At 46.2% G+C, this 143,691-nt stretch overlaps 1 protein-coding gene and 1 long non-coding RNA gene across 9 annotated transcripts; one reads left to right on the top strand and one right to left on the bottom strand.

The window, feature by feature from the left end:
- Positions 1-1,356: 1,356 nt before the first annotated feature.
- LOC131380957 (uncharacterized) lies at positions 1,357-5,180 on the bottom strand. Its single transcript, XR_009209283.1, has 3 exons — positions 5,075-5,180; positions 3,133-3,441; positions 1,357-1,774 (listed from the first exon to the last, which is right to left on the bottom strand). It is a non-coding gene; the product is annotated as an uncharacterized LOC131380957 (long non-coding RNA).
- A 139-nt stretch (positions 5,181-5,319) lies between these two features.
- On the top strand, positions 5,320-106,706 carry LPIN1 (lipin 1). 8 transcript variants are annotated; one of them, XM_058426302.1, is made up of 22 exons: positions 5,320-5,609; positions 22,781-22,854; positions 46,514-46,714; positions 48,697-48,792; positions 52,288-52,595; positions 54,626-54,751; positions 57,006-57,113; positions 60,442-60,568; positions 62,845-63,151; positions 64,458-64,551; positions 65,528-65,718; positions 67,743-67,836; positions 69,038-69,107; positions 72,507-72,599; positions 76,003-76,082; positions 83,861-83,987; positions 85,380-85,528; positions 86,020-86,106; positions 96,305-96,457; positions 100,159-100,273; positions 101,088-101,191; positions 105,260-106,706. In XM_058426302.1, the coding sequence occupies exons 2-22, from the start codon at positions 22,846-22,848 to the stop codon at positions 105,417-105,419; spliced, it is 2,799 nt and encodes a 932-aa protein (XP_058282285.1). In that variant the 5' UTR covers positions 5,320-5,609; positions 22,781-22,845; the 3' UTR covers positions 105,420-106,706. The 8 variants fall into 8 exon arrangements, with proteins under 8 accessions (XP_058282285.1, XP_058282286.1, XP_032028125.1 ...); XM_058426303.1 differs by having other exon boundaries at positions 57,009-57,113; XM_032172234.2 differs by lacking the exon at positions 57,006-57,113.
- Positions 106,707-143,691: the final 36,985 nt, after the last annotated feature.

Consider the following 143,691-nt stretch of genomic DNA (forward strand, 5'->3'; position numbering starts at 1 on the left):
CTTTTTTTGTTCTCTAATTATTTCTTCTTTACAGCATTATTCTGTTTTTGTTTTATGAATGAAATAGCACCCCAAATCTGAGCTTCTGATCTGGGGATTTTTTTCTCCTAGTAATTTCTCTTCTGTTCCCTTCTTTATTTTTATTTATTCTGGAATTGTTTCCCATGTTTGTTATTTTTCCTCTTTCACATTGCAGGGTTTCCTCAAATGCCTGGCACTTTGTGGTTGTTTTTATTTAGCATGGACGGGATAAAAAGCTTGCCTGGAAGCTCCAACTGGTAGAGTTCATTCTGGAATAAAAAGTCCAGGAGCTGGCTCTTATCTGAGGCTCCTGAGGCCAGTGCCTGCTTGAGTTCTGTGGGCAGATGGGCCCCTCCCTCACTGCAGCCCCCTTTGCAGGAAGTCCAGGGTATAGCTTGCTCTATGTTATTTTAGTCAGACTTTCCCTTTGCTTTCACTTTCCAAATTTGATGACGTATCTTCTCCATTGAAGATGCCTCTCCTGTTCTCTACATTTCTGTGAGTTTTAAATTCCGAAGTTTCCTTGAAATTTAATGGGCTATCTGGAGTAAACGGAAAATAAATGCATGTTTGTCTCTTGCTCCGTCTGGCATCTGCCCTGGGGTTTTCTTCCTTGCCTAGCATTGTTAATGGAGCTCTTATGCAGGTGCCCCTTAACGGTCACTGAGCTCTTATCTAGAAATGCACTGTGGTGGCCCTTATAGCCAATTGCTTTTTTTTTTTTTTAAGCGTGAATCATTGTGGCATGGATTAGTGACAGGCACTTGCACAATCAGATACAACAATAATGCATTTAATTGGAATCGTATACAGAATGGTCATTTTTTGTTCGGTGAATTCTGAGTTGTGAATAGAAACGTTGTATTAGTGGTTCATTTTAGTGTATATTTCCAATCCTCCCTTTTATCATTCCCTTCTCCCACCCCAGTGGGCAGCTTGCTCTGACTTGCTTGCCCTCCTTTCTCTTGCTGGAGACATTATATATTTACTAGATCTTGTATTCCTAGACCACAGAAATCTCTCTTAATTGTTTACCCCTATTGTGCCTTGCATCCTAAAATGGCCCGCAATAAAGGCAATGATACCTTTAACACCAGTATATGCCTAGTTCATTTATTTTTATGATGATGAGTATATTTTAATTATAGTTTATTATTTTTATTATGATGAATATCTTTTTGCAACCAGACATGACCCATGATATGGTATTTAAGCATTCATTTAAAAATTTTTGTTGAGCACCTGTTAAGGGCCAGGCACTGCACTAGATACTTAAGCAGAAAAGGTCTCTTCCTTCCTATAGCACTTGTCTGTTGGGAAGTAATTCTACAATAATTGTATGCACAAATGGAATGTTTTAATATGTAACTACTTTGAATAAAAGATATGTGGAAAACCCAGGGTGTCTAACAGGGAGAACTGACATAGCCTGGGAGGTTGGTGATGCTTGAACTAAGGTTGAAGAATGAGTGGCTGTTGACCAGGTGAAGAAGGGGGAAGATCCATGTTGAGGCTGAGCTTGCACAAAGCCCCTGTGGTAGAAGGGAACAGAGCAAGCACGAAGAAATGGAAGCAATGCAGTGCAGCTTAAGCTTAGACCTGGGGAGAAATGGTGGAGCCAGGGCAGCGGTGGCTGCCGACACGTGGTCAGATGTCGGATGCTGGAGCTGGAGCAATGTGGGTGTCTGGCAGAGTGATGTGTGTCGTTCTGAAGCTCTCTAGCTGATCCAGCTGTCTCCTGAGGATGCTGCAGCTGAGTTGAGCAAAGACCAAGCAGATGTACGGTGTCAGGTTAGGCATATGAAGCAAGGTGTGAGGGAAGAGAATTCAGACTGAGTAATGTTAGGACAGAGCGAGTCCTTGTCTGCCCACGCCCTGCTCTCTGACTGCCTCCCTCTCTTCCATTTGAGATTCCAGAAACTCCCAACTGATTCCTTATCTAGACTGTGCTGTACTCTGCTTAGAACTTCCTCCAATTAGGTTAGCTGTGCCTGAATCTTCACTTACACGTCCCCAGGGGAGGGAGAGGAGAAAGTATTGGGTGGGATGTTACCTATTTTAAAATCAGGTGAACTCACATTAATTCCTTCTTCGGAAATGATATCAATATCCCTTGAGATGAATAGAGATGCTCTGGGGTATCTCGGACCTGAGATCGACAGTTACTGTACTGCATGCGTGTGTGTGTGTGTGTGTGTGTGTGTGTGTGTGTGTGTCAGGGGTGAGGATGCAAGATGATCTGTGCCTGTGAAGTCACATCATAGAGATGTTAATTATAGGTCATGGCTAAAAGCTGTCCTGGTGGTCCTCTGTTTCCCATTGTGTCACTTTCCAGTGTGAGGACTGAGGTCCCCAGATGACTTGTGCAGGGTCTCATAGTAAGGGACAGAGAACTAACCAGAACCCAGGTCCCCAGTTCCCCACACCCTGTCCAGCACACCCCAGACTCCAGAAAGACCTGTGGGATATTTTTTTTAACTGGGCCTATATCCTCACTGTTCTAGGAAGAAAAAGTGTAGAGTTTGGTTGAGGCCCAGGGCAAATTTAATGTGGAGATTGGGGACAGACACTTTTCCTCTGGCAACTTGGGTCACCTCATGGATAGAGCCTGATGTCTGGCCCATGGGCAAATCTGAAACTCAGAACCTTCAGACAGAGTCCTCCTGTCCCTTCTCTTCTCATGGGACAGAAGCCCTGGTCACCTAGAAGAGTGACACAAACCTCCAAATGTGGAGAGCATCCTCTAAGCAGGGTGGGGAGGGGAGAGGAGAGGAGCTAATGCCAGCTCAGCACAGAGAAGTTCCATGGCAGCTCTCAGAAGCCAGACTTGCCCATCTCTGCAACAACCATCATTCATCTGTGGTTGCTCAGGGTGGGAGACAGGAAGCTTAGCACAGAATTATCCAATTGGTTTTGCAAGAGATACAGTAGTTCAGTTTGGAAGACAGAGAAAAAGAAGGAGGGAGCTATTTCATTGACTTAGGGCTGGATGGAGCATTGAAGGAATCTAGCTCCATTTGCTAAGTCATATTCAAGACCCCTCCACAGCCCCTTTCCAACTGAGGGTGCAGCTGGGGGCTTCCAGATCACCTCGACGCCAGCCTGACTTACTCATAGGTCCTTTTCATGGTGATCCCAAATCCATCCAGCTCCATCCTTCCTAGCCTTTGAGATTACAGACAAATGTAATTCTTCTCCTGAATGCCAGCCCTTAGACACTAGGCCTCCACATTTCCATCTCCTATTCCTCACACTGGATTTTCTTTTGTAGATTAAGCATCTTCAGATATCATATTTAGACCATGGTTTGGCCACCCCTGTCGTCCTGGGTCGTTCTCTTCCAAACAGGAGATCCATCATCCTCACGGCTCTGCGGTGTAATGGCCAGTAGGGACTGCAGTTTGTTAAGGGTGGTATGACCTGCAGAGAAGCCCAGGGGAAATGAATTCCTTTGTTTCAGGCTAATAGGTATGTATTTGTGCAGCCCAAGATCACAGGGTTGGGAAAATGCAAAGCTACGTGATCTTACTCTACTAAGGCTGGCGGGAGTGTTCCATAAGCCGGAATCTTGTAGCCCATTGAACATGCAGGCTTCAGTAACACCCCTTGCAGTCTCAGTAGAATACTGTACACTTCTGAGGATGAGAATCATGATTTCAGAAGCAAGTGAATGTTTTTTAGCTCCCAAATTTTAATAAGGAAGGTCTGGAAATACTACAGAAGAGCCTAGCACTTAGAACAAATGATTGGTGAATATTTTAGGAACAATCACATTCTCTTATATAGGACAATTGAATGTGCTAGATTAGCACATGACTTAAAAGGTGCTGTTGCATAATAAAAAGTCAACAAAGCAACGTACAAATCCCACGCTGTTACTAGAACCTACTGCCCTGCCTTTGAACATTACAGCACGCTTTGTAGGACTCTGCGGTGAACACGCATCTATCCAAGGTACCATGAACTAGAGACAAAAGAAAAAAAAATCTCTTCCCTGTAAGAATTTACCTTCCAAATGTGGCTTTTCCATCAAAGTTCAAAAGCACTGTTCAAAGTGGGGAGAGACAAGGCAGGTTTTGTATGCCTGGAAGATCAAGAGAGTTGGCTTGACTCTGCATTTTCCCAAAGAGTGAGATGACCCATGGTTCATGAACTGATATTTCTAAGTTGCACCTTCTATCCTGAATGTAGAGATTTGGTACTAGGCATAGTGGTTGTGCCTAAGTCTTGCTAATGAGAAGAAAACCCCCTCGAATCCTAAGCATCTATGTAATGACTGGGAAGGAGGGCCGGGCATGGTGGCTCACACCTGTAATCCCAGCACTTTGGGAGGCCGAGGTGGGCAGATCACGAGGTCAGGAGATGGAGATCATCCTGGCTAACACGGTGAAAACCCGTCTCTACTAAAAATACAAAAAATTAGCTGGGCGTGGTGGCGGGCACCTGTTGTCCCAGCTACTCGGCAGGCCGAGGCAGGAGAATGGCGAGAACCCGGGAGGCAGAACTTGCAGTGAGCCGAGATCACGCCACTGCACTCCAGCCTGGGCGACAGAGCGAGACTCCCTCTAAAAAAAAAAAAAAAAAAAGACTAAGAAGGAGGAGCACAGGGATGTTCCTTGCTGTTCTGTGAAAAGTTTGGGCTCCCAGGGTCACACCTGAGCAGACTTCTGATGCTTAAGTGGCAGTTCCGTCATATTTTAAAGGATTCCATTCTGTTGAATAACTTTCCATTTTAGCATGTTAAAAACTTCTAATTTTAGTTGACTGGACAATAATTCAAAAATTGTATACTGTAATTATTCATCATTTTATCTCTCTGATTTAGGCATTTCAAAGAGCTCATATATAGGAGCTTGATGCCTTTTTTATTCAACAACATTTATTACAAAAATCTCAATATCAAACTTAGTAGATACATCAAATTTCCGTAATTCCCTCCCTCAATGTTTTTCTCAGTTTGTTGGAGTGCAGCATTCTGAATTAAAAATCTCTTCTAGTTAGCTTGCTGTGAATTCAGAAATCAGTGAAGAGAAATTTGATTTCGTGAACGAACCTGACCCTTCTGTAATCCAAGCCTTCTATCGGCCTCTGGTGTGGACCAGGCTCAAATCTGAATCCAGGGCTGGTCTCCTGCGCGCCCCCTCCTGAAGCCTTGCTCACTCCTCTTCATCTCTTTCTCTCCTCCTCTGAGCACCACCAAATGCTGATGTCATAGTCCCCGTGGGGGGCATCAGAATCCTGCCACCCAACAATGGCCTTTCCCAGGAGAGCCCATGCACAGGGCACAGATGAGAGCAAGCTGGAGAGGGAGAGAGGATGGGAGGCGAGGAGGCGGCCTGAGGGAAGGAACAGGAGGGAAGAGAGATGAAGGGCAAGACCGGGGCCAGCCACGCCTGTCCTAACAGCAGCCACCCAGTGGTGGCCCAGCCTGCTGAGAACTAGAAAATCAGAAGAAAAAGGAGAATCCACCAGGAGACCCAGGTTCCCATGAGCAGGGGCCTTTATCTGAAGTTAATGGAAGCTGAGCCGGGTCCTGACAATGTACCTTCTGATGGGGAGATGAGACTTTCCTCTGAAAGCTAAGGTAAAGGGCAGGCAGGGAGGGTGGGGAATCACGATGCTTCCAGAGCTTCCCGGTGACGCAGGTCAACATGTCCCCCATCGGGCTTCTCAGGCCCTGGCTTGCTGAAGGGGGCAGTGACTGGAATTAGGGGAGACTGGAGCCGTGCAACAAGATGGGGAGTTTTGATTCTGTTCTCCATTTGCTGGTTCGCTCTGGGCTTTTAGACAGGTCTCGCCAGCTTTTCATTGTAACTGGATGCTTTCTCAAGGAATTCTTGTAAGAATGATAAACTATGATCCACATTTGTAAAATTCTAATGTAGACAATAATTTTTTTCCCCAGTATTTTATTAACATGGGGAATGCGTGGCTGGGTGCGGTGGCTCACACCTGTAATCCCAGCACTTAGGGAGGCAGAGACGGGCGGATCACGAGGTCAGGAGATCGAGACCATCTTGGCTAACACGGTGAAATCCCGCCTCTACTAAAAATACAAAAAATTAGCCGGGCGTGTTGGTGGGTGCCTGTAGTCCCAGCTACTCGGGAGGCTGAGGAAGGAGAATGGCGTGAACCCAGGAGGCAGAGCCTGCAGTGAGCTGAGATCATGCCACTGCACTCCAGCCTGGGGGACAGAGCGAGACTCCGTCTCAAAAACAAAACAAAAACAAACAAACATGGGGAATGCTAAGGAACTGCCATTAGATGCATGGGCCAGCCTGTGATGTTGAGAGTATTTTCAGGGACAGGGAACTCTCCAAGTTGGATGCTGACAGGAATCCTCAGAGCCTAATTCCTTTTAGAGGGATGAGAACAATAGGTATAGAAACTTCAATTCCCAAACCAGGACCCAGAGAGAGCCCACAGCACGGTTGGAAGTAGGTGACGTCTGTCTCTGGGCCCCCTCACCCTTTCCTGACTTGATCCTCTTTCCCTCTCCATGGGAAAGAGGGGTCCCTAGAATTTTATGTAACCCTGGGAACCATTAATCATGCAAAAACAATCAGCAAAAACACATTTATAGGAAGCGCAATTCCACTGGGATTTTAAAGTGATAGATTTTTTTGTTTGTTCTGTTTTGTTTCTGAGTTGGGAAAAGGTGGCTGTCAGAGACTTTTCAAAATAGCCAGCCAGCGTGGTCTGACACTCCAGGGCTCCTGGCAGGGAAACACATGGGCACAATCCCGGAATCACTTTTTTCTCCCTGGATTTCTTGCCCTTCTTTTATGGATGAATGTGGAAACAAATGAAGATTCAGCTTTCCTAAATCCAAGAAGGACATTTAAGAGATAAAGCTACAAGGACTCTCATCTCACAGGGCGGGATCAGGACTTAACACACTGCAGAGAGGCTGCTGTGGCCCCACCTTGAGCCTGTGTGGTGATTGGCGGCATTATTGCTGGAGTGATCCATTCTCATAGACTCAAGATGATGGAAATGCACTGTCCCTTCATCAGTTCTCCATGGCAATCAATTCATGATGATGGCTTGACCTGATCACCAACCATCTGGACCATCAGAAGCCCTTTCTACCTCAGCTGCTGCCCGGCATATGAAATGTCCGCCAGAGCCAGATTCATTTAATAAAACAGAGGTTTCATAATGTTTTACTTTCTGCTTAGAAGCTTTTAATGGCTTTCCCGGACCTTCAGGACAAAATGCTAACTCCTTAGGCTGCCATCTGAGGCCATGACGAATCGGTCTCCGTCTGTCTTCCCATATTAACAGCTCAACAAACCCATAGGGCTGTTTGATAACCTGCAAGTGAATCCTAAATACATTTTGAAATTTCCCATTACCTAAGATTTGCTAAACATGTTGCTCCACTGTTACTCCCAGCCACGCTCTCCCCTGCCCCCCATCTCTTCTCTGCTCATCTATCCTAGTTGTCATCCAAAGCTCCTCCAGGTCTGGATCAGATCCCATCTGTTTAAGAGCAGCCTCAGCCTCTCTTCCCACCCCAGCACCCTGTCAGCCCTCCTCCCCCTCCCAAACTCCTCGAGCCTCTGGGACTTTAGCAATCATGTGATAGTAAGCTATGTGGCAATGTTGAGCCAGTTATTATTTTTTTTAAAATAAGCCATAGAATTGATTCAAATGTTGCCAGTTTTTCTACTAGTGTAGGTTTTCTGGTCCAAGGTCTGATCCACGATCCTTAATGTAGTGAATTGTCATGCCTCTGCAGTCTCCTCCAAGCTGTGACAGTTCCCTCTTCTCTCCTAGTCTTTCATGATCTTGACACTTTTGAAGCACGCTCGTCGGTTACCTTGTTAGAGGGTCCCTCAATTCAGGTTTGTATAATGTTTTTCACGATTATGTATTATTGGGATGAAAGCCACAAAGGCACGTGCCCTTTTCAGTGCCTGTTGGGCACGTGGTGCGGACATGCCGTGCTGGAGGTGTCAACCCTGAACACTTGATTAAAGGGATGTCTCCACTGTAATTTCCCTTTTAATCACTAGAAATATTTGAGACTATGTTAATATCCCCTCTTTTCTTTACCTTCATCCATTTGCCTTAGTTTCCCTTAGTGGATCCTGCTGCAGTAGTGATTAATGGGGCATTCTAGTGATTTTGTTTCCCTCTTTCTTTCTACATGTACTAACGGGAATTCTTTAAGGAAAAGTAGCATCTTCACCATTCATTGTTTTATTCAGTTATTATTTATATCAGTATGGATTTTTCTATCTTAGAACTTATTTTGGTTCTAATGTAATCTCCTGTGTTCTTTCAACATCTTTGCTCGCTTGTTTCTTTTCTTTTCTTTTTGGCACCTCCTTACCACAAGAGCCTCCAGGCTCATGTGGCGTTTTGTCTGCTCTGGCCCTGGAATCAGTCAGTTCTCCAGTGATCCTTTTTATTGGAAAACCAAGATGTGAGGTGCTTGTGTGCTCACTGCTAGTAGGGTGTCACTGCTTCTAGTCCCTCTCAGTGGAAAAGAGAAAATATATTTATTATAGGAACCATGAATACACACATGCACCTCTGCTTTATCCATCCATCCATCTAATCTATCATCTTGCTATATTTTAAAATCCACGAGTTTATATCTGACTCCAATTCAGACCACAAGGTACATTTACCTTCCCACTTTCCTTATTTGCAACTTCTTTCTCCAACAATGAGAAACTCTGCTCCTATTATCTGAAATTGATTTACTTATTTTTTCAATCCTAGTACCCAAATAAAGTACAGTTAGCCCTCCGTATCCACCAGTTCCACATCCATGGATCCAACCAACTGCAGGTCGACAAATAACAGCATTCGTGAGATGTGGAACCTGCAGATACGGAGGGCCGACTTTTTGTACCCAGGGATTTTGTGGGTTTGCTGTACAGTTTTTTTGTCTTCTGCCTTATGGCACCCAGTTGAAACACTTTTTGCCAGAGTCACTTAGGCCAGCTCCTTTCTACTCTGCTCTCCTTGGTGTAGTTATGAGATTCATGTGTGATACCGAGAGATTCACTTGTCAGTCTGCATGCCATCTTTACTACCACATCCCATTTGGTTTTTAACATTTTTATAACAGTAATATTCTTTGTAGTGTAGAGTTCTGTGAGTTTGGACCAATGCATAGAGTCATGTATCCACATCACAGTTCCGTGCTAATATTTAAGGCAGGTTTCCCGTAGACATTATACAGCTGGGTCTTGCTTTTTTATCCAATCTGACAATCTCTGTCTTTTAACTGGTATATTCATTGTGATTTTTGACATAGCTGGATTTAAATCCTCTATCTTACTACTTGTTTTATTAAAAAAAATTTTTTAGACAGTTTCATTCTGTCACCCAGGCTAGAGTGCACTGGTATGATCTTGACCCACTGCAACCTCCCCCTCCGCAGGTTCAAACAAGCCTCCCACCTCAGCCTCCCAAGTAGCTGGGACCACAGATGCGTGCCACCCCACCCGGCTAAGTTTTTGTATTTTTGGTAGAGATGGGGTTTCGCCATGTTGCCCAGGCTGGTCTCAAACTCCTGAGCTCAAGCCATCTGCCTCCCAAAGTGCCGGGATCACAGGTATGAGCCATTGTGCCTGGCCTAGCTGTTTTATATTTGTGCTATCTGTTCTTTGTTTTTTTTCTCTTTTTTTCCCTTCACTTGGGTTAACTACTTTGATTCTATCTCCCTATTGATTTATTCTATATATCTCTTAAATACTTTTTAGTGATTGCTCAAAATACCTCTAATTCATATCTTTAATTATAATTTATCTTAAAATATGTGTAAGTTCCTTGTAGATTCTGGATGTTAGACCTTTGTGAGATGGGTAGCTTGCAAAAATTTTCTCCCATTCTGTAGGCTGCCTGTTCACTCTGAGGGTAGTTTCTTTTGCTGTGCAGAAGCTCTTTAGTTTGATTAGATCCCATTTGTCAATATTGGCTTTTGTTGCAATTGCTTTTGGTGTTTTAGTCATGAAGTCTTTGCCTATGCCTATGTCCAGATTGAACAATGAGAACACATGGACACAGGGAGGGGAACATCACACACCAGGGCCTGTCGGGGATGGGGGGCAAGAGGAGGGAGAGCATTAGGACAAATACTTAATGCATGTGGGGCCTAAAACCTAGCTAATGGGTTGATGGGTGCAGCAAACCACCATGGCACATGTATACCTATGTAACAAACCTGCATGTTCTGCACATGTATCCCAGAACTTAAAGTAAAATTTTTAAAAAGTGGAAAAAATTATAATTTACCTTAAAATAATAATTATAGCACTTTACGTAAAGGAGGAAGATCTTACAATCATATATTCCCAAGTCTTTCCTCCAATCCTGTCTGCTTTTACTTCCACGTACGCAATTAACATACAGAGCATTGCTACTGTTTTTGCGTTAGACCTGGGATTGGTAAACAATGACACATGGGCCATATCTGGTCTGCCGTTTGTGTTGTAAATCAAGTTTTACTGGAGCAAATTGCCCATTTGGTTATATCTTTTTGCCCATTTGGTTATATCTATACCATTTGGTTATAACCAAAATGCCCATTTGGTTATATCTTGTCCATGGCTGCTTTTGCACTATAATTAATGGCAGAGTAGAGCAGGTGCAACAGAGACCATGTGACCCGCAAAGTCTACAATATTTGCTCTCTGGCTGTCTTATGTGGTTTCTGATGAGAAGTCTGTTGTAATTCTTACCCTGTTGCTCTATATGATTTGCCTTTTCTCTGGCTGCCTTCAAGATGTTCTCTTTGCCTTTATTATTTTAATTTCAAATATAAAATTTTGTTTTCATTTAAATTCATTTTAATTTCAAATAGCAAATGCCTCTGTGTGTGTGCATGTGTGAGTGTGTGCTGATATTTAACCTACTTGATTGTTTGGTATTCTCTGGGCTTCTTGGACCTATAGTTTGGTGTCTGTAATTAATTTTAGAAAATTCTAGTCTATTATTTATTTTTAATTTATTCAGGCTATTATTTTAGGCTATTTAATTAGGCTATTATTTATTGTTTATTCCACCCTACTCTTTCTCTCTTTCTCTTCGCCTCCTTAGATTCCATTTCACGTATGTTGATATCAACCCACAGCTCTTCGATGCCCCATTCCTGTTTGGTTTCTTTTTTTGTTCTCACTCCGTTTTCCTCTGTGTTTCAGTTTGGGCAATTTCTGTTACCTACCTCCAGCTTCAGTGATTCTTTCATCCCTGCATTGAGTTTCCTGAGGAGCCCGCTGAGGCCGTTGCTCACCTTTGTTAGGACAGTTTCGTTTCTGACATTTTGACTTGGTGCTTCCAGTTCTTCTGTCTCCTGTGAAGGTTTTCATCTGACCCCATCTACTGCACACCTCATCTCATCTGTTACATTGTATACCTTATGCAATTAGAGATATCAACGTATTAAGCATAACTTTTATTTAAAAAGTCCATGTCTGATAGTTCCAGCATCTGTGTCATAGCTGAGACTAGTTAGTATTGCTGTCTCCTGGAAGTGTGTTCTTCTTGCCTTTTTCTTTGCTTTATAATTTTCTCTTGAAAGCTGGACATCTTGTGTAGAACTGTGGAAATGAACACCATTTTTTCTTCCCTCTGGAAATGGTGCTGTTTCTGCTTTTTCTAATGGTAGGCTTTTGCTGTTGGGGGCTTAAGTTACTCTAGGTAGAAGCTGGGCTAGGCTTGAAGTTCATTGTTGCTATTGCTGCCCTCCGTGCAGCACAGCCGTCACTTCCTGCGGAAGTACCTCATATTTTAGGGTGCAGTTTGGTTTGTCAGAGGAGTACCTGCTTGACATCAGCTTTGGACCTACCCTCTGCACTACACCTTGGAGAGTGTCTTTCTGCGTGTCACTCTCCTGTTCTGCTGCTCTTGTTCTAGTCAGCTTGATGATGTGGGACGGGGAGGGGAAGAAATTCTCTGCTGTGCTAAGACTCAGTGGTAGGCAGGCACCCTGCCCTTGGTTTTCAGAGGGCTGACCTCTTCAGTGTTTTTGCTCCTGCAGTAGGTTTAATAACAAACACAATTAAAAAAAATTATTTTACTTTAAGTTCTGGGATACATGTGCAGAACGTGCAGGTTTTTTACATAGGTATACATGTGCCCTGGTGGTTTGCTGCACCCATCAACCCGTTATCTAGGTTTTAAGCCCCGCATGCGTTAAGTAGTTGTCCTAGTGCTCTCCCTCCCCTTGCCCCCCACCCCCTGACTGGCCCTGGTGTGTGTTGTTCCCCTCCCTGTGTCCATGTGTTCTCATTGTTCAACTCCCACTTATGAGTGAGAACATGCAGTGTTTTGTTTTCTGTTCCTGTGTTAGTTTGCTGAGAATGATGGCTTCCAGCTTCATCCATGTCCCTGCAAAGGACATGAGCTCATTCTTTTTTATGGCTGCATAGTATTCCATCGTGTATATGTGCCACTTTTTCTTTATCCAGTCTATCATTGATGGGCATTTGGGTTGGTTCCAAGTTTTTGCTATTGTAAACAGTGCTGCAATAAACATACGTGTGCATGTGTCTTTATAGTAGAATGATTTATAATCCTTTGGGTATATACCCAGTAATGAGATTGCTGGGTCAAATGGCGTTTCTGGTTGTAGATCCTTGAGGAATCGCTACATTGTCTTCCACAATGGTTGAACTAGTTTACACTCCCACCAGCAGTGTAAAAGCATTCCTATTTCTCCACAGCCTCGCCAGCATCTATTGTTTCCTGACTTTTTAATCATCGCCTTTCCAAGTGGCCTGAGATGGTATCTCATTGTGGTTTTGATTTGCATTTCTCTAGTGACCAGTGATGATGAGTTTTTTTTTTTCCATATGTTTGTTGGCTGCATACATGTCTTTTGAGAAGTGTCTGTTCATATCCTTTGCCCACTTTTTGATGGGGTTGTTTGGTTTTTTTCTTGCTTGTAAATTTGTTTAAGTTCCTTGTAGATTCTGGATATTAGACCTTTGTCAGATGGGTAGATTGCAAAAATTTTCTCCCATTCTGTAGGTTGCCTGTTCACTCTGATGTTGGTTTCTTTTGCTGTGCAGAAGTTCTTTAATTAGATTCCATTTGTCAATTCTGGCTTTTGTTGCAATTGACAAGCACAATTTTTAAGTAATGATGAGTGTATGTAATATCTTGCAATATCTGCAACAACTTTGATGTGGTGTGAACATATCTGTTATTTTGTTGTTGTTGGAGGTGGTGGTCGTGTGTATCATTAATACTATTGCCATTTGTTACCTATATTTATAATGGAAAGAAATACTACATTTCAGTTAGAAGTTAGTGAAATTAAGATGTAATTTTCCCACATCCAAGTTCTGGCTTCTGCCTTGTATCTGTGGACCCTTTGGACTTCTGGTTCAGAGCTACCTAGTCTAGATTATAACATCCTTGAAGTCAGGGACTGACAGACAGACCTAGACTTTATTCCCAGCTGTCTTTGTTTTCTGTGTGACATGTGTTTCCTTATCAGGTTGTAGAAATAATAATAGCACTTACCTAGAAGTTGCTGTAGGATCAAATGGTTAGATAATGTCTGCAACGGGTTTGGAAATACCTATTCCAAAGCAGTATTCAATTATTGCGGCACCATTCACAATAGCAAAGACTTGGAACCAACCCAAATGTCCAACAATTATAGACTGGATTAAGAAAATATGGCACATATACACCATGGAATACTATGCAGCCATAAAAAATGATGAGTTCGTGTCCTTTGTAGGGACATGGATGAAACTGGAAACCATCATTCTCAGCAAACTATTGCAAGGACAAAAAACCAAACACCGCATGTTCTCACTCATAGGTGGGAATTGAACAATGAGAACACATGGACACAGGAAGGGGAACATCACACTCCGGGGACTGTTTTGGGGTGGGGGGAGGGGGGAGGGATAGCATTAGGAGATATACCTAATGCTAAATGAAGAGTTAATGGGTGCAGCACAGCAACATGGCACATGTATACATATGTAACAAACCTGCACATTGTGCACATGTACCCTAAAACTTAAAGTATAATAATAATAAAATTAAAAAAAAATAAATGTAAGCTCCTTTTGTAAATTGCTGTCAGGCCAGAGGACCACCTGATAAATGGCAATGTCATAATAAAATCCTGCTGGTTGGTGTCCAAGATGCATGCGTCTTGTGCCACATTGCACTGTGGTGAAATATGCCTTATTACCGATACCTAAATAGAGACTCCCTATTTTAAAAAGAACAAAAGAGCTGGTCATTGTTCTTGTGTAGAACTTGAATTTCCTGATGGACTGTTCCAAAGACAATAACCAGAATTACAAGTGTCCATTTCTGTCTCTCTCTCTCTGTGTGTGTGTGTGTGTGTGTGTTTGTATGAGGGCCAAACTAAAACTTGTGAGTCCCCTTGGACCAATATTTCCACATATATTTGGAAGGAAAGTCATGGGGGAAAAGACCGGATGGGGGGAATTGCTGGGGTCAATCCCTGGCTCTTCCACCTTAACAATTCCATTCCCACTCCCCAGAAATGTTTATTCTCCACTCAGAAAAATGCACCCATGACCTGTCGGTTTAGCAACCACTTGATCTAATTTGAATATGTGTCCTATGGTTTATACTCCCTTCCCCCTATAGCTGATCCAAGTATTCCTTCTGAAACTAGATAGGGTGTTATTTCCAAGCAGGATTATGTGAAATCGATTTTCTATCTTGCTATGTTCCCAGGAATGTTTTAACACCTCATATACACTGGAGCCTGGGCAGGTGAATCTGGTTTTAGTGTGGCAATGTGAAAGTGTATGGACACAAAGACACACACACCCCTAACACTAGTTGGCCTACACAATCATGCATTAGTATTGTCCTATACACACATAATAATTGTCCAGTTGCATGACTCTATACTGTTTTCCTTCTTTTCTTTCTTTCTTTCTTCCTTTCTTTCTTTCTTTCTTTCTTTCTTCTTTCTTTCTCTTTCTTTCTTTTCTTTCTTTCTCTTTCTTTTTTCTTTCTTTCTCTCTCTTTCTTTCTCTCTCTCTCTCTCTTTCTTTCTTTTTCTTTTCTTTCTTTTTTTATTCTTTTTGACAAGGTCTTGGTTTTGCCCAGGCTGGAGTGCAGTGGCGCGATCTCAGCTCACTGCAACCTCCACCTCCTGGGTTCAAGCAATTCTCCTGCCTTAACCTCTCAAGTAGCTGAGATTACAGGTGTGCACAACCACGCCTGGATAATTTTTGTATTTTTAGTAGAGACAGGGTTTTGCCACGTTGCCCAGGCTGGTCTTGAACTCCTGGCCTCAGGCAATCTTCCCACCTCGGCCTCCCAAAGTGCTGGGATTACAGGCGTGAGCCACCGCACCCAGCTACTGTGCTTTCTTTCCAAGGACTGGAGGCCCACAGCCTTTTGGCACTCCCCACAGAGCAGCACATTGTGAGCACCCAAGTTCCATTGTGTGAAAAGCAACAATGAAAGGAATCCAAGAGATCTCCTTGACACAATCAAACTGAAATTCAGTATGATTAAATGTCTTGACAAAGTCACGCAGCTAGTAAGGGTCAGGGCTGAGACACAAAGCCAACCTTTCTGATGTCAAATCCTATGTTCTTTCTCCTGTACCACACTTGATGATTCTACACAGGAAAGAGTATTGTGCCTTTGGCCATGAATCAAAAGAGACCAGTTTGTATTAAATTAGAGACCTTCATTCACATTGCAATGTGACATTTCGAAGCTACTGTTAGAGCATGAGGAACTCTAACCAATGACCAACTTTTCTTCTGTCCTCACTCACACCCTTTAGAACACATAGGATGAGGGATGGATGATAGTAATAATAACGTGACAGAGAGAATCTCACCCTTTTTTATAGCCAAGCAAATACAACCCATTGCTTACATGTTCTGAAGATGAACCATAACTAGTCCTCAAGTAAGAGCACTTGATGGCACCCTTTATCCTTCTCAGTTCATCTCGAATTCACCTGGTAATCTGCATTCGCTAATTGCTTTTACCCAAGACTCAAGAGGGAAAAAAAATCCATCTAGACAGGAGATAGTTTTGCATCTTGGAGCAAGTCTCCTGCCAGATAGGCTCTCTTTTACCTTCTCCTGGAAGTTAGGAGATGGGGTGCTGTCTTCCCTGATGTTTACATTTCAAAGAGGCGGCCTCCAGGTCTCTTAGGAAACACTCCTGAGTTTTACAGGTGGCCACAGGCTTATTTAGCTTTTCAAAAGATTTACAACATCTCAAAGGGACAGAGAAAGAATTTACAGTGACACATATACTACAGTACATGCTCTTAGAGAAGGGGGAGGAAGGCAGTCTCTTTCCCTTATTGCATGAGAGAGAATGCGAAACAATTTTTTGATTTGTATTTACCCTTGCATTAGAAAGGAACAGTTGAGCTACAGTTGCACAGCTCCTTTGATGAGACAGAAGGAACAAGGGATGCAGAGACCAGAAGGTTATTCAGAAAGTGTTCCTGGCTGGGCGTGGTAGCTCATGCCTGTAATCCCAGTACTTTGGGAGGCCGAGGCAGGCAGATTACCTGAGGTCAGGAGTTCGAGACCAGCCTAGCCAATATGGTGAAACCCCATCTCTACTAAAAATACAAAAATTAGCCAGGCATAGTGGCACACGCCTGTAATCCCAGCTACTTGGGAGGCTGAGGCAGGAGAATTGCTTGAGCCTGGGAGGCAGAGGTTGCAGTGATCCGAGATTGTGCCACTGCACTCCAGCCCGACAGAGTAAGACTCTGTCTCAAAAAAAAAAAAGAAAGTGTTTCCATGGTACCCTCGGAGGGGGATAATGTTCCTCTTACATCTTTGATGCTCCTTTTAGGTGTATGTGGTTTTGTTATGTATTATATTAATGTTATGCTTTAGATTAAAGGAAAATTCAATTTCGCTTTCCTAAGTACACAGGAACATGTATTTGAATCTAGAAGATCAACAATAACCCTCCCAAGTGTCTTGTCCCTTTCCTTTGATAGCTTGACTTAGCCAATCAACCCATTAGTCCTTCAACAAGTCTTCTGAGACCTTTCTGTGGGTCTGGCATACACTGGACACTGTGAAATAGGGGAAATGTGAGACGAATGAAGTCCTCAGAGTATAGTTACTCTCCTCACCAACCCTAGGTTCTAGGTCAGCGATGAAAGGGGTTGTGTTACGCTCCAGGCAACAGGCACGTGCCAAAGTGTATGGCTATAGGCAAACAGCATTTACATTCTTCCCATGAAATGATGATTTGTTAGCAAATTCAGTCTCTTTCTGCTTTCTTAATTCATTCCTTAGAGCTGAGAAATGGTTATATCACTTAGCACTGTAGATTTTATCTTAACTGGGTTCAGAGGTCTATCTGCTGAGGCATTTAGTGGCTGAGCTATGACTCCGGGGGGCTGGCTCAGGTGTCCTAGTACTGTCACAGGTTGCACAGTGTCTTCTTTGCAGAAACCTGATTTTATGTGGAAGTCAGCTTCCCTCACTGAGGCCAGACACTGATCACTCAGCTGACTGACACCTTAGCTTTGGGGTTCCAGTTTCTATGGCTGGTTGGTGAGCTCTGTGTTGGGCCAGCCTGGGGAAGAATTGAGCATTGGAGTGCCTTCAGTCCAGGTTGATTTTGTGGATTTGAAACCACTTTGATGCCCTTTAGGATATGAGCATCTTTCAGGTCTCTTTAGAATGCTGTCTTAGGTCAGGCTGCTAGAACACATATCATAGGCTGGGTGGCTTAAAACACAGAAATTTCTATCTCATGGTTCTGGAGGCTGGACCTCTGCCACCGGGATGCCAGCAGGGTTGGGTTCTGGTGATGCCCACTTTCCTTGGCTTGCAGACAGCTGCCTTCTCTCACTGTCCTCACATGACACAGAGTGACATCTGGTCTCCTCCTCTTCTTATAAGGGCACAAATCCCATCATGGAGGTCTTGCCCTCATGAGCTCATCTAAACTTAATCACCTCCTGAAGGCTCCACCCCATCATACCATCACACTGGGGACTAGGGCTTCAACAGATGAATTCTGGGGGGCACAAAATTCAGTCCATAGCAGAAGCCTTTCTCAGTTGAAGCTAAAAAGCAATTCCAAAAATGTTTTCTTCTTTGGTAGATTCACCCAGTATACACTTCTATGACCTTGGCAATGATTGAAATATTAGAAATTTAGAAATGCCCATTGCAGTCACTGTCCCCAGTCACCTAAGTGGCCTCATTCCTGCCATCTCATCTCTTTTCTTAGATTTGCCCCCTTCCCTTTGCAGCCCTCTCCATAAGCCAGCAGGTCCCTGCTCTGCTGTGACTGGTGTCTACTCTGATTGGCTCATGTTCATGGCATGCCTAATAGTTTGAGTATCATCCCTGGGACTGGCAAAGGAGGCACTGTGGAGTACAAGGCTGGGGAAAGCTGGGAAGAAGGATGAAGCCTGGAGTGCTAACCGCAGATGTGCTGATCTGAAGTGTGTGCCAAAGGACCTCATCTGTATAGAGAAGTGGACCAGGAGGAGGGAGCGAGGTAATGTCAGGTTAGAAGTGAGGGTGTGACATCTACAACCATCTGCTCTTTGACAAACCTGACAAAAACAAGCAATGGGGAAAGGATTCCCTATTTAATAAATGGTGTTGGGAAAACTGGCTAGCCATATGCAGAAAACTGAAACTGGACCTCTTCCTTACACTTTATACAAAAATTAACTCAAGATGGAATAAAGACTTAAACCTAAGATGCAAAACCATAAAAATCCAAGAAGAAAACCTGGGCAATACCATTCAGGACATAGGCATGGGCAAAGACTTCATGACTAAAACACCAAAAGCAATGGCAACAAAAGCCAACATTGACAAATGGGATCTAATTAAACTAAAGAGCTTTTGCACAGCAAAAGAAACTATCATCAGAGTGAACAGGCAACCTACAGAATGGGAGAAAATTTTTGCAATCTACCCATCTGACAAAGGGCTAACATCCAGAATCTACAAGGAACTTAACAAATTTACAAGAAAAAAACCAAACAACCCCATCAAAAAGTGGGCAAAGGATATGAACAGACACTTCTCAAAAGACATTTATGCAGCCAACAAACCTATGAAAAAAAGCTCTTCATCACTGATCATTAGAGAAATGAAAATCAAAACCACCATGAGATACCATCTCACACCAGTTAGAATGGCAATCATTAAAAAGTCAGGAAACAACAGATGCTGGATAGGATGTGGAGAAATAGGAACACTTTTACACTGTTAGTGGGAGTGTAAATTAGTTCAACAATTATGGAAGACAGCGTAGCGATTCCTAAAGGATCTAGAACCAGAAATACCATTTGACCCAGCAATCCCATTACTGGGTATATACCTAAAGGATTATAAATCATTCTACTATAAAGACACATGCACACGTATGTTTACTGCAGCACTTTTTACAATAGCAAAGACTTGGAACCAACCCAAATGCCCATCAATGATAGACTGGATAAAGAAAAAGTGGCACATATACACCATGGAATACTATGCAGCCATAAAAAAAGATGAGTTCATGTCCTTTGTAGGGGCATGGATGAAGCTGAAGCCATCATTCTCAGCCAATTAACACAGGAACAGAAAACCAAACACTGCATGTTCTCACTCATAAGTGGGAGTTGAACAGTGAGAACACATGGACACAGGGAGGGGAACATCACACACTGGGGACTGTTGGGGAGTGGGGGGCTAGGGGAGGGATAGCATTAGGAGAAACACCTAATGTAGATGACGGGTTGATGGGTGCAGCAAATCACCGTGGCATGTGTATACCTATGTAACAAACCCGCACGTTCTGCACATGCATCCCAGAACTTAAGGTATAATTAAAAAAAAAAAAAAAAAAAAGAACAAGAGGGGAGGGTGTGAGTCTCCCCTCTGCTGCATGGCTGCTGACTCATTTTCAGGAGCCAGCACCGCTGCTGGGGAGTCCCACTTCTGGTCCTGATGGAATAACAGGGAGCAGGTTTACCCTCCTGTCTTAAAAACAGCCAGAAAGCTGGACAAGTATCTGAAATAACAGTTAGTGGACACTGGACAATAGTCAGAACAGGACAGCGATTCCTGGGAGAGGGGAAGCAATAAGAGCAGCCTCACAAGTGTCCAGCTCAGCAGTGCCGAAGAGGGAGCCCAAACAGAGCCTGAGGGCCTGCCCAGCTCAGGAGATGGAGTGTGGGCTTCCGGGAGGCCAAGGGAGCTAGAATTTGCAGGGCAGAGATCTGCAGAAGAAGGAGCCACAGAGAATGGTTCAGTGATCTGCAAGGAGTGCCTTCGAGTCTTCAGCTGAGTACTGGTCTGCACATGAATGTGCGGAAACCACCAAGGAAGGAGCTTGCAGGCAGAACGATCTCCAGAAATCGTTCTGGATATTGTGTGTCTGTGAGAGCAGCATAGAAATAGATCCCTAAGTTATCTAATAGTCTTCCTTTCAAAAAGAGGCGCCTACTCCTATCTCCCTTGAATGTGGGCTGGGCTTACTAATATGCTTCTAAAGGAGAGAATGTGGTGAAAGTGACAGTGATGGTTTGTGACTTTAGAGACTAGGGTGTAGAAAGCCTTGTGGCTCCTGCTTGCCCTCTCTTGGGTCAGCCCCTCTAGGGAAGCCAGAAGCTGTATTGCTCCATCAGCCTGGTCAGGTCCATGAGGCAAGAAATGGAACCCCTGGCTATAGCCATGTGAGTCACCGTCCTGGAGGCAGATCCTTTGGCCCCAGTCAGAGGGCTCCACTCCAGCCATCACCTTGACTGCGACCTCACGAGAGAGCTTGAGTTAGAGCCACCAGCTGGGCCACTCCTGGATTCCTGACACAAGAAACTGCAGGGAATAAATACTTGTTGTTTCAAGCTGCTAAGTTTTGAGGTAAGTTTTATGCAACAAAAACTACATTTCCATCAGCCAGGCTGGGAAGACCCCCTAAAATTCAGGACATTGAGGAGAAAAGTAGAAGAGAACTGCCTCAAAGAGGTGACAAATTAGTCCTAGAACAAAGGCTCTTCTGGATCTGCCGTAACAATGTTGAACATCAAGCCTCAAAAAGATCAAACTAATCGTAAGTAATTTTACTGCATCTCAGAACAAAGCACAACACTGTTTAAAGGAATATAATAAAATCTAGCCACCAACAGTACAAAACCGACAATGTCCCGTGTCCAAACAAAAATACTGGGCTTGCAAAGAAGCAGGATAATATGACCTAGGATCTGGAGAAAAATCAATCAATATAAACAGATCCAGAAATGACATTCATGATAGAATTAGAGGAGGGTGTTAAAACAGCTACTATTTATATAACCATATGCGAATGACATTCAATGTAAACCCTTTGTATCAGGATTCTCCAGAGAAACAACCAAATAAGATAGATACAGATATAGATAAATGAGAGGGGATTTAATTTGGAAATTGGCTCACATGATTATGGAGGCTGAGAAGTCCTCTGATTTGCCGTCTGCAAGCTAGAAAACCAGGGAAGCTGGTGACATAGCTCAGTCTGAGTGCAAAGGCCTGAGAACCTGAGGAGCCACCGGTGCAGGTGCTAGAGTCCAACGGCTGGAGAGCCTGGAGTGCTGATGTCCAAGTGCAGGAGAAGGAGGGTGTCCCAGCGAATTTGCCTTTCCTGGGCCCTTTTGTTCTATCGAGGAATTCAACTGATTGGATGGAGGCCAGCCCACATGGGTGAGGATGAATCTTCCTTCCTCACTCAGTTCACTGATCCAAATGCCAACCGCTACCAGAAACACACTCAAAGACATCCCCAGAGATCATGCTGTATCAGCTATCTGGGTATCCCTTAACCCAGTCAAGTTGACACCAAAAATTAACCATCACACCCTTCAATTATAACTTCCCAGCACTTTGGGAGGTCGAAGCAGGCAGATCACTTGAGCTCAGGAGTTCCAGACAAGCCTGGGCAACATGGCTAAACCCTGTCTCTATAAAAAAAAAATACAAAAATTAGCTGGGTGTGGTGGGACTCATCTGTAATCCCAGCTACTTGGGAGGCTGTGGCGGGAGGATCACTTGAAACTGGTAGGTGGAGGTTGCAGTGAGCCAAGATCGCCCCACTGCACTCCAGCCTGGGTGACAGAGTGAGGCCCTATCTCCAAAAAAAATAGAAAAAAAATGGAAGAAAGAAAGGAAAGAAAAGAAAAAGAAAGAAAAGAAAGAAAGAAAAAGATCTTCTTTTCAATTGATATGGGGTTAAATTGGGGGATAAAAAATTTGAAGCCATCTTCCCAGAGATGACAATAAACAGAAATAAACAAGTGCAAACCCAGAAGATCTGTGGCTGCTAATCAGAGGAAGCAGGTCTGAACAAGGAACCACTTAGCCGTATATACCAAGCAGTGTCCAACAGGTTGCTTAGCAGAGGCATAAAGTCATGACTTTTCTCAGGCACTTCTCATAAATTTCTTCCCAGAGCAATCAGAGATGCTGCATCCAGTTTACTTATTCACAATTTGGGCACGAAAGAGATCTTCCTCAAGCCAGGGAAAAGACAGGCTTGACAAGGAGCAGGATGGCCTTCACAGCAGCGCAAATGGGAGCCCCTGTGAAATTCTCCTGGAAGGCAGAGCTAAGAGATGTCAGCCCTGAGGCTTAGCATCCCCATAGAGGGACTGACCAGGAGCCCGGGAGTCCTGCCCCAGCTGTGTCCCTAAGTTGCTGGGTTAACCTCTGTAGAACGTGAGGATGGCCTGGTCATTTTCATTCTCGAGAGACATTGGGGAGAAAAATAACATTTTGTGAACGATGTCGTGTGTCCACAGGTAACTCTGAAGCGTGAGCTGCCAGAATTCAAGGCCACCTGCTTAATAGAAGACAACTAGAAACCTCATCCATGAGCATAGTAAGCACTGCTGTTCAGTAGTTCTATTACTGTTAAGGTGTTATGACCATTAGATAAATAATATTGTTTGGCAACTGCAAGGAAAAGAACTGTGTAAATTGGTTCCAAACATTGCCACTCGAGCTTAGGAGTTCGAGACCAGCCTGGGCAACATGGCGAAACCCTGTCTGTATAAAAAAAATACACATCCTGGCTAACACGGTGAAACCCTATCTCTACTAAAAATACAAAAAATGAGCCGGGTGTGGTGGCGGGTGCCTGTAGTCCCAGCTACTCGGGAGGCTGAGGCAAGAGAATGGTGTGAACCTGGGATGCGGAGCTTGCAGTGAGCCAAGATTGCGCCACTGCACTCCAGCCTGGGCAACAGAGCGAGACTCCATCTCAAAAACAAAACAAAACAAAAATTAGCTGGGTGAGGACGTTGCCCAGGCTGGTCTCGAACTCCTGAACTCCTGAGTTCATTTGTCAGTGATAAGTCTATGCAAACACTGAGTGGTAAGAGCTTGAACTGGTAAAGTAATTTGATATTTTATTGGTTATCTGGATCCCAATATATGTCATTTAATTTCCACCCAAAGTTGCTGAGATGGGGTTGGTTATCTCTTTTTAACAGCTGAGGATGCTGAGGTTCAGACGGCACTCAGCCACGTGGCTGAGCTGGACTTGAATTTGAGCCTGTTGGATTCTGAACCCTAGACTTCGTGCACCTGACCAGGTTGCCTATTATTAATGAGAAGATCTACAGTCATGCACCGCGTAACAATGTTCTGGTCAACTACAGACTGTGTATACGATGGTGCTCCCATCAGATTCTAATACCGTATTTTTACTATACCTTTTCTATGTTTAGATAAGTTAGACACATACTGGCCCATTGTTTGCCTCTCTGGGCTTCAGTTTTCCTATCTAAGGAAAGGGGGACTCTTAATGGTTTTCTACTTCTGAGCTCTCCTTAGCATTCTGTGTAGCTGGTTTCTTAGCACTGGGGAATGTGAGACTTGAGATGTGCTGCTTAAGGCTGTGACAGCCCCACACTTGTTTAGCAAGGTCATGGCGACTCAGAGGACTGACTAACAGTGATATGTGGGATCTTTTTGTTCCTCCTGGAATCAGAGCCCACTGTAACAGTCCACACTTCCCAGCATAGCAGCCACTGTTTCTAAGTAATGGAGTTCTCTCCTCCCGTCCCTGGTCATGTTGAGGTCTCTTTCCCTGCCCTCTCCTCGCACCTTGGTCTCTTTCTTCTTTCCTGCCTCTCTGCTGTTCTGTGTCCTAGCCCCGCTCATTATGAATTGTTCCCAATCTGACCAGAGGAGAAAGGGTGTTCCAGACCCCCTCTGGCTTCATCCAGTGGGAGACAGGCATGGGGCTTGCTGTGAGCTCCCGAGCTCCCCCGCCCACCAGCGGCCAGCCACGGGCCTTCTTTGAAGCACCTGTGCGTGCCTGACTGCTGTGCGCGTGCTGCTGGCTGGCGCCGTGGTTCATTCTGCCCCTCGGCACCTGGCCTAGATTTGCCTAGGTTGGTGCCTGCTCAGGCCACCAAGGTCAGGTGAATCCTCTTGCGTGGGGACAGGGCAGGTCAAATCCTGCATCAGTGCACGGCCCTTCAGTTCACAGCGGCCTGGAGCACTGTGACAGCTTTTACGCGATCACAACCCAGACTGTGCACTCCCTGAGGACAGACACTGTGTCTGGTCTGCTCACCTTTGGAGCCCCCAGTGCTCGGCCTAGGGCCTCCAAGATGCTCCTGTGTGGCCAGCTGCCAGCCTTTATCACTCTGCCACTTCCTATTGCCTCAACTCTAATCTGTGAGCCCCGCCCTAACTGTGGAGTGGGCCTCTGGATAGCCTGGGTGACCGTCAAAACCTTCTGTGCTTTGGTTCCAGCTGTTCGCTCTCCGAGGATCACTGTCCTCTCCCTGCGGAACCCAGGGCCTTTTACACCTGCCTCTTCCCCATGAAACTGCCCTGCTCAGCCAGCCACAGCACCCAGGGGCCCCATTCCACCTTGGGTGGATTCCCAGGCTGCTCTGTTCCCTGCCACCAAGGTAGTGAAGTGGCACCAGGTGGCCCCTGGTTTCCACCTGGTTCTTAAAAGAGTGCCCAAGACAAAGTCACCTCGTGAGGGGCCCCCAACCAAGGAGTGGCCTTAGACCCCGAGGAGATGCCCTCCCTTCCCTGGAGCCCCAGGCACTGGTGCCAGGGATAAAAGTCTGCGCCCCTGGAGGAAGAATTCATTGTCTTCTCTTTGGCATCCTTTCTGCCAGGGCAGTTACAGAGCTAACCATGCTCAGAGTACTGGGGGATCAGTCAGCGTTTCTCCTTCCTACAGTAGCTCGCAGGGCACCCGTGAAGAGGGATGTTCATTCTTCCCACCTACCTTGCCCCACGTATTCTGGGCTGGTGCAGGTGGTTGATCTGGACAACTTCAGAGTTCTTGGGATACAACAGCTACTGTCACCAGCTGGGCTCAGCAGTGAACAGATCCTTCTGGGATGGCCACTCCTCAACTTACGGGGTTTTAGAATTGAAAAATCTTCCAACCCCGCAACTGTGACAGCAGCTTCCCATGATGCCTTTTTCATCCTCAAAGCAGATCTGTGTCATGTGCACCTGCAGCCCATTTCCCGGATTGTGAGACTGAGCCTCTAGAATCAGGATGCTTGTGCTGGCTTTGCTAAGGCATTACTCAGCCCCTCCTTCCTCCTCCAGTCAGCTAGAGCAAGATTACTCATCCCTGGAGTTCTTTCTCCTCTTCCGAGTGTGGCTAGGTCCTGGGATTGGCCAGGGGGATCGCCTCAGCTCTCCTGGCTGAGTCACTGCTCAGTCAGGCCTGGTTGCCCATAGCACAGCCAAGGGCCCTCCCAGGGGGACTCCAGCCAGTGCCGGATCAAAAGTGCCAGGGCTTTGGAAAGTCCAGTTTGGTTTATCGCCTGGGAGTGCAGTGTGATCTAGTGAGTGTTTTCTTCTCATTGCTTGTTTGTACAAAAGGCTCCCCCCAACCCTTGGCCTTCCCCAAGGTGGTAGGCTGGGCAGCAGTGGGACCTAATTTGCTCTGAATCCAGCCAGATCCTGCTCATCAGAGCTGACTCTAGCCCTGCTGGGTCCCCAGGCTCATCATTTTCAGAATGAGGGCTTTGAGTTGAATTGTCCTATATTTTCAGACCTCCCATCTCCACATTTGAATAATGAACTTATTTTACACAAAAAGTAAACTTAAGTGGCCTGAAGTTGGACTGGCTTCCTGGAAAGCCTTTCCACATAGGGTAGACTTCTTCCCAGGCTAGCTCCTCCCTGGAGGTGGGAGGGGAGGGTGCAGGAGGGCTTCCTTCTGGGGCCTTGCAACCTTAGCAGTTTTGGGCAGCTGTGATGCACTTGAAACTCTAGTCTCTGAGAAAACCCCTGTGGAGGTAGTTTACCTACAAACTGCAAGATTCTGTTTGTGTAGCTCCCACTTCTGCAATGTCAGCATGGGACAGGCCACCTAGATAGGAGCTGCCCCAAGTCCAGCTGGAGCATGTCCACACTTGACCAGATGGACGGGAGCCGCGTCCCTGGACAAAGCTCTCCAAGCAGCTGCCCCCAAATGTCTATCTCAAGCTGGCTGGCTTATCCAATTCACTAAGCTGCCGCATTCGATGCTGTTTCCAAGCTGGCCTCCTCCCTGGCCCTCTGCATCTCAGCAGAGCAGTGGTTCAATCTCTACATGGAGACTTGCCTTTGAGTATTGCATCACACACCTCCACCCGTTCCACTCATCAGCAAGCCTGTGGGTTTTGCCTCCAAATCTCTCTGAAGTCCTTCCACTTCTCGCTGAGCAGCCCCTGCAATCTGAGCCACCATCATGTTTCCTGGTTCCCTGCAGTGCCACCTGTCTGCTGGCTTCTACTCCTGCAGTCCATTTTCTATGGAGTGGAGGGGTGACTTTTTAAAGAAGTAAATTAGATCATATAATTCCCAGGTTTAAAATTCTTTTTGGACCAGGCGTGGTGGTTCACACCTGTAATCTCAGCACTTTGGGAAGCCAAGGTGGGAAGACTGCTTGAGCCCAGCAGTTTGAGACCAGCCTGGGCAACATAGGGAGACCTGGTCTCTACAAATAATTTAAAAAATTAGCCGGGCGTGGTGGCATGCACCTGTGGTCCCAGCTACTTGAGAGGCTGAGGCAGGAGGATTGCCTGAGGCCAGAAGGTGAAGGCTGCAGTGAACTGAGATTGTGCCACTGCACTGTAGCCTGGGTGACAGAGTGGGACCCTGTCTCAAAAAGAATTGTTTTGGAATAACATTTAAATAATACCTAAACTCCTTGCCTTGGCCTACAAGACCTGAATATTTGGCCCCTGCCTTCCCTCCAGCCCACAGCGCCAGCCCCAGGACCTTTGCACCTGCCATTTCTGCTCTCCAGAAAGCCCTGCCTCCTCCCCCATCTTTGGAGACATAGGTGTTTCTTGTCATTTAGAGTTTCAGTTCAAATGTGACACCCTCCCATTGGTGGAAATCATTTCATCATCAGATGTTATGTGGCTCATTGTTTATCTGCCGCCTGCCTCCCGGCTGGAGAGGCGCAGGGAGCTGCCTGTCCCTCCTGTTCAGAGCCACTGTTCCGCACCTGGACCACCGCTTGGCAGAGGCAGGAGTGGACGCTGTCACCATCAGGATGAAGGACAGGGGTGGCCCGGCGTGGAGAAGCTAGGAAGAGATGGCGATAGGTCAACGTGATTGCGCCTTTATGGTGGAAGAAACGAAGGGCGAGGGTCAGTGAAGTCAAGGACCGGCTCAGATCCCGCCACTGATGATGAGCGGGACCCAAAGGACCGACGTGATCGCGGCCAGGCCCTGGGAGGTTTACCTGGACATTTACCTGGCTGCCTTTTCTCTGTACCCCTCCGTCCTCACTCCCCCAGTCATCGGCATAGGTCAAGTCGGAGTGTTGAAGAAATACACGAGTTTGGCTCTGGAAAGGAAAATCAGAAAGGCGGCCTAAGGGGCCCCATCCCCAGGAACGCTAAGGTAGGCGGCCAGGGGTGAGCCGGCAGAGCCGGCCAATGGGCCCTGAAAGCAGCCGGGCCACCAGGGCCTCCCGAGTCCCCCTCGCACCGCCCCGCTTGCCCCGCCCCTGCCCCGCCCCCACCCTCTGCCCCCGCCCCTGCCCCGCCCCCGAAGGCAAGCTGCACTGACAGCGGGCGGCTGGCTGGGTGTTTGCATACAAAGGCGGCCACGCGCGGCGCCGCTCGGTGAGTAGCCGCCGCCTCCGGCCTCCCACTGTGGAGCAGGGGCCGCGGCCTCGGGTTAGGCGGGGCGGGGTGCGGCGCAGGGGCGCTGAGGGCGCGTGGCGAGGCGGGGGCTCGGCCCCGGGGGCCCGAGGACCGACGGCCGGGCTACGTCCCCGCGGCCCTCTACGGGAAGTGGTTCGGGGGAGGGAGGCGGGGAAACAGGCCCCGGAGGCCGAGAGGGCCTCGCGAGCATCCCTCGGGCCTGGCTTTCCTTGCGCGCCGCGAGGCCGGGCGTGGGCCCGGCTTGGCTGATCTCGAGCGGCGTAGGGGCCACGGGGGGCTGCCGCGCAGTCCCAGAACCGCGGGAACCAGCTCTAGCCGGCCGGCGCGGGTGCGTCCTGACTCTGCGCGATCATCCGCAGCTTTGCGCTGGGGACTGGGATGAGAGCCTTTCTTTCCCTCGGAGTTAGGATTCCAGCGCTGCAGTTGAGGAAACTGAGGCTCAGGGAGGTTGACCTCTGTGCCCAAGGTCACACAGTTGCCGGGCGGCAGGGCAGGCTGAGCGCAGGTTGGAATCCCGGTTCTCATATTACAGCTCTCCCCTGCGAGGCCTCTGCACCTTTCTTGCAGCCTAGGAGGTGCTAGGCCTAGTGAGCTCCATCAGCTGCTCCTGCACATAATTTTATTACGGGGAAGGCCAGGAAAATGCAGGATGAGAAGTAACGTTTTGGGAGTAACTTAAGTGCTGTGGAGCTAGAGTAGGTAATTTGTGTGGTCAGTAGTTGCTGGAGAAAGCAGATGTCAACCCTGTTTTTGATCAGCAAGCAGGAAACCAGTTAAGACAACTGGGAGTATTAATTTGGAGAGGTTTTAGAACCCAGTAGTTTCCCACAGGATAGAAGTGTTTTGGGAAATCAAAGCTTGTAACCGTTTTTTTAACTGGGGGTGTTGTGGTATGGTGGTCTAGGGGTAGTGATTGTGAGATTGACTGTTTATCCTTTGTTCTGTAATTTGGGTCTTATGAATGAAAGTAAGCAATTGAGGAATGTATAGTATTTGAGAAATAAGTACATCCACACATGAACACTTTTCTTGCTCCCAGATTCTTGTTGAAAGGTGTAACAGTTGGATTTATGTTTCTATACTTTGATAGCGCTTCACGTTTGCCAGCATTTGTTATTGAGTGTTTTTGTGCATGGATTGTGTGTTTTGGCGTTTATTATTCCTGTTTGCATGTGGGGCCCTGTGGTCCTGTGGAGCTAGGCCTGGATAGAGCCCTGGCACTCAGGTCGGGAGGTCTACGCTCGGATCTGGGCTCTGCCTAAGCTCTGTGGGACCCTGAGCGAGTACTTTCATCCACCCAGGTCTTGGTTATCAGCTGTTCCTTTCCTTTAGAAAAGCACAGGGGGACAAGGGGCGGACCTGCTGAGTCTTCTGGTGTGGGAGAGAACCCGAGGGTTCAGGTGAGAGACCACAGGGATTCCTGGTTGTGGGGGGGACCTTGGAAGTGAGTGAGGAGGAGCCTGCCCTGGATTAGGTGGGGATGATTGGCCTGGCCCGGCCAGAAGGAAGTCTGTGGGCCCTGCTCTCCTGCTCTTTGCCTGGTCAGCTGCACGAAGGGCCCAGAACAGAGGGCAGGGGAGGGTCAGGAGATGAAAAGATATTTTAGAAGAAGGTCCTGAGGCCACCGTGGTCTGAGAGGCACCGAGGCCGGCACAGAGCACTGGGCTTTGCAGTTGTTGTTCTGACCACTCACAGATGTAGAACTTGGGCAGAAGACTTAAATCCTCTGAGCCTCAGTTTTCTCATCTGTAAAATGAAGGGATAATCATACCCACTCACAGGATTGTAGTAAAAATTAACTGAGATAAAAAAGAGCCCCTGGGACATAATATGGGGTCCATGAATCATTGTGGTGGTTATGATTTTAAGGTGCCACAGGGTGCCAGCGAGGAGGGGCTCTTTGTGGGGTTGGGACAGTCCTGGCTGACGCCGGCCTCTGCACTGTAAATCATCCCTGTGGGACCTCCCTCCCCCTGCCTGCCACCTCTCTTCCGGTTGGCTTTTCCGGACCTCTGTGTACTGGGTTCAAGGCCTAAAAGGTACCTAAATGAGATTAATTGATTTGGGCAAGCCTGCCAATGGGGGTGGTCGAGGAGTACAGGCAGCTTATTCCTTAGGGTGGGAGGGGGCTGTTGGATGCATGGCAGCAGCTTTTGGAGCATTCTGAGAGACATCCATGTGTCAGGTCCTGCCAGGACACCGAGGCTGGTGGTTCGACCTGTTTGCACTTGCGCTTCCTCACTGGTAACCCGGGCGTGGGGGCTCGGAGCTTTTGAGGGGTCCTGAGGAGGAAGTCCCTGGAATCACCCACTAGCAGCTTTGGGGCTTGTTCCTTGAGCAGGGCAAAGTCACAATTTTGACACTTTATTGAACCCTGGTCCAATGTATTGTATAATAAGCCCATTCATTTAAAACTGGAATGGGGTGTGTGGGGAAAAAAGAGTTGGGATGAACCCAAGCAAAGCCGTTCAGTGACATCACAGGTCCTTCATTCAGAAGAGGCCCAGGTGCCTATCGGATGGCTGTTTCTGAAATGTCTGCTTTCTGAGCTGTGAGTGAGGGTCTGGAGAGAGAGGGGCTCATGCCTGTGTGTCGAGGGGACACACCCTGCTCCTTGATCAGAGGATGCACCAGCGCCTGAAGGGAATCTGTGCCCCCCAGGAGGCCACCCTGGGCCCTGGGGCTGCTGGGGTCCGAAGCAAGTGCCCTGACCTCCCTTCCTCTTCGTCTTTACACTGCTTTCCCCTCTCCATCTCCCCACCTGTAATTCACCCCAACAAGCCCTTAGCAGCTGGGGTTGGGGTGGGGTCTGTGCAGCCAGGGATATGTTGACTAGTGAAAGCTCTGGGTCTGGGGCCAGGCTGACACTTTTCACAATGAGATATGTGGCCCAGGAGTCTTAAAACCTCAGCACAGTGTCTGGCCCACAGGCTGTTCTGCACACTGAGGGATGCAGGGCGCGTTGTGCCGCTCCCACTCCCAGCTGAGAGGTCGGGAGGAACCAGAAGGACTGGGCTCCATCGGGAGAGAAGCCGGAAGCATTTTCACACCGGTGGTCATGGCTACAGGGTCATGGCTACAGTGGATTTTTCAACCCACTGACCAAATGTTGTGATTCTTGCAACAACTTAGAATTTTCGGCTCATGCTGAATGCTGGGGCTTTCCAGAAAAAGCTGTAGGCTGTTAGAACAGGCACTTTGCTCTGTAAGGAGGCCTGTTTGTTCCTGAGTGTGAGCTGATTTGCATTGGCTCACAAAGCTGAGCACAGACCCTGCATGGGAGACACAACCAACACCCCCATTTGCCTGCTGGCACGCACTTGTGCCCCCGCTCCCCTCCCCAGCCTTGCTCCCTAGAAGCCCTTGCTCCTCTCCCCTTGCCCTCTGTCCCCTTAGCCACACACACTCTTTGATGAAGTCGTCCTCTGCGTTCATGGATCTCACTAGGCCGTAGGTCTTCAGTTTACAAGACAGGAAACAAGCAAGAAGGGTTTTAGGATAACGGGCACCAGACAAGGCACCCGCCCAGACAACTGTTCTGGCAAAAGAACGTCCTGCCATTGGACTCTGTGCAATGCCAGAATGCCACCACTCTCGGGGTGGCCTCCTCGGGCTCAGATTTTGGGCAAATGAGAATGTGAAACGTAGGCAAAGCCTTCAGATAGTTCTGTATTCATTTTAACCAGTAATATTCTTTGCCTCTGTCTTTTTGGGAAGGTACCATTTAAATAGGTGATATATACAAAGTCCCCTCCGGCAAGAGACGTTATTCAAAGACTGAGTTTTGTCTGGAACCAGTTTGTGGTCACAGAATTAGCATCTGGTTTTTATTTGGTGCATGTGCTTTGAAAAGTACTTTACATTTACTGCCTCACAACAGTCCTATGAGGTGGCTGTGCTGATATCATCCCTTTTTATAAAATAGATGCGAAACCGCAGTGCAGAGAGCTTAGTAACCTGTCCATGATCACAGTTAGTGGAAGCTGGAGGCAGGATTTGAATACCTCCAGAGCCTGTGCTCTTACCTGCTGAGGTATATTGTCTCCTAATGGACGGTGCCCTGGAACATCCAGGTGATATTTGCCCACCTCCCAATTGCTGGGGTGTGGTAGGGGTGGGGGGGTGATACAGAAATAAAGTTATAAGGGCAAAGCATTCTTTTTGACCAAGACACGAATTTGGACAGAGGGCTCTTGAAAATGTGTAGAGAGAGTGTGCTGAAGGAAAAGAACGTCCTGTTCTTAATCAGTGAGCTAAATAATTAAGAGCCAAAGGATGGGAATCAAAGCCTTGGGCTGTTTTGCTCAGCGTAGTTGTCACACCATATTTAGATGTCTGCACCCACCTTTATCCAGGCCATTTGCATTTTTTGGCAGGAACGTGAGAACAAGCGTCACCTGGGGTTGTATCTGAGGGTTGCAAAGTGTCAGCGCTGGAGGAGCTGAGTGATCACTCATCTGACCTTCCCTCCAAAGCAGGAGTACCCGTGTCCAGCACCCTCTTCTGTCTCAGTGGTTTCAATGATGGGGAGACCCTGAGACTGAGTGGATCAGAGTTTTCCATCCTTCACTCCCAGTTCTCTGAGGTTACTAATAATTGACGTGAAATACATGCAGACATAAAAAACAAAAGCTAGAAAGCAACACTATGGGAAGTATTTATGATAAAAAGTGAAGATCTCTTCCTCCTTTTCCCAGGCTGGTCCCCAGGGGTGAATCTTGTGAATCTTGCTTTGTATGTAGCTCATTCCAGAATTTTTTTTATGCATACCAAAATATATACAAATGTAATTTTTAAAAAATGGGTCCAGCCGGGCGTGGTGGCTCACGCCTGTAATCCCAGCACTTTGGGAGGCCGACATGGGCAGATTACAAAGTCAGGAGATCGAGACCATCCTGGCTAACATGGTGAAACCCCGTCTTTACTAAAAATACAAAAAATTAGCCGGGCTGGTGGCAGGCGCTAGTCCCAGCTGCTCAGGAGGCTGAGGCAGGAGAATGGTGTGAACCCGGGAGGCGGAGCTTGCAGTGAGCCGAGATCACGCCACTGCACTCCAGCCTGGGTGACAGATCGAGACTCTGTCTCAAAACAAAACAAACAAACAAAAAACCACAATGGGTCCATATTATGAGTATTTTTGTACCTGTTTTCATTCTATATATACATTTTCACGTTAATATTTATGGAGCTACCTCTCTCCTATTTTATTATCAGCCTCATAATATTCCATTTTACAATGTGGATGGCCCATAATTTATTAAGCCAGAGTCATACACATATTAAGTTATTTCTAATTTTCCCTATTACAATTAATGCTACAGTTACTGTTTTTGTACATAGATCTTACTGTATTTGTACGATCAGTTCCCAGCGGTATAGTTGCTGGGGTTTGCCAACATGTGCCCCAAAAGATAGGCATTGCCACATTGCTTACCCCATTTATGACCCTATTAGTAGTGAGTGACGATGTCTGATTCTCCTACTTTTCACGGGCCCTGGGGTTTTAATGAAATGCTTTGATTTTGGGCCATCTGAAAGGCCTCTTTGGATTTCGGTATCTTTAATTATGAATGGGGTTGAATATCTCTCTCATATATTATTGGCCAAATGTGAACTCTCTAAGATACGTTTTGTCCATTTTTTTCTTTTGAGCTAGTCTGAGGCCATTTTAAACTGACCTTAATCTTCTAGAGGTGGCTGGTGTTGGCAAAAATTGTGGGGTTAGGAAAGCTGTGGCAGGGGTTTTGAATTTTGGCAGTTCCAAGAAAGCAGGGTTTCTTGGCAATTTGTGAAGCCCAGAGATGGATTCTGCCAATTTTGGAGTAAATGTGGAATTTTCTAATGTAATCGTGAGGCAAGAAACCATGTGACCTCTGTCACCTCATCCTGACAGTGTCGGCAGTGCTGTCCTTTCTGGAACTGTATGAAATTGTGGTCATGAATGCTTTGGAGCGTCTGCTGTGTGCTGGAGTTCTATAGATGAGCTTAATTATGGGAACGCCCTCCTGTCCTGGGGCGGGGAGGGGGATGAGCAGGGTGGGGGTGGGCTGGAAGAGGAGATGCCTGCTGCTTTGCCACCCTGGAAGCTCGCTGCAGGAGCTGCACATTTTTCTCAACTGCCTAACACAGGCAGGGCTTTGGTGGCTTTGGTGGCGGGACCCCAGGGCTGGCTGTTTTTGCTCTTTCATCACTTTTGTCAGGTCGTATTGAAAGGCCTTTAAAAGGCCTCTGACTTGCGGGGCCTCTGACCTGCAGGCCTTTTAAAGCACCTCCAGCTTTTCTAGTGAGTTTTTGTGTTTTGGGTGGGAATGTCTCACGAACTCTGGCATGCCAAGAAAGTCCCCAATTTCCCGGTAGGTAGTGATGGATGCAGAGCTGTGCTCTTCTGTTTAAGAAGCTCCTCAAGGCACTCTGGCCAGGACAGTTTAACCACAGGGACGCTAGTGGACTCAGTCAGTCCAGACTTGGCAGAGGGCAGCGGATGCCTATGAGTGTGTGCCAGTTACAGCAGGGCGTGGGCTGCTGCCCAGGTGGCCTGACTTTCTGTCTGTGTTCCTTTCCTTGTATCACCCTGAGTCTGAGCCAGACTTCCTCTTTTGTCACAGGTAATTCATCACCCTTATCAACTGCCATAAGTATCAGTCCACAATGCTCTGAAAAGACTTCCTCTTTGCTGTTAGTGTAAAGTACAAGAGGAAGCTAACACTAAATCAATTTCATTTTCATGCAAGTCTTATTAGTCATAATACCATTTTGGTCACTTCTGAGAAGCTTTTTGTGTTTTTAAATGCTTTGGATGAAAAATCCTCATTTGTCTCATAAACCTCCAAGGTGGATGTGATCTCGGCGAACACCAGTAACCGCGTGATGTTTGTGACTTTATCCGGTGCTGGGCGGACCACAGATAGAGTCCCCAGATGCTGAGACACTGACTGCAGTGTGCTCAGAGGAGGGCGGCTAGGGCAGTGAGCAGGAAGCCCCAAAATCGTCCCTGTCAAGCCCAGCTGGGGAGCCGACAGTACCTTCCCTAGAGGAAGGGTGCCAGGGGTGGTCATTTAGCTGTCCTGACATGATCTGTTGGCCCCACGAGCAGCAGCCAGGTCTGTATCTGAGAGCTGTAATTTCCTGCTGATAACAGGAACACAGATAAGGGAGGCCCCATCCCAGACTGATATTAGGTTGGCTTTTGAATCACTAGGCTTCTTGGATGTGCCTGAAGCCCACAGGTGCCCTTTAAGCACCTGTCGTGAGGGCAGATGTGACAGATACGTGTTTGCGCTCTGGGCAGTGAGTGGGTTTTGGGTAGCTTCTCTCCAGGAAATGAAGAATCACTTGGAGCTGAGCAAGTGCTAGAGAAGTCTTCAATCACAGACTGAACCCAGGAGGGCGTTTCGGCCTTTCTAAGTCCTTAAGGGTTGTAGGGAAGGTTTTGAACAACGGCTTTTGACTTTACCTTCTGAGAGGCCCTGTCAGGGAGTGGTGATGCTGTGGGTGAGAGCAGTTTGGAAGGTGTCACATCAGGGCCAACCCTGAGCCTTGCTTCTGTAGCCACCTCCTACGGGAGGTCATGACAATAATAAGATTTTGCATGTGTTTTCCAGGAGCAAAGACGCTTCCAAACTAGTCGTTGCGTTGACCACTGAGGATGACAGCCTGGTGGGCTCGGTCAGAGCCATTGTGTTAATACCCTGCTCCCACACACATAGCTGGTAAATGCCAGAAGATAACACTCACAGCCAGGCCTTCTGACCCCCAATTTTGTGTCATTTCTGCTTTTCAGTCTTACCCTTAGGTGTCACGGCTGTTTATTTAAACTGTTTACAGTGAATTTTGTTTGGGAGCATTGTTTTGTGAAATTTATGCTCTGGCAGAGAACAATTCCTGCTGTCTTCTTCATTTCTTCTAATTTTTTTTTTTTTTTTTTTTTTGAGGTGGAGTCGCCCAGGCTGCAGTGCAGTGGCGCAGTCTCGGCTCACTGCAAGCTCCGCCTCCCGAGTTCACGCCATTCTCCTGCCTCAGCCTCCCGACTAGCTGGGACTACAGGCACCCGCCACCACGCCCGGCTAATTTTTTTTTGTATTTTTAGTAGAGATGGGGTTTCACCGTGTTAGCCAGGATGGTCTCGATCTCCTGACCTCGTGATCCGCCCGCCTCGGCCTCCCAAAGTGCTGGGATTATAGGCGTGAGCCACCGTGCCCGGCCATTTCTTCTCATTTTTAAATTTTAGTGCTTTTCCCCCTCATGCCCCGACTTGCCAAGCTACTTTGAGGGTGGTGGGTGCATCTTGCTGTTTTACACTCTGGAATGTCTTGATGGGACCAAAAATAAAAGTTTCTTGCTTGAGATGAAGACTTGATTTCATGAGGTTGCCATCATCAGGTCACAGAATCTCAGCATCAAAGTTAGAGCCCATCAGATTCTTGAATTACTTCTGTAAACTCTTTGCCAAGTGGTGGTTTAGACTTTTTGAATGCACCTTTTGAGGGTGAGCTCACTCCCTCTAGTAAGCCAGCTTTTGGAAGCTTAGATTGTGCCTTCTGCCCTGGATTTGAAACTGCCTCTCTGTAATTCAGACTTCAGTTATAATCTATGATGATCTCTCCAGCACTGGATGCCCTGTAAACACGTGCTAAATATTAATTGACGTTTAGAATTAGATGGTTGCCATCTGCTTTGCTAAAGCCACATGACTGGTTTGTCTTTACTTGGGCCTCACCCATTGATGCTGGATTTATCCACCTCAGATGAGGAGGTAGTGCTATGCAGAGAAGAGCGGCGGAGACTAGGAGTCCAACCTGGGCTCCCCATTCTTCTCTGTTCACTTTCCAGTCATGTTGGAATAAACCTGGTGCCCCTGGCTCCTCATCAGAAATGGGGTGATGATGCTCGCCCTGGAGCGCTTCCCGGGTTTGTTTAGAATCGATCAGATGTGCTTACAACATGTGAAGGAGTTTCATACATTTTATGGAAAGTGGAGGTTCCCGTGGCCTTTCCCCTGGGGCTTAGCAGTAATGTGCTAAGTGTTCTGAGCACAAACAAATAAGGGGCATTGGGAAAGGTCTGTGGGCTTTGGAGGATTCCTACCTCCCGAGTCCGACTCCTCTAGGCTGGACCTGTGGCTCCCCTGAGAGCCCCAGGAAAACAAGGATCAGTCTCAGGGTCTGTATCGACAGGACAGACAACACTTTAACTTCAGACAGGCAATAGGATTCGTTTTCTCAGAGAGCCCCAAGTTCTGTTTCGTTCTGAGGGTCCTTTCAAAGGTAAGTCAAAGGTTAGCCTGTGCTGAAACCCGAGTTTGTTTTCAGCAGTTCTCTTTCATTTGCTTCTGGCACAGTTCCTCATTGCTGTTTATGCGACGACCTGCCAGCTCCTTCCTCATTAAAACACCAGGGGCTTGCACATACGCTGCGTGGCCCCTGACAGCCCTAGGTCATCTGTGTCTCCTGGGTAAGTGGAGACCCCAGTCACAAAACACATCCACATCCTCCTGCCTGCCACTGCTTCCATCCTGGTTTTGGCAAAATGGTCACCAGAGGTCAACGAACTTCGCTTGAGCCCTGGTCCTTTGCTCTGGGACACCCACTGGTTTTCAATATTACAAGAGTGGGACTGAGGGAGCTTGGATCCTCTATTTCCATAATACAGGAGGAAAAGTGTTCTGAACCAAGAAAATACTTTCGCTTTTGGAAATCAATCACCATATAGATTTAATGCAGTTACATCATTCCAGAAATACCTAGCTTGGTACTCAAATACATGGGATTAGACTCCTGGCAAGTGTTGCAGAATGTCATCAAAGAAGACGTGGGAAGTTGTTAAAGAAAACATGGCCACGTAGCACTGCAGACATCTCCTGGGCACTGCGATGGGGCAGGTACTGCGTCAGAAATGAGCAAGCCTCGTCCCTCTCCTCAAGGAGAGAAGACTCACTTGGTAGACAGATGTCTGTTCAGCCACTTGACAAATGGCAGTAATATTTATCAAGCTACTGCCCTGGATGGCTGGGCTGGAGGGCTGAGGGGAAGGTTGAGGCTGAAAGATAGAGTTGTGTGGGTGTGTTTATGAAGGGGTCATATACCTGGACAGCTGGGGGAGGAAACGGAGGAGGCAGGTGGAAATCCAGATTTGAGGGGTAATTATTGTTCAGCTCCTGCAAGACACTTAGTTTTTTTTTGTTTTTGTTTTTTTTTTTGAGACAGAATCTCTCTCTGTCGCCCAGGCTGGAGTGCAGTGGCGCCATCTCGGCTCACTGCAAGCTCCGCCTCCTGGGTTCAAGCGACTCTCCTGCCTCAGCCTCCTGAGTAGCTGGGACTACAGGTGCGTGCCACCGTGCCTGGCTTATTTTTTGTATTTTTAGTAGAGACATGGTTTCACCGTGTTAGCCAGGATGGTCTCGATCTCCTGACCTCACGATCTGCCTGCCTTGGCCTCCCAAAGTGCTGGGACCACAGGCATGAGCCACCACGCCTGGCCACTTAGTTCTTAAAGAAGGGAGAGTAGGAAGAAAAGTACCAGTGAGAAAGATTGAACAAAAACGGGGATTGTAAGAGTGCATTTATTGAGACAGTTTTGCATTTGCATTTGCTCGGCCAGTCTTGTATATAATTAGATGTTGCTTACCATAACATCATTTCATTTCCAAGGAGCAAACCCACAATTTGAAAATGGACCCACTGTTATGTCCCAGATAACGTGCCTTAGGTAATGTTCTAGTTGAAGGAAATAGAAAGGGAATTAAAATCACTTTTATTTACTTGCATAATAAATGAGTGGAACAGCAGATTCCTGAATTGTCCATTAAGGGGCATGGCCTAAAATAATTCAGATCTATTTATTTATTTATTTATTTATTTATTTATTTATTTATTTATTTATAAATTTATTTATTTATTGAGATGGAGGCTCTGTTGCCCAGGCTGGAGTGCAATGACATGATCTTAGCCCACTGCAACCTCTGCCTCCTGGGTTCAAGCAATTCTCCTGCCTCAGCCTCTCGAGTAGCTGGGATTACAGGCACTTGCCATCATGCTAATTTTTGTAGAAATGGGGTTTCACCATGTTGGCCAGGCTGGTCTCGAATTCCTGACTTCAGGTGATCTGCCCACCTTGGCCTCCCAAAGTGCTGAGATTATAGGCGTGAGTGCCTGGCCCCCATATTTATTTTTAATAATCGATGCTATATGAGTTAAGCATGCTATTTATTATTAATGTCATAAGTAGAATTCTAAGTGGAATGTGCTTGTAGATTTTTATGTTCTTTGATGTATTATCTGTTTGGTTCTAACATAAAACAGTTTCTAACCCAGAGATACCTGGAAAGATGATATTCCAATGCGATGTAATAACCTCAGAAAATTTGCATTATTTCAGAAGGTCAAGCTAGAAGATGTCACATTGAAAAAACTTACATGTTTCTTAACCTTAGAACTTTTCTGAGTTCCACAGTTAGAGAAACCCAGTCTTGCCAAAGGATATTTGTAAGATTTGGCTTGAGTTTTCCGTCAAAAACATTTGAACTAGGGGTTGTAGAATCCTGTTTCAAGTGGTAAATAAAATCCTGTCAGGTGAAGCTGATATTTCTTGCCAAATTTTGAGATTAAAGTCAGTAGGTTTAAAAGGAATTTGGTATGGGGTGAGTGAATAGCAGGCATCTGAAAGCTGTTCCACTGGAAATTGAAGCCTTCCGTTTGGTCTTCTGCAGGTTTTGTTTATCGTTTGTCACCCTTGAGGTAATTAAGATACTTTCTTCTTTAAAGCAGATATTCCCCTCAGTGCTTGATCACGTGTTTTAGCAGACAGCAGGAAACTGACACCAAAGACAGTCATGAGATTAACGGGCAGGTATGGGGAGGTGGATTGATTGGCTGGTTTTGTCTGACTTCTTCAGGTAAATTAGCTTCTTCCTTGAGCCTTTTACTCGAAACATAACTGAGAGTAAAATTTGGGAATTTATGCCCAGCTGGTTCATTCTTGTATTCTTTAAATATTTGTCCAAGATGTATTTTGAAGAGAGCTTGGAGGAAGGGCAGAGAAAGAAGAGCCTGGCTGCCTCTAACCTGCCTGCACCCCTCCAGGCAACAGGTGCCTGGGGTGACCGGGCCCACCCTGATGTCTTAAAGGGCATGGTCCCTCCCGTGCCTCCTGGGGGAGGGATTGCCCCCTCCACCCCAAGCTCTCTTTCAAAGAAATTGTTCAACCAAATAATATCCTGGCTTCCTGAAATGAGTTCTGGTTAATACAATTTTCTCTCTCCCCAATTCTTAAAAAAAATGTTAATTGTGATAAAATACATATAATATAAAATTTGCCATTTTAACCGTATTTAAGTGTATAGTTCAGTGGCAAAATGGAAACTCTGTACCCATTAAACACACACTGACTCCCTGTTTTCCACTTCTCCCTAGCCCCTGGTAATCAGTCTTTCTGTTTCTATGAGTTTGTCTACCTAAGGTAGCTCATGTAAGTAGAATCATACAGCATTTGTCCTTTTGTGACTGGCCTATTTCATTTAGCCTACTGTCCTCAAGGTTCATCCACACAGTAGCATGTATCAGAATTTCCTTTCTTTTTAAGGCTCAGTAATAGTCCATGATATGGATAGACCACATTTTGCTTTTCCATTCATCTGTCACACTGGATTTGCTGCCTCCTTTTGGCTGTTATGAATAATGCTGCCATGAACATGGGTGTGCCAATATCTTTTCGAGACCTGCTTTCAGTTTTTTTTGATATATACCCAGGACTGGAATGGCTGGATCATAAGCTAATTTTATTTTTATTTTTTTGAGGAATTCAGACTATTTTCTGAAGTGGCTCCACATTTTACATTCCCGCCAGCAGTGGACAAGAGTTCCAGTTTCTCCATATCCTTGCCAACACTTGTTATATTCTGTATTTTTTTTTTTTTTAACAGTCGCCATCTTAATAGATGTGAGGTGGTGGTATTCACCCTTTTAAAAACTTTCAGTGCTTAGTTGTTAAGGCAGGCCCAGGGTATAGATGTTGAGTTCCTAGGAACAGACAAAAGACTGCCAGGTGGAGCCCATGACCCTGTCACTTGTTGAGAATTATTGAGAAGATTTCCTGCTTTCAAATCGAGGTATTTTCAGATTTGCAAAGAAGTTATTCAATAGAGTGGACAGCTAAAGATATCAAAGCACGACTAATCTAAGCTAAAGCCACAGCTGAGGATATCAAAGCACTTTCTGATTCTTTGCAGTAGGAAAATACTCCAGACCAATCCAGTGGGAAGGTCACAGAAGAAATTGTAGTCTTGGCTCTGTCTTTGCCATGGGGGGAGCTTTGCTAAGTCACTTCCTGTTTCTGGGCTTACTTTTAAAAAATGAGGTCGTTGGAACAACAACTAAGGATCCCTTCTGGCTTCCAAATTCTTGGATTCTGAGCAGTAACCTTGAGTTTGCTCACTGAAGAGGGGCAAGGATGCTTGTTCTTGAGAACGAGAGAGCAGAGCAACAATTCAATTATTAAAGATGCCTCTTCAGTTGCTGAGAACTAAGGAGTGGAGCCTTTGTCTTGGAACGGATAGAGCTGGAATTAGACCTTGCAGGTCACCCAGGCCAATGTGCCCCCTTTACAGAGGAGAGGCTAGGATGCAGAGATGTGGTAATGCTATCCAGTTACGAGCTTTCTTTTTCTTATGAGTAAAAAACTATCAACAGTAGTTCGTAGATGTGCTGGCCTGGGGTTGGGGCCTCACTGCTGGGGAGGTGGTCTCATCATTCGGTGACAAACATAGCTCACCCACAAGGGTGATGAAGGCAGAGAGATGGGGGACATAAGGGGCTTCACAGAACCGAAAGAGAGGTCACTTCAAAATCCAAAGACCTGGGTTCTAGTCTGGTGAAACTGGGCGTGTCAATCCAGAGAGCCCCTCTTCACCAGCCCTGCGATCTTCGTTGCACTTTGGCTGCCTTCTGGTTTTACCATCTGAAAGGCTGCATTCCTACAGGGTATTGTGAGAGTCAGCATGAGATAATGTATATGAAAGAAATTGTACAAAGATGTTATTAATACTGCTTGCACATAGTTTTAGAGTTAGAGGGTTGCCTCTCTTACCAAACACACGTTAAAATCTAAGTTCAACATGGAAGGAATAAGAAGTATCAGGGTTACAAAGAATCATTTCTTATATTGTACATCTTTTCAGGAACCATTGCACCACACCTTTTTTGCATGAAGTTAAACCTGTACCACTCGTAAACTTAGAAAAATGTGTGTTTTGATGTTTATGTGACTTATTAGCAGGACAGATCAAGGGGGAGCTGGGCTCTAGTGTTTACCCCCAGGTGAACAGGAAGGCAGATGTGTGTTCCTCCGTGAGTGTTTACTAAGGGCTGGACTTGTTTCCTCGGTTGAGAGAGGAGGTGTATCAGTACAGACAGCTTCATTTAAAATTGTAAAATGAACCTGGGAGGGCTTCTTGCATTCTTTGTAGGCATCATTCATGACTTTTGGTTCTCTGGCCTGTTCTAAATTAGAATTAAATCCTCAGTTCTTACTAGCCCCTGCATGCAGGGGATTTGACCACTTTTGCGCCTCATTTGCAAATGGGTGTGCTGATCTCACTTTTGTGTATTTCACAGGGGTTGAGGTAAGATTTACAAAAGGTATATTTTGTTTTTTTAACTTGAAAGGCCAAGGTTTTATCCTTGGCCTTAAGAATGTAGCTCATAAAAGAACAAACAAACCATACAATTTCCTCTACTCTCATACACACTTCTGACACCAGACGTGTGTGTGTCTCTTCCATACCAAGCAGTTCTCCAGCTCTCGGAGCACACCAACTGGGTGCCTGTAATTCAATTCAATTCTGACACCATCTACCTGGAGTTAGCATCAGATTCCACAGGTTAAGGGCTCATTCCCACAAGCTGTCCCTCACTTCAGATGCCAGTCACCGTCTGGGCCTCCCGTGCTTCTGCTTGACTGGCTATAAATCGGGGGTTCCCATGACCCCCTCCTTGGGTTCATTCCTTTGTGGATCGGCTCACGGTACTCAGGGAAGCAGTTTACTGATTGTCACTGGTTTATTATAAAGGATGCAACTCCGGAGTAGCCAGAGGGAAGGGTACACAGGGCAAGGCGGTGGGGGCAGTGGTGGTGCTTCCATATCCTCTCCAGCACCCCAGCCTCCCAGCACTGCCACGCGTTCACCAACCTGGAAGCTCTCTGAGCCCCTTTCTTTCAGGTTCTATGGAGGCTTTATTACACAGACAAGATTGATTAACTCATTGGCCATTGATTACACTTAATCTCTCTCCCCTCTCCCTCTCCCTGGAGGTTGGGGGTGGGGTGGGGGGTGGGTAGGGAGTGGCTGAAGGCACCAACTCTCATCACGGATTTGTTCCTCTGGCAGCTGTGGTCCAGCCCCCATCCTCCAAGAGTCCTCTGATTAAACTTTGGTGTGGTTGAAGAGGGCTTATCATGAATGACAGAAGACACTCCTTTCACCTTAATTGCTCTGGAGCTAAGGAGCTATTTCAGGAGCAGGGGAGGAAAACGAAATATCATAACAAAAGACATTCCTATCACTCTGATCACTTAGAAATTTTAAGGGGTTTAGGAGTTCTGGCTTAGATCTGGGGATGAAGACAAAAATATATATTTCATATTACATCATAATATCACAGCGCCACTGAATGATAGGAAAAGCTCCCAGAACCAACCTGTCTACACAGCAGGTTTGTGAGCCACAGGTTCACACACGTGGTGTCTCCTGGAGTCTGTAGGTGACCTGAGGTGGGCTTGTTGTCAGTGTGGTCACATGTGTCCTGGGATAGTTGCCTTGAAGAGTGGGAGCAGTATGGACTAGGAGGAGGGGTGAGGTCTCGGGGTGGACTGGAAGGTATGTCGTGCAAATCCTTCCTGTTTGGGCGGTATTTGGAACCACGTGGCTTCACGAGTCTGCCAAAGCATCAGGTGAATAAACGGGAGAGGAGAAGAGAGTCTAGGACTCAGCCCTAGAGTATAAGTCAGAGCTGGAAAAGAAGAGGCTCCAGAGATTGGATGGCCACCGAGAGGTGCCACGTCCCTGAAGGGCCAGAGGAGGGTTGATGATGTGACCCCATGAAGCTGAGCAAGGAGTGGAGAGAGGAGGGCTGGAGGACTTCCGCCTGCCATGACCCAGTCCAGGGATAAGATGTGAGTGCTGTGGGCCAGTCGAGACCGCCAGTTAGCACAGCAGGGCACAGTGACAGCAGAAGGATGGGAGCAGAGAGCCGGGCAGAGTGGACAGTGATGTGGGCAGGCATGGACTGCACCAGGTGGGCAGGGATCCAGAGCTACCAAAAGAAGGCCAGAGCACAGCGGCGGCTTGCAGTCCAGCTGCCTTGAACCCAGAATATCTCTTGGCCTGTCCCTTTCCCTCTTTTTCTTTTGTCTCTACCTCCTTTACAGGTGGGGAATCGTTTCTCTCCTAGTCTTCCTGCCATCAGGTTTTCTTCTTGCCAGGCTTCACATTGTTATGGTGATGCTTTTTCTAAATCTTGGATCAAAGTGTCATTTTGTTCCAGAATCTGATGGCTTCACACAGCAGAGCCCGCATCTCCTGGCACGGTTTCCCACTCTCCATCCTTCCCTTCTGCACATTCTGTGTTCTGGGCACAGCTCCCTCTTCCAGTCTGGTGGTTTTAAGCTTCCATGCTTCTGCATGAACCTCTTGCTGTCCCACAGTACCCTGTCCACCTTCTCGTCTGACATCTGAGGGTGTCCCTGTCCTCCTCCAAGCCTGCCTCCAGCGCCAGCTCCCTCTGATGCACCTTCTTTCCTTGATCATAACTCCCTTAGTGTTTACTTAAATTCAGTGACACTGACATATATTTTAGTTTGTGTGTGTGTGTATGTGTATATATATATGTATACACACATACATATATGTATACATATATGTATATATACACATATATTACAGGACTTAATATACTAATTACAGCCCTGTATTCACTGGAGCAAGATCCTATCTTCAAATACACACACACACACACACACACACACACACACACACACACACACCCCGACTAAAATATATGTAAGTGTTGCTGACATGCATTTATATATGTCATATATATGGTCTTGCACTCCGTGGCTGGAGTGCAGTGGCACAATCTCAGCTCACTGCAGCCTCCACCTCCCGGGTTCAAGTGATCCTCCCACCTCAGCCTCCCAAGTAGCTGGGACTACAAGTACGCACCACCACACACAGCTAATTTTTGTGTTTTTAGTAGAGATGGGATTTTGCCATGTTGTTCAGGCTGATCTGGAACTCCTGGGCTCAAGCCATGCGCCTGTCTCATTCTCCCAGGTGCTGGGATTATAGGCATGAGCTACTATGCCCCGCTAGTTCCTTGTGTATTACCTCTGTTTCCTTCATGAGACTGTGAGTCCCTCCAGGGGACAGGACTTTCTTCTTTATCTCTGCGTTGTGGCCCCAGGCCGTGTAGAGGAGATGGCCTGAACGTTTGCTGAGTGGATTGCAGTTGACAGCCGGCCAGCAGCCCAGAGCACTGGTGTTCCCTGGAGCAGTGGAGAGAAGTCAGACAGGCAGGCAAAGGCCACATGGAAATTGTCACAAACAAAAATCATTCATTTCCCTTCTCCAGTAAAAATAGTCATTTGTTTTTCAACTAGTATCATTAAGTAGCTATTGTGATTGGCATGGTGGGGGATCCTATGCTGTATGAAATAGTCTCTTTACAGTCTTGAGATTTAGTGTGCAAAACCTGTCCATCATGACAGAAGAAGGGGCAGGTGGCAGTGGTGCTAAGGACAATATAAACAAGCTTCATGGGACTGCAGAGAAGATAGGGCCTGGGGACAACTGAGATTAGACATCATGGGGTCAAGGCTCTCTGTGCTGGACTCTGGGAGAGTGGAGACTGGTGGGCTTGCTGTGGGAGTTGGGGTGATAGGCCATGATGGGCCCTGATGGGCTGTGATGGGCCGTGATGGGCCCTGATGGGCCGTGATGGGCCGTGATGGGCTGTGATGGACCCTGGTGGGCTCTGAAGGGCCATGATGGGCTATGGTGGACCCTGATGGGCCGTGATGGGCTCTGATGGGCCGTGATGGACCCTGATGGGCCGTGATGGACCCTGATGGGCCGTGATGGGCCATGATGGGCCGTGATGGACCCTGATGGGCTGTGATGGGCCATGATGGACACTGATGGGCCGTGATGGACCCTGATGGACCCTGATGGACCCTGATGGGCCATGGGGGTGGATAGAGCACATTCCAGAAATGAGATGAGCTGAAAGTTGAGTGTGTAATCCACATTTTTGAAATGGTGAGGAGTTCATTTTGATTGGCTCTTCCTCTGATTAATTGTGTGTCTGTTGTGTTTTTTTTTTGTCTGTTTTCTAGGCGCAGACCATGAATTATGTGGGGCAGTTAGCCGGCCAGGTGTTTGTCACCGTGAAGGAGCTCTACAAGGGGCTGAACCCCGCCACACTCTCAGGGTGCATTGACATCATTGTCATCCGCCAGCCCAATGGAAACCTCCAATGCTCCCCTTTCCACGTCCGCTTTGGGAAGATGGGGGTCCTGCGCTCCCGAGAGAAAGTGGTAAGCTCTCAGGGCATGGGGACCTGGCACCAGCTTTCCTTAGAGAATGCCCTTGCACTCTGCTGATACCACCTGTCTTGAACTCTCAGACCCAGAGTTTTAGGTCTCCGTTGGAAATGGCCAGTCACGGAACTGACAGTGACTAACTGAAATTATTCTAGTTAGTATGGCTGTGTAAATTAAAGTGCCATGGCACACACCACTGTTTATTAAGCTCCTGTATCTGTGGGTCAGGAATTCAGGCAGAGCACAGCGGGGTGGTTTGTCTCTGCTCTCTGGGGCCTCAGCTGGAAAGCGCAAAGGCTGAGGGCTGGAATCATCTGAACACTCACATTCTTTGTGACTGGTGGTTGATTCTGGCTCTTGGCTGGGCTCTTCGCTGAGGCTGTTGGTCATACCAACTATCCATGGCTTCTCCATGTGGCCAGGGCACCCCATAACACAGTGGCAATGGTGAGGTGAGCATCTTGAAAGGGAGGAAACCAGGCAGATGCTGGATCTTATGGCCTAGCCTTGCAAGCCACATGGCGTCTCCTCTGCTGTGCTCTACTGGTTGGGGCCATCACAAGCCTGCCTGGGCTCAAGGGGAGGAGAAATAGGCCTGTCTTGGTGGTGTCAATGGAAGAATGATAAAGCTCATACATTTGGAGAGGAGAACTAGGTTGCTGCCTGCAGGGTGGCCAATTCTGACAGGCTAGGAAGTGTAGCCTCTGGCCAGAAGCAGAAAACAGACACTTTGAGGAAGGGGCAAAGAGACGAGGGATTTGTGCTGTCTAGGGTCACAGAATCTACGTATTTAATAAGCCACAGGAGGGGTCATGAGTATTCAGGAGAGGAAAACATGCCTCTCCATGGGACCCATGTTCAAAACGTGATGGCACTAGCACCAGCCAAGGGTGGAGTTTTCTGGTGTCTAACATCAAAGGGTGGAGCAGAGGAAGGGAAAACCCTCAGGGCACATTCTCCCTAGGCGGGCCAGGACCGGTTCCTGAGTTCTTATCAGGCAAAAAAAAAAAAAAGGCAGAGCAGCTTCTTTTGTTGATACCAGTGCAGAGTCTTTTGGAAGGGCTGGTTTCTGTTTGGCCCTTAGGGAAGAAAGCATCATGGCGGTTAGTGAGGTGGGGTATGAGGAAGCCTGTCCTATCTCCCATTGCATCATGGCCTGGAACTCAGTTCTCAAGGTTTCGCTGGCATCTCCTTGTCCAACAGGGGGTCTGTTCAGTCAGTTGCAAGCTTAGAATTTTATTTCTAGTTTATTTTCAGGAGTGGCGAAGGTTCTGGAAGAGCAGGTAGGACCGGGATATTGATGTGGCCAGTTTTAGAAGACAATCTGCCACACAAATGGAAAGAAACAAATCCTTACAAATAGACATTTCATGCCCCAATCTAATGTGGATTTTGGGATGATGTCTCATGATTGGTCCTTTGAATTAAGTTCAAGAGGAAGCTCTTCCTTGAGTATGTGTGAAGGATCCCAGCCAATAGTTGATGAGTTTTCCAGGGTGTAATTTCTAATGTCTGGGGCTGGGGAAGCTTTGCTTGCAGCTTGAACTCTCACCAGCCATGTGACCCTGGGCTGGTCGCTCCTTTTGTCTGGCCTCAGCTCCTCAGCCAAAAAAGGAGGAGCTGGACCAGGTGGTTTCAGAGGAATCTTTCTATTAGCTTGCTGCAAAAGTAACTGCAGTTTTTGCCATTATTTTTAATAATTATAATAATGGCCAAAATCTCAATTATTTTTGCACCGACCTACTGTTTTGGGTTCCATCTTTCCTGGTCAGGGGCCTGCCCTCCCAAACCCAGAACTCCTCCAGTGCTCAAGTGACAGTTCCCTTGGATGGGACTGCCTGACTGAGACTGGGAGTTGTGTGGCACTTCAGGGTGTATGTGACGACAGCGTATCCGCGGAGACTTGGCCGTCCCCATGAGGTCTCCTGTTCTGGTGAAGGCAGCTCATTCTTTTGTTAACCATGTTTTCCCTTCAGGTTGACATAGAAATCAATGGGGAATCTGTGGATTTGCACATGAAATTGGGAGATAATGGAGAAGCATTTTTTGTTCAAGAAACAGATAATGATCAGGTAAGGAAGCCTGGGTGGTCAGGGTTACCCCCTAGTTTTGAGCTTTGAGCATTTGTTATCTGGAAACACGGCAGAAGTTTGTGCAAAGTAATACCGGACCTGGCTGTGTGGATGATGGGGCAGAGAAAAGTGGGCGTTGATCTGTGTGGGGGATTTGAGCCAGATGGCCTAGGGGTGTGCTGAGTGCACACAGACTCAGCTCTCCTGGCTGGCTTCAGTTTGCTGACTGCTTCCCAGGAGACAGAGGGATGGGCTTCACACATGCGCCTGGACCACTGTCAGAGGTGTACAGATTACACTGGTGTGTCAAATCTCAAATGCCCAGTGTTCTTTTATTTAGTGAGTGGCTGAATTACTTTAAAAAAAATTTTAAAAATTTTAATAGCTTTATTGCGATATACGTCACATATACACAATTTACGCATTTCAAGTGTACACGTAGTGGTTTTAGTATATTTACAGACAGGTGCAACTATCACCACAGTCATATTTAGAACATTTACATCACCCCCAAAAGAAACACCATACCCTTTAGATATCGCTTCCCCTACACTCTACCCCCCAACCCCTGAGCCCTACGTTACCGCTGATCTTTCTATCTCTATAGATTTCCTTATTCTGAACTTTTGAATGGAATTATAGTATCCAGTCTTTTATGCCTGTTTTTTTTTGACTAATATTTCAAGGTTCATCCAGGTTTTAGTATATATCAATGTTTTATTACTTTTTATGGCTGAATAGTATTCAATTGTATCCATAGACCATGTCCATTCATCTGTTCCATTCATCATTACAAACAACTTGGGGCCGGGCACGGTGGCTCACGCCTGTAATCCCAGCACTTTGGGAGGCTGAGGCAGGTGGCTCACGAGGTCAGGAGATGGAGACCATCCTGGCTAACACGGTGAAACCCCGTCTCTACTAAAAATACAAAAAATTAGCTGGGCGTGGTGGTGGGCGCCTGTAGTCCCAGCTACTCGGGAGACTGAGGCAGGAGAATGATGTGAACCTGGGAGGCGGAGCTTGCAGTGAGCCAAGATCGCGCCACTGCACTCCAGCCTGGATGACAGAGTGAGACTCTGAAAACAAACAAAAAAAACCCCAAAAAAACAACTTGGGTTGTTTCTACCTTTTAGCCATTGTAAACAACCCGGCTGTGAACATTTGTATATAAGTTTTTGTGTGGACATGTCTGTTTGATTTTTCTTGGTTATATACCTAGGAATGGCATTGCTGGGCCATGTGGTAACTTTACATTTGACATTTGAGCAACTGCCAGACTGTGTTACAAAGCAGCTGTTCCATTTTTTATTCCCACCAGCAGCACACAAAGAGTTCTGATTTGTCTACATCTTTGCCAATACTTCTCTGATTTTGTGATTCTAGTCATTCTAGTGGGTGTGAAGTGGTAGCTCTTTATGGTTATGATTTGCATTTTCCTAATAACCAGTGGTGTCTGACATCTTTTTATGTGTTTATTGGCCATTTCTGAATCTTTGGAGAAATGTCTATTCAGATCCTTTGCTAGTTTGTGTGTGTGTGTGTGTGTGTGTGTGTGTGTTGTTTTTCTTTCTTACTACTGCCTTGTATGCCTTCATTATATATTCTAGGTACAAGTCCCTTATCGGGTATATGATTTGTAACTATTTTCTCCCATTGGGTGGGTTCTCTTTTCACTTTCTTGACGGTGTTCTTTGTAGCACAAAAGTTTTTAGTTTTACTGAAGTCTAATTTTTTTTTAAAGTTTCTGTTTACCTTTTAATATGTTCTGTTTTTTCTTTTGTTGTGCGTGCTTTTGGTGTCATATGCGTAAAGAGTCCTTTGCCAAATCCAAGGTCGTGATTTCTGGTTACTAAGACAAACCACTTCTTTAACTCTTTTGTTCACAGATGAAGCACCTTAAAGGAGTCTGATGTAGGGATTCCTGAATGAAATCGACTTGAACTAGTTCCTTTCCAGGAAGACAGCTATGATTAAAAAGGAACGGCTCTTTATAGCTCCAGGTTTTAAAGCAGGTGTCCATAATTGCAGCTTCGCGACAGAATAGTCCCAGGCACTGCCTCCATCCTGCCCGCCCAGAAGGGTGGTGCCTGGGGAGGACCCGGCATCTCTCCTTCCATGCTCTAGAGCAACCCTGTTGATACTGGGGATCCCTGCTCACCTGCTCTTCAACTCTCTTAGATGAGAAGACTCCAAAAATACTAATTGGTTCCTAATGGCCTTTGACAGAAACTCTTTGTGCTGCATGTGGACACCTGCATTTTTAATTTCTAGTTGTACCTGGCTTTAGATAGATATTTGGCCATTGGAGCTGAGGAAGCATTTTGGGCCAGCGTGCAGCGGGACCTGTATGGGGGCTGCTTGCTGGTCTTGCTGGCCTGACAGGGTGCCTGTGGGTGGGGTGGGGCCTTGGAGGCCAGAATATGTTCAGCTCCATACAGATGCCTCTTAGGACCCCTGGGATGCTGCTGGAAGCTGGGGAGCCCGTGTCCTTCAGCACTGCTTGGTACTGCATGTGCCTGCGGGGGTCTGCCTGGCTGCCCATTCCCTTCCAGCCCATGGACAGCAAAGGGCCTTTCTCTGCTCCTGATCTGAGAATCTGTGCTGCTTCTCTAGTTGGTCCAGTCCAGCAGCCGGATGAGATGACCTCTCACTCCCTTCCAGCCTCAGCTGTGTGTCTCAGGTGTAGACGTTCTATTTCAATGTGTCTGATGCTCTCCAACCCTACTTGAATGATCAGCAGTACACTTTTCTTTATCCCCTCTGTTTTATATATATTCTTATTGTCAACAAGTTTCTCATACAAAATGAGGCATTCATTAATAAAATGATTACTAGCGTTTTATAGAAACTGCTGAATCATTACAAACAACTACTAAATGGACAGGTTGTGTTTTTTCCTTTTGTCTTTAAGGGGAGGATCAGTATCTACTTCCTCGATGTTCAGGGCCCTCCTTGGGCCCTGGTGCAGACAGGTTCTTGGGCGGGGCTGTTGGTTGTTTTATATGTTTTTGGTTTTTAGATCATTACTATCTTAATTCAGTGCATATAAAAAATACACAATACACGTTCTCTTTCTCTCACACCCACCCATGCACACCTACATCTACACAGAAGTGCAAGAGTGCATCCAATTCCCAGCATAATATGGTGAGTCAAAGCCCATTTTTTTCCTCTGTGCTCTGGATATTTCAGCCAAGGTTGAATTTTGGGGGCTTGAGATCACTGAGAATTACCTCCCATTGTTAACATTACATAAATGCAGGATTGAGTACAAAGTGGCATTCAATACATTGTTGGCTTTCTGATCTTCTACCACATTGGGCAGCCACATCTCCAGGTCACTGTGGCTGTGGCCTCTAGCTGGGCCATCTGCTGTGGCCCTCCCCAGGAGGTGCTTGGCCTCTGAAGTGAATCCCGGAGGCCTCTGGCAAAGCCCTGCTTCTTACACCCGAGGTAATGAGGCTCTTTTCAGAAAATGTGTTCTTTTCTTAGGAAGTCATCCCCATGCACCTGGCCACCTCCCCCATCCTGTCAGAAGGAGCTTCGAGAATGGAATGCCAGCTGAAAAGGGGCTCTGTGGACAGGATGAGAGGCCTGGACCCCGGCACACCAGCCCAAGTGATCGCTCCCAGCGAGACACCGTCAAGCAGCTCTGTAGTGAAGAAGAGAAGAAAAAGGAGGAGAAAGTCACAGCTGGACAGCCTGAAGAGAGATGACAACATGAACACATCTGAGGATGAGGACATGTTCCCCATCGAGATGAGCTCGGACGAGGCCACGGAGCTGCAGGAGAGCAGCAGGTAAGGACTGAGCTCGGACGAGGCCACGGAGCTGCTGGAGAGCAGCAGGTAAGGACTGAGCTCGGATGAGGCCACGGAGCTGCTGGAGAGCAGCAGGTAAGGACTGTCCAGGGTGGAGGGGCTGCGCCAGAATCAGACAGTTAACTGTTCAAGATTATTTTTATAAACTTTTTCCCCATAATTCCTTATTCTTTTATGTGTTTTAGACCAGTGGTCCCCAACCTTTTTGGCACTAGGGACCAGTTTTGGGGAAGACAATGTTTCCATGGACCCGGGGTGGATGGTTTTAGGATGACTCAAGCGTGTTACATTTATACTGCTCTTTATTTCCATTACTATTACATTGTAATATATAATGAAATACTTATACAACTCACCATCATGTAGAATCAGTGGGAGCCCTGAGCTTGTTTTCCTGCAACTAGACGGTCCCATCTGGGGGTGATGGGTGAGAGATCATCAGGCATTAGATTTTCATAAGGAGTGCGCAGCCCAGATCCCTCACATGTACAGTTCACAACAGGGTTCGCGCTTCTGTGAGAATCTAATGCTGCCACTCATCTGGCAGGAGGAGGAGCTTAGGTGGTAATGTGAGGGATGGGGAGTGACTGTAAACACAGATGAAGCTTTGCTAGCTTGGCCACCACTCACCTCCTGCTGTGTGGCCTAGTTTCTAACAGGGGCATGGGCCCCAGGGGTTGGGGACCCCTATTTTAGGCTGAATTTTGGAATCATGTGGACCCAATCCTAGAGTGGTATAAAGATTTGCTGTGCTGTAGCCAAGAGACAGTTGGTGATGCCAAACCTCCTTGGCTGATCACTTTAGCAGCCTGAGATGGAGTCAAGAAACAGGAACTGAGCAAATTAATAGTTCATGACCAAACCCATTTTCTTGGAACCTATTTATTCTTATTTGAGCACCAACTATGCACAATTGGGCTGATTTATAGGCAAGGGCTGATTTCAGGCTTAAAAGTGAATGAAGAAAATGCTGTTTTCTCTATAAGCCAACTTTTTCCTTTTTAATTTTGACTTAGGTCCAAAGTTTAATGGAAATTTTGTTTCCTTTTTCTTTGCTTTTAACAGTGTGGTGAAATTCTGTTTGTATGTATTACTATTTTGGTGAAAAATGCCAGTTTTAAAAGATAAAATTCATTTTGAAAGGACATTTGATGTTTCAGATTTTTACATAATTCAGTATAATTTTTGATAATTTTGTTGACATAAAGGAGGGATAAGGAGAATCAGGAGTATCTTCCTGTGTCATTATTTGGAATAAAATATATCTTTTTTCTTGGTGAAAAATAAATGTCAACTGGCAACGAATATTGCTTTTCCCAACTACAGCCTCTAACCTGTGACAGGCTTAGAACCAGGGTCATTGGGCTTCTTAAAATTGCCTTCTCTGCATGGCTGTTAAGTACAAAATTTAGAGGTAGGTGTTCCAGGTAACATCAACATATAGAGAGATGGCCTTTGCATGATTCAAATTGTGAATTGTATTTAGTAGTGAGTGTGCTTATACCTGAAACGAGGTCGTTTGCAATTATTCTGTAATCATAAGGCATGTTTGGTTGATGTCATTTATCTCTTCTGCTAGACAAAACGTGATCAGCATATGGTCATTGAGTTATTCAGCAGCTCTGCCTGTATCTGGCAGGGGTTTTATACCACCTTGGGGCTGGTTTGGGGCTGCTCTACCTCCCAGGCTTTTGGAACGTGACCGTGTAGGGTAGCAGGAGGTGGCATGATGGGAGGAGCCAGCAGTGTGATCGCCGCATGCATGTCTGAGTACAAATGCTGAAACAAAATCATTTTACATTTAGAATTCAGCCAAAACATTAGCACATAGACACGTTCATAGATGCCGGTATCTCACTTTTTCCCCCTCCACTGCCTGGAACAGATCTGGGTGTTTAAAGAGATCATGTTAATTACAAAGCACTTAGAGCTAATCAAGAAAAAACTGGAACTTGATTATGAATCTATCATTAAGAATTCTTTGACTTTAATCTTTTTTTTTCCTCCAGAACTCTTCCTAATGATATACCTCCATTCCAAGATGATATTCCTAAGGAAGACCTCTCCCCGGCTGTGATTTACCCTCAGTCAGCCTCATACCCTAATTCAGATAGAGAGTGGTCGCCCACTCCCAGGTAAGCTGTTCCCTGTTCCCCTGGCCCAGTGCAGAGGCTTAGAAGTCAGTGATAGGAAGCAATTCTAAGAAAAGAATGAAATAGAAATGAAAAGTGAAAATAATTAGGACCAGGAAAAGCACAGTGTAGAGTCGGAGGTACAGATTAGGATTAAACACAGAACATGTTCAGATCATACACTTATATCTGGTGTCAGGATCCATCTGCAGATATGGCTGTTAGCTCCCTGGAGGTGAACTTGAAAGGAAAAACATGTAAATTGCATCATGCTAATTGTTAATAGGAGAAAACACAGTGGCAGAGCCCTTCTTGATGCTTAGCCCTAAGTAAAATTCAAAAACAGACATTGCTTCGGGAGCCGCTGAGGTCGTTCAGGGCTGTTAGAAGGATGCCTCCGCCACACTTAATCCATTCTGCTGAATTCAAGAATATTTATTTCCCTGAAATGAACTCACAAATTGCCCTAGAGGAGAACCTGGAGAACTGGAGCCGCTCACTGTGCAGATGCCATCCTGATGACCCCAGAGATGTTTACCTCAATGAAACCTCTGGGAATAGTGAGCCCCCTGGCTAGTTTTCAAAGGACTTGGGGAAGAGGGTAGATCTAAATCCTGTGTTCTCAACACAGGAAATAATGTAACCCCCATTGGGATGAAAATTCCTTCTTGGGTGGCCACAGAATCTTAGACATTATAATGGTTTGTGGTCTCTAAGGGGCCACAGCAGTAAAGTCTCACGGTGGGTGGAGTTGGGCTATTAATTTCTCAGAATGCTCGGGAGCGCATTGATCACGAAAAAGAGACTGAGAAGCGCTGATCTAAATGCCAGTGACATCCTTGGATTATTCGTACGCCTCATGCTTTAGATTCGCTTCTGGTTCACAGTGGAAGTGTGCCAGCCCTTAGAAACTATGGGTTCCTACCTGAAGCCAGTCTTATCAGAACGCCACCCCTGGTTCCAGTTTGATCAGGGTAACCTTGTGAATTAGCAAGCAGCAGTCCCCAGTGTGTGCTGACATGGAGGTTGGAGAGGAAATAGATATGTCCCATGCCTGGTTTCCAGCCAATACTGATGTCGCAGGTTAGTCCAGCAGGTTGAGGCTGAGGCCTGTGACAAAGTCCCTGCATGGAGGTCGGCCTGCGTCAGAGCCTAGCCCTGTTCAATAGAAATGTAATAACCAGCTCCATATGTAATTTTAAGATGGCCAGCAGCCCTATTTTTAAAAAGTAAAAAAAAAAATAATAAAGATGAAATTAATTTTAAAGCTATATTTCATTTGACCACAGTATTTCCAAAATATCATTTCAACAAGCAATCAATTTTAAAGAATTATTAATGAGATACATGACATTTCTGTTTTCATACCAAGTCTTTATAAACTCCATTATGTAGTTCACATGTGCAGAACATCCCAGTTTGGACCAGCCACATTTCAAGTGCTCAGGAGCCACCTGTAGCTGGTGGTTTATTATATTGGACAGTGCAGATATAAGATGTTTCTGGATTCTCATTCTTTCTCTAGGTCTGTGGAGATAAAATAGTGGAGGGAAAAATAGTGGTTTAGGAGGAAAATAATGTAGAATTTAGAACCCAATAATAGATGAAAAAATCTGTTCAAGCACTGTATGTTAATTTTAAGGATTTAAAAGAAACACTTTAAACACCACTCTGAGCATGTTTAATGCTGAAAACATCTGTAATGTTTTGCCTCATGAATGCAGCATAATGACTGAGTCAGGTTATGTAGATCTGACCATCACCAAATGGAATGACAAATTAGGATAAATAGCTACATTTCCACATTTGGAATTATTTTCCGTGAAGAGGCAATTGACAACACACACGAGCAAATTTTTGGATTATGTAGTTTGATTAAGCATGAAAGTCTGAGCAGAGATGATCAGTCCTTTACATGGGTGGAACAGAAAGTGAAATAGGTCATTTGGCAGTTTCCTGTTTTTGTGTCTCAGAAAATTCACGCTGATTTCTTAGAAATTTCAGTATTCATTGCTCTGCCATATCTGATGTCTGAGTTTCTTTATTTTCTTAAAAATGTCGTTGTTGAGAGTAGTCAAATACTTTATGTAATCTTATATATAATCTTTATATAAAGTATATATACTTTATAATTATATATAATCTTATATATAATCTTTATATGAAGTATATTACATATACTTTATATAATCTCACTTGATGTAATTGACTTCTGATTTTGTCTTTCTTTTAATGTGTATCACGTGGTGGTATCCAGTAGCCTGGTAGATTGCAAAAGGACTGCCCCTCATCTTGCAGTTGCAGCCGAGGGAGGTCTGTCTAGTTCTTGCCCTCCACAGTCTTCCCTGTTCCATCCTTCGGAAAGGTAGAGGAGTTATTTTCCCCATTGGGATGTATTCAATAATGAAAAATTTGATATAACTCTTGTTATAAGTCTATTTTACCATTAACCAAATTACTTATGAAGAAAATACCTGTAGATTATATGGAGTGAAAATTTTGATCTAACTCTTACAAATCGATTTCACTAACCAAATTACTTACGAAAAATATGTATATAGATTACTCTTTTCCTTTCATTATAAGCATTTGTAGATGATCAGCTTTTTTTTTTTTTAATTCCTAACTTTGACTCTCTGGAAATTATGGTTAAGCATATAATTTTACCTAATTCTGTGGAGTGCTTTGAAAATGAGAATAATGATATACAGCTTGGGAATATGATCTTCTGTTTTCTGTCTAGGGTTGTTTGGCAAATAAGTTTACAAGATATTTTTGGAATACCACTTTAATTTATTATAAACATTCAAGTAGTTTATTGGGCTGTCTGAATAATGGAGTCAGACGCTTTCCACAGCATTTCTGGAACAGAATCTTGGAGAATGGCCTGGGCTGGGTCTCAGGCTGAGGATCAAAGGTTGGTGTGTTCACTTGATGTAGTTCATCTCAGATTTCTGCCTTCATTCCCTCAGTTTTGACCTACCTACTTTGTGGACTTACATGGTTTACTTTATAAGCCTTAGCAAATGAAGCTACGATTAATTTGTACATGGAAAACATTTTTTCTTTTTGATTAAAGAACCAGACCTCAGGATGTACTTCATTCAGAGGCTACATTTGCAGAAGAAAAGTCCATTTAAAATGAGGAAAACAAAGTCGTAAACAGTTATAACTAATTAGCCTTATTGGGACTGGCAAAAATACTGAAAACTTTGATAAGGCTAATAACATCAGTCATCGACCTTGTAAGCTTACTTTTTTGAACAACCCTTGATCTTAAAATAATAATATTCGATGACAGAGCACTTTGGAGTCATCTTTCTGATAAATCCCACTTGGCAGTGGGCCCCGTTCCTGGGTCCTCTTTGGTCCATCTGAATTCCCTCAGTGACGGTCGGTAGAAAGCGCATCTGTATTTGTGCACGGGACCTTTGGAGAAGGGTTGCTGTGGCCTGAATGGGCAGCATTTATGGGGGTGGCCTGTTTGCTGTCAGGGAGGGACTTGGCGGCAGACTTTCGCGTAGGGCTGGTCTCCTTATGCATGAGTTACACACTTGAGTGCCTCTATGGGTTTTGTGGCTTGTGGCTTTTATGAAGGGACCAGAATGTTAGGAACTCTGGAGTTGGGAATTGCTGCAGGAGAACCATGTTCCACATTTTTCTTCTTCTAGAGCAGAGGTTGGTAAACCACGGCCTATGGGTCAAATCTGGTCCACCATCTGCCTCCGTCAAGCTTTCCCGGGCATAGGCAGTTGGTTTACATACTGGCCGTGGCTGCTTTCACACCACCACAGCAGCGAGTAGTTGCGACAGACGTCGTAAAACCCATAAAGCCCGAGATATCTGCCATTGGGCTCTTTACAGAAAACGTTTGCTGACCCCTGCTCAGAGCAAGCTTTGTTTAAAGGACTTTATTTCATTTAGTGGCAGCGAGATAATTTATTGCTGCAAAGAACTTATAGCCAAATATGTTCTATTTTGTCTGGTAAAACAGAATGCAAGAGCTTTTTAGACAAATATTTTCAGGTTTGGGCACAGCACCGTTGAGGGTGAGAAGCCGGTTTCGATGGACTTATTCCATGATGACGCTGGAGAAGGAGTGGCTTGAGGTCACACTTGTAGGTACCGAGGCCCCTCGCTGGAGGCCACAGCCTGCGCTTTTCCCATTGCAGTGATACCGAACACGTGACTGTAGACGCTTCAGTGCCACAAAAGCGGTGTCTCTTTGGAGAAGCTCAATTGTGGAACTGGAAGAGCAAGGAGGCTGAAAGGCCAGGAGCCTTTCCCACAGGGATGTGTGGGGGCCCCATGTGCCTTCTCATAGGACTGCTCCCTAAAGGGCAGAAATGTGTGTCTGTTGGGATCAGGGTGTCCCATTGCAGAAGCTCTCCTAGTGTGATGTCAGGAGCCTTCTCTCCCCAGGCAGGCGAAAGAGAGCGTGCAGGCTGCCCCGTGGCAGCACGTCATTAGAAGGGCTGGGAGTCGGGGGCACCAAGGGAGCAGGGACCACCCTCTGCCCCTCAGTGTGAGATGAGAGAGGTGGCACTTGGTCTGGCTGCTCTATGCAGCTTGACCAAAGAGATTCAGGATCAGTTTAGCCCATAAGGTCCGTGTTTGTTGGATGCAAGTTATGTGTCATCATGAACTCACCTTGTATTGACAGGACAGCTCTATTCAACTGGAGTTGAACTCTAGGTAAATGAGACCAGGAGCATCCGTCTCCGAAGAAAAGATAAGATCTGGGAAAGAAGACGGCAAGGGAAACTGAAAGCTTTATTTCCTGCTTTGTCTGAAAACCCTGCCGTCTTCCTCTAGAGGGAATGATGTGGGAAAATAAGCAATAATTAACCATGTTATTATGCAGCAATAAATACTCACAAGAATTGCTGCTGTAAATACTATTTCTCTAAGTTGTTGAGAAAATGGTGAGGATCTCGTGGATAAATTAATGACTTTTGGATGGTTACTTTGGCTGGGCAGAAGTCAGACCTCTTTTGGGTCTTCAGAGTAGAAATTCAGGAAACATGGAGGTGGTTACTGGGCGAGCCTTAGCCAGCTGGTGAGTCCCTTGTGAAATATTCCTGGAAGACATAAGACCTTAGAAAATTTCAACTTGTAGGCTCCTGCCCAGCGTTATCGAGTTTATTTGTGGCATCCAGCATCTTTGGTAAAATTGGCACGTCATATAATTTCCCTGTTTCCGAGGCCAGTGCAGATGATAAATATTTAAAATATGGACTCTAATGAATGCCTGCCCGAGCCAACCAAGACCCTTTTGCAGCCCTCTGACAGCAGAGGGACTTGATTTGGAAACAGATTGCAGGAGATGCGAGTGCAGAGTGGGGTGGGGAAGGGTGGTCTTTTTGAGGTAAGAACAGACTATTTTTCCCATTCTCTTTACATCTCTTTCTTTTGTAAAACGTCCTTTTTCTGGGCTGCTGCTTTTTCTCCTCTCCCCTGTGGTGCACCAGGCGGCAGGGTGGGGCGGGCGACCCACGTGGAGCGCCTTCCACGGGACGCGCTTCCCTGCCGCATGGTGGCCGGAGGAGGGATTTGTCATGAGGCTCCGCTCAGAGCGAACGAACGACACCTGGGGGTGCATTTTCTGGGCTATTTGAGCCATGGAGCTGGGCCCAAAACATTTACAAAAGTTTCTTTTCCCACCTTAATTTTCGCTTTGTGTTTTCCTTAAGTCCTTCCGGTTCCCGACCTTCAACACCTAAAAGTGATTCAGAATTGGTCAGCAAGTCCACGGACAGGACAGGGCAGAAGAACCCAGAAATGCTTTGGCTGTGGGGAGAGCTGCCGCAGGCTGCTAAGGTGAGAGTCTCATCAATTCTGGTTCTATCTTGGCTCACTGCAACCTCTGCCTCCCAGGTTCAAGCGATTCTCCTGCTTCAGCCTCCCAAGTAGCTGGGATTACAGGTGCATGCCACCACGCCCCACTAATTTTTGTAGTTTTAGTAGAGATGGGGTTTCACCATGTTGGCCAGGCTGGTCTTGAGCTGCTGACCCCAAGTGACCTGCCTGCCTCCGCCTCCCAAAGTGCTGGGATTATAGGCGTGAGCTGCCATGGCCAGCCAGGATCTACATTTTCTATCACAGCTAAATGCAAATTAAATTAAAGAAATACAACTTACACACAATCTTGCTGTCTTGAAACTGTAAACAAAAATAGCTTCTAGCTCTTGAGTCTGCTAGGTCAGTGATGACTGGAGCAAAGCCACAGGGAGAGAGATGTGGACTCTTGGCCCATTGAAAGAGAAGCTGAGTTGTGAGAGCTGGAATCCACATGTTCTTGTGTCCCTCACACAGAGAGACATCTGGGAGAGCCCTGGGAGAGGGAAAAGCTAATAGAACAGAAATGAAAGATTTCAGCCTAATAGATAAAGTCTGAAAGCCTTAAGGTTTTGATTCATCAAGTAGTAAGTATTTCTGGGCCCTCATTGTTGGTGGGACCCTGAATTTGACTGTATGGAAATCTCCAAAATAAATAGAGAAGCAGCTGAGGGTAGCGGAGAGAATGAGGGCCTGGGAGGCAGCAGGTTATTCTGGGTTTGAGTCCTCACTGCACCCCTTGCTAAAAAGGTGACCTTGGGTAAATGAGTAGACTTCCCTGAACCTCAGTGTCTTCATCTGTAAAACTGTGAGAAAAGGACACAATTGTTGGGAGGTTAGAAGGGCTAAGGTAGGTATGTGAAGTATCTGGCACCTGTAGGCCCTCTGAATATTTGCATTCTTTTTCCCTGGCTGTGCCACATGCACGCTGAGCCCCAGTTTCCCTATCTTGGAAATGCAGTGGGTTTACATGTAGGTACATAATTGGTTCAGCAATTGTATTTCTAAAAACATGAAATCAACACAATCTTTTCTTTCAAGAGATTTTATTTGGTGTGCTAATGTATTGTAAGCATCTTGAATTATGTTATTATATCACAAGCTTTAAAAAATATTGGGTCCTTAGAAGATGCTATAGCCTCTTGCACCCCAGTAAATGTTTGTAATATGAATGAATGAGTGAGTGAGTGAGTGAGTGAATGACTATTGAAAACATCCCTTGTAAAGAGTCAAGATGGGCAGCTTTTTGGAGAGTAGTCTGTTGAGGCCAAAGTTGTGGATCCAGTTCCTTTCTAAGTTATATTTAGATTTCACAGAAAATGCTGATTTCCCTGTCCACAGCTATGGTGCTGACCCAGCCAACTCTCTTTGCAAGTTTATGTCATTAGTTGCTGGAGAAACAGCATGGAAGTGCAAATCCATCACTTCTGTGGTTACTAGTTGTAACCACAGATTTTCTGTAGCATTGTTTTCATTTGCAATTGAAGCTGTTTGATCAGATAGAGAAGTGAATACTTTCTCTCCTCTTTTTAGCCCATGAATTGCATTTTGGTTTTTGTTTGAATAAATCTTTTCTGTAACTGGAAATCCCTCTGGCAGTAGAATCAGAAATGCTAATTTCTCACTCATGTGAACCAACTATCACCAAATCTTTACTTATTCACTCATGTTTTGGGAATAAACTTTATTGAAATATACATAGAGAGAAATACACAGATTGTAAATGTATAGCTCAGTACATTTTCACAGCAGGAACAGATCTGTGCAACGTGCACCTAGACCGAGAAGCAGAGCATGACCAGCAGCATGGAAACTGCCACTCTTTGTGGTCACTGCTCAGACTGACCCCTCTGCTCCCTGCAAGGGGAAACTTGATCTTAACAGCAGAGATTAGTTTTGCAAGATTCATTCATGTTGTTGGTGTAGCTGTAATTCATTTATTCTCATGGCCGCTGAGAATCCCAGTGTGTGTGAATAGACTTGTAATCTAACAGCATTTAGGGTGCTCCTGCCTGTTGGCATTGCTAATCTCACTTCTCTTTGGCAGTTGATGTTTTACAGGAAAGTTCATTTGCTTTGGACCTAATCTTGGTTTCTGGACTTTTTGGCAGGTATAGAAATCACCAGGTGATTGCTGAGGCTTGAAAGTCCCTGCCTACTTTTAATTACTTGTTGTTCTCCTTGGGTCACTCAGTTTTTCTGGTTGCCTCTGTGCTGACCTTCTCTCTGTCTCTGTCCCTCTCTCCTCTTTGCTCTAGTCTTCTTCTCCACACAAGATGAAAGAGTCCAGCCCATTGAGCAGTAGAAAAATTTGTGATAAAAGTCACTTCCAGGCCATTCACAGTGAAACTTCAGACACTTTTAGTGACCAATCGCCAACTCTGGTCGAGGGGGCACTTTTGGACCAGAACAAGCCTCAGACAGAAATGCAGTTTGTGAATGAGGAGGACCTGGAGACCTTAGGAGCAGCAGCACCGCTCTTGCCCATGATCGAGGAGCTCAAACCCCCCTCTGCCAACGTTGTCCAGACAGCAAACAAGATGGATTCTCCTTCCAGGAAAAAAGGTACCAAGTCTGGGGCTTCCCAGCTCTCTTTCTGTCACATGACAGGTCCTTTCCAAAGTTCCAAGGAAACTGAGGTAGAAACTGAACCATGACAATGATCATGTTCAGTCTGTGCTCTTCGGCGGAATATATTAATTATCAGAATTTAGTCATGGGAAATCAGACATGAAGGAGGCCTTCAGGATCACGTAGCAAACTTCCTCATTTTACACACTGAGGCTGCTTGCTGAGACCTGGGGGAGTTAAGTCCTTTTCAGCACACCATGGGACCCATGAGTGTGACTTTTATAAAGCTGATTATTAGGTTAATCTTGGCCACCTCTCCCCTTGCCTTGCGTTGCTTTCCAGCCCCTTACCCACTGTAATTTCTGCATACCATTTATCATGATTTCAAATGATCATTATTTTATTGATTTATTTTTGCCTGACTCCCCCGTAGAATATGCGCTGTCTGAGATCAAGAGTCTTTTCTATCTAACTTGCCTTTCTCTCCTTGGCACTTGGCATAGTGGTTGGCACACAGTGGGATCTCTGCGTTGGTTTAATGCACTCCTGGCTGTGTGTCAGTATCAACAATGCCAGGCCTGATCTCCATCCACCCAGCAGCTTTGTGTGGTTTTCTAGAATTATATGGACCGATGACATCATTCTCTGCCAGAAGTAAAGAGGACATTTGAAGTCATCATGCCCAGTGTCTGACAATGCACAGTGTGGGATGCTTTGCCTCGGGGAATTGATGGGGAAGTGTCTAATGAAAGCTTTTATCGTTTCATAATAAGTGTAATAATAATGGTAATAGCCTCAATGCGTTGAGTGCTCAGTACACTTCAGGCACTTTATGGAGGAGGAATGAGGCTCAGCAAGTTAACTAACTTGATCCAGGCCACATGATGGTGGATGACGGCCCTGGTCTGTGGACCTTGGTGGTCTACGGTCATGTTGTACTGCCCACCATTTTCCAATGGGAAAAGTGCAGGCTGTGGCCTCCAGTGAGGGGCCTCGGTACCTACAAGTGTGACCTCAATCCACTCTTTCTCCAGCGTCATCATGGAAGAAGTCCATCAAAACCCCCTTCTCACCCTCAACGGTGCTGTGCCCAAACCTCAAAGTATTTGTCTAAAAAGCTCTTGCCATTCTGTTTTACCAGACAAAATAGAACACATTTAGAACTGTTGTGGTTCTTGGGCAGTTTGAGTACCTGGGAGCAAATCTGCACGTAGTGTTTGAATACTGTTTCTATAGATACAACGCCATGAGGTCATTTCTAGAAGAGTGGTTTTCTGACTTGAGCCATTTGCCCTTTTAGATAAACGAAGCCGACATCTTGGTGCTGACGGCGTCTACCTGGATGACCTCACAGACATGGATCCTGAGGTGGCAGCCCTGTATTTTCCCAAAAAGTAAAATTCCTCTTAATTCCTCACATCATTTCCTATAATCTGAATATCATTCTGTGTGAGCCCAGTTTTCCCTTATGTTTGATTAGAAAGTATGCAAGACAGCTGGGCACGGTGGCTCACGCCTGTAATCCCAGCACTTTGGGAGGCCGAAGTGGGCGGATCACTTGAGGTCAGGAGTTCAAGACCACCCTGGCCAACATGGTGAATCCTCGTCTCTACTGAAAATATAAAAATTGGCTGGGCGTGCTGGCACGCACCTGTAATCCCAGCTACTCGGGAGGCTAAGGCAGAATAATTGCTTGAACCCAGGAGGCGGAGGGAGGTTGCATTGAGCCGAGATCATGCCACTGCATGCCAGCCTGGGCCACACAGTGAGACTCCATCTCAAAAAAAAAAAAAAAAAAAAAGTATGTGAGAGAGAGGCAGCGGGAGGCTCCCATTGCCTTGTGAAATGCGCCTGCTCTCTCTGTGGACATAAGGGTGTGGGCACTGGACGGCGTCCCCACCTCTGGACAGGGGCGCAGGCACCGGGCTGCCCTCCCTGCAAAGCCTGAGGTCATGTTGTCCACAGTGGTCATGGTCCACAGCCCAATAAGTGGCAGCTGTGCAGCCCTTTCTTCCCCCAGAAGGGTCTCCCGTGATCCTGGGGACACACCCTCAGTCCCCCTGCGATCTAGGGCAGGGCTGCTGCCTGGAGGGGAAGGGCAGGGAACAGGGAGGACAGCTTGCTGCTGCTTCAGTATATTTTAGGGGGATACAGGGAGATGCAGCCGGCTGAGAAATAATGGTTTTCTCCCCTAAGCTAAGGCGTTTAATGTCTCTTTCCTTGTCGTGGTGCTTTAATAAACATCCGTGCTGAGATGCAGCCGTCTGCGGCTCTGAGGGTGGCCGCGTGCCAGAGCATCGCTGGATGGCGATGTAGGACCCTAGACTGGGACAGTCCTCAGCCGGTCTCTGCCGCTTTTCCTCCTTCCAGCGGAGACCCTTCCGGACTTGCAAAACATGCCAGCGACAACGGAGCCCGGTCAGCCAACCAGTCCCCGCAGTCGGTGGGCAGCTCGGGCGTGGACAGTGGCGTGGAAAGCACCTCGGACGGGCTGAGGGACCTCCCTTCCATCGCCATCTCCCTCTGCGGGGGCCTCAGCGACCACCGGGAGATCACGAAAGGTACCGCGGGCCTCGCGCGGGCGCCCTCTGGTGGCCGCCGGTCAGAAGGCCCAGAGGCTTAGGCTTCTTCAAGGGGTGCGTGTCAAGGCAGCTTTTCCCTCGGTTGCAGTTAATGATGGCAACAGATGATAGCACCGAACTCATAATCCCGATGTTTCTGGCTTGCAGTTAGTCGGCCTCAGAGTTCTGTGGGTCACACATGGCTCAGGCCATCGTTGTGTGTCTCCTGTGCCCCAGGCCAGCACTGCAGAGACGGCCTCCAGAGGCCTGCAGGCTAGAGGGGGTGTCAGTCTAATTAAATTAGAGGGCGTCGGCAGCGGGAGAGAAGTGCACCGGCGCCTTGGAACAGGGAGGTCTGAGTTTGTCCGAGGAGGTCTGGGAACTTTTCCCAGCTGGATTCAAAGGGCATTAATAGGGTGGGCTTAGGGGATTCATTCGTAGCACCTGCCACATTCGTAGCAATGCCCTCCCAGAGCCTCCTGACAGTTCCATGGCGGGGTGTGCCCAAGTCCCCCAGCGGGTGCAGTCAGCAGTTATCAGCTGATGGACATGGGGACTAGACACAGTCGCCCTGCACCCCTCCCGCCCCCTCCCTCACCACTGCCTCTTTTCCATCCCCTCGTGGTATCTCTAGCAGGGAAGGGGCCGAGGCTGTGTACTTCTTCCCTCTACCTCTCAGGAGCCACCCCCATCTCCCCTTCCACCCAGGGGTGCTATCTGAGACTTCTGCCTCCACCCTGGTCCCTTCAAGGCTTTGGGAATTTCTTCTTCCACAAAGATTGAGGCCTTTTTGTTCTCACGCCGGTGCCAGCCAGTCCTTTGAGAGTGGAAACAAGATTGTGTGCTGGGTCCCGCCGGCTCCATTCATTCACTCAGTTTTCCTAGGGCCACACATTAATACCCAGCCTCACTGTGTTTCTGAAGTCATGGGGGCTCTCTGGACACTGGCATGAGGAGGCCAGTGTCCCATCGGAGTCCCCTGGGCGTTCCCTCCCTGATATACACGAGCTGATGGGGGTGGGGTGGCAGCACTGATGAGGCTGGGCACCATTATCTGAGTGTTATCTCATGGGGCCGGGATCTGCAGCTGTCCAGTCCTTACAGGTGAGGCCAAATCGTCACAGTCAAGAGACCCCAGGGGAGTCCCCGGAGGTCCTGGTTAGGGCTCTGAGGGTGCATGTTGAAGCCAGTCAGGCTGGCATCATGACCCAGGGACTCTTTTCCTGGACAGAGGAGATTCTCAGTGTCTGATGTCTGCTGGGTTTTGGTTCAGTTCAGGGTAAATAGGAGCTCCCAGGGAAGGAGTGGGCGTGGCTCTGGGCCAGGGAGATGGTCAGAACCACGGTCAAGGCTTAAGGTACAGCCCAGCTGCCAGAACCCATCAAAGAACTGAGGGTCCAGGGCTGAGGTATGGACCTCCTGACCTTGCCACCTTCTCCTCTGCTCTGATCCTGGTGGGGCTGCCCCACCACAATGAGAATAGTGCCCTTCCTGCTTCTGATTGTGGTGGAGGCAGGCCCATTTTTGAAAGGGCCCTATGCTTTCTATTTATGACCTTATCAGTCCCCATGACCACCCTAGGAAGCAGATGTGGTTATTATCCCCATGCTAGAGGAGGGAGCTGGGACCTGGGAGGTGAACCGCTTGCCCAGGCTCACCCCAGTAATCATGACTTCAGCCGAGGGAGCCTGGCTTCTGCGCCATGCATAGCCATGACTCTGCCTGTGTAGATGCACGTATGTGCTGTTTTCACCCCTACTCCCTGTGTGAACGTATGTGCCCCCACTAAGGTACATGTCCCCCAACGTCCTCAGACTTCCCTGGCCTCCCTGCATTGCTGCGCAGACACCACCCTCCAGATAAAATGGTGCGGCCTTTACAAATACATTTTATAGGATTGTCTGCACAGTTGGAATGCACAAACTCTCAGAAAACACTTGTGAGTGAGCAAATGAAACGTAGGCCTAATTTTGAACTGAATTTTCTTTTTCTTTTTCCCTGATCCTCTACAATTGCTGCCACAGATGCATTCCTGGAGCAAGCTGTGTCGTATCAACAGTTTGTGGACAACCCCGCTATTATCGATGACCCCAATCTCGTGGTAAAGATTGGGAGTAAGTAAGTACCTCTTGAAAGTCACTTTGGCAGTAGCATGATACTGTTTCTGTTTCATGTTTTCAAATAGACCTAGACATTAAGCCTTAGAAATATATAAAATAAAGACTTTGCTACATTGCATTATTGTGCCTTCACTGTGGTCAGAGTTCCATGCCAACAGAATTGGCAATATAGCTGATAAAGGTTCAGATAGTTCTCAGTCTTGTGAGTTTTCTTTTTTCTTTTTTTTTTGAGACAAGGTGTAGCTCTGTCTCCCAGGCTGGAGTGCAGTGGTGCAGTTGTAGCTCACTGTAGCCTTGAACTTGTGGGCTTAAGAGATCTTCCCACCTTGGCCTCCCAAAGTGCTGGGATTTCAGGTGTGAGCCACTACACCCAGCTCAATGTTCTTATTGAATGTGAATAGTCACACTCCGCAGTACATGAGTATATCAGAGTAGCCTACATCTCTACCCTTTTGAAAAACTTCATTGTTGGCTGGGCGCGGTGGCTCATGCCTATAATCCCAGTACTTTGGGAGGCCGAGGTGGGCGGATCACGAGGTCAGGAGATCGAGACCATCCTGGCTAACACAGTGAAACCCCGTCTCTACTAAAAATACAAAAAATTAGCCGGGCACGGTGGCGGACACCTGTAGTCCCAGCTACTTGGGAGGCTGAGGCAGGAGAATGGCGTGAACCTGGGAGGCAGAAGTTGCAGTGAGCCAAGATAGCACCACTGTAGTCCGGCCTGGGTGAAAGAGCAAGACTCCGTCTCAAAAAAAAAAAAAAACCAAAAAAAAAACCTTCATTATCTGAGGGCAAGGGATGTACAGGTATTTTTGCAGACTGTTAGCAAGCTTTTCTCCCTTAAACCATGGATGTTTTACACCTAGTTGCCTTTACCTTGACACATGGCAAGAAATACCCCAAGCGCGTTGTGGTTTGGTGCAGCAGCTGTACGGTGGGATTTGGGCTGCTGGCATGTCCAGCTGTCCGCCCTGCTGGCATGGCTGCTGCTGGGCCCTCACTGGCTGCTAGGGTGAGGTGGAGGGGAGCCTCTGCCTGGGGGTGATGTGGGAGAGGGCTGGGGGCTAGCAAGAGTATTGAGCTCTTTAAGGACCTGGCTGGAGTCCCGAGCTTTCCTTGACTACTTTATATGACATTGGAAAGGTTTTCAGTCTGAGCCTCGGTTTTTTGACATCTATTTCATTGTTTTGTGTTAGATATTATAACTGGACAACAGCAGCACCCCTCCTCCTGGCAATGCAGGCCTTCCAGAAACCTTTGCCAAAGGTGAGCTTTAACATGAGAAAGAAAAGGGGACGCTAGAAATGATGGGTAGCTTAATCTCGGGTGGTTGGAATTTCACTTTTATTTTGGAAACCACAGAGTTAATTCCACTGTGCTCTTTTGAAGTTCCTGAGCATACAGGCCAGGAGTTTCAGATCTCTCTCTTGCACCTTGCACGTGGTTCCCCCTCCTCCTTATTAAGGCAAAACCTCCCAATCATGGCTGTGCGGACCAGATTCCTTTCACAATATCTGCCTTGCAAGGGGCACAGGTGGAGGCTGAGCAGACAGGTGCCAGGACCTCAGAGCCCAGTGAGGACAAAGGGAGATGAGTGTCACCCTAGAAGGGATGGAGCAGGCATCAGGGTCAGGTGCAGGTGCCTGTGCCAGTGTCAAGTCCCGCTCAGCCAGGAAGCCAGCCCCATGCCTGATTCTCTGAGGTCGGAGCCAGTACAGGGCCTGGGCAGCTCCCAGTCTGCAGGGGAGAGTGGGGAAGTGGCCGTAGGGAAGAGTTAGGGCAGCCACGCCACCTGCCAGTCTGCAGTGTTCTCATCTTACCCCAAACAATTCACTAGACAGTCAGCCCGGAATTGTTAATTTTTTCAGTGATAGATCTTCCTACCAGATTATACGTTCTTTGCTGCAGAGACTGCCTTATGCTTGTTTGTATCCTTTGTGCGCTTAGCAAGCTTTTGTACGGCTTAGGATGTTGCAGTCGGTCAGCCAGTTCTAACACTCGAGATTCTTGAAGGTCTAATCAGACTTTGTTGAGTCTAGGCTTGCTCCTTCCTGGGTTTGCGTATGTGTGTGTGTGCCTGTGCCTGTGTGTCAGTGTGTGTGTGCATGTGCGTGTGTGCATACGTGCACGTGTGTGCATTTGCATGCGTGCATGTGCGCATATATGTGTATGCATGTGTGTATGTGTGCATGCTTATGCAGGTGTGTGCCTTATGTGTGCGCGTGTGTGTATGTGCACGTGTGTGTGTGCCAGTGCGCACGTGTGTGTGTGCGTGTGTGCATTCATGTGTGGATGTGCACGTGTGTGTGCACATGTGTTTTGAGGACTGCAATCTCATCTTGGGTGGTGGTTTATCTGTGAATATCTTTGTGGACTGGGCTGAGGGCATGTTCTCCAGAGTGGTTTTTATTTTGTCCCTGCCGTGGTATTCATGGCCTGGGACACATTTTTATGTCCCTGTTCTCAACACTTACAAATCTGTAGGAAAAAAGGCCATTGCAATAGCAATATAGCTAAAGGATTTATTTATTCACTGAAAAAGAAATCCACATGGGCTCTGAAACTTAAAAGAAATTAGTCCTTGTGATATGCATGCTAAATCTTTTTACAAGTCAGTAACTTTTGACTCTATATATGGCATTTCTCTAATATAGAAATTATTTTTAAATGTAGAATTTGCCCATCTTATCTTTTATGGCTATTGGGTTTTGTATCACATAAAATGGCCCTGCTTCCCCATTTCTAAAACTTGTGAAGATAGGCCCTATATTTTCTTTTTGTGCTTTCTTGTATATTGGGCATATTTTTACAAGTTTTGGAAATTTCAAATGATCCTAAAATCTCTCATCCATCTAGATTTTATTTTGAGCATAATGAGGGAAGTATTAGGAACCGAACCAGTTTTTTTCTCAGGAAGTTATTGAATTGGTGAAGATGCTTTTTGTTTTAGGAAACAGAATGACTAAAAGTGGCTTAAGTAATGATCTCATATGACGAGGATCTTAGAAGTTGGCAGTTTCAGGCTTGATGAATTTGGGTTAGCTTCTTTGTGATTCTCTCAGCTTTTCCTTGATGGTTACAAGATGACTGCTGTTCACATCGTCTCCTCAGACTGCCACATCTGAAACGGGAGGGTGGGGGCAGCTCTCTCATAGTTCAAAACTTGTTCACATGGTCACCTCTAAAGCAGTTCTTGGCAAAGCAATGAAATGACTGTGAATGGCTTCGACCATTGAGGTGCATCCTCTGGAGTTGAGCCAGCCTTCTCTGCACACATTGCAGCCTGATTCTTGAACAGAGTTTCAGATCTGTCAGCAAGAAAGGGGGGGCAGGTGAGCTGCTCACAAGGTCTGACATGGCTACTGAATTATCCCAGGACCGTGTATTAACTAACCCTATCTTCCACTCAGAGGCAGTTACAACTTCACCCTCTGTTACATGTCTCTGTGAATTTAGATTTATTTCTGCACTTTGTTTTCTGTTCCTGTGATATGTGTCCTTGTATACCAACGCTGCATTCTTTTAGGTAACCGTATGTTTTGGTATATTTTAATACCAAGTAGTGCTTGTTCTACTTACTACTCTTCTGCCTGAGAATTTTCTGGGCTATTTTTGTTTGTTTTTCAAATGAACATTAGAATCAGTTTGTGAAGGACTGAAAATACTCCTGTTTGTTTTTTTCCTTTCTTTGGCTTGCTTTCTTTTTTTAAACAAATTGTGGTTTGTTACATTTATGAGTGGATTTAGGGGAAATAGGGTCATTGACAGCTTTGTCAATTGTCCTATCTATGAACTGGGTGTGAGTGGTTTGCATTGTAGTGCAGTTGGGTTTTCTTTTGTGTCAGATAGGGATCTTTTAAGCTACATAGTAAATTACTTATCTGTCTGCTTCCCTGCATCCCGTTAGACTGAATCTTTCAGCTTAAATCTTTCTTTCATTACTAGCTGAGATGTCTGCTACTTGAAAGTTCTGTAAACTGAGGAAGGGACATTACATAACTTTTACATTGGTCCTGGAATTAACCTCGGTCCTGGAATTAACCTCAAGATAGATAGATATTTTGTTCTTTGGAAAAACGTACAAAATTATCAATTCATATTTAATCTCCCCATTAAACCCATTTACCTACAAGTATGAATTTTCTTTTTAATACTCGAGATTTTAAATCAAATGCACCTATTAATGTAAATGTTTAGAAATTTACACTTAGTAAAAATCCTATGCATTTTACCTTTTGTTGAAAACTGTTTTATCCTCTACCCTATATTAATCATTTCATATTTTCTTTGATAATCATCATATTGAGAGTAATAATATCTTAACCAGTTAGCCACTTTAATTTGAAAACTTCCAGTCTTACTAATCACTAATGATTTCTAATGCTTTCTTTTTTTTGTTGTTGTTGTTGTGTTGTATTTTATTTGTTGTTTGTTTATTCCTTTAACATCTTCTTAAGTCTTCATGCTTAAGTTACCTTCATGTAATTTTGGACGCCATTAGGTTTTGCTTCTCTAAAATTTTGAACACACAAATAGTATGTTGTGTTTTCTCTGATTTTTTTTTTTTAATCTTACTTTAATTTGCATGTATGTTTCTTTTGGTTTGAATGTGCTAAGTTGATCTTTTTTTGTTCCATTATTTATGTTACCATCCATTTAAAACAGGCCACTGTGGAATCTATCATGAGGGATAAAATGCCCAAAAAGGGAGGAAGATGGTGGTTTTCATGGAGAGGAAGAAACACCACAATCAAGGAGGTAAGCCCAGAAGACAAAGCAGTGCTCACACTTAGCAAGTTTTGGTTTTGTGTGGTGAGATTGGTTTTCATGTACTTACATCAGAGAAATGAACATAGATAGGCCCTAGTGCTGAGTTTCCGTGAGCCAGCTCTGCCGTGAAGTAGGGCGAGTGCTCGTGGCACGTGGGGAAGGTGGGGAGGAAGGTCAGGAGCTAGCAGCATAGGTGTCACCTCCTGGCTCTGTAACCTTTGGGAGACTGTGGTCCAGTCACTCCCTCGTGGTAAGATTTCGTCATCTATAAAAGAAGGGATTCAGCCTGGGAATTCAGTTTCTTAAGAAATTAAATATCTTCCTTCTGCTTGTGGAGACAATTTTTCTTTTTCTTTTTCTTTTTCTCTCCTCCCCTCCCCTCCTTTCTTTTTTGGAGACAGGCTCGCTCAGTCACCCAGGCTACAGTGCAGTGGTGCAATCTCAGCTCCCTGCAACCTCTGCCTCCCGGGCTCAAGCAATCCTTCCATCTCAGCCTCTAGAATAGCTGGGATTACAGGCATGCACCACCACGCACAGCTAAGTTTTGTGTTTTTAGTGGAGACGGGTGTTCGCCATGTTGCCCAGGCTGGTCTCAAACTCCTGGGCTCAAGCAATCTGCCTGCCTAGGCCTCCGAAAGTGTTGGTATTACAGGCGTGAGCCACCACGCCCAGCCTGTGAGGACAATTTTAATGAGGCATACTCACAGCAGTTGACTAATTCTCTGAGTTCTTTCACTGAAATGGCATGTCTAAAGGTCCATGGCTTTGGCGTTCATCTCTGTGAGTGCCTGTGATTTCTTTCAGATTTTTGTTATCTTCGTTGCCCTCTCCTCCTGTTTCTTGAAGCACTTGCTTTGCTTGGCTCCCAGGCCCCTCTGTCCACCAGCAGGCTGCTCCTGCTCTGGCTTAGTCACCTCTAGGAGGGTCCTCAAAGCTCATGTTAGGCCGCCTTTTCTCCTTTTACTTCTTACTTTTCCCTTCTGCCCATGCGATGACTCCATTTTTGTCTCCAAACCAGGCATTCTTTTCTACTCCACATCCACTTATCAAGTAGCCAACTAAGCAGACATTGTCCTGTGGATGCCTCAACATATTTCAAACTTAATGCTTCCAGAATTGAACTCATGGGATTCTTGCGAATTCTTCCATCATTGGGGCCATAGTCAGAAAATGGCACCACTGTCCATCTGTGCGTGAGATTCATGCTTTTAGCCTCACTCCCACACCAGGTCCTATCAGTTTTCCATCTTAAATACTTCTCTGATGTGTCCATGTCTCTCCAGCTCTGCTCCCACAAATCTGCACTACCATCATCTCTCCCAGAGGTGCTTCCAGATGGTCTCTTTGCACCCATCCTCACCCTCGCTTCTTCATTTTCTGTACTGCAGATGCATTGGTCTCTTCAGGGGACTGCTCCTATTTATGTTGCTCCTTAAAGCCTTACTGTGGTTCCCCAGGGCTCTTATAATGAAGGCTGGTGTCCTTACCATGGCCTATAGTGCTTGTGTGTTCTGGCTCCTGCCTGCCTCTTTAATCTCATCTTTGCTGTTCTCTGCTCTCTGTGCATTAACTTCAATGGCTGAAGGTACCTTCTACCCTGGGGGCTTTGCACATGCTATTTTCATTACTTAGTATTCTGTGGACCCCTCTCCCCTGCTTCGCTTAGCTAACTAGCAGATCCAGTAGCCCTTTCCCTGCAGATGAGTCTGGTCTGCTGTCCTCTGCCTGTGAAGTTTTCCTTCATAAATTTTGTCATAGTTGATAATTATGTAATTACTAGTGTGACTATTTGATGAACCTCTCCTTTCCGTCTAGACCCGAAACTTCATGAGGCAGAGACCATATATGACTCTGATTGCTTTGGTGTTCTTGGTCTCCATATTGGACCCAGAGTAGGGGCTCAGCAAATATTTGTTGAGGGCACGCTGATTACTCTGGGAAAGTAATATGAAGAAGCCACAGGGACAACAGTCAAGTTGGTTATTTTAATCATAAACCGCCATGAACTCTATTTATGCCATTAGTTGAAAGGGAAAACGTTTGCTGGAAGAGTTTTATCAAGATAGAATTGTTCTTTGACATTTTCTGTTAGCATATCTGAGGTCTACTCATCAGTTTTGCTGATCTCCAAGGGTTACAGACAAATGAGTGCAAATATGTATGCTTTACACTAGAGGCCTTAAAGGATGAAGGGCCTCTCTAGTTTTCTTACTAGAGAGCAGAATGTTCTAGAATTTAAGATGGAAGTATATTTCAGTGACTTCTTTGTAGAATATCCAAATTCTCACCAGTTTGCATTAAGTGGAGTGCCGCTATAAAGTAAGGAACAGTTATGAAATTAAATGTTTCTTTAAAAATCTGAAATATACTTATTTCAGTTAGATACATATTTGGGAAATAGTCTAAGAAGAAATTGCTAATAGTGGTGGCTAAGTTACATGATAAATAGATAAAATGTAACTGGACATATTATATCAATTATTTGTGTGGTTATAAAAAACCTAAAGGATATTTGAACTTAGTTCATGCTAATCATGTGTTAAGACAGTCAGCCTGTTATATATTGTATTGTTCATTTTCTTTATTAAAGGACCGTAGATTTCATCTCCCGACGAAACGAGCACACAGAAAGAGATTTAGTCGTTTACCCTCGGTCCCTTGGCATTTCTCTCTGGTCTCTTCTGTCCTTGGGGCTAGTGCCCATCTCCGTCCTCCTTTGCCTGTTGTGTGCCTGGCTCTGTGTTTCAGACACAGTCTCCTTTAATCCTCACGGCAGCATTAGGAGATGGAGAATTTCACCCCTGTTTCACAGATGAGGAAGCGAAGTTCTGAAGAGTTAAATGACTTGCCCAAAGTTTGTAAGCAAGAGAAACAAGACTGGGCCCAGGTATTCTCTTAGAAATCCAAGGTTCTTTGCAGTACACCAACAGAGGATTTTCCAAGAGTATGTCATCTTGGAAAAGAAGAAAATGCTTTCACATCTTCTCCAAGCAAAATATGGTACAAAAATATTTTCAAGCGTTTCTATCAGCAATTACAAGAAAATATTTTGAAAGGCCCCCGGAATCCAAGCAGCCCTTGATCAAGCATTTGCATAAGCTGCAGTGATGATGGAGTTTGGTTTGGTGCCACAAACGCTTATGGATAACAGATTCATTTCTAGTCAAAAATATTTCTTGGTTTAATCGTATACTTCTTAGCAAAGGAGAGATCAGGACCCACCGAAACAAACACAGCCAGAGCCTCCCGCGGCGATCGCTAGGGTGGGCGTCATTGGGGAATGGTGTACCTTTAGGGGTCCTGCCTTAAGGAAGCCCATGGGAAAACACCAGCTGTCTGCAAGCCCCTTCTCTGTGGTATATCTGTGACTCCTTCTTTTCTCCTTCTCTAGGAAAGTAAGCCGGAGCAGTGCTTGGCTGGCAAGGGCCATAGCACCGGAGAGCAACCGCCGCAGCTCAGCATGGCCACCAGGTGCGGTAGGAGGCTTCTTGGGATGTTTGCAGCCCCTTTCTGCATCCAACTTCATGGCACATGCTGCCTGGATGCAGACAGGGTTCACCACACGGTTCCAACTCTGGCTCTGTGATTCACTTGGTGACCTGGAGCAATTTATTTAACTTGGTTCTCCCATGAGCAAAACGGATGCAGTTGCTCCCTTAGATAGCTAATTTGCAAAGTAAATGTGAGCCTTAAGTGAGATAATATAACTAGAGCATTCTTTATGGTCCTGGCATGCAATAGTCCTTTATACACAGATGATGATGATGATGACAATAATAACAGTGAGAATAATGAGAGTGATGACAGGAATAAATAGTAGCCCTAATAATAGCATGGAAATAAGTTTCACTTCTGAAGGAACTTGCCTTTCTCTGTAATTTAAATACTGACCAGGACTTAACACTGATACTTTTAACATGGATTCATATTCACTTGGCATAGGAGAGGTTAGATTTTGATGATACTGATCAGTATTTGTGGTGTTTTGTCTTCAGGTTAATCTCTTTATATGGGATTGGAGGTGACTCTGAGGACAGTCCCATTATACACTAATTATAATGGTGGTATCATATATAGACACTGAATGATTTGTGCTGTACCATCTTTTACTTATTACTTCATGTTTACAGTATTCCTGTGCTTAAGAAATCCGGGATTCCATTTCTTATTTAGCAGACAGAAAGTGCTAACAGATTAATTGGGGCCAGATCCACATCTTACCATTTTTGTATCTTGGAGGCCACTGCCCCGCAGAGTAGTCGTTTCCCAAGTGTTGCTCAACCATCACTGAACCACTGAGGTTTTCTCCATGTGTTGCTGATTTATGGGAGAGGCAGGCGTGGATTTCCATTCCTCTGAATCCTGGCCATGGCTCTGTGTCTTAAACAATTTTACATCTAGGATTCTTTGCTACAAACAGAAACCCACATGGGAGGCAGGTGGGAAACGATCTGATTTCTTTATTGTTCTCTGTGGAGAAGAACAGGGTGGAGACGAGTGTGTGGGACCTGGTAGGGGTGAGTTTGAATGTGACTGTGAATGGCCTGGCTCGCTCTCGCCTGGGATGCTCTTGAAGGGAAACCTTTCCGTTTCCCCTGGTGGTGTCCCAGGTGCCTCCTTGCTGACCCGCCACTAGTCTGTGCTTCACTGACACAAGAAAGAATGGGAAGGCACCCAGGGTATCGATATTTCCCAGCTGGGAATTCTGAGTTTGGCTGTGAGTGCGCTTGGAAGGGAGAAGGCAGGTGGGTTGAGGATGGAGCCCAGGCCAAGAATGTGCCACCCTCTGAGCAGCCAGCATGGAAAGCAGACATTTTAAAATAAGTGGTTGTTTACTCCGCAAGCTGTAGCGGTAGCAGCTGACATTGGAGTCAGGCAAGTCTGGTTTGGAATCCCAGCTTTGCTCCTGGGTAACCATTGGACCTTGGGGAAACTCCCTGACACATCTGAGCAAAGGTGCCAGTGCCACCGTCAGTGCCCAGACAGGCTGGGATGGAGCTGGCCTGGAGGCTGCGTGGGAGGCACGCTACCCCAAAAGAGGCACACAAAGATGTAAAACTGCGGCTCTCGGCAACTTAAACCAACTTAAATAGCTACGCTAGAAATGTCCCGCTTTCCTGGAATTCCTTTTAACAACCTTCTCTGTCTTGGCAATAATTTCTAAACACAAGAGGTAGCACAGAGCAGGATGTACAACAGGGACCTTGTCCAACAGCCTTCAGTGTGATCTTTGGCAAATTAATCCACCTCTCAGCGTCTCCATCTGTGAAATGGGGTTGAGAGGCCGGGCGCGGTGGCTCAAGCCTGTAATCCCAGCACTTTGGGAGGCCGAGGCGGGCGGATCACAAGGTCAGGAGATCGAGACCATCCTGGCTAACATGTTGAAACCCCATCTCTACTAAAAATACAAAAAATTAGCCGGGCGTGATGGCGGGCGCCTGTAGTCCCAGCTACGCGGGAGGCTGAGGCAGGAGAATGGCGTGAACCCGGGAGGTGGAGCTTGCAGTGAGCCGAGATCGTGCCACTGCACTCCAGCCTGGGCGACAGAGCAAGACTCCGTCTCAAAAAAAAAAAAAAAAAAATCTTTAAAAAAAAAAAAAAAAAAAGAAATGGGGTTGAGTAACACCGATGCGGTAGACCCCATCTCACTGGGTCTTCGAGGCAACTTCATGAGAAAATGATCCAGAGTGCAGAAACCAATCAGGGAGGATGGCTCTGTGGTCACCTGGAGGACATGCGTTCAATCCCAAACCATACAGTTTCTGTTGGCTGAATGCAGGATGTCTGCCAAATCCATCCTGCCCTCTGGCAGTGCCCAAGGCTGTGGGAGCCCACCTCCTGCATTAGCGTGACCTGGATGTGAGACATGGAGTCAAAGGAGATCATTTTGGAACTTTTAAATTTAATGACTGCCCTATTGGATTTCACACTTGCATGGGGCTTGTAGCCCCTTCGTTTTGGCCAATTCGTCCCATTGGAAACAGGTGTATTTACCCAATGCCTGTACCCCCATTGTATCTAGGAAGCAACTCACTTGCTTTTGATTTTACTGGCTCATAGGCAGAGGGGACCTGTCTCAGATGAGACTTTGGACTGTGGATTTTGAGTTAATGCTGAAATGAGTTAAGACTTTGGGGGACTGTTGGGAAGGCATGATTGGTTTTGAAATGTGAAAAGACATGAGACTTGGGAGGGTCCAGGGGCAGAATGATATGCTTTGGCTCCGTGTCCCCACCCAAATGTCACTTCGAATTGTAATCCCCATAATCCCCAGGTGTCAAGGGTGGGACCGGGTGGAGGGAATTGCATCACGGGGGCCGTTTCCCCCATGCTGCTGTTTCCGTGATAGTGAGTTCTCATGAGATCTGATGGTTTTACAAGCATCTGGCATTTCTCCTGCTTGCATTCACTCCGTCCTGCTGCCCTGTGAAGATGGCACCTGCTTTTCCTTTGCCTTCTGCCATGATTGTAAGTTTCCTGAGGCCTCCCCAGCCAGGTGGAACTGTGAGTCAATTAATACCTCTTTCCTTTATAAATTACCCAGTCTTGGGTATTTCTTCATAGCAGTGTGAGAACGGACTAATACAGCCAGTCTTAGACCTAGGGGAAGATGGGCCTGAGGGTCAGAGAGTTAGGTTTACAAGGGAGGGAAGAGGACAGCGACTGGGAGGGGCCCGTACACAGTGAGCACAGTGGCATCGCTGGTGCCAGCACTGCTCTTACTCTTACTCCTTCTAGCCATAGCAGGCAGGACCCCAGGAGAGTGGGGAGAGCAGCGAGACGCTTCCGCAGCTCTTCCCAAGTTGGAACCTCAGCTCTTGCAGTTTACTTGGGGTGTCACGGATTTTCTCACTGTCCGATACAATCATATTCAAATATGGGCAAAAAATGCTTTTTCCCGTCAAATAGAAACAGCTGGACCATTCGCCATTCTGAGTTAGTCACACTATAGTTCCTTATCAAACCTGAAAAATTAAGAATTGACTCTTTTGAAAAAGAACTCAGATTTTGAAAAGAATATAAAGTTCTCTTGAAAAATGTAAACCTTTTAATTTATACTGGCATCTCAGACGTTGAGTCTCCTTATTAGAGTCATGCAGTTGACTAAAAAGAAAAAAATGGTGTCAGAATGTTTTCCTAATTGACAGACGTGATTGACAGAACAGTCCCCGAAGTCCCATAATTGAGCAAACAGCTTGTCACCATACAAATAATTAAAATACCGTCTGAAAAACGTACACTGACAAGTGCTAACTTAGATGTTGTTCACAGCTACTCTTCTGTGCACACATTTTCAAATGACATGAGCCCTTTTGTTTTGTTTTGTTGCTTCTTGCAGATACTGTAAAGCAAGCAACATTTAATGAGCCATTGTAAGGGGTGGGGTGGGGGCATCCGAGAAGGAGGCATTTTATTCTGTGCAGGGTGGTGCAATCTGAGACGTGGCAGCCGCAAATGACCGTGTACTTGCCCTAAGCCGAAACCACCAACAGCCAACTGCACATCTCGCATTTTAGTCTTTGTATCTGTGTTTTCCTTTCTGTGTTCCTTCAAACATGGCATGCTGCACAAATTTAGTGGTTTTTTTTTTTTAAAGCAGCAGATGGAAATCACAGCTATTCCGCCTTGCCTCCTCATCCCGCCGGCAGAGGTACACATCAATCTGTTGTCACCAAGAGCTTTGCTTCACATTTGGATCTCATTTCACTCCAAACTGTTTGCTTGGAACATAAACATTTTCCCATTCAGTGAGGGAGGGGCCTGTAGTCTCGTTCTTCTTCTGCTTGACAAGGAAATCTGTACCGCCCCCCCCCCCCCCCCCCCCCCGTCCCCAGCAACATTTGCCAGGCTGTACCAGCTCCAGGGCCACATTTACCCCCTCTGAAAACCTCCAGATTGTTGGTTCAGAAGAACCAGCATGGTTCATGGGATCCGTAGGTGTTAGAACCAGAAGGGACTTTGGTTGGATCAGGTCATTTTACAGATGAGCCCACTGAGGCCCAGGGAGGAATTTTCTAGGATGAGGCCTTTGCTGGGGCTTATGTCTGGGTCTCCCAGTCCAGGTCTCTCCAGCCTGTTACCTGCCTGCACCCTGAAGTTTTGGGTGGATGTGATTCAGTTGTTCCTCTGCATTTTAAGATAAAGAAATTAAGGCTGAAAGATAAAGAAATGATTTCTCCAAGGTAATATAGCCCGAAGTTACCATGAGCTGGAAACCTGTGTTTTTCAGAGTGTGGCTGCTGTACCATCTCCACTCTACCTAGAATCAGAATCAGCCCCCAATGTCATGTCATTGTTCCATCCACGTGTAGCTTAGCTCCGCCACAGACCAACCACAGTTCTAGCCGATGCTCTGTTCTCCTTCAACTCAGCCTCCTGTTCCCATGGCGTATTCCCCCAGGGCTCTGTCCCAGTGATCTCTAAATCTTTGTCTTCAGCCCAGGTCTCTGTGTCGTGATTTAGACACAAGCCGTGCGTGAGTGGGAATAGGTTGTTTGCTGTGCCATCGATGCCTGGCATGGTATGCTTGAGTGTCGGTTGAAAGAGCTCTGGGCCACCAGCCCAAAGCCCACTGACCTCCCTTTCCTGGGGCCCAGGGAGCAGGTGCTTAGGGAGGGGCTGCTCATTCTAGGACCGGAAGGAGCTGGGTCTCCACGTAAGTGTGGTAGAAACAACACAGAAGTGGAGGTGCTATGGGACCCTGTCCTCCTTCACGTCTCCCCAGTATCGGGCAGTATTGGGTTGTAGGGATCTCTTTTTTTTCTTTTTTGAGACAGGGGCTTACTCTGTCACCCAGGCTGGAGTGCAGTAGGGCATTCTTGGCTCGCTGCAACCTTCGCCTCCCGGGTTCAAGTGATTCTTTTGCCTCAGCCTCCCAAGTAGCTGGGACTGTAGGCACGAACCACCACGCCTGGCTAATTTTTAAATTTTTTGTAGAGACAGGTTTTGCCATGTTGGTGAGGCTGGGGATCACTTCTTAAATGAACACTTATGGGGTCAGAAAGCTGTAGGTTGCATAGGAGATCTTAAGGGAGGCAAGGGCGGGGGAAACAGGAGGCAGTAGGATGAGAGGAAGTTAGCACTGAGAGGAGAGAGTTTATTGAGATAAAAAGATAAGACAACCCTGGTACGTCTTCTGTTGTGAAATTCAGATCCTTTGCCCACTTTTAAATGGGATGATTGGTTTCTCTGCTGTTGAGTTGTTTGAGTTCCTTGTATATATACTGGGTATCAGCCCCTTGTTGAATGAGGAGTTTGCACATATCTTCTCCCATTTAACGGGTTGTCTCTTCGCTCTGTTGATTGTTTCCATTGCTGGGCAGTAGCTGTTGAGTGTGATATAGTCCCATTTGCTCAACATCACTAATCAGGAAAGTGCAAATCAAAACCACAGTGAGATAGCATCTCACCCCAGTTAGCATGGCTGTTATCAAAAAGACAAAAAATAACGAATGCTCACAAGGATGTGGAGAGAAGGGAACTCTTAAACACTGTTGGTGGGAACGTGAATTAGTACAGCTATTATGGAAAACAGTATGGAGATTTCTTAGAAAACTAAAAATAGAACTAGCATACAGTCCAGCAATCCCACTTCTGCCTATTTATCCAAAGGAAGGGAAATCAGGATGTCAAAGGGATACCTGCATCCCCATGTTTATCACAGCACTGTTCACAGGAGCTGAAATATGGAACCAACCTAAGTGTCCATCAATGGATAAATGGATGAAGAAAATGTGATATATACACAATTGAGTACTATTCAGACATAAAAAAGAATGAATCCTGTCATTTGTGGCAACGCGGGTGGAATTGGAGGTCATTATGTTAAGTGGAATAAGCCAGGCACAGAAAGACAAATATCACGTGTTCTTACTCATATGTGGGAGCTAAAATCATTGATCTCATGGAGGTATTGAGTAGAATGGTGGTTACCAGAGCTGGAAAGGGTAGAGGGGAGAGGAGGATGAAGAGAGGTTGGTTAATGGGTACAAACATACAGTTAAATGAAAGGAATAAGTTCTAGCGTTTGATAGCACAGTGGAATGATTATAGTTACAGCAATTTATTATAAATTTCAAAATAGTTGGAAGAGAAGATTTGGAATGTTCCCAACACAAAGAAATGATAACTGTTTGGGGTGATGGATATGCTAATTACCTTGATTTGATCACGGTATGCATGATATTTTGATAAATGCAAATGTATGCATTTATCAGAATATTACATGTACCCCATAAATATGTACAATTAATATGTCAATAGAAAAATAAAAATACAAAAGACAGTAAAAAAAAAATAAGCTGGAGCTCTGTGTATACGCTAACCTTGCCCAGAGGAAGGTGCTGAGCCAGAGGCTTTGTAGGAAGGCAAAGTACCAGAGGGCTTGGGATGTGCTGCTTTCAGGACCACTCAGCCTTTTCCATTTAGTCTAAGGCATTTACTAAGTGATTCATATAGCATTGAGGCATTTTCAAAGATAGTGGTCCTGGGAGGCAGAGCTAATATTACTGGGTTGGGAATTATGTCATAGCAGGATTTTCATTGAGTAAACAGCTAATTACAGATTTGCTTTATGTGAGCTACTTAAAGAAAACGAGCCTGACCCCCACCCTGCACCTCCCAGCTCCCCACTGAACAAAAAAGTCTAGAAGAGTTAGGGGCACTGACCTGTATATTCTGAACAGGGAAGTAAGGCATATTCCTTGCTCATGGGATGACCCTCTGGGGGATCCTGAGGGGAGAATTGGTGAGTCTTCCTTGCTTTCACTGGCACCTGTCTGTAAGTCCTAGAAAGGCCCTAATTGCTTGGAGTTGTATATTTGGCGAGCTTTATACAGGGAACTGATGGATGAGTTTGGACTTGTAGAAACTTGGACTCCTAGTGCTTGGCATACAGTCTCAGATAGGAAGAGAAGAGAGACAGGGAAGACAGCATCTTCCTAGGCCAAGAGGGAGTTTAACCCTGCTTGTCATGAATAGGAACCTGTTGGCTTAAAATAGTGATGGTAGCTCATCAATAGGCAAGTGAATGAGGAGAGGCAGCCCCCACATGTGTAATGCAAGAGATGCATGAATGGGGATGCAGTGAGGGTTCATTGATAAATTTAACCTCTTATGGTAAATGACCACCCAAGAGACGGAACTCAGGAGAGACTGGATTGACTTAGTCATTGATTAAAGGCTAATGCATTTTTCATGGCTACCCAGATGTGTTTTCTAATTGGTGATGACATCACTGTGTGTTCCAGGGTAAAGCATGAATCATCCTCCAGTGATGAGGAGCGCGCAGCTGCCAAGCCATCAAACACAGGCCACCTCCCTCTTCTGCCTAACGTCAGCTACAAGAAGACTCTCCGGCTGACTTCTGAGCAGCTTGTGAGTCTCTCGTGCTTCCTGCGGCTGCGTTGTAAGCACATGAGGTTTCTGCAGACTCCTAAGGCTGTGTGATGGTTAGGATGTGCCTGTTACTTGTCACCTTTCATCCCAGCGGGCCTGCAATCCCTCAACTGGGTACCCGCTGTTTCCACCCCAACTCCAGCACTATCCAGGCTGGGTCCCCAGTATGACCTTCCCTTTTGTCTTCTCCTTTTGCTGGCCTGGCCCTGGAGGATCTCGTTTACTAGACTTAGGAGGAAGGCAGCCTGGTGGAGCTAATTCATCCTGAGGTGTCAATCACAGATAGACTTGAAAATCACTCAAGGATGTTTTTGCTTCAAGAGAGAGATGTTTGTTAACTCAAATGCATCTCTTAAGTTGGTGGAAATCAAGCAGTTGTGATAGAATTTAGAGAATTTCAGGTAACCAGGGGCATCACCTGGTCATGGTGTCCTTTTATTTTTCCGTGTGTGAGACCAGTTTTAATTAAAAGCCCTTTCTTGGATCCCGTTGGTCATGGCCAGTGAGCACCTATCCTTGCGTTTTTGTGAATCAAGTCTTTTGCATTTCTCCTAAGAGTTAGTTGGGGAGCCTGGCTCAAGTGTGAGGGTGTTTACTAGGAAAAGATAAGGAACAGGCCCAGACACCCACTCAGGCCATGTGTGGGACCCTGCAGCCTGGGGGTCTCTTTGTGACTCACGGCTCCCACTGGTGACACTGGGGACACCTGCAGTCAGGCAGCCTGGGGTTCTGAATGGCCAGCTGGTGTGCACCAGGAGTCCTGGCACAGAGACTCAAAACTGCTCAAAAGTCACTTTGTATTTTGAATTTGGTGTAATTTCTTTGGGTTTAGACTATATTCTTCTGGATATGAGGCATGACTGATAACCAAGACTTCTCTTTTTCCAATTTGTGTCAGTATAATAATAATTTTAAAACATGGTTATTTAGGGAAATGTATTTTCACGCTTGGCTTAAATTTGTCTCCCTGAATGATGACCTTCCTGTTTAGTCCTAGAGTGGTAAGTATATCCTGTTCCAAAATTGTGATTTATTATGCCATATAGCCCTGTCATTGAATCCTGGCTAATGACTCTAATCTGAAAGTACTGGATCAAATTAGCACCATCCTGGGAAGTAGAACAACTCTGTAGCAAGTAGGCAAATTGCATTACAAGGGGGCCTGAGAGAGCTGAGGTTTTGTTTTGCCTGTCCAGCCCGAGAAAGAACCAGAACAAGGAAGGGTGGGGAAAGAAAGAATTATACAAGGGCTCAGGGCAGTCACTTGTTTTTAAAGCCGAATCCTTCTCATGGAACAGAAGCCAAATGCCCATCAATCAGGGCCTTTCCCTCAAGCAGACAAATACTAATGGTTTGGTTCGTGTTTTTCAGAAAAGCTTGAAGTTGAAGAATGGCCCCAACGATGTGGTTTTCAGTGTCACCACACAGTACCAAGGCACGTGCCGCTGTGAGGGCACCATCTATCTGTGGAACTGGGATGACAAAGTCATCATTTCTGATATTGACGGGACGATCACCAGGTAAGTCCTGCTGACTTGAGGGCCATGGTAGATTTCTTTGCTTCACCGTGGGGTCTCCGGGTCTGGTATTGGCACCTCCGCTCCACTCATGGGACTTGCACAGTTCAAATTCTGGTGCAGTCGGAGCTGCTTATGTAGTTTCAGCTCCTTGGTGCCAATCATTGTGTTTAGGGCTTGATTGTTTCCTTCTGGGGTATTATCTCTTCGACTTGGTTACTTCTGTGGGGGCTTCTCAAGAGCGTCTTTTTGAATGGCCTTTACCTTTGATTGAACAAGCCAGTCACCTTGATGCATGATCAGACTGGAGGCGTCCTTCTGTGGATTACCATGTCCCTCCGTCAGCATCAACTTTGATGACTTGAGTCTTGGGCTTTCTATCCAGAAAGAAAGTTGTGGGTCTTGTTTGTGGTTTTTTTTTTTATGAGGCATGAATGGTGTGATGAATCTGAAAGGGATTTTTACTTTATTTTTCTCTTTTTCTCTTCATTTAGATCAGATACTCTTGGCCACATTTTGCCCACCCTTGGGAAGGATTGGACCCATCAGGGCATTGCTAAGCTGTACCATAAAGTGAGCCAGTGAGTACAGAGTTCCTGTTTCCTGCCTCCCGTGAATGCTGGTGTGTGCACTGCACTCTGCATATGGAATCTTTCCTGCCCCAGCACGGGGTGACTTGCAGAGAGGGCTGCACCTCAACCAGGGAAGGGCAGTGGGGGTCAGGGGTGGCAGTGGAGTCCAGAGTGAAAGTGAATCCCAGCAACTCCAAATTTGAATTCAATACCAAGAAACAAGGAGCGAAGTATAGGAGAATTGATTACTAGGAGAACACAGATGTAGCAGCGTTAGGGGTGAGATTGAGGTTTAGTTTATCGCGAGGGATGGCAGAGGTAGCCAGATGAAGAAATAGGAGCTTATATGTTATATATGCCAAGTGATTTTCTGTAGGCTAAAAAGTTGCAGATTCCAGGCAAGTTTTAGCGGCATTGCAGGCCCTGTGAGTCAACCAGCAGGGCACATCGTGTCCACCTGGTCTGTGGAGTGCTCCAGCAAGTGGCCCAAAACAGAACAGTGCCCACCATGGGGCCCTCAGCCCCAGACATCAGATGGGAGAGGGGTTCTCCGACTGCTCTCCTGTGCTGGGTACTTGGGTTACTTCACTTAAATCTTACAGAGATTCTGAAAAGTACATAATATCATTTCTGTGTTTAGATGAGTGAAATTAACTAGGAGAACTGAAGTGATTTATCCAAATTCCCATTGCTCTCATCTGCCTCCAGCGTTCAGAGCCCTGCAGGGATTCTCCACACCCACCCTCAAAACACTCCCATTCTAGCTTGCCAGGCCCAAGCCTCTCTCCCCCTCAGTCATGCCTTCTCCAGCCTTTTGTGGCCTAGAGTCTTCCATGCGAGTGAAATCTCCCCTTCCACAGCATTCTGTTCTCCAGCCAGTTAGAGCTGGAAGGCGCCTTTGCCTGAATCAGGACAGTGCCGTCTCTCCGTGGGTGAGGAGGGTGAGCAAGTTACATTCACGCTTAGTGAGTGTCAAGATAGTGTCAAGATGGAAATCTCAGACCCATGGTTCCCAACCTTGTTTGCTCATCTCTAGCCCACATTGGTGATGGTAGGGAATGGGCCACCATCCAGAGCTGTTTCTAGAACTCTGTGAACACAGATGAATGAACTGTATTTCCCTGCCCAGCATCCGTTCATCCATCCAGCATTCCTTGAGTGCCTGTTAGTGCCTCATCCTAGGGCAGGTGCCTGGGATTGCCATGAACTAGGTAAGTCCCTGACCTGGGACTTTATGATCTAGTAGAAAAATGGTGGCTTGGAGAGAGAACCTTATATCCTGGTGGGATTAAAAGCTTCAGATTTTGTTGGGCACATGCCTGTAGTCCCAGCTACTTGGGAGGCTGAGGTGGGAGGATTGCTTGAACCCAGGAGTTCGAATCCAGCCGGGGCAACATACTGAGACCCCCCATCTCTCTAAAAAAATAAGTATGTACATTAAAAAAGCTTCAGATGTCATCTTAGATGCCCAAGCTCATTGGTTTGACTTTTCTAGATTTCGTCTTTAAAAAATTATTAATACAAAAGTTATGTATACTTCTTAAGACATAAAAATACTAATAAAAGAGGCCGAGATTTTAGAAACTGTAAAGTGCAGAGGTTGTATCACCCTCCTGTCTGCCCTTGCTGCAAGCTATTCCCTTCCTTAAAAGTAGAACTATTATAAACAGTTTGGTTCTATCTTGCTGAACTTCAAAAATTTATTTACATCCCCACACACATACACTCACATTATTTAATTATTCATCCTATCTTTTTGTTTCATTTTATGTAATATTTACCTTACCCTTTTTGCTGCTGGGCAGAATCCTGTCATCTAGATACACCGTACTTTCTTTAACTCACTCTCTATTGATGAACATGTAGGTAGTTGCCACTTTTTCCCCTATTGCCAACAGTGGTGCAGTAAGTGTTCACATACAATGCTTGTGATATATAATGCACGTATAAATAAATAAAGAAGGCGCACACACTTAGGGAAGTCCCGCTGTAAAGTAGATTCCCCGGAGTAGAATTGCTGGGTCAAAGGATGAGCACATTTAAGCTTTGATCAATATTGCCAAATTGCCCTCTGAAAAGGTTATCCCAGTCTGTGCTGCTGTAGGCGGCGTACGTGCAGAGTCCCCTCCCCGCAGCCTCACCGCGGGCTGACCTTTCATTTAGAAGGATTAATCTACTCATGAGCTGCCTTGACTTGTGTGACACTGAAAATTGCGTCTATATTTAGTTGAAGGAAAGAAACCCTCATGGGTCAGGATGTTGAGTAGTGCACAGCTGATTCATTTGGTTTTTGGAACATAAATCTATTTCCGTCCTTACTGTAACATTAAACAAGCCCTGTTGCTTTTTATTTTATTTTGGTCTTGATTTGTCTCTTGGATTTTCTCAGAAGAGAGATCTTCTTGGAAAAATAAAGCTGTGTGGCTTACTGAAGAACCCCTGACCGTTCTTTTCTTTGATTGGTTGGTTTAGAATGAGTGAAACCTGTTTGGATCCACAGATACTGCCCGGAGCATGATGTGACGTGGAGACCCAACCGTTGCCTGCTCATTGAGTTGGATATGCGTGTTGTCCGCGGCACCCAGTCAGGCCTGTGATTTGCAGGATGGCCAGGGCTTCTGAAAACCCCTCTTCAGGGCAGCTTTTCTACAATCTTCAGGGCTCCCTGCTCAGCATTGTAGGAGGAGGTGCCAGCTCCTTGGTGTGGCATTTGAAACCTGGCACTTTCAGGTCCCAGTCTTCTGCCAAGCCCTTATTTTCAGCTGCTGTTTCGCAGCCCTTCCTGCTCTAATCCAGCGACTCTGGTCCTCCTCTGCACTCCATTCCCGTCTTCCTGCCTTTGCTCGTGTGGTGGCCTCAGCTTGACATGGCTTCCCCTCTGATTTTTGCCTCTCGATATTTTTATAGCCTTTAATGCCTGGCTCAAATGCCACAGTCCTCAGGCTACAATCTGTGACCCTAGTCAGCTCTGGCCTCTTCCCCGGACTTGCTGGACTCTATGTGGATGCCGGAGGGCTTGGGCCTGGCTTGTTGGCCTCGGTCCCCGTTATGGAGGACAGTCTGGACACGATGGCAGCCTCCAGAGCCGACCACTGATGAAAGTAATCCCCATCCTGGCAGCCTCTCTCAGGCCTCCTCACACGAGGGCCTTAGCAGCCACCGCTGGGAGACCTGTCAGGCTAAGAATTGACCAAGGCTTGTGACCCCCTGTTCTAATGACTCCCATCATTCTTTTGAATCTGTATTGTGATTTCTAGAGAAACAGAAATGGTTCTCATGCTAGGGTACCAGGGAAAAGATGCTGTTTACATGAGGGTTTGTGGACTTTTTCCTGATTTTGCTTCCCTTAAATTTGGGTATGACTTACATTTTATGCACTGTAGTATTTGTCTAATGAAAAAGCCAGTCTTCAGCCGGGCACAGTGACTCACATGAATAGTCCCAGTACTTTGGGAGGCTGAGGCCAGTGGTTCACTTGAGGTCAGTTTGAGACCAGCCTGGCCAACATGCTGAAACCCCATCTCGACTAAAACTACAAAAATTAGCCGGTGTGGTGGTGGGTGCCTGTAATCCCAGCTACTCGGGAGGCTGAGGCAGAATTGCTTAAACCCTGGAGGCAGAGGTTGCAGTGAGCCGAGATCGCACCATTGCACTCCAGCCTGGGTGACAGTGAGACACTGTCTCAAAAAAAGAAAAAAAAAAAAAAAAAAGAGAAAGCCAATCTTGCAGTTAGCCACTTGCCTGAAACAACAGTGAGTAAGGAAAATTTTGTTTTCTGCTGAATTTGATGACTTGTTTGGATCTAGTCATCCCATGAGGAATGATCCATAAAGCTAATTGTCACCTTGTTCGTAGAGAGGGTATAAAGCTGGCTTGAGTATTGACAAAACAGAACAAATACAAATGGAAGATACAGGAACCCCTTTCAGATTCAGGTGTATTCAAAAGTAGAAGGAAAGTCAAGAAGGACTGCTGCCTAAAAGATCTAGATCATTCAGCTAATGGGTCCTTTGAGGCCTAAATTTGGGCAATAATTGTTTGAATTTTTGACCTTACTTCATACATGCTTTTATATTCATGTAACCAGAAGCCAGTATCTTTGTGACTTAGGAAAAAGAACACTTACCGTGTTTCCCAGGTTCGTTAGCTCCGCTGGGGCCTAGGTGTGTGGTGTCCCAAGCCAGTGGACTGAAAATGAGAGGCATCTGTAGCAGACTAGTTAGGGTCTTTTTGTTTTTTTGAGATGGAGTTTCGCTCTTGTTGCCCAGGCTGGAGTGCAATGGCATGATCTTGGATCACTGCAACCTCCGCCTCCCAGGTTCAAGCGATTCTCCTGCCTCAGCCTCCCAAGTAGCTGGGATTACAGGCATGCGCCACCACGCCCGGCTAATTTTGTATTTTTAGTAGAGATGGGGTTTCGCCCTGTTGGCCAGGCTGGTCTCGAACTCCTGACCTCAGGTGATCCACCCACCTCAGCCTCCCAAAATGCGGGGATTACAGGCGTGAGCCACTGCGCCCGGCCTAGATCTTTTTTCCTCTCTTGCCCGCAGCAGTTATTTCTTTCATGTCAGCACTTCTTTGTTTATTGCAGTCATTGCTCTCTGCCAGTAAGAATAGGATGGTGCAGTAAATAGAAGGTCTGATCAGGAGGCAGGGGCCGGGGTCCCAGAAGCGGCAGCCGTTAGCTCACCCTGGGCCCTGGGACCGAGTACTTTCCCCACTCTGAGCTTTGGTTTCCTCTTCTGTAAAATAAGATTAGGCTAGATGACCTCTGAGGTCACTGCTAACCCGGGAATGCTCTGCTCCTGGTTGTGTGGATTGCACAAGGGTGTGTTTTGTTTTTCCAAGCCAAACCTCAGCCTGAACTCAGAGGGATCCGCTAGACTCTGGTTGCACCAGGAGCTGTCCTAGGTGCCGTCGGGGGTGCTGAGCAGTCTCTCCCTTCAAGAAGCTTGCGGTCTTGTGGGAGGAGACATTAGGGCTCCCTGTAATAAGGCAGTGAGGGGCAGGTCGAGTGAGAAAGATGTTGGTTTTTGTTGGACGTATGTCAAGGAGAAGTTAATTTTGATTGACCAGAGGTGTCAGAGGAGGCCCTGTGAGAAGGTAGCACTCACCTGAGTCTCCATGGAGGAGCAGGGTTTCAAAGGAGAGGAAAGCTCACCACAGGTGGAAGTAGGAGCGAGTGGGGAGGCCAAGAGATGAGCAGGTGCTGGGTGGGCTCACTGAAAGGGAGGCTCCGGCGCAGACGGTGGGGTGGGTAAAAGATGAAGCAGGAAAGTAGGCAGGAGCCCGGTTGCAGAGCGCCTGGGAGGCAACTCACCAAGCCTGAGTGGTGCTGAGCCTTCCTTTCTCAAGGTGGCTGGTGACCCTCTGTCCTCTCAGGATGGCAGATGGGGCCACAGAGTCCTTTTCTCTACAGCAGTGGCTCTCAACTGATGGACACATGGTAGTGTCCGGGGATGCTTTTGATGGACGTAACTGGGGCATGCTGTTGACCCTTAGTGGGTGGACCCGGGATGGTGCTGCATATCTGCATATCCGATGAGGCGGCATCGTGGGGGCCTTGCTCCCCAACAGACACTCCTCCCATCTCAGATGTCAGTGTTGAGAAACTGCAGTCTAGAAGCTTATCTTGTAAAATGCTCCCAAAGGTAATCTTTCCAAACTATTTAAATCTCCCCGAGTCAGTGTCTTAAGAGGATGCAGAGATTAGGGCAGAGGAGAAAACTTGTACCAAGCCTGGGCATGGATCCCTCTTTTTTTTTTTTTTTTCTTCCCATTCTGGTGTTTCTCCAGAGCCCTGTTCCAGTTGCTGAGAATGCTAGAGGAACAGGGGCGATGTGTGTGTGTATCGCACCTTTATCCACTGGCACCTCCTACTCCTGGGTCCCACCTGTCCTGCTGGGTAATTGTTGGTTTTCCCCAAGCACTCTCTGCTCCTGTGGGGCAGGGCTATGCCATGCCCTGTGGGTACCCCAAGCCCTGTGTGCAGCCTGGCACAGGAGTGCTTAGTGAGTGAGTGTGCATTGAAGGGACTGTGGAAGGATCCTACGGGTTGAGCAGGGACTGGGGCTGGGCTGTCCTGTGTGGCATGTCCTGCCCTGTGTGGCATGTCCTGCCCTGTGTGGCATGTCCTGTCCTGTGTGGCATGTCCTGCCCTGTGTGGCATGTCCTGCCCTGTGTGGCATGTCCTGTCCTGTGTGGCATGTCCTGCTACCGGTTGCCCTTCTGAATGAGGGGTCTTCCCTGTGAGGGGCGCCATGGAGACTTAGTGCTGCCTGAGCATTTGGTGGGGCACTTGTTGGCATTGCAGACAGCTATTGTTGAAGGCAGGAGGGAAGGCTCTTCCACCAGCAAACATTTTCCCCATTAGGTCACTCTCGAGCTGGCTTTCCAGCTAAGTTTAGTCAGGCAGGAAGGCTGGCATGCTGACAGTAACTCAGTGGCATGGCCCAACTGTGAAATATATTTGACAATTCAGTTTTGAGTGAGATTAGCATCTTAGATCTCTGCAGGTGGCAGCCTTTAGGACTTTGATGTGAAGAGCTATACATGGAAATAGTGATTTCTTTTTAAAGCTTGTATTAATTAGATGGCTAAAATACAAAGATATTTAGAAATTAAAAAGATTGGCTGTGCGCAGAGGCTCAGGCCTGTAATCCCAGCACTTTGGGAGGCCGAGGCAGGTGGATCATGAGGTCAAGAGATCGAGACCATCCTGGCCAACATGATGAAACCCCGTCTCTACTAAAAATACAAAAATTAGCCGGGCGTGGTAGTGCATATGCCTGTAGTCCCAGCTACTCAGGAGGCTGAGGCAGGAGAATCGCTTGAACCTGGGAGGCGGAGGTAGCAGTGAGCTGAGATCGCGCCACTGCACTCCAGCCTGGTGACAGAGCAAGACTCCATCTCAAAAAAAAAAAAAAAGAAATTAAAAAGATTGTTTGATTTTCAGATGCATCCCTGTATTCCAGACAAGCTGATATTTCTAGATTCTTTTTGTCATAAAACTTTCTCATTTCTTAGTTTTAAAGAGCATATTATTGAGCAATTTTCGAAACAAGTCCATTGGCCATTAGAAAATATTCATGGTAGAGCAATATGTTGGATAGGATGCGGGTAGTTTATTCACTCACTCAGCAAATATTCACTGAGTGTCTGCTACATGCGAAGCACTGTTTTTGGCACTGGGGTTGTAGCAAAGAATGGGACAAAGTCCCTGTCCTCATGGAGTTTATGGATGAATGAGAGAAACAGTCGGATGAAGGACTATAACGTCATGTTAGTGATCAGTGCTAGGAGAGAGAAGGCAGAGCAAGGGCCAGTGCCTGGGTGAGGAGTGAGGGGATGTGTGTTTCATCGCGTCGGGGAGGTCAAGGGAAGGGCCCTCTGGAGAGGTGAGATCCAGCAGAGACCTAGATGAGGTGAGGGTGTGAGCAGTCCCTGCAGATTGGGGGAAAGGTGCTCCAGGCAGGAGGAACGGCATGGGCACGTGCCAGCTCAGATGAGCGTGGTGAGTTGGAGGAAGGATGGGAACACCTGTGTGGTTTGCCAGGAGTGAGGAGTTGGACAGCCATCGCAGATGGGGTTGGGGTTGGAGAGAAAGGTGGGGGCCAGGTCTTGTTAGTCTTACAGGCCACAGTGAAGGGTTTGGACGATGTCTGTGAGAGGTGCAGCCTTAGGAGGGTTCTGAGTGTGAGTGGGCTACGCTTTACATATCCCACGTGGAGTCGGGATAGCAGCAGGGAGGTCATTCAAGATTGTTGCAGCAACGGAGGACAGGAGGCCATGCGGTGTGGACGTGGTGGGAGCACTGGGTGGTGCTGAGGGGCGGTTTGGGTGGGTGCTGAGGGTGGAGCAGAGAAGACCTGCTGATTGTGTGGCATAGGGGCTGAGGGAAGGTAGACACCAACGGGGTCCCTGAGGGTTTGACGTCATACTTGGGTTAGGAGAGTGCCACTTGCTACTTGCAGTGCCACTTGCAGCACAGGTCCCCGAGGAGTCTCGGGGTGAGTTGGGGAGGAGCCGCTGTGGTGTGTGTGGTTTTGGAGGTACCCATTTTGGAGAACGATGAGTACTGTGGGGTCCACGGGGAGCATGTACTGCACAGTGGGTGTAATGTGGAGTTCACAGTAGCCGGCAGCTTGGGAGAGGGGTCTGGATGGGGTCCATGCATTTGGGAGATATCAGTGTATAGATAGTGTTTAAAAATTTTTGAATAATGCATTTTACTTAATCCAACATACTCAAAATGGTATCACTTAGACATGTAATCAATATGAAAACGATTAATGAAATATATCATACCTTCTTTTTTTTTTAATTAAAAAGTAAACTTTAATGTCGAAAATGCAAACTTGGGGAAGACAGAAAAGATCACACACAGGGGCTGTCACTTCACACTTGGAAGGTTGCACAGCGGCCGGGCAGAGGCGCCCCTCACGTCCCAGACAGGGCGGTGCATATCTTCTTTTTTTTTATAATAGACTTTGAAACTTGGTATATATTTTATACTTAGAGCACATTTCATTGTAGGCACTGAATTTTTTTTTTTTTTATACTTTAGGTTTTAGGGTACATGTGCACAATGTGCAGGTTTGTTACATGTGTATCCATGTGCCATGTTGTTTTGCTGCACCCATTAACTCGTCATTTAGCATTAGGTATATCTCCTAATGCTGTCCCTCCCCCCTCCCCCCACCCCACAACAGTCCCCGGAGTGTGATGTTCCCCTTCCTGTAGACACTGAATTTTTGATGGTTAAAAAAAGTGAAATGGGGCTGGGCTTGGTGGCTCATGCCTGTAATCCCAGCATTTTGGGAGCCCGAGGCGGATGGATCACCTGAGGTCAGGAGTCAGGACCAGCCTGGCCAACATGGTGAAACTCTGTCTTTATAAAAAATACAAAAATTAGCCGGGCGCGGTGGTGCATGCCTGTAATCCCAGCTACTTGGGAGGCTGAGGCAAGAGAATTGTTTGAACCTGGGAGGCGGAGGTTGCAGTGAGCCAAGATCATGCCACTGCACTCCATCCTGGGGGACAGAGCAAGACTCTGTCTCGAAAACAAACAAACAACCGAAAAGTGAAATGGACCTGCTAACGCAATAAAGTTGCGTCCATAGACTAGTTATGGTTCTTCAGTCTAGATATGGCATTTAGAGCCGTGGAAGTGGTTGAGATCCCCAGGTCCTCTAGAGAGTGCAGGGGGTGTGGAGAAATGAGGCCTGAGACCCTGGGCGCTTGTGCGTTTTGAGGCTGGCAGAGCTGATGGGAGCAGGCGAGCTGCCGTGTCTGGGAGCGGGTGGCTGCTGAGGAGGGGAACCCCCAGACACTGAGGAGTCCTGGGAGCTGAGTGGCTCAGGTGCTCTGGGAGAAGGAACCAGCCCCCGAGGCAGATGCTGCTGGGGAGTCCATTCCTACAAGAATTGAGAGTCGATACCTGGGTTTGGCAAAATGGGCATCAAGGTGACCTGTGCAGGGACAGCAAGGAAGGGAACAAGAGAGTGAGAGTCTGCTGGGAGTGTGAGGAGAGGAAGGAAAGTGAAGAAGTGGACTCAATGCGTATATTCAGCTTTTTGGAAGACGTTTGCTACAAAAGGGAACAGAGAAATGGTATCTTAGCCAGAGAGAGACTAAGGACGTTTTGGCGTGTCTGTATGTGTGTGTGTGTGTGTGGTGGTTTTGATCTGGCTTTTTAGGATTAAATGAGAGATTGCAGAATATTTATGTGCTGATGTGAATTACCCAAAAGAGAGGAGGAATTTGATGGGGTGTGTGTAGGGGCAAATGAAGCAGATGCTGGAGCAAAGTGTGTGAATTGGCAGGCGGCTGTGGACTTGTCGCAGGGGCTCTAGCCAAGAGCTGGGACCAGGGGGAGTACGAAGGGCTCAAGTGCAGGCAGGTGAGCCAGTTTCATCCATCTGAACCTGTTTCCATAGCAGTAACACCAGGGGAAAATACTCATCCAGCCATGTTCTCTTGAGGATTAAACAAAGTGCGGAATCCAAAAGCGCTTAGTGAATTACAGTGAAATGTATTTAAGCCTATTTCTCAATTGCAAGCAAGATTTTGTAGAATGTGGACTTTTGTATGTGGAGGAACTTGAAACAGTGCCATTCTCCACAGAACAGATATGGATCAGGATTTGTGAATGCAAAAAGCTTCCATTTTCTAATGCCATGAAATGTGAATGTTTTATGTCTTTCAGGAACGGATATAAATTTCTCTACTGTTCTGCCCGTGCCATCGGGATGGCGGACATGACGCGGGGCTACCTGCACTGGGTCAACGAGAGGGGCACGGTGCTGCCCCAGGGGCCCCTGCTGCTGAGTCCCAGCAGCCTCTTCTCTGCCCTGCACAGGTACCGGGCCTGCTCCCTACACCTACATCTGTGGGCCTGTTCAGACGCTCTCTCTGCCTAACTGCAATTTTTGTAAGAATAGCCTCCTCACTGGTCTTCTGCAGCCAATATCCATGCTCCATAGCAGGCACCAGAAAAAACGTTCGAAACGCAGGTCTACACCTGCACTGGCTCCTCAAGGCTTTCAGGCCAAGTCCAGACTTCGGAGCTTGGCGCTTGGTGGCTCCTTGTGGCCTGCGCCTCCCCTCCTCTCCAGGCGTGAATGTCATTGGCGTGATTCCGCCTGAATTTGAAGGCCAGGTGAACTGTTTGCTGCTGCTAATCATGCAAACAGTGGAAGAATCTAGATGGGCCCCAAATGCTGTGTTGATTCTTGTGTATTTTCCTTTAGCTCTGTAGGTACCTTTTCCATCACGGCGTTGTTTTGTGTGAGCAGTAGCTTTTTTCCTGTAGTAAAAGATCTCAAATTGAGACATGCACATTCTAGGGGAGAAAAGTCAGGCACAACCTAGTGTATTTCAAGTCCTCAGAGCTATCATAACAGCATTGATCCCAATAGAAATCCTAATATTTTAATGAAATTGTGTGCCTAAGCTATGCTGACAATTTGCAACAAGCCATTCATCAGCCTGTGTTAAGTAGTAAGGCTTTGCTAGGCCAAGCAAAAAGTCAACATCGTTACTCTGACTCCTAACACTAACTGTACATTTAAAGTGATCCTTTTCATTTCCTTATTTAAATATCATTGTCCAAGGTGTATTGCTTTTTCCCTGGGAGGAATTATTTTAAAAACCCTCAATCTCATAGTTGGTATGTCCTCTTGGAAGGCCAAGGTGCACCTGTGGCAAATGGCCACCAGCCTGGTCCTTCCCAGGGCTGCCCTCAAGCCAAAGCCATTCCATGTGCTAGCTGTCCTGTGGAGTTCTCTAGAATTGCTAGTGAAGTCTGCCCTAATACAAATGACCTTCCTTTTTTTTTTTTTTTTAATTTTACTTTAAGTTATGGGATACATGTGCAGAACGTGCAGGTTTTTTACATAGGTATACATGTGCCATAGTGGTTTGCTGCACCTATCAGCCCATCATCCAGGTTTTAAGCCCCGCATGCATTAGGTATTTGTCCTAATGCTCTCCCTCCCCTTCCCACCCAACCCCCTGACTGGCCCTGTTGTGTGATGTTCCCCTCCCTGTGTCCATGTGTTCTCATTGTTCAACTCCCACTTATGAGTGAGAACATGCAGTGTTTGGTTTTCTGTTCCTCCGTTAGTTTGCTGAGAATGATGGCTTCCAGCTTCATCCATGTCCCTGCAAAGGACATGAGCTCATTCTTTTTTATGGCTGCATAGTATTCCGTGGTGTATATGTGCCACATTTTCTTTATCCAGTCTATCATTGATGAGCACACAAGTGACTTTCCTTAGCACAGCTCTTTAACTGGGTACAGTTCTGATTTTACCACTAGGTTTTGAATTAGGATGAAGGAGGGGAATGTAGTGGGTGGATATGCGTGTGGTGCAGTCGGCAAAAACAAGCCCTCAGCACAGGATGGTGATCACTTAGCCTTTGTCAGGAGTGCTGCGAGTGTCTTTTCCCAGTTCATAGCTTTTAATGAAAATAAACTTAGTTTTATGTCATTGAATGTATTGTTTCCTCTGTAGTTGTGCTTTTTGTGTATTACCAAAGTCTTCTCTGACCTGTGGGCATGAAGACAGTCCTCCTGGATTTTATCTGAAGATGTTGCTTTCACATTTAGGTCTATAGTCCACTAAGAATGGATTTATTTAGGTGGAATGAAGTAGGGGTGCAATTTAATTTTTTTTTTCCCATATGGATATTCATTTGTCCTCGCACCACGTGCTAAAAAGACTGCCCTGGCTGGGCACAGTGGCTCATGCCTGTAATCCCAGCACTTTGGGAGGCCGAGGCAGGTGGATTACGAAGTCAGGAGATTGAGACCATCGTGGCTAACACGGTGAAACCCATCTCTACTAAAAATACAAAAAATTAGCCGGGCGTGGTGGCGGGCGCCTGTAGTCCCAGCTACTCGGGAGGCTGAGGCAGGAGAATGGCGTGAACCCGGGAGGCGGAGCTTGCAGTGAGCCGAGATTGCGCCACCACACTCCAGCCTTGGCGACGAGCGAGACTCTGTCTCAAAAAAAACAAAAAAACAACAAAAAAAACAACTGCCCTGTCGTTGCTGCTCCGAGATGCCACTGTGGTCATAAAGCAAGTATCTGTGAACGTGTGGTTCTGTTTTGGGGCTTTCTGTTTTGTTCCACTGGCAAAGGCCTGGACGAATCGGCCAAAGCCATAGTGTCCCAGCTCCCACAGCTGCAGAAGCTCCTCATCTTCCCAGCATCGGAAGTGCTAGGCCTGGCTTTTGCTCGTTTTCGTAGCTTCTAGACTCAAATTTCATCAAAACACCCAAGACTCTGTTATGAGTTTGATTGAAATTGCAGCAAATCTGTAGAGCAATTTAGGAAGAATTAATATCTCAAAATTATATTGGATCTTCCAATTCAAGAGTATAGTCTATTCTTCATTTGTTTAGGTCCTTCCTAATATATTTCAGTAAAGTTTTATAATTTTAGCTTTAAAGGTCTGGCACATCTTCTGTTAGATTTATTTCTAGACATTTTATATTTTAAAATTTGATTTAAAATACCATTTACACAGTTACCTTTTCTGCTTGTTTCTGATGCATGAAAATGATGTGATTAATTTTTGTACTTTTTTTTTGCACATTGACTTGTTAACCTTATTTAGAGTCTTTTTAATTCTGGTAATTCATGTGTAGGTTCATCTTTTTAATGTGCATATTTGTTTTTTGTGATGACAATTTTTTCCCCTAATTCTTTCTAATACGTATAACTTTTATTTATTTTTCTTATGTTATTGCATTTGATAAGACAGGCAGTACAGCAGTGAATTGCCATGAAGATACAGACCACCCTTATTTCACTGTTAATAAGATGTTCACTGTAGGTTTTTTAGTATTCCCTTCTATTCCTGGTTGGAGTTCTCATCTGGATTAGATGTTAAATTGTATCAAATCTTCTTTTTAAATTTAAATATTTTTAAAAATGAATTTTAAGTTGGGAGGTAACTGGTATCAAATACCCTTTTTGTATCTATTGAGATGATCATGTTTTTCTCTTTTAACCTGATAATGTGTTATATTGATTTTAAATATTAAATTGCTATTTCATTCCTGGAATAAACCCAGCTTTTATACATTGCTACAATTTGCATACACACACACACACACACACACACACACACACACACACACGTATATATATATTTTAGAATTTTTGCACTTACATTCACAAATTAGATTGGTTCACACTTTGCCCATACTTTTCTTCTTTAGGTTTTGTTTTTAAGGTTATGCTAGCCTCATGGAATTAATTTGGAGATATTCCTTTTTGTTTTTATGCTCTGTCATTCTTTGTTCCCTGGATGACCAGGATAACTCTTGGTGAAATGGCTCGTCCTTGGTGTTTCTTTGTAGAAAGACTTGAAAGTATGGGTTTACTTTCCATCTCGTGCTTTTCTGGGATGTCTCAGCTGCCTGACACACACTAAACTTTTGAAGATTTGAGTTTTCTTAATGTTGTGTCAGCTTTGTCAGCTAAAAACAGTTTGATGCTAAAGGAAGCTTAGCCTCTCATGTTAATCTCTTATTTATTTGTTTAACAGAGAAGTGATTGAAAAGAAGCCAGAAAAGTTTAAAGTCCAGTGTTTGACAGACATCAAAAACCTGTTTTTCCCCAACACAGAACCCTTTTATGCTGCTTTTGGAAACCGACCGGCTGTAAGTAGTAGATTGGGTATAGGAGAACCCTTGAAATGACTGCCTTTTCTGGTTGCTGTCATCTGAAAGCCCTATCCGAGAACCATATGTAGAGTCAGATTCTCATCCTAGAAGCAGTAGCCTGGTGAAGAGCCACTTGCCCACATCTAAAGGCAAGGGAATTACAAATTATCTTATGGCCTCCAGGGTTCTTTGAAAGTTGGCAGGTGGGTCAAAGCTTGAGATGTGGGACTTAGAACTCCAAATTTCAAATTACTCATTAAAGCAGTAAAGCAAGAACATTTAATCGGATTAGGTTCTTTCTACCAGAAGGGAACCGCAAAATTAGTCCTAACCATAATGGCGAATTCAGCATCTCACGTTTTAAGTGTCTAGTGTTGTCTCATATCATGAAAGAAGCGCTTTGAGATTTTGCATGTATTGCCCACATTTATTGGAAAACTAAGTGTTCTAGAGAATGTTGTTTGGTACTAACTGCTCCATCAGAAAGTCCTACTTTTGAAAGTTATGAGAGATTTTCATGAAGTAGGAATATGGGTCAAAGAATAACCTGAAGGAATGTTAGAATTGCGGGGACGTGATAGGTTGTCTTTTCTTTAACTCAGTCCTTGAACAGATGAGGGAATTGAGGCCCAGAGAGCAAAACTAATTGAATAGTTTCCCATCAAAGGATATTCTTTCACTGCACCACTTTGAGGTAGAGCTCTGGTTAATGAAAATTTGATATTTCATCAAATCAGAAATACCATGGACTTGTTTTTACAATGAACTCTTTTTTCTAATGAACACTTTAAATCACCTTTACCAAATACAGGATGTGTATTCATACAAGCAAGTAGGAGTGTCTTTGAATAGAATATTTACCGTCAACCCCAAAGGAGAGCTGGTACAGGAACATGCAAAGACCAACATCTCTTCGTGAGTATTGTACACATTTTATGTGATTATTATATCAGTACTATTATCTTAAAATGGCGCTTCCCAGTTTGTGGTGTACCTTTTCCCCTTTGCTGCCTGTATGTTAATCTTTAAATCTTATAATGAAAAAATGTATTTTAACTCCTCGTATTTTGTCCAAAACATAATTTTTAGACAACTGGAATTAAATCAGATCCCTTCTGGGTCTAAAATTTAAACTCATGGTTAGAGTCTGCTGCAGAATGGAATTGAATGAATTTGAAAACTAGTAGTTTAGATTTGCCAAGTTAGGTTTGAAAGCCTAGCATGTGAATGAGAAATATAACCAAACTGAAATATGTGAAGCTATATTTAAAGTTGAGGAACTGTATATCTCTTCACATACCAAATGTTTCTTACCAGAGACATTGCTGTGTAATTGTTAAGAGTTCCCTTCATATTTTTGGTCAAAGCCCAGTTTTCCTGAGTCGGTGGGCTAAATGGGATTACTCTTTCTAACGAGGCATCCTTGTGTGCTTAGACTCACTCTTGACTTTATCCTGCCCCCTTGGGTTCCTAACTTATTAGGATGGAGAGCATTTCCTCATTCCATGTTGTTGGGAGGTTGGCCCACTGGGTGACATCAGCCCAGGCCGACCCTTGCCTTCCTGCCTTGTCCATTTCAGAGACTACACCTCTTCCAGTCTGGTCTGTGCAGACCTGGAAAAGAGCCTCTGGCAGGCCAGGCACGGTGGCTCATGCCTGTAATCCCAGCACTTTGGGAGGCCGAGATGAGCGGATCACCTGAGGTCAGGAGTTCGAGACCAGCCTGACTAACATGGAGAAACCCTGTCTCTCCTAAAAATAGAAAAATTAGCCGGGTGTGGTGGTGCATGCCTGTAATCCCAGCTACTCAGGAGGCTGAGGCAGGAGAATCACTTGAACCCGGGAGGCAGAGGTTGCTGTGAGCTGAGATCGTGCCATTGCACTCCAGCCTGGGCGACAGAGCTAGACTCTGTCTCAAAAAACAAAAGAGCCTCTGGCCTTAGTGGCCCCAGAGAGCCCGAGGGGTTCCTCTTTATCTGGAGGAGTTAGACTGGGGGAGTTTAGTTCTAGGAGATTCCTATGGATTGGTTTTCTCCATGTAGCTCCTGTGGTTTTAGATAGAGAGATAAGTTCCCTCTAGGGCAGATTTTTACTTTCAACATGGTCCTTATACCGGTTGAATTCTAATTGAGTGTCAGTAGGGCAGTTCTAGGCTAACAGGAGTCCTGGGGCTGCCCCACAAGACTCCTCTCACCCTGCAGTCATGCCAGTACCCAAGCAGTCCTCAAGGTTTGTTCAGAGAGAGGGGAGGATGGAGCCAAGGCCCTGTTCCCTCCTGCAGAAGATGAGGCAGTGCCAGGCTGCTTCTTGATTGGCAGAAAAACAGCAGGAACTTGATTCCTTTCTTAACCCTTCCTTGCGGTTTCTGCCCCCTCCACTGTTCTAAGTGGCTGACTGTGACAATGTCTTGTTCCCTCTCCCCTCTCATTCCCCAGGCTGGAGAGGACCTAGTGGGTTTCTATTTAGGATCTGTGTTATAGTCTGTTTTCATGCTGTTAATAAAGACATGGACCCAAGGCTGGGTAATTAATCTAGGAAAAAGGATTTAGGCCAGGCGCGATGGCTCATGCCTGTAATCCCAGCACTTTGGGAGGCCGAGGCGGGGGAGTTCAAGACCAGCCTGACCAACATGGTGAAACCCCGTCTCTACTAGAAATGCAAAAAAAAAAAAAATTAGCCGCTTGCACCTGTAATCCGAGCTACTTGGGAGGCTAAGGCAGAAGAATCACTTGAACCCGGGAGGTGGAGGTTGCAGTGAGCCAAGATCACGCCACTGCCCTCCAGCTTGAGTGACAGAGTGAGACTCCATCTGAAAAAAAAAAAGGGGAGGCCTCACGATCATGGTCAAAGGAGGCAAGGAGGATCAGGTCATGTCTTGCATGGATGGCAGCAGGCAGAAAGAGAGCTTGTGCAGGGAAACTCCCCCTTATAAAACCATCAGCTCTCATGCAACATATTCACTATCACGGGAACAGCATGAGAAAGACCTGCCTCCATGATTCAGTTAACTTCCACTGAGTCCCTCCCACAACATGTGGGAATTCAAGATGAGATTTGGGTGGGGACACAGCCAAACCATATCAGGATCAAAAAGAACTTTCAACCAATGAGACACTGTCCAGGAATGGGAAAGTGGCGGTCTTGCCATGAGGTGCATGGAAGGAGGGACTCCAGCATCTGAGAGGGTTTGGCTAGGTGGCCTCTGCGGTCATTGCATTGACTGAGGCTCTAGGGTTAAAATGCACACCTCGCCCATGGCTTGGCCTAGGGTGGAGCTCTGCAGACTTTACTCACTGCCAGGGGATATTGTCATTTTACACCTGGACTGGAGGCGGGGTTGTTCCTGTGAGAGAGTAAATCTCCTCCCCTAGGAAGCTCACATTTCTCTGGCACTGAACTTGGTGTAGCTATTTCTGAGCCAAGTAGATGCTTGTCATTCAGAACTGGGACAGTCATCTGAAATGTCTTCAGATGGCTGGGGCCACAGAGCGGGAGCAGCTCAGTTCTTTCTCCCTTTCGTTTGTGAGTGTCTGTGCGTAAGCTCTGCCCGCTCGGGAGGAGCACTGTGTGTGGAGGTCGGCCTGGGGGAGGCGTGCAGATGCAACTCGGCCTGGCCGCTCAGGGAGTGTGAGAGTGGGTTTGGTTCCAGTGCTCACCGCAGTCTTGTAGTCAAGCCTGCAGGGAGGGGCCCCGCTGCCACAGCCACAAACGTCAGACAAATAAGCCTTAAAGCTGGGAGGTATTTTAAAAATCTGTCTGTTTGCTTGAATCTCGAGGAAAGACATCACTCTTGGTTTTGTATTAGGAGACATCATTTTCCCATTTGATGGAAGCACACCGTTTCTCATGAGTCCTTTGGAGGGCCTTTATTAAATATACACACTCGGCCTCATTTAATACATTATTTTATACCTCAGAACATGCACACTTCTGGAGTCTGGATTTTGAAAGTTCCTTTAGGTTCTTAGCAATTTGGAACTAGACAGGGATCAGTGACTGTCAAGGAGGAATCTGGGGGTGGCTGGCAGAGGGCTGGGTGTGCCAGAATCTCAGTTTGGAGGTGCCTGGAGGTCTGAACATGCATATTCAATACAGCAACTTTCTTTTCGTAGTATAAGCCACAGAAACTAACATGCAGCATATTTTTGGGCATGCAAATAAAAGAGAGCAAGAGAACATTGCAGGAAGCATTGGGAAACCCTGCTCTAATTCAGCTCCACACACTGTAAAGACGAAGGGCTCCGAGAGGGCAAGACAATTGTCCAAGGTTACAGCAAGCAGGAGAGCCTAGGTCTGTTGACCATCATGCCAACCAGGACATTTTTCTCTAAGACGTGTTGATAATTTGTCGTTTAGATGGATTTGAGCACCCAGTATACATTATTTTAATGTTGCATATGTTATTTTATTTAATTATCCTTAAAACTGTGGCATAGTTTTTATTTTCCTCCCTTTACAGTGGAGGAAATTGGCTTAGAGAGGTTATGCCATTTGCCCATGATCACGCAGCTAGTAAACGGCAGAGCTGAACATCAAATTAATGTCTCTTTAACCCCAGGACCCAGCTCCTTTTCACTATGCAATGAAGCAGTCTCTGTCTGGTGCTCCAAAGATGTGCCTTGTCTGTGATTCTTCCCCCGATGTCCCATATGTGACCCCTGCAGCAGGCGCTATCCCATGGCCATGCCGACTTCCTCCTGCCATCTTTTGCTTGGCTGTATCCCCTTTACCTGTCCTTCAAGTGAAGTCAGGTCCCACCCACCTCTTCCCCAGAGCCTTCTGTGATGCCTCGTTTGCATACTCTTCATTTTTATCTCTCATTTTCAATTAATCGATAACAAATTATTCTAGAATGACTTCAGTCATGTCAATAAGTAGGCGGTCCACTCCTTGAGGTTGTAGATCTCTCTTGACTTCTACGTGCAGCCCTGGGTGCATAGCTGGTGTCGCTCAGTGGCAGTGACAATGTCCCTTTCCTTCCAGGTATGTGAGACTCTGTGAAGTAGTCGACCACGTTTTCCCATTGCTGAAAAGAAGCCATTCTTCAGACTTTCCCTGTTCGGATACCTTCAGTAACTTCACCTTTTGGAGAGAGCCACTGCCACCTTTTGAAAACCAGGACATTCATTCTGCCTCAGCGTAAAATGTCCCAAGCAGCCTCTTGCCAAGCAGTGCAGAGCCTGGTTGTCACCCATTAAAGGATAGGTCTCCTTGGAGTGCACAGCTCCACCTGGGAGCCTGGCGCGTCGTCATTGGCCTGACAGCAGAGAGAATTGAGAAGCATTTCTCCCCTGCCCCACCCCGGGGCTGACATTTCTAAGCAAGATAGGAAGGGAGCACTTTCTAGGCGAGGAGTTGGGCGCATTTGTACCGTGAAAAGCATTCCTCAGTTGTGGCTTAATGCCAGTTACGACGGTGCCTTTCCGGCCTGCTCCAGCAAGTAGCTATTGGTTCACGTGCAGTTTGGGGCTGTGAAACCTAGGCAGAAGGTGGCTGGCTGAGGGCTGTCCCCGCCTAGGACAGGGTCAGTCGAGGATTGCCAGATGTGCACGTTTTTTGGCAAAGTAGGGGACACATTTCCATTATAGCAATGTTAGTGCCACCACCTTCTGAACACAGTGGGGAGGGCTGTGAAGGCTCTGTGACCTGGATCTGAGGTCTCTGATAGAAATCTGGATGTCACCGGGTCCAGGCCTGGCCTCAGACTTGGCCTTGTGGATGGGCCCCTTACAGTATTTGCTGACTAGTCTCATTTTTAGGTGATAAGTTTTTCTTTAATTCCTTTGGTTAAAGATAGTCTATTTCATTGGCATATTTCCCCCCAGTTTTTGTGGCTCAAGGCTGGACTATTTATGCCTTAATGTATCTATGGCAGACATTTTATTTAGAATGCACTTTATCTAGCTCATGGTAACTTTGCAACGCCTTAGATTAAAATGATAGTAAATATTACTAAGGCAGTATTTTGAATGAGTTTGACACTGCCGGCTTCCTTCCATCCAGCAAGGTGGTGCTGACAATGTGGACTTGAGCGCATTTATGCCAAATGATAATGATATTGACTTCTATTGGGAGCTCTCCAAAGAAACTGGTTGGTTTTAAGAAAATAGTTTCAAGAAGTTAAACTATATTCCTTTAGATATTATTTATTGTTTTACTCTGATTAGGTTACTGTGATAGGCATTTTAGTCATATTCTTTCTATACCACTGTCATTAATATATTAAAAAGATATATGTGTTAGACTATCCAAAGGGCCTTATTCTCTCTTTCTCATAGACTGACCTTCTTTTGGAATTTATGAGTCATTTATTTTCCTTCGCTTTTTCCACTCAAATTAAGGGCAAGTGAAAAAGTAATAATTTGAGTGGCATTCGTTAAGCCGACAGAATGTGATTCTTTCACTTGTTTATTATACTGGCTCGTGGACAGAACAATTTGAAAAGTGAAAGAATTATTTTGGTAAAAGATTTTGCTTTACTTTTCGAAGCATTATTTTTTTAAAGAGTGTTTTACTCCAATGATTGAAACATTTTCCTATTTAAATTTCATTGTTAGAATCACAGGAGGCAAAAAATGGAACAGTTGAATGAAATTTTACTCTTTCTGTGAAAGAAAATCCACAGAGTTGTTGCCTCCGTTGTAGTTGGTGGGCCCTGTTAGCATTGGATGCCTTTGCCAAATGGTTCATGTGGACACACAAAGGCAAACATAGATCTGCCATTGATTGCAGATTTCTGTAGAAACACGGATGTGCATGTGCAGATTCCCTTTTGGAGGTATTAAAAATAATTAAAAATAGTCCTTCCTGAGGTTGCAGTGAGCCGAGATCGCACTACTGCACTCCAGCCTGGGTGACAGAGTGAAACTCCATGTCCAAAAAAAAAAAACAGTCCTGCCTTAACTAACTCCTCTGCGCTTGTTCACTAGTAACCTAAAGAGGCTATATTCATTCTTTATGCAATGAGGGTATTTTTGATTGAATTTTAACTGTTCTGAACTAAGTATAAGCTCATGGGCCTGCAAAGGTTCACACAGTTTCTCCTTTGCACCCGGGAGGAACTTTGGCTGCGAGAATGGGGGGATGTATCCCTAATGCAGGTTGCATCCGGGCAGCCCTCTGCAGCAGCACACTCTGCAGGCGGAGTTTTCAGAGGATGCAATTTTGGACCCCGAATTTTGATGTACCTTAAACTTCCACATCACTGCACCCTGAAACAGCATGCTTTCCAGAAAATCACACTCTCAGATCTGTGTCAAGTTCAGTGTGAGCCCTGGCAAGGCTGGCATATTAACACCTGCCTTCTGGCTTCTGAAAGTGAGATTGGTATATGGGCTGCACTCACGCATATACGAGTTGGTTTATCTTTGTGTCCATGACTATAACCCAGTGATGCTGAGGTCATGTGCTGGAATGCTGTATTTGGACCACACATTTCAAAGTCGCCCTATGGAAATGAATCCCACTTAGTGACAAGTCATCAAACGTTTGTCACATGTGATGAAGAAAAATATGTATACCTGGCATAGAGAAAAATATATACCTGGTACATTGGAGAAAAATAATTACACTTTCAAAGAGAATTCCCTTTGCAATTTTATGTTTGGCTCACCACTGTAAGCACATTTTATTTACATTTGATCTGTATTTGTATATGCTGGTGCAATGATAAAAATCACTGTAATACTTTATTGTGTTGTACTGGATGCAAAGCTAGAAAATATTGCAATAAATGAGACCGATGAAAGACTTCTCTGAAAATCACGTGTGTGAATTTTAAATAGTTTTTGGTAAGTTACTAAGTTGTTGATTTTCTGGGGTGTGTTATCAAGCATATTCTAAAAAAAACTTCAGGCTATGAATTGTTCACTATTTGGAATAAATGTTTTTCCTGATGTTTTAGATTTAAATAGGTAAAAGACCAACCTTCTCTATGCACTTGGGAGGGACGGGAGGGATGAAGAAAGAGAGGGAGAAGGCTGCACTCGGGATCCCTCCCTGCCCTGGTGGGATGATTTAGGAGTAGGGAGGTTTCAATCAAGTGAATTTCATGAAGTGCCTCCCAGGGCCTGGCCTAGAATTGGTGTTTAGCACATGGGGGTTCCCCAGCCTCACATCTGCTGTCCTCATTTTTTCGACTCTTCTCTGTGGTGAACCCCAGATTCATTTTTCATTTTGAATGAATCAAAATCCTTGACTAGTGCAATCATATAAGCTGAAAACTGTCATAATTCCTATTGATTTTACAAGTCAGCGTGGCTGGAGACTTCCTATTGATTTACCTGCATCAGCCTAAGCGTTTTTGGAATAAATGGAAAAATATTGGCCCCTAAATGCAACATAGCCGGCCAAGATACTAGGCCGCATTCCTAATGAAGCCCAAATCCAAACGGTTCATCTCTAGGTGCCTGTAGAATTAATGCTTTTGTATCTTAAAAAACAAAACCTTCTAATTTTGTTGACCACCACCATGGATTTGTTCCAACTCAGACTTCAGTGTGCGGGCTCTTTTATCTATAAAATAAAAATTCGTCTAGACTATTGTCTTTGGCCTGTGGATTCCCACGTGCTGGCGGAGCTCTGCAGGCAGCTCTCACGTGTGCAGGGGAAACGAGCTCGGGGGCGTGGATTTCCCCAGTGTCTCAGCTGTGATCACTTGAATGTTTAAAAGGCTCTACAGCTTGGTTCTCAAACATTGACACATCAGCACTCTTGCATCGAAAGCCGTGGAAGGTTAACGATGGGGCCATTGACCATCAGCATCGGACCCCAGAGTGCTCTTTCCAGGAAAAGGGAATACACATGGCCCTCCCTACTACAGCCCTAGAACAGGGGAACTGTCCTGGAGGTAAGTTAAGTCGGCACCTTCTTAAAAAATTAAAAAACTGGCTCCTAAAGGCTGGGCGTGGTGGCTCACGCCTGTAATCTCAGCACTTTGGGAGGCCGAGACAGGCGGATCATGAGGCCCAGGAGTTTGAGACCAGCCTGGCCAACATGGTGAAACCCCGTCTCTACTAAAAAAATACAAAAATTAGCTGGGCGTGGTGGCATGTGCCTGTGATCCCAGCTACTCAGGAGGCTGAGGCAGGAGAATCACTTGAACCTGGGAGGTGGAGGTTGCATGAGCTGAGATCACACCACTGCACTCCAGCCTGGGCAATAAGAGTGAAACTCCGTCTCAAAAGCAAAACAAACTGGCTCCTAGAATAGAAACTTGGTGTGGCCTAATCCACTGCTCCTGGAGAGATTTGTCCATCTCCACTCACATTCGTCTGCCTCTGCTCTTTATTACTTAAAGACTATTTTATTATTATTATTTTTTGGGGGAGACAGAGTCTTGCTCTGCCGCCCAGACTGGAGTGCAGTGGTGCGATCATAGCTCACTGTAACGTTGAACTCCTGGGCTCAGGCGATCCCCTGGCTGAGCCTGGCTCAGCTAGGACCACAGGCACATGTTACCACACCTGGCTAATTTCTGACCGCTCCCCTTTGTATTTTATATTTTGTCTTCAGACCTAGTTGGGAGCAGCGCTGTGCCCCATCTCTGCCTTAAACTAAGAGAAAGTGGTGAAAATGCCAGTAGGTTTTCTGCCTTTCTGCTTCCAACCCCTTTTTGAAACTCCTCCTGCATCAAAGGTGGTGATCAGTGTCACTTCTATTGCAAGCCAGGCAGGGAGCTTGGTACCTGAGGGGAAACGAGAACCTGAGCAGACAGAAGCTGACCCTGGAAGTCAACGGGCCCAAATGGCCACCGGGGGGCACAATCGCTTTTGGTTTGGCAGCACAGCCTTTAAAAAAAAAAAAAAAGTCCCCACTTTGACAAAGGCCCCTTCCCGGGTAGTGCTGGCCTTGGAGACCAGCCAGGCTGTGGATCCAGAGGGGGAGTTCCTCAAGGGGACTGTTTTGGTACCAACGTGCCTGCAGTTGGCACAGCCCAAGGTCAACAACACTAACTGGCTGGGCGCTGTCTGGCTGTGTTTGTTTAGGTCTAAAAACCATTTAGATCTGCGGTTCTCAAAGTGTAGTCTTCAGTTCCAGCACTAGGGAACTTGTTAGAAATGCAAATACTTGGGCCGTTACCCTAGACCTGCTGAATCTCACCGTGGGCGTGGGGCCTGGTTATCTGTTTTAAGAAGTCCTTCAGGGGATTCTGCCTCACATACAAGTTGGAGAAGCGGGGTTTAGATGATGCCGTGGAGGCCCTGCATCCTGCTCCCAGGTAGCCTCTTCGGTATTGCTCAGCTCACATCTGACTTTAATTTGGCCTGGCCAGAGCAACACTCACCACCCAGAGCTCACAAAGATCTGCCACAGGAGGGAAGCCGCTGGAAAGATGGTCTTCCCCCGGCCACTCCTGAAAAGGAGCTTGGAAACCCAGTACAGGCGCTCGCTTGAGTCACAAGATGTCGTTGTGATCCTTTGCTGCACGGCTTCCAGCCTGAGACACCTTCCCAGGGATGTGGGCCGGCCCAGGCTGGAAGGGGATTCCAGGCCGTGCAGTGTGAGTGTGTGTGTGTGTGTGTGTGTGTGTGTGTGTGTGTGTGTGTGTGTGTGTGGTGGAGTTTGGAGGGGGTGTGCATGTGAAGGAGCAGGCCTGGGCTGTGCCCAGATTGCTAATGGCTCCCTTCCTCCCCCAAATTGTTGGAGCCTGGAGGTGCCTGTCCTGATGCCAGCAATCTTTTCATTGGTGCAGGAAGTCCATTCAGCCCTGCATTGCTTTTAATGAGTTTTGCAAGCAAGTGGCCTCTTCCTGTGACTCATTCTGCCTTTTGTGCACCGGAGATTGTGGTTTTAAGTTTCACTTTGGAAAGTAACCACCACTTCTGCTGCTTTCTCCCTGTTGGAATCTGAACAAGTTACATTCATTTTGCAACAAAGAAATGTAAATGCAGGAGCCCGCCAGTCATATTTCTGCTCTGATTGTAAAAACATCCTTTTCCGAGATGGTTGACAGAGCCAAGCTAAGAAGAAATGGTTTATATTTTCAAGTAACACATTCATTTGGGAACTCCATATTTCCCGCTCCCCCCACCCACCAAGTTTGCTTTTGTTCTTTGTCTTATTGATTCATACTTCAGGGAGATCCTAAAAAATAAACAGTGCTTGCTGGTTGAGTGAGGCGGTTAACCTCTAATTTATTGAAAGAGACTTCATTCTGGACAAGTTTGTGTTCTTCCTTCATGCAGTACACAGAGGATGACCATAAGGATAATTTCTTGTACAGTAAAATGTTTTTCCTTCAGACCTTCCACACAAATCTGCTTATGGTATCCGAATAGACGAATTTCTTAGGATTAGTGAGTATATGTTAAGTGGACAAATATTATACTATATTTTTCCTCAAATTTAAATAATGTAGGCATATTTAAAATGTTAGTGTTGAACTAAATTTTTTGTATAACTTTATCTAAATATGTACAAACATTAAACAGTAGCTCTTATAGCATTATAAAACCAAAATGCTTTTAAGTACAGATAAAATTATAGTGCTAATCAGCTGGACACGGTGCTTCACGCCTGTAATCCCAGCACTTCGGGAGGCCGAGGTGGGTGGATCACTTGAGATCAGGAGTTTGAGACCAGCCCGGCCAACATGGTGAAACCTTGTCTCTAACAAAAATACAAAAATTAGCCAGACGTGGTGCCACGTGCCTCTAATCCCAGCTATTTGGGAGGCTGAGGCAGGAGAATCGCTTGAACCCAGGAGGCAGAGGTTGCAGTGAGCCAAGATTGCGCCACTGCACTCCAGCCTGGGCAACAGAGTGAGACTGTGTCTCAAAAACAAAAACCAAAACAAAACTACAGCACTAATAAAGTTCAAATTAATATTAGTGGTACATGGTGGAAAGTGCTGATGTATTGAAGCTAGTGAAATGATGTTGGATTTGGGCTTATAATAGATGTATCTGTGCTTTTAGTTTCATTTGTCAACTTGATTCTTCTGACTTGAGCGTAATGGACCACCATTAAAATCATCATTATAACACTGACTTCTGCAAAATGCAGCAGTGGAAAAGTTCTTATTCCGTAGTGACATCTACACTGACTGCCAATGACCTGTTGCAAACTTTGACACCAAGGATGGGATCTCCTTGATCCATTGCCTCACAGGACAAATGTGGCACTGACTTGGATTTGGGGACTTTAAAGTTCAGCCAGACTTCATTGTCCTGGTTTTCTCTTTTTGAAGTGCTGTAAAGCCTTGGTTTGGAGGTTACATGATCATTTTGCTTACTCGAATCCTTGGCACACTTAGGGATGTAAATGGAGCGGTCCTGCACTCTGATCCATCCTTGAGCAAAGGCTCAGCGGTCTCATGGGGGAGGAGAGCTGCTCCTTCCATGAGGAAGAGAGAGGAGCAGGTGAAGAGACCTGCAGGAAGCCACTTCCAGACCTGCATGTGCTCTGCTGCCCTCTAACATCACATGGAGAGGCTGGGTGTCTAAAGGAATGGGTGGGTAATCCTATTTTTAGAGAGCCAAAGCAATTTTACAACTTCTCATAATGGTTTTGCTTGCTCTGGGAGCAAGCTGGTGGATGGGCAGGTGATAACCTTTGCATGGATTTTTGGGGGCCCTGGGATGGGAGGCAGCTTTCTTTGGGGATCAGGGACACTGGTCTGGGTATCTCTCATTCCCACAGGCACCTCCTGTTGCAGGAACTGGGTCAGGGTGCGAGGTAGCTAAGCAGTCTCAAAAGCCTGAGGTCTGACCCGATTCATGAAGTGCGTGGAGAAAAGATGGGGGAAGGGATACTACCGTGACACCTCCAGATGAGTGGGATGGGGGCAGGGGTGGCCTTATGCACCTACCACTCCACCCCTGAGACACCAGGCTGATCAGAAAGCGCCACCCCCTGGGGATTCGGGAGATGCCGTTGACATCCACGGGAGGAGGAAGACTTTGACCTTGACTTGACTTTGGCTCAGAGGAGGCCTGGCTTTTTCTTTCCACAGCAGCAGCAGCTTCTGGCAGTCAGCATCATTTCACCACAGTGTGAAACCACTGGCTGATGTATAAAGGTGAATTTCAGACCTGGGGAGTAGTCTAGGGTGTCCATGTACAACGTCTGAAAATGTGAGCTTTAAAAAGGGCAAACATTAAAATTGAGGATATCCTGTGTGTGCCTGGTAGTAGGTAGTATCTCACTGTGCTCGTGGATAACACATGGTTTTTTGAGGGCACTCATAACTGGTTGATGTGCTTGTTCTTATGTTCATTGAAGCAAATCCTCTGGGGACTTCTCTCAACTGGCACAACAGGAGATGGCCTTTACAGTAATGCACCTTCGAACATGTCATCTGGCTGACAGCTTGCACATTCTTTTTTTTTTTTTTTTTTTTGAGATGGAGTGTTGCTCTGTCACCCAGGCTGTAGTGCAATGGCATGATCTTGGCTCACTGCAACCTCCGCCTCCCAGGTTCAAGTGATTCTCCTGTCTCAGCCTCCCGAATAGCTGGGACTACACACACATGCCACTGCGCCCAGCTAATTTTTGTATTTTTAGTAGAGATGGGGTTTCACCATATTGGCCAGGCTGGTCTCGAACTCCTGACCTCATGATTCACCCGTCTCAGGCTCCCAAAGTGCTGGGATTACTGGGGTGAGCCACCGCACCCGGCCCAGCTTGCACATTCTTTAGCTCATTGGTCACGCTCCTCTCCCCATTGGAAGCCCCATGTACCTCTCAAGGCCAGCTTCAGTCTCACCTTCCCTGTGGTCTCCTTCAAGCAGACCCATACAAAGCTCTCCGTGCTTTGAAAACTGCCAGGTAAGACACAACTGTTTAGTATTATCATTTCTATTTCCAAATCATTGTTTACAGTCATTAACTTCATTTTATTGAGGGGAAAATTGAAATTCAGAGACTTTTGTCTAAGGTCCTCCAACTAGTAAAAGGCAGAACTAGGATTAAAGTTTCCAAATCCAGAATGATCAGAGAGTCATCAGGCTCTGTTTCACTCTTTCCAGTGAGGTGAAGTGGGGAGGCATCAGAGCGACAGCCACGTTGTGTGCATGCTGCCCGAGCCAGACCGCAGGACGATACTCAAAGAGAGGCACCAACATCCATCCTGGCTGAGCTGATGATGGTGAGAGGCCACAGAGCCATGAAAATGACTTGGAGCAGCCTCCATGTATTCCTCAGGGTTGAATCATTGTGTGCACCACAGAGCATTTGCTTTGTAAAAAAGCTAACATTGTGAAAAATGGGGTAGGCACTTCCTGTTTTGACCAGGAACAAATGCAAACCAGACCCTGCTCCTGTCACCAGGCAGAGCTTGCTCTTTCAATTCAGAGATATCTGCAAGGACCCAATTATGCTGTGGTGTGGAATGGAGCATATATGTAACTCAGGTTCCTGCCAGAGACACCATCTCCTGGCTGAATGGCAAGATTGGCCAGGACAGCAGGAAACTGAGACTGATTGGACACACAAGAGTGTGAGCTGGTGAGACAGTGGGACACAGGACTAAGTAAATTATGTTTCTCTTCTGCCTTCTATTCTTTGTCACTAATGTAACAATAGAGTGACACGTTCAGTTGCTGAATTTCTGATGTATTATATCCTGGTGGAAATGTTCACTGGGGTGGAGCTTCCTGTGTATGTCGGGGGCAGGGACAGGGAGTTTGGAGACCCTGAACCTCAGGAGATCTGGGAGAGAATGGCTGCTTGTCCTCTGAAGAGTTCTGCTCTCCTTGCATATTGTAGAGTAGTGGCTGAAAAGCAGCTGCCTAGCATGGGCTGTATTTTCCAGCCCCGGCCCCCATATTAGGTGGGGTCATGTCACTCCATCTTGCCAATGGGAACATGAGCAGCAGTGACCTGAATCACTTCTGGGCCAAGGTAGTTAAAAAGCAGGTGTACCTTTGTCACATTCTGTCTCTGTCCATCAACTAGAAGCAAAGATCTCTAAGGAAGGAACCTGGGTCCCTGAGTCACTCTGTGGAAGGCAGCCTGCCAAGTACTAAAATGGACTTTGTGTGAGTGAGAAGTAAACTTCCAGCATGGTGAAGACTCCAGAATGTCTTTCAGATACTTTTTGCATGCTAAGACAGTTTGGGTACTTAAGATTAGTGACTAAAGCAGTGAACAAAACAATGAAATCCCTGTCCTCAAGGTGCCTGTAGTCTACATGATGGACATAGAAACCAATAACATGTCGAGTGGTAATAAGGTCTGCAAATAAAAAAGGAGCAGGGGAGAGAGGAAGGTGGAACAATGGAAAGGCACCATTTCCCAGAGAACGAAGCGAGGGGTCAACCCCTCTACTGCAGTGACATTGCAGCTGGGGGCATGGGGTAAGGAGATGAGGGGCTGGCATGGCTAGAGCTTAGGTGGTGGAGGTAGCAGAAGCCCAATTGTGAAGGGCCTTGCAGAGCACTGTAAGGGGAAAACTGAGAGGAGCTGAACTTGGGGAGAAAATCAAGTTTTCTTTGGATGTGTAGGTTTGAAAGAATGAGTAGACATCCAAGAAGAGACGTCAAGTGGGCAATGGATATGCCACTCTGATTTTCACGGGAGAACTCAGGACTGACAGTGGACATTCGGGCATGATTAGTACACAGATGGTGACGAAAGCCACAGGGCAGGATGAACCCAGGGAGAGACTGAAGGGAGTAGAGATAATCCAAGGTCCAAGGACTGTCCAGGCGTCCCTCCCGAGAGGAGGCCTTCCCTACCCTGATAACACCCATCACTTTTACCCCCAGGTAGACCAGACCCTCCCTGCGTGGCACCCTGACAGGACACTGACATTGTATCACTGCACCTGCCCCACTTCTGTGCGTGATTTCTTCAACGTCTGTCTCCAACCAGGCATAAGCTCCTAGATCCCGTAATGCTTGGCATTGTGTCATCTACATAGTAGGCACTGCAATGACTTTTTCTTTCTTCCAGGGCTTTATTGTCGAGTGTAATTCTGAGGTACAAAACCACTCAGACAGATCTAATGGCGACTGTTGCATCAATGCCCGCTCCAGGCACTCTTCAAATTGGCCACCAGATGGAATAAGAGGGATTGTCCTTGGAGAATCTGACTCGTGAGAAAACATTATAGAGTGGAGAAGAGAGCAGGCAAGAGCTGTGTCTATTGCCCCTGCTGGTCAATTTCTCTTTCCCCTTTTCCACCTCTTTCCCCCTTGCTTTGCTTTTTGTCCTTCCTTTCTTTCTTTCTCCCTTTATTTTGCTGGCTTTTTATAGTTTTCAGTCTACTGTTTTTTTTGAAACCAAAATAACATATTCACATGTTTTAAAAGCTGAAGATTTTTACCAGAAGACACACAAAATCCACATGGCTGGTCCTACTTGCCCCCCTCCCTCACACCCCTCCTGATTCTCATTTTCAACCCTTTCCCCTGTTTATTCTGGAATTTACTTTGATATTTTTAAGTAAAATGAACATACTACAATATTTTGATTAATGAAATTTAGGCATTCCTTATTGACTTACGATGCCAGATGAAGTTTTTGTCTTTCATATGTGCTTTTTCCCATCCCGAAGCCTTGTAGTATAAAAATATCATGTTTTTTTTTTTTTATTTCTATAACTTTTGGCCTTTCCTGGAGTTAAAATGCTCCATTTTTTATGGCTCATTATTTTTTCAAATTATTACTAACTCCTTCCTCACCCTCCAAAAAATGTTATGGGAAAAAAATCTCTGTAATATTTTCCACATTGTTAAATATGTGTCTCCTTTTTTCCTCCTGGAAACCCTCCCACTGAAGTGCTCTCCCCGCACGTTCCAGTCTAACAGGGCTGCTCTGACTGCCAACAAGCCATCAATCTGGAGTCTTCTCTGCTTTTCTGCTTAATTGGAGGCCCTGTCTCCAAAATCCCAAATGGATTGTTCTTAATATTTTTTTGTGGTATCCATCTCTAATTTTATGAGTCTACCTTTCAGTCTACCCTTCTGAAGACATTAGTTATAGTGTCTGTGAAATTTTCTTCTGTTTCCTGAATTATCTCAATAATAATAGTAACTCCTCAAATTTTGCTCGTTTGCTTTGGTTTCTATTGGCGACTTCCCTCAAGTGTCTGGTAATACTTTATATCTGTTTATATGTAAGAGATATGCACTAAAATGTTGTGGGGTTGGGAGGTGCCTGTGCAGGATGGCAGGTGTCTGCGTCTATCTGTGGGTGGGTGTGGGTATATCAGTGTGGGTCTGTGTCTGTGGGGTGTATACGGGTGTGTGTATGGGTGTCTGTGTTGTGAACATGGGGGGTGTGGGTGTGTCTTTGTGGGGTGTGCAGGTCCTGTCAGCCATGGGCTCTGCTGCAGGTACTCTGCATGTCCCCCCGACATCAGCACCTGCAGCTTTCCTTTCTGGGGTGGTTTGATCTCTGCAGAGAGGCTGCCTGGCCTCAAGGCAGGAGGTGGAGCTTGTGGTGAACTGCCTGTCACATGCCACAGTTGGACCAAGGAAGCAGCTGAGGAGCCCCACCGCTCACTGTGCAAGTGCCTCCAATGCCCAGTTTTAGTCTAGCACCTTTTCCTGCCTCTTCTCCCCAACTCCAGGACAATGCACCTGTCATTAGCCACTCCAATGCCTATATCTCAATTTCCCACTCTCTACAGAATCATTCTCATCATCATACAGATCTGCTGTGATGTGTCCCATCAGCGTAAAACCAGCCTCAACTCATATTCCTCTCCATGACCACCAATTTCTCTGCTTCCCTTTATGGCCAAATCCTTGGAAGAGATGACTATATAGTCTATTCTTCCAATCCATGGGTTTGATATCTGTGGATTCAACCAAGCATGGGTCAAAAATATTTGGGAAAAAAACTGTCTTTACTGAACACATACAGACTTTTTTTCTTATCATGATTTCCTAACCCATAGAGTATAGCAACTATTAACATGGCATTTACATTGTATTAGGCATTATATGCAATCTAGGGATTATTTAAAGTACACAGAAGATGTGCATAGGTTGCATAAAGATACTGTGCCATTTTATATCAGGGGCTTGACATCCATGAATTTTGAGATCCACAGGGGTCCCGAAACCAATCCACCATGGACACCAGAAGCTGACTGTCCTTGCTTTTTCCCCTTCCTCCCCTTCCTTCCGTCTCACACCCACTCCAAGCTGATCTTTGGCCCCCACTCCACGGTACCCACTCAATGTCTTCAATGAACTCCAAGGGACAGAGCCAAGCAGTTGAGTCTCCATCTTACTTGGCCCAATAGTCAGGGAGGCATTTGGTTATGATTTGTCTCTTGCTCCTTCCTCAAAGTCTGGAAGATGTTTCCACCCAGGGAACAGGGAAAACAGGGCAATGGATGGGCAGCAGTGTGGCTGGAGGACTGGCTCTGAAGTGCAGCAGGGATGCTGTTAAGGGGTGAGCAGGGCCACATCATGAGCCAGGTGGCCTGGCCTCATTTCCCACGTACTTGGTGGCCACTAAAGGGAGGAGGAGTGGGGAATGGCAGAGTTGGGTGATGCTTTAGAGGGATCACCCAGGTGGTGGTGGTGACAGATGGGAGGGGCTGGGCAGGAGCAAGGAACCTTACCTGAAGACCCTCCAGGTGGCTCAGAATGGAGAAACTGAAGGTCCAAATTGAGGCAGTGACACAGGCATGAAGGAGGGGAGCTGAGGAGATCCGGGGAGGAAGCTGGGATCACTTCCAAGTCTCTAGCACAGACACATGAGTGCATGGAGGGCCCATTACAGAGTCCAGCAGCCCAGAAACACAGAGCCGGCCGAGGCCTGCATGGAAGTCCAGGGGTCCACCCGAGGCAGGTTGAGTGGTTGACCCCTGAGGAACAGCTAGTGAGTGGCCAGTGAGGCAACATGTTCAGTCTGGACATGCCTCATTGTTCCAAACAAGGTGACAGGAGAGAGGCAGCTCCTGCTGGAGAAGCTGCTGGTGAAGGTCCACTCTGCGGAGTTTCAGAATGATGCCAGCCCTTCCAGGCTGCTCCTCATCCGTTCCCTGCCCCGTCAGCCAGCCTTGGCTGCCCTTTCAAGGACAAGTGAGGCCACAGGAACAGGGAGGGCCAGTCTGTGTGGTGAGGTGACCCCTGACACATGCCAAGGTCTCCCCTGTGCTGGGAGGCTGGAGGGCATGCCTCGGCCTCTCTGGGGTCCCCAAAGCACAGCTGTAAGTGCCCATGTGCACCCAGCAGGCTTCTGATCTCTCCCCTCCCCACGCCTGGCTGAGTGAGTACCTGGCCATCTTCACACCTGTAGAGAGGTAGGTGCAGTGCCTCATTTGGCCTCAGACCCAGGTGTGATCTCCATATCAGCTCTTCTTGTATTTTTCCAGAGTGAATAGGGATTGTTGACAACTTGTCCAGATGAGTGAAACTGACATTTGCTTCCTATGTGCCTGTTTATTCTTTAAAAATTTTTAAATATTTTTAATAAAAGAAAAATGAATATATTTATGGTGTACAACATGATGCTTTGATATTTATATACTTTGAGGATGGTGATAATGTATTATATTCTTTAAAACTGCTAAGGGAGTAGATTTTATTTATTTATTTATTTATTTATTTATTTATTGAGATGCAGTCTTACTCTGTCACCCAGGCTGGAGTGCAGTAGCGTCATCTCAGTTCACTGCAAACTCCGCCTACTGGGTTCAAGCAATTCTCATGCCTCAGCCTACTGAGTAGCTGGGATTACAGGTGTGTGCCACCACGTGTGGCTAATTTTTGTATTTGTTTTTGTAGAGGCAGGATTTCACTCTGTTGGCCAGGCTGGTCTCAAACTCCCGACTTCAGGTGATCCGCCTGCCTCAGCCTCCTAAAGTGCTGGGATTACAGGCGTGAGCCACCATGCCCAGCCGAGAGTAGATTTTAAATGTTCTCATCACAAAAAAAGGGTAAGTATATGAGGTGAAGGATATATCAATTAACTTAATCATGCTGCAGTGGAAACGTTCATCAATGGCTGTTAATTCTCTTATGTTTATATGCATTGCAACTGAGGAATGGAGGAGGAGGAGTAATTGATATTTACGGCACATTTTGGCTGGAAATCTTTGAGAATACCCCTTGTGAGTTTTGCATGAGAAGGAGATTCTCAGGGTGGGGAGCTGAGCCTTGATTTGCAGGATCTCCAGCCTCACTTGTTCTGCACGGGATGCAGCAGCTTGTGTGTCCCATCAGAATGACGGCTGCAGCTGATGCTGGTGAGAGAGATTAAGAACAGAGCACCTTCTGCATCTCATCAGCAGGGATTCTCAACCTGGGTTGTATGCTAAAATTAACTGGGGGAGGGGGCCAATTTAAACAATTACTAATGCCCAAGTCCCAACCCAAACCAATTGAATCTGAGTCTCCATCTACACCCTCCAAGTGGGGTCAACTTGGAGTGTTTACATCATAAACTCTGATTGTCATTGTGGATTTGAAAGACTCAGACTGTGGCTTCAACCACAGCAGCATGATGGTGGATTTTATCTATAAAAGGATAAAGACCCTTGTGGGCTGGAGGGAAGAGGTTGTTTTACAAGGGATATTCCATTTTCTTGAGTAATGCATGGGAAAACCCACAGTGGAATTATCAGGAAACAAGATGCTAAAAATAAATGTGGCATGCTTCTCTGATAGGAGAGTAGGGACAGATCTTGATATTTGCTTCAGCATGGGGGTGCCAGGACCACCTGGGGAGCCAGAAATGAAGAGATTGTAAGAGGCAGCAGGGAGTCTCTAATGAGATGCAGAGACTTCCCATTTCTCAAGTTTGCTGGAGGACTGAAGCCAGTGTCTGGAGGGCAGGCAATTTGCAACTATCATCATGAGCCTCCTCAAAGATGAAGTCTGTCTGTTGAATTTGTATTTATAGATAAAATATACCAAACAACTGGCAGAACTTGCTGGTATGCTGGCGAAGCTGAAATCATACATACCTAACTTTTCCATATATTTTCCTCTTATTTTCCTTCTTTCAAAAATTCCCTAGTTATGGTGTTTGGCTGGGATCTGAACTGTATTATGAATTGGTCCTGCCATCATGATTTTACTTGTAGTAACTTTTCTAAGGGCTTGAAATTTGCTTGAGTTTTCTAAATTTTATCGGTGAGGGGATGGTAGTGAGAGAATCTTATGGTTGTTATTGGCTTCTTGGAAAAGTGGGGTCCAGGAAGACTTGGGATTAGATTTCCAGTCCTTTGCAGATGCCAAAAGAATCCTGTCCATTGAAAAGTGGTTTGGGAAGCAGTGTCTTCAGGAGAAATCCATCTGAAATCTACTTCCACCAGAAACCCCTCTAACACTGAGCAGAAAGGGAAATTTGAAAAGAGAATTATTTTTACCTCAATTTATTTGGACTTTAATTCCTATGCGGGAATCTAAAAATGAGAAAGAATTGAGTGTCCGTATTTGAGATCATTCTTCAATATGTATTTGGGTGCAGCATATGATCTCTCCAGGGCCATAATAGACCACACTGCTGAACTTATGTACTGTGTGAAATAGAATAGGGGTAAATTTTAGAATAGGGTATAATGTAGCCTTGGAGTTAATTTAATTAATATCCTGTTCTTGCTCATTTCAGAGCCTTTGGGGAATCCCATGAAATAGTAGAAGTTGAGGGAGTGGTTTTACAGTTGCTGTCCTACCCTCAGGAGACAGTTAATTCATAGATGCACTTGCACAATTAAATCAAGTTCAGTGAGTGCACCCCAGAATCTGATGACAGCAGCCACCCTATTGGTTTCTGTCTGCATTTGATCAAATAGAATGGCCTGGGGGTGTATGGGTGGTGCTAAACATCCAAATGCCATTCCAACAATCTACTTAATAACTGACCTTTACGGGGTGGTAAAGTAATCCTCAGAAGGGGTGAAATTTTAGTAAATAATCTTTGTATTTTTTTAGTTGTGCAACATTCCGGGTGAATTATGGATTTATACCCCATCATCCCAGACAAAAAAACACTCTAAGGTTTAAGTTTCCCATTTATTTAGCCAAAGATGCAGATACTTATTGGAAGTGAGGTGGCTACACAGAGTAGAAGACAGGTAAAGAAACTTCATGTCTCATTGTAGCTTCCTTTGACCGTACATTTATCCACAGAGTACTAGTCAGGCAAGGTGGATTCTTGCTGGGTCTAAGAAAATACATTTCTTATTACTCCACAACATTCCAGAAAACCCAGTTATGCACAATCCAGCACCCCCGGACTCTCATTTAATACTCTTTCATTTGGAGAAAGTGAGATGTTAAGGAATTGGTGCATGCAGTTGTGGGCGTGCAAGCCTGAAATCTGCAGGGCAGGTTGGCAGCCTGGAGGCCTGGGGAAGAGCTGACATTGTGGCTCAAGTCCAGAGGCAGTCAGGAGCAGAATTTCTTCTTCCTCAGGGGACCTCAGTCTTTTTTCCCTAAGGTCTTCAACTGATTGGATGAGGCGCACTCACATTACAGAAGGTCATTTGCTATACTCAAAATCTACCAATTTAAATGTTGGTGACATCTAAAAACATCTTCACAGCAACATCTAGACTATGTTTGATCAAACACCTGGCACCTTAATCTAGCTAAGTTGGCACGTGAAATTAACCATTAGAGATGATAAAGCTGAAACTCAAAAAAGTATTGAGCGATGTAGCTAGGACTTGAGCTGAGAGCTGTCCGACTCCAGAACCTGTCCCTTAAGCCCATGATCTCATCGTGTGTGTGTGTGTGTGTGTGTGTGTGTGTGTGTGTGTGTGTTTGTGTGTGTGTGTGTGGCAGGGGCAGTGGTGTGGTGGGGACTGGGTCTGTTCACCCAGGGCCTGCTGACTGCAGCAGCCATTCTTCCTGCTTTGGAAAAACTTCTGGTCACCTTATGGGGAAAAATCTTGAGATTTCTCAGTATAGTATCCCTGGAAGACCATTCACTAGGACCTGGCATTGTGGGAAGGCAAGCATTCCTGGACCGATGCTAGAGGCTGAGCGTGGGTTTAGTTCAATCCAACTCAGTTCAATGCAACCTGCACTATTTAGCCCTGACCATGTGCCAGTTTGCTCTTGGCCACAGTGTAGTTTAGGAGAAACAGATGAAAATACACAGCTCATCCCCTTTGGATCTGGTGAAGTTGGAGGCAGGAAAGCGCAGAAAATATTTGGAACAAAAACGACAGATGCATGTTCTAGTAGGAATCCAGGGCTGTCACTGATGGCTGACCTGCCATATTATTCAAGTCAAATCTTACTAATTCAGCCCTTATTAGATAATACGGAAAAACACATTATTGTTAAAAGATCTGTTTAAATGTGTATAGCTTTTCAATTTCAACCAAGGTTAGTTTGCCTTTGACGGAAAGCTTAATGATAAGAGAACTTGTTATGAACAGTGATATGTGTGTGCGTGTGTTTATGTATAATTAATTGGAAAGAACCAACAAACTTGGATTTGAATCCTAATTGGTGTTAAAGTTAAAGGTAAAATCATGACTCTCATGAAAATATATAATGAATGCAAGCCAAGGATTTTATGTAACTTATTAATTAATGAGGAAACTAGTAAAATGTAAAAACAAGTTCAATGAACACACACATATAGGCAATCAGGTATTGGAAATGAATTTGCATATAGATGCAAAACAAGTTGTGTCCACAGGGCAATAATCAATTGTATCTTCAAGGCCCCAAATTGATTTGCATTTCCGTGGACAGGAATTATTTGTATTACTTGCGTTATCAGTTTTCTTCAACTTATAAAGTTGTAAAATAGCACAAAGATGTTCAGAAAGTGCAGATAGCTTGGAAGGATGCTCTAGAAAGAACACCCACTAGTTTGCTTTTTCCCATTTCAAATCCTTGCACAATCTTTTTCTGACGGTGGTGAATACCAGCATAATGGCTTTGGGCATGTTGTTTAACCTCTCTGAGTCTCAGTTGCCTTATCTATAAAATAAGGCTGATACTTTTTCACTGGACTGTCCTGCAGATTAAAAGTGATAATGTGGTCATGCACCACATAGTGACGTTTTGGTCAGTGATGGACTGCATATATGACAGTGGTCCCATAAGATTATAATACTGTATTTTTACTGTACCTTTTCTATGTTTAGATACCCAAATAATTCCCATTGTGTTACAATGGCCAGCCATATTCAGCACAGTAACATGTACATATATGTAGCCTAGGAACAATAGGCTATACCATATAGCCTTGGTGTGTAGTAAGCTCTACCGTCTAGGTCTGTGTTAAGTGCACTCTATGATGTTTGCACAATGACGGAATCACCTAACAATGCATTTCTCAGACCATATCCCTGTTGTTAAGCAATGCATGGCTGTATATACAAACTTCCTGACACAGAGTACATATCCAATCAATATTAGGTCTCCTTCCTCTGTATTTTTTTTTTTTTGAAATGGAGTCCCGCTCTGTGACCCAGGCTGGAGTGCAGTGGCATGATCTTGGCTCACTGCAAGCTCCACTTCCCAGGTTCACGCCATTCTCCTGCCTCAGCCTCCTGAGTAGCTGGGACTACAGGCGCACGCTGCCATGCCCGCTAATTTTTTGTATTTTTTTTTATGGTAGCTAATAAAGTGTCTATTATAATAAAATTTTAAAGAGATGATAGAATCTAATTTATAAAACCATTAAACTGGAAGACACTTACCTACAGAACGTTAATGCAACTTTGCCTAAACTAAGTTTATTTTATTTTATTATATTTCTTACATTTTATTTTTTTATTTTTTAATATATATATTTTTATTATACTTTAAGTTCTAGGGTACATGTGCACAACATGCAGGTTTGTTACATATGTATACATGTGCCATGTTGGTGTGCTGCACCCATTAACTCATCATTTACATTAGTTATATCTCCTAAAGCTATGCCTCCCTCCTCCCCCCACCCCACAACAGGCCTGGGTGTGTGATGTTCCCCTTCCTGTGTCCAAGCGTTCTCATTGTTCAATTCCCACCTATGAGTGAGAACATGCGGTGTTTGGTTTTTTGTTCTTGCGATAATTTGCTGAGAATGATGGTTTCCAGCTTCATCCATGTTCCTACAAAGGACATGAACTCATCCTTTTTTATGGCTGCATAGTATTCCATGGTGTATATGTGCTACATTTTCTTAATCCAGTCTATCATTGATGGACATTCGGGTTGGTTCCAATTCTTTGCTATTGTGAATAGTGCCACAATAAACATACGTGTGCATGTGTCTTTATAGCAGCATGATTTACAATCCTTTGAGTATATACCCAGTAATGGATGGCTGGATCAAATGGTATTTCTAGTTCTAGATCCCTGAGGAATCACCATGCTGTCCTCCACAATGGTTGAACTAGTTTGCAGTCCCACCAACAGTGTAAAAGTGTTCCTATTTCTCCACATCCTCTCCAGCACCTGTTGTTTCCTGACTTTTTAATGATCACCATTCTAACTGGTGTGAGATGATATCTCACTGTGGTTTTGATTTGCATTTCTCTGATGGCCAGTAATGATGAGCATTTTTTCACATGTCTGTTGGCTGCATAAATGTCTTCTTTTGAGAAGTGTGTTCATATCCTTCACCCACTTGTTGTTGGGGTTGTTTGTTTTTTTTCTTGTAAGTTTGTTTGAGTTCCTTGTAGATTCTGGATATTAGCCCTTTGTCAGATGAGTAGATTGTAAAAATGTTCTCCCATTCTGTAGGTTGCCTGTTCACTCTGATGGTAGTTTCTTTTGCTGTGCAGAAGCTCTTTAATTTAATTAGATCCCATTTGTCAATTTTGGCTTTTGTTGCCATTGCTTTTGGTGTTTTAGACATGAAGTCCTTGCCCATGTGTATGTCCTGAATGGTATTGCCTAGGTTTTCTTCTAGGGTTTTTATGGTTTTAGGTCTAACATTTAAGTCCTTAATCCATCTTGAATTAATCTTTGTATAAGGTGTAAGGAAGGGATCCAGTTTCAGCTTTCTACATATGGCTAGCCAGTTTTCCCAGCACCATTTATTAAATAGGGAATCCTTTCCCCATTTCTTGTTTTTGTCAGGTTTGTCAAAGATCAGATAGTTGTAGATGTGTGGCACTATTTCTGAGGGCTCTGTTCTATTCCACTGGTCTATATCTCTGTTTTGGTACCAGTACCATGCTGTTTTGGTTACTGTAGCCTTGTAGTATAGTTTGAAGTCAGGTAGCGTGATGCCTCTAGCTTTGTTCTTTTGGCTCAGGATTGACTTGGCAATGTGGGCTCTTTTTTGGTTCCATATGAACTTTAAAGTAATTTTTTCCAATTCTGTGAAGAAAGTCGTTGGTAGCTTGATGGGGATGGCATTGAATCTATAAATTACCTTGGGCAGTATGGCCATTTTCACGATATTGATGATTCTTATCCATGAGCATGGAATGTTCTTCCATTTGTTTGTATCTTCTTTTATTTCGTTGAGCAGTGGTTTGTAGTTCTCCTTGAAGAGGTCCTTCACATCCCTTGTAAGTTGGATTCCTAGGTATTTTATTCTCTTTGAAGCAATTGTGAATGGGAGTTCACTCATGATTTGGCTCTCTGTTTGTCTGTTATTGGTGTATAAGAATGCTTGTGATTTTTGCACATTGATTTTGTATCCTGAGACTTTGCTGAAGTTGCTTATCAGCTTAAGGAGATTTTGGGCTGAGACGATGGGGTTTTCTAGATATACAATCATATCATCTGCAAACAGGGACAATTTAACTTCCTCTTTTCCTAATTGAATATAGTGTTGGAAGTTCTGACCAGGGCGATTCCAGAGGAAGAGTGAAGGCATGAACTCTAACCTGTTGTCTACCCGAATGGGTCTGCTCCTGTCAGATCTGTAGACCTCAGAAGGCATTTTCAGGAGTCTTCGTGTATTAGTCCATTTTCATACTGCTATGAAGAAATACCCAAGACTGGGTAATTTATAAAGAAAAAGAGGTTTAATGGACTCACAGTTCCACATGGCTGGGGAGGCCTCAAAATCATGGTGGAAGGTGAAGGAGGAGCAAAGGCACATCTTACATGGCAGCAGGCAAGACAGCGTGTGCAGGGAAACTGCCCTTTATAAAACCATCAGATCTTAAGAGAATTATTCACTATCGTGAGAACAGCACGGCAACAACCCACTCCCATGATTAAATTATCTCCCACTGGGTCCCTCCCGTGACATGTGGGGATTATGGGAGCTACAATTCAGGATGAGATTTGTGTGGGGACACAGTTAAGCCACATCACCTTACCTTATTGGAAAAGGTACTGCTGTTTTTCTGTTTGTTCCATGGCCTTCAGTATATAATTTAAAAAAATTGTGGAGGCAGCATCTTGCCCAGGATTAGAACGGTAGGGGAGAAGAATCATCCTTGGGCCAAGGTGAGGTGACAACTGCTATTGTGATAATGGTTTATTGAGCATCTATTATGTCAGGTACCATGATAGGTGCTTTATGCTTCTTACAACTTAATTCTCAAAACTGTCCCCAGGGTAAACAGAATGAAGGCCCTGGGCATAACTTGAACTCCTGAGGAACTTGAACCCAAGGCTGGCACAAAAGCCAGAAGGTCTTACTCTCCACCAGCTCAGGGATTGTGAAGATCTCTGTGCAGACTCTGCCCTGCCATTGGACAGCATCCCTGAGACATGCATTTTGGGTAAGTGGAGGGGCAGGCGGGACAGAGGCACGGCATGGCAGGATGAACCGCCTTCCTCCCCCAAGGCTTTGTGCCCTGCTGCGGGACCTTAGTGATGCTGCTGCAGGTGGTGTGGCTGCTAGAGCAGAGGCCTGCGTTCCTGAGATGACGAGGCAGAGTCCCGTGCAAGCCGGGCAGCCTCCCTCTCGTAGCCCAATGCTCTGTAGATGCTGTGGAAATGGTGTCCAGGCTGTGTGATGTGCACAGTGTGGGGGATTGGCAACCCTGGTTTGGGGTTTTTGGAGCATCTACTACGCATCTGGCACCATCACATGATAGAAGCTTATGTTTCTGCCCATCCCCCCCAGCCTGTCCTGTCCCCAGGGCTCTGGCTCAGGGTGTTCCATGCTGGGTCACTGACCAGCCTCTTCCTAGGCACTGGGCTTCCAATCCCTGTCCCTGTGATTTTCTCCCCAGTGCACTCAAATTGATCTTCCTCTCCTTCAGCTGTTCCCTGTTTTCTACACAATAATGCACAGGTCTCAAAGGGCGCCTTGTCCCAGGCCTTGTTGGCCTGCCCCATGGCAGCCACACTGAGCCACCAGACCTCCGGCTCAGCCCACTGTATGCTCTATTTCCTCCATGTGGACCTTGGGGAGCTATTTTTTGAAAACGCATTGAAACAGCTTCCAGCTGATGCTTTCTATCTCCCTGCTTGTTCACTTGGTTTCTGCTATTATTCCTGGTGGTGGAGTGCAGAGACATCAGCATGATCCCGGAGGGTCACAGCAGAAACAAGCTGGAAGGTCTCGGATTAATGGGCTGAGACCTGCCCTGAGTGTCGGGAGGGAGACCAGTTCTCACGCCTGGCGTCCTTTCCGGAAGTCCCTTCCCCTCTCTGGGCTTCTGTTTCTCCCCATTACGCTGAAAGATTGGCCTGGTTGGTGGTTTTTCCTAGGTAGTCTCTGTCCCATCACCTCGGAACTTCTTAGAAATGCAAATTCTCAGACGCCACTCCAGACCCATTAGCTCAGAAATGCAGGGCACCGAGCGCAGTAATCTGTGTTTTACTAAACCGGGAGGATAGGGGAGGGTGTTCTGGTACCGCCTGAAGTTTGAGAACCACTGGTTAGGTAAATTTTCAGTCCCCTTCTGACTCTGATAGTCTGATTCTCTGCTCTGATCTATGAAGAGGACAAATTGTGCCTATTCCTGATGACATCTGGGACGACAATGGGCGAGAGAGGGGTTCCCACAAGAAAGTGAAACTCAGATAGGTGGCTACAGAAGTTCCTTTCAAGCATCACCTATTATCACGTTACTCGGATTCCATTTGCTAATTAATTTCAGTGAAAGCTGAAAGGAGCCCCGTGGGAAGGTCTTGATGGCCCTGCAGTGGCTGCATTAGGAACAATTCCTGGCTGTCCCTGAAAGGCCCCTGGAAGGCTCCCTTCGGCAGCACCTGGAGAGGGAGGCTGACAGCAGCTTTGTGAATCTCAGAGTGGATACTGTTTCTCCCATTGGTCCTTCACACAATTGGGCGAGTGTCCGCGGCCCGGCTGGCCTCCAGCTGCGGCTGTGTGCCCAGCTCCCCTGGAAGTGTGCCTGCAGCCCGAGAAGGGGCGCTCTGTTTCCGTGGGAGGCATGCCCGGCTCCTGTTGACAGGTCTGCAGCTCACTCATGGAAAGGCCTGCTTTCCGGAGCTGGCCTCGGACTGAGCCAGGAAACAGTTACCTCAGGGCCCGGCATGTGGCTCAGGGGCTGGCGCACAGTAGGTGTGCTGAACAACAGCTGATGCCAACTTGAGGTCTGTTGGGTCATTTCTTAAAATTGCTTCGGGGCTCCAGTGGAATCCCAGAGTCAATTTTGGGCAGCTCCTTGGCTCCTAGAGGCTGTTGGGGCAGGGGTGGGGGGCATATTTTATGACTCCAGGCTGGGTGCTGTGGCTCACGCCTGTAATCCCAACATTTTGTGAGGCTGAGGTGGGTGGATCACCTGAGGTCAGGAGTTTGAGACCAGCCTGGCCAACATGGTGAAACCCCATCTCTACTAAATATTCAAAAATTATGCTGGTGTGGTGGTGTGCTCCTGTAATCCCAGCTACTCAGGAGGCTGAGGCAGGAGAATTGCTTGAACCTGGGTTGTGGAGGCTGCAGTGACCCGAGATTGGGCCACTTCACTCCAGCCTGGGCAACAAAGTGAGACTCTGTCTCAAAAAAAAAAACAAAAAACAAAAACAAAAAACAAAACAAAAAACCTCCTGGACTTCTGCTCTTCAAGCTTCCGACTAATGCGAGTGAGGTAAACGAAGTGACGCTTGGGCTGGGAGACTGCCAGGTGGCATGCTAGATGACATCACATCTGCGATAGTGCATTCCATGCATGATGGGATTGCTAGGAGAAGCAGTTTCTAATTTCCAGAGGAAAAATTTAGGGCCCCCCAAATAGGTATCCTGACCAAAGTCACACAAAGTGTAAGTGATAGAGTCAAAATACTCAATTCATGTACTGAATCCTTACCATGTGGTTCAATAATATAGCCCTTGTGTGATGGGTTTCTATTTCTAATTATTCTATTTGTCTAGTTATTCTAATGATTCTCACACATCTATCTAATCTAATCCTCACACTAATGCCTTACAAGGTATCTTTGTCACCTTTTTACAGATGAGGAAACTGAGGCTCAAGGGGGTAAATTAACTTACCTGCTGTCACCCATGGCTAGTAAATGGCTAGGCTTGGATTGTACCCCGTTAGATGTTGGGTGAATGGATGACATCAAAGCCTGTTCTCCACCACATTCCTCCAGGTGAAAGGTTTCAGGGTGGCCTGGAGGAAGCCTGCACCTTGTCAGGGGTTTTGGTGTCTGGATTTTCACCATCCCCAATCTTTAGGATTTAATTGCCCTCAGCCCCCAACTCCAAGTGATGAGTTTACTCTGAGCAGGGCTCTTCCTGGACAGGTGAGCCCCTGGGGAAATCACATGACATTTATATGAGACGATTAGTGAGGCTTTGACATGATTACAAGTCCACACCGTGAGACTACAGTTCATCATACAGACTCTACCTGAGATAGAGGTGCCTTAAGAAGCACGAAAACCACTGTGACTTGGGCAAGAGCTGGGGCATCTAACCGGATGGCGGGAGGGTTCCAGAAAGAGCGATAGAGGCTGACAAAGAGAACCTTCACTCCACTGGCTCATGAGGGAATATGGCTGTCATCTTGCAGATGAAGAAATGGGCCCAGAGATGGTGGGTGAGTGATTTAGTTACATTGAAGTCATTTTTTCAGGTAGTCACCGACTCCAGCTTCTCTGTGCCAGAGACTTATATGCTCATACAGGGGAAGCCAGAGATCAAATTCCATCTCTGCCCCCAAGAAACCCATAGTCTAGTGGCAGAGAGATAAATCGTAAGAAGGCATGGTACAACAGGTCAGGAACTGTATTTTTGGCCGTGTCCTAATGTTCACAGATATGAGAAGAATGGTGGAGAAAACACCCTTCTTGTTTCCAGAATAACTGCAATGAATTGGCAGTCTGTAGATTTTAAAGAATGTTCACGTGTCAGCCATGCGCGTTGAATTTAAGTTTAGCGGGCCGGGTGCGGTGGCTCACGCCTGTAAATCCCAGCAGTTTGGGAGGCTGAGGAGGGCAGATCACTTGATGTCAGGAGTTTGAAACCAGCCTCGCCAACATGGTGAAACCCTGTCTATACTAAAAATACAAAAAAATTAGCTGGGCATGGTGGGAGGCTAAGGCAGGAGAATTGCTTGAACCTGGGAGGTAGAAGTTTTGGTGAGCTGAGATCACATCACTGCACTCCAGCCTGGGTAACAGGGTGAGACTCCATTTCAAAAACAAACAAACAAACAAACAAACAAAAAATGAATTCAAGCTTAGTGGATGGATGAATACTGCTCTGTGAAGGTACATTTTGTGGATGTGTCTGAGATTGCATAAGCTGTGGGTGGCGGAGCTGGACTTGAACCCAGGTATCTCTCCTGGTTTCCAACATCAAGTTAGGTGAGCAGGGGCAGAGCTGGAACAGTGAAAGTCCTTATTTCCTCAGAATAACAAAGGATAGATGGAGGGACATAACCTAGGGAAGGCTGGAGTGATATCATCCCAAAATGAATCTCCCGAGAGGTTGCAAGCTGCAGATCAGAACTGAAAGTGGCAGGGAGCCTGAAAAACATCTCAACCGGAACAAGTATGTGGCTTTCAAGTTGTATTTAGGGGGAGAGAAAGGAGAACCGCTCTTTCAGGGAAGGGACCTGCAGAGACCCAGGCAGGGCCAACTCATAGCAGAGTCTTAGGCAGGCCAGGGAGGGGGAAGGGAGGAAGGAAGGAACAATGATAGCACCCTGATTGTGTGCCGAATACTTTCCACACACGATTTCATGCCATTGTCACATAAAACTATGACATGGGATTCTGCTGTTACTTTTGGGTGAAGGGAAGTGGCTTGCTCCTGCCTGTGTTGTTGAGAAGCAGCAGAGGTAGGTTTGGAACTCTGATCTTCCTGATTCCAAATCCTGTTCTCTTCCCACTTCCCCACACCATCTTCCCACCCTATTCTTCATGCTCCTGACTGTGGCAGCCTCTTGGCTGTCCCCGGTGGTAACCTTTCCATGCAATGACACAGAGCCAGTAATACATGTCAGCTTTAGTCAGCTATGAAGAAGAAGGGGTCAGTTCTAGAGCGTTGGGAAATATAACGGGAACAATCCTGGTTGGGGGCCAAGTCTACACCAAAGCCTAAAGGTGTGGCAGGCAGGTGCCTTGGGTTGTGGGGGCCTGGAATGCTGCCCACACAAGTGGACCATGGGACATGAGGCCAGAATGGCAATTGGGGTCAAATATGATGGCCTGGAGCCCCCATAGGTGATAAGGTTTATTGGAGGATTTTAGTGAAAAGAGCATAAAGAAACAATGATGAAAACACTTGCGCTGTTTGTGGGGTGGGAAGAGGGACACTCACAGAGATGGAGGTCTTTCTCTCACCATCTTACCTAGATGCTGAGAGAAAAATGCTTTCCAGGCACAGGGTTGGAGCTGTGTTTCTGGGCATGTCAGGTAGCTGCAGTCAGGATGGAGACCCGTCTTGGTCGCCTGCCCTGAATGGCCTGAATGTTCAGGGCTGAAGCCCTTGGAAGACTACCTGTGCATTTGCCCCGATGATGCAGGGTGAGTGCTTAGACCCAGTGCTCCCAGACTGCCTGTGCATTTGCGCTTAGACCCACTGCTCCTATTCCTCTTGCCTTGCTAGGCCTCTGCTGAACTGTAGCTCATTCACCCATCACCCTGCACCATGGTGACAGGAGACCAAGTCTCTGTCATCTTGGCGTTTCCCTTGTAGTTGGAAGGACAGGCAGTACAACATCAGCAAGAGAAGGCCCTGAAAAAAGCCAGCAGTGGAGGAGAGGCAGCTACTGCAGGGCCCTGGTTGGGGAGGTGGGTGCTTTAGATAGGTGGTTAAGGGTGGCCTGTGTCTAAGCTAAGTAGTGAGTGTGAGCACAATTCATCCACTGGGTGAGCTGAGAAACGGGCTTCCCAGGCAGGGGAACAGCAAGCACAGAGCCCTGGGAGCTAGAAAGGGCTGATTGTGTCCCCGGTGGGGAAGGATGGGCCAGTGTGACAGCCTCGGAGGAGAGGGGGTGTGACCTGTGGCAAAGAAGTAGAAAGCAGGTGGCAGCTTCCTCAGAGTCTGCTCACACATGGTGATAAGCTTGAGTGGATTTTATTTTAAGAGTGTGGGGAAGTAACTGAGGTGTTTTAAGGAGGGGGGATGTGGGAAGAATAAACAGTAGACGGGCAATTAAGAACTATTTTGAGGCCAGGCAAGGTGGCTCACGCCTGTAATCCCAGCACTTTAAGAGGCCGAGGCAGGAGGATTGCTTAAGGCCAGGAGTTCGAAACCAGCCTGGGTGAGGTAGAGAGACCTTGTCTCTACACAAACAAATTAAAAAAAAAATTAGCCAGACGCGGTGGTGCATGCTACTTAAGAGGCTGAGGTGAGAGGATTGCTTGAGCCCAGGAGGTTGAGGCTGCCATGAGCTGTGATCATGCCACCACTGCACCCCAGCCTGGGCAACAGAGCAAGAACCCATCTCAAAAAGAAATACTGTAGAGGTAGAACCATGGGGATTTTTTGGTTGTTTTAATATGAGGCTTAAAAGAAAGGGAGAAATCGGGGATGCCTCCTGCATTCTTGGGTTGAACTAGCGAGATGGTGGTGGCAGGACAACTAAGACAAGAGCCTGTTGAACTTCGCTGTGGACATGTTAAATCTGCAATACCTGCTAGGCAGTTGGGGAGGTGGGGCCATTGGACTTGGCATCCAGGAAGTCGTTAGAATCTTGATAAGAACAGTTTCAGCAGAATGGAAGTGACGAAGTAGAAGCAGTGAATGTGGATGACATTGGAGGAATTCTGCCATGAAGAAGAATACACGGAAGGGGAGGAGGTGAAGGGGATTTTTTTTAAAGCAATTTAAAAGTTTACTGGAATGTCTCATACATATCAAAGAGGATCCAGTGTGAAACCCGTGGTAAGAGTTCTTAACATTTTTTCCATTGTCATGTATTTCCACTTTTTATTTGGAAAGATTGAAAGTTATAGAAAAGTTGAAAGAATCATACAGTTGAGGCCCATGGACTCTTTATCCAGATTTTTTCTCTAGCTCTCGCTCTGAAGACAGGAGCAATGGGAACTTGTGTGTTGCTGGAGGTAATGACCCAGAAGAAAGGGAGAGCTTGACGAAGGAGGGAAGAGAGGAGATTTGAGGGGAGCAGAGTCCTTGAGAAGGCAACAGGTGGCATTCTTCAGTATAAAGGGGGGCCCCACCTTGGATAGTAGCAGGACGATGCCATTGTAACAGGCGGGAGGACGTGGGAAGGTGAATGTGTTTCTGGTAGCATCCCCCATGAGAATTGAGGGAGTTAAGGGACTTATGTGGGAAGAAGAAAAGAATTAAACAGCTGTGTTAGAGAGGGGAAATGATATTACAGGACTGCTGGGCAGGGTTGAGTGCCCATCTGAGATCTGTGGTCATGGTCATGGGGTTAGAGTGAACCAATAAGCTTCGTTGTGTGGACTTTCTTCAGTAATATTCAGTGACCTGGATAGGCAGGGACAGGGTGATTGGTTGTATTTAACCAGGACTGGGGCTTATCCGGGGGACAGTTCGATGGAGGGACGGCAATGGGGTGGCTGTGGTGAGGGACCAGAGAAGCACAGCTGGGTCCAAAGGGGCAGAAACATGGGGCAGGGGGGTGGGACCACCTCTGGGAACATAGGGAGCTCAGAGGTTTGGCCTCACTGAAGCATGACACTCCATTCCATGGGGAATGCCAGGGCTAGGGATTTAGAGGAAGCAAGGATATGGTGGACAGTTAGGGGCAATTTGAAGTTGAGAGGTCAGAAGTGGTGCAATCCTTGTCATGTACAGAGTCCAGGATGTACCCTTGGGCATGGATGACCAAGGTTGTTAGGACAAAGGTGGTTCACAGTGAGCAGGACAGACACCAGCACAGAGCGCACTGAGTGGGTCATCGTTAGGGACTTCAATGTCATCATGCGTAGTGGCAGGAGCCGAGTTGGGCAGGAACACAGTGGGCCAGAGTATTCAAGGAGCAGGGTGAAAGATAGACGGTCAGAAGGTGGCTGTGAGAGAATGGAGGTTGGGAGGAAGTGGGTTTGGAGCTTGAATCATTCTAGGGCGTATGCACCGGAAGGGGTGAGAATCAGGGCTGGCCTGGGAGGTTGGGACTTCCAGGACTGAAGTGTGATGTTATTATCCCTCATGGCCTCTGCAAGGAACAGGGACAATCACTTTGGACTACTGCGCTGCATCTCTCACTTCCAGGTACTTGTGGGCAGTAACTGCTGTGACGAGGTGCACGAGTGCTGGAGTCAGAATGTGCTGGCTTCTGTATCACTTTCTAGACGTGTGGACCTAGGCATGGCATTTTACACCAGTGGCTGCATTTCCTCTTCTGTAAAGTGGCACTCAAGAGGTTGTTTCATTAAATGAGATGTCATAGTCCATTTTGCATTGCTCTAAAGGAATACCTGAGGCTAGGTAGTTTAAAAAGAAAAGAGGTTTATTTGGCTCATGGCTCTGCAGGCCGTACAGGAGGCACAGCACCAGCATCTGCTTCTGGGGAGGCCTCAAGAAGCTTAACATTATGGCAGAAGGTGAAGGGGGAGCGGCATGTCACGTGGCAAACAAGGGAGCAAGAGAGCCAGGTGGGAGCCACGTACTTTTAAATGACCAGATCTCATATGAACTCAGAGTGAGAACTCACTCATCACCAAGGGGATGGCCCAAGCCGTGCATAAGGGAATCCACCCCCATGATCCAATCACTTCCCGCTAGGCCCCACCTCCAACATTGAGAATTCCACTTCAACATGAGATTTGGAGGGGACGAACATTCAAACCATGCCATGAGGTAAGACGGAAAGCACTTTGCTCTCTGCCTGGTGCATATATGGGATTGCTAGATATGAAATATTATGATTATTATGGGAATAATGTTTTTGGAACATTAAGCCACTCTGTTTTCATCCTTGGTAATCCCTAGATCCAAGCCATCCTATAGTTCCTATGACGAAGCCTTCCGTGGCTACCTCAGGCCCAGGGTCTCCACAGTGTAGATAGACTGTGCCTGCCTCAGTAAAGCAGAGGCTTAGAGCCTGGGGAGGCAGGAGAATATGCTTTAGAGCAGCGGTCCCCAATCTTTTTGGCATCAGGGACTGGTTTTGTGGAAGACAATTTTTCCATGGACCAGGGGTTGAGGGTATGGTTTCAGGATGAAACTGTTCCACCTCAGATCATCAGAGATTAGATTTTCATAAGGAGCGTGCAACCTAGATCCTTTGCATGCACAGTTCACAGTAGGGTTTGTGCTCCTATGAGAATCTAATGCTGCTGCTGATCTGACAAGAGGTGGAGCTCAGGCAGTAATGCTCCCTTGCCTGCTACTCACCTCCTGCTGTGCGGCCTGGTTCCTAACAGGATGCAGACTGTTACCAGTCTGTGGCTCAGGGGCTGGGGACCTCTGCTTTAGAGGAAGTTCCTTCCAGAGAGGATGAGGAAGCTGAAAGTCTGCCCCTTCATGTCCAGAAGCTCATGAGAAAGAGAAGAGAGGGAGGTGGAGCAGGATGGTGATTGGCCCGTCTTTCCTGACCAAGCCCTTCGGGCCAAGGCTGTGGAGTGGGAGGTGCATTGTTTGTGTTGAGATAAAAGATGATACAGAGAAGCTTTGCTGTGCCCCTGGTGGGAACCCTGGAGAAGTCTATAGTCTAGGGTGACCATGAACCAACAAGGGGGGAGCGTGCAGCAGCCACTGAGGGAGGGGCTGTAGGATAAGGTGGAGTTCATGGTCCCGGGTGCACCAATTCACACACTTCACTGGAACACATCTCCCTGCAGAGAGAGCCTGTGACCCAGGGCAGGCACTTATTTCTTGGAGAGCTAGTTGTTATGTACAGGCTGAACTGTGTCCTCGCAAAATCCACAGGTAGAAGGCCTAACCCTCAGCCCCACAGAATGTGAGTGCATTTGGGGATAGGGCCTTAAAAAAAGGTGATTAAACTAAAAGAAGGACTTTAGGGTGGGTCTTAATCCCATCTGACACATGACTTGGAAGAGGAGGAAATTGGGACACACAGGGCGACCAGGATGTGAGCAAGAGGGGTGGCCACGTGGGGACATGGAGAAGGCGGCTGTCTGAGCCATCGGCACACCAAGGAGAGAGGCTGTATTAGTCTGTTTTTATGCTGCTGATAAAGATATACCCAAGACTGGGAAGAAAACAGTTTAGGCCGGGTGTGGTGGATCCCAGTAATTGCACCTGTAATCCCAGCACTTTGGGAGGCCAAGGAAGGTGGATCACTTGAGGTCAGCAGTTCAAGACCAGCCTGGAGGTCATGGTGAAACACCGTCTCTACTAAAAATACAACAACAACAACAAAATTAGCCAGGCATGGTGGTGTATGCCTGTAATCCCAGCTACTCAAGAGGCTGATGATGCAGCAGAATCTCTTGAACCTGGGAGGTGGAAGCTGCAGTGAGCCAAAATCACACCACTGCACTCCAGCCTGGGCGACAGAGTGAGACTCCATCTCAAAAAAAAAAAAAAAAAGGATTTAATGAACTTACATTTCCACATGACTGGGGTGGCTTCAGAATCATGGCGGAAGGCAAGGAGGAGCAAGTCACATCTTACATGGATGGCAGCAGGCAGAGAGAGCTTGTGCAGCAAAACTCCCATTTTTAAACCCATTAGATCTCATGAGACTTATTCACTATCATGAGAACAGCCTGGGAAAGACCTGTTCCCATGATTCAATTACCTCCAACTGGGTCCCTCCCGTGACATATAAGAATTGTGGGAGTTACAATTGAAGATGAGATTTGGGTGGGGACACAGCCAAATCATATCAGAGGCCTTGGAAGGAACCAACCCTGCCAACACCTTGATGTTGGATGTGAACTGTGAGGAAGTAAATAAATCTCTGTTGTTTTAGGCCACCTAGGAGCCCTAGCAAACTAACACACTAGGCTAGACAATGCTGCCGGGGACTGACATCTGCTCACGTGCACTTATGCCTTTGACTGTGGGCTGAAATGACCCAGCGCCCCAGGTCTGCTGGCCAACATTGGTTCACAAGCCACCTCCTCCAGGAAGCCTTCCTTTATCCCTCCAGGAAGAATATGGGGTCTCTTTCTCTGACCTTTGAACCCTTGTGCAGACTTCCATGAGGGCATCTTGCACGTGCCACTGCTTCTATAAATGGCTCTGACTCAGGTGCTATTCAGCAGCTCCTCAAAGGGGACCAGAAACATGTCTCTCCCATGGGTGTACTCTCTGAATGCTGCACAGAGCCACCTGCACTTCTCGGCCCTTTTGCCTGCTGTACTACAGCTTTCCCCTGGAGCTTATTGTCTTCCTGAGTTGCTTAGGATTTACTTCCTGGTTTTACCTGTCTTCTCCCACTGGTATGTGAGCCATGTGTGGCTGAGACATTTGGTCCATTTTGTCCCCGCTGCAGCTCCAGTGCCTAGGACAGGGCCTGGGACCTGGTAGTCACGCTATGCATTTTTGTTAATGAATAAATAAATGGGAAAGGTGCAAATATCTCTGCTGCTGATGGGGATTCTGCTCTCCCAGAGGGAAGGTCTTGCTGTTTGGATGTGCCAGTTATTCTCTCTATAAGATCCACATTCAGCATTTTCCTTGCCTCTGTGTTCCCCCAAATAAGGTGATTTTTGGCTTTTGCAATGAGTGTTTCGGAACGCTTCATGGTAATACTGTTCTGGAAGGCTGAGCAAGGGTTTGCTAGCCTGAAACTTAGTTTCACAGCCAGCAAGATACGATCTTCTGGCTTCTCTGCGTTTGCCAAGCTCTAGTTAAATCTGGTGGCATGTCTAGTTGCAAGCTTAGTTAGTATTACGTTCCCCAGTTAAGGAGTGGGCTGTGTTGGTTCTCCCGTGCTGTGCCAAGGATGGGATGGGCAGAGCCCCGCTGGAGGCAGGCCTTGCATCAACGCTCCACTGGTCCACACCTGGCCCACAGTGGGCTTGCGGCACATGTGCCTGTTGAATGAATAACAGTGGGCTCAAGTTCTGCTGTCCTTTCTGCTGTTTCTCTCTCAGTAGATAGAAGTTTCTCTCAAACCCTTTTCAGAGTTGATATCATTCCCACGTGGGATAAGGAGTCGAGAAGGGGTAACTTAGAGAAAAATCACCCAAGGAAGTGAGCAGTCTCTGCTGCCTGGTCTCTGGCCCCCTCAGTGTGCAGGGAGAGGCTGTGGAGTGGGCGGGGCTCTGGCCTCAATGCCCTTGGAGTGAGCCTTGCTGCCCCACAGACAAGCTGGGTACCCTTGGGCACATTACTTCACCTCTCTGAGCTTCTTTCCTAATCTGTCAGGAAAGGATAACATCTACCCTGAAGCTGAGCTGTGCAGCTGAAGTGGCAGATGCATAGTAGATGCTCAGTAAATGTTGGTGTCCTTCCTGGAGGGATCATTCCAATCCAGAACTTAGGGGCTTGGGACAAGGCTGAAAATCTTAGATGAGTGGATTGACTACTGGTTTTTGGCCATTTTCATGCTCTCATCTAAAAATCATTCATTTAATCAATAGTCACGGTGCATGTCTCTCAGGCAGTCTGGAAGTCACCTTTTCTAGGTAAATACCAAGACAGGTCAGAGCCTGAGAACAAGAAATGAGTGTTCAATGCTGGCCTACAAGTGTCTGGGGAGATTTGCTGGATGTTGAAACTTTCAGCTCTCAAAGCTTCTGACATGCTGCTGTTTTTTGAAGGTCATTTTTCTCGATGACTAGTTGTGCATTTCCCTCCATTAGTTAGGGGCCTCCCACAATGAGAAGGACAGTCAGTCACATCTATGGAAAGGTGCCAGGTCAGGCCAAGGGGCTGAGAGCTGCCTGGGTCCAAATCTAGAATTGCAGCGGCTGGTGATGGCCAGGTTCCCTTTCCAGTTGGCTCAATTCCTTTTCTTTTTCTTAGAGGATTTTAAGAAACTGTGTTCATTTGTTCATTTATTCATTCAATGAACTCTTACTACTTAACTCAACAGCATGCACACATGAAGACAATGCTTTAAGTGTTATTGTAAACTCTGAACATATTCCCCAGGTAGTCAGAGAAGGGAACACTAAATAGTGATGGGGTAGGGAAAGGTTTCAAAGAGTGGGGTGATGTTGGAGATAGGCCTTGATGGTTGAACAGGAGTTTGCCAGAGGGCGATATTCATCCCAGTCAGAGAGAATGGAGGAATAATGGATAATGGAGGAATCAATTGCAAAGATTCAAAGATGTTACCAATCTCAGTGTTTAGGGATGTTGATGTTTACTGTGTCATAGTTGATGACTGGTGCAGTTTTTGCCTGTGTGTAGGAGTGTTGGTATGTAGGTATGTTTCTGTGTTTGGGGGAAGGATGTGTGTGTGTGTGTGTGTGTGTGTGTGTCGAGGGGTGGGATTAGGAGGGGATGGATGGACATGTTGGTAGAATTCAGTATGAAAAGGCTTGATGTACCTGAATATCACTAGACCTTTGAGAAGACAAGGGTCCTCCACTGAGACATGAAACAACCAGGTGGCTGGTGAAAAGCTGTCACAATAGCAAAGGGTTCTTCAGAACTTCAGTGGTAGCCTGTCACCTGTCACCTTGCACCGGTTTGAGCCTCTTTGAAATCTGGTGCCTGCCTATGCAGCTCCATCATCTTTCTTCCTTCTGTTGCCCCTCCAGGACAGCTAAATGCTAGGTTGAGGTCAACAAGGAGTAAAACCTCCCCCAGGCTTTGAAGTAGTTTGTAATCTTGTCGGATGAAACAGGAGGCAGGGAGGATGTCATGCACTGGGCGTTTCTGGAGAGCCATCTGCAATCACAGCCGCCACTCTCGGTTTGCATTGACTTTTTCCTATTTTGTTGGGTTCAGACAGGCATAGCACAAAAACACAAGTTACTTTTCAAGCCATGTTCAGCCATTCACTCAGCCAGCATTTATGTTTGAGGAACTATTCCAGCCTCTGTGAATGAGTTCGGAACAAGGAATGGTTATTCAATGGCAACAAATTTGTCCATTCTTGCCCTTGGTGAAATTAATCACCTCCCTGAACCTCAGTTTCCCATCTGTAAGATGGGCATAGCAACTCTTTCCTAACCAGAAGGTACCTGTGGAAGCCTCTGGCTCAGCAGGTGAGAAGTGTGTTTGTGTTCCTCTCCCCGACGCCCTCCCTCGGTACTTGCTTCCCGAGACATTGCTTTCCTTTGTTGGGTCGGAGGTGGGGTGTCGTTCCCCTTGCCACCAGCAGATGGTGCCCAACAACTCCCTGCAGGGAACCGAGGCTGCCCGCCTCCCCCAGTCTCCCCACCATCCAGCTCCCTTCCGCCCCTTCTCTGGGACGCGTCAGTCATTCCAGGTCCCAGGCAGAAAGTTACACAAAACACTTTGTGTCTGTCAGCAGATTCCTGGAAGGTCACGCTGAATGATGAATGCTCCTGGGTAGGACTGGAGGGCTCTTTTTTCTTTTTTTTATTCCTTTTCTTTTTTTTTTTTTTTTTTTTTTTTTTGTCTCCCATGAATTGCATCACTGGGCAGCCTCTTGGCTGTATTCAGCCGACTCCTGCGGTTTTTAGACCTTTCCCAATTGTTCTGTGTCTGCTTCCTCTCCAGGACTCTTCTGGCCAAGGCAGGATATTCAGGGTTGGCTGTGGCCAGGGAGCTGGCCATTGTCTAGCACATTCCATACACACACCCTGCCCAGCCCATCCTCCACTCCCAGAGCCTGGACAGACTGTGGTCCTCGGGACAGAGACCTGGTGCATTTCTGTGACCCCAGGTGACAATTTTGCTGCCCTGATTTTTGGCAGAGAAATGAGCCTAATTTCCAAAGTTGGATTTCCACCAGGATCAGGGCGTTTATATATCCTGGTCTTCAGTGTCCCCCTTCTTCTTCCTGACCACATATAGACTGCTTATGATATTTTTTAACTTTGCCAGCTCTTTACCCAAATTGAGTGGTCATTTTGCTTTTTTAGATATCCTGAGTTGGCCCCAATTTAACATCCTGATCCATCATCCTGGGGTTAGGTATCAGGACCATGGTCCTGATATTTTGCTTGAGGAAAATGAACCAAACCACTCAGAGGTGTGGCATATGTGGCATGTGAAATCACCTTTCTCCTCCATCGGTGGCCTTACTGATGCAGGGCAGTGGGAGTGAGTGTATGCACGGAGATCAATACAAATGAACCTGCTCTCAAAGCCTGCGCAAAGGGGAGTGAGAAGACAGAGCAGGTGTAGTCCCTGGAGCGAGCCCTGCTGCAGAATAGATGGAAGGGGTGGGTCCAGGAACCCTGAATTGGAAGCAGCTGTGGCTGTCCTCCCCATCACCCCGAGCAATCACGTGGGGATTTGCGCCCGTCCCTGCAACTTTAGGCTCTGAGGATCTAGAGCTGTTGGTTCCGGAGGGGAAATAATTATTAATACATCAGGGAATACAGCAAGAGCCCACTAAATGTAAAGCTGCAGCTGCTGCCCGGTCATTTTGGGTTCATGTGCCAATAGATCACTGGGCAAGGAAAGGAGTTACTACCTTGGTAGGAGTAATGAACCCAGCCAGGTATGGTGGGTCATGCCTACAATCCTAGCACTTTGGGAGGCCGAGGCGGGTGGATCACCTGAGGTCAGGTGGAAACACCTCAGGGGTTTGAGACCAGCCAGGCCAACATAGTGAAACCTCATCTCTACTAAAAATAAAAGTTAGCTGGGCGTGGTGGTGGGTGCCTGTATTCCCAGCTACTCAGGAGGCTGAGGCAGGAGAATGGCTTGAACCTGGGAGATGGAGGTTGCAGTGAGCTGAGATCACACCATTGCATTCCAGCCTGGGTGACAGAGTAAACTCTGTCAAAGAAGGAAAGAAAAGAAAGAAAGAAGGAAAGAAAGAAAGAAAAAGAAAGAAAGGAGGAAGAGAAAGAAGGAAAGAAAGAAAAGAGAAAGAAAGAAAGAGAAAGAAAGAAAGAAAAAAAAAGGGTAATGAACCGTGCTCATCACTAGGAGACAGTGAGCTGCTGCTTCATAATGCTTTACAGTGTGGGCAGGAGGAAATGTGTTGGGCATCAGGTGATCCCTTGGGCACTCCCGGCACGTCCACACTCAATTCTAACAGGAAATGGAAAAGTTCCGCAGCTGTGGCCTAATAAGAACAAGAAACCCGGGGGCTCAGACCCTCCTCGCACCCTGCTGCCCCAGGTGAAGATCTGGGTACCATCTCCCTCAGGAAAATCCACATAGCTCAGCAGACCTCCCAGCTGCTGGGGAGGGAAATGTGGTATGGCTGGTGG

The sequence above is a fragment of the Hylobates moloch genome, unplaced genomic scaffold (assembly GCF_009828535.3).
Source record: "Hylobates moloch isolate HMO894 unplaced genomic scaffold, HMol_V3 SCAFFOLD_13, whole genome shotgun sequence".
NCBI classification, from domain to species: domain Eukaryota; kingdom Metazoa; phylum Chordata; class Mammalia; order Primates; family Hylobatidae; genus Hylobates; species Hylobates moloch.

Excerpts from the sequence above, each read along its gene's own strand:
- LPIN1 (XM_058426302.1), top strand. Across the intron at positions 76,083-83,860 it reads CAGCTCAGCATGGCCACCAG|GGTAAAGCATGAATCATCCT; the intron begins GTGCGGTAGGAG and ends TGTGTGTTCCAG. Across the intron at positions 85,529-86,019 it reads ATTGACGGGACGATCACCAG|ATCAGATACTCTTGGCCACA; the intron begins GTAAGTCCTGCT and ends CTCTTCATTTAG.